Below are 122,879 nucleotides of genomic sequence, written 5' to 3'. Positions count from 1 at the left end.
AACAATATATGAGCAAAAATGTCCACAATCCACAATATAAAAAGCTCAATTAGTGAGTTTTCAAGTGGTTAAATAGGGTGTGCAGGAAAAAGGTCCAAATAGTGAAAGCAAGAAAAATTGACCAGCTCACCCAGGCTCTAGGCGTGTAGAAACAGCAAATCCAACAGACCACTTGTAATACAAAAATAGTAAAATCCAACTTCTTAAAATTGTGAAGATTTTATTGGAAAAAGTCAATGAAAAATTGCATGTAGAGCAACGCGTTTCGAACGTACACAGAGTTCTAAGTCAGACTGAATGTGAAACATTTCAATAATGAAGGAGCGGCATGCAATCACATGATTTACACAAGTGGAGACGAAACAATTAAGCACTAAAAACATCAGAAAAGGTGCAAAATCGTAAAAAGCAAAGCAAATCTGTGAGTATTGAAAATATAATTGAAAAAAAATGAACATCAATTCAATAATGGAACATAAGTTCCTTGCGCGTATTTAGACCGTTCGTGTAGCACGTATCCAAGTTATACATCCAATATTCTTCATGGTCACGTAAATTCCTTCGGATGTCTCCATCTCTCAAAGTCGTGAATACCCTTTCAATCCCAAACACCTGAAACAATTTGGTCTCGCGATGGTGCTGTTGGATATTGTGAGACCCAATCGTTTCAGGTATTTGGGATTGAAAGGGTATTCACAAGTTTGAGAGGTGGAGACATCAGAAGGAATTTACAAAACCATGAAGCATATACTTGGATACGTGTCACCTGAACGTTCTAAATATACTCAAAGAACTTCTGTAGGATGCGCCGGGTGGTAGTCCTGGTCGATGGGCTACCGCTCTTCACCCTGGTTCCTTAGAAATAAAATGTGTCCCAGTCTTTATGTGCTGTGGGTGTAGTGCAGAACACTCATGATTCGGCTGAAGGCCTCCTCTGTCTCCAAGCTTCCGGAATCAGCTGCTCATAACTCAAGGTACACCCTCTCCTTATCAACCAGATCAACTTTACCAAACAGTTCGAGGTCAACCGATGAGAGAACACAGTACATTTCAATGTTTTGGTTTTTTTTGATAGATCAGCTTGAACTATCCCTTCACTTACTTGATCCTTCAGCCATTTAGCTCCGTAATATTGTCGAGACCCGCTCTGTGTCCCTCACGCATTCCACTTGTTGGAAGGGGATAAGGCACTCTTCCTAGTGACTAGTTTGGGCATCGTGCCCTGATATTTGCTTCTGACCATGATCCTGGAACCAGGTTACCTTTCTTAATATGTGGCTTATACCATTGGAATCTTTGTTTGGCTGACCCAGTCATTAGGCGACTCCCTATTTTAGAGACTTTTTTCCAGCACTATCAGCACTTTGTTTATGTACTTGAGTGTCATTCAGCTTTATTTTTTGCTTTGCTATTTACTTTGTTTGCAAGGTGCTGATAATTGTTTGAACGTTATCTTGATTCTTTTCTCCTGTTGCGGTTGCTAATATTCAGATTAATTGTGTGCCGTTAATTGTGCACAATATTGCTGCACTACGGCACATATTATGGTTGTAGTCTGTGCTGCCAACACTTATACTACCATCCTTTGCCTGTTACTCTACTGTACATGCTTGATATCACACATATTGTGTTTTTCATAGATCTTGGATCATTCTTTGATATCTTATAGAAAGTATTTTTCTAGCCTGGACTCATTATTCTTAACAAGATATTATGCTACTGGTCTTTGGAATGACGAAGTTCTTTTATCCTATTCTGGATGACTGCATTAAGTCTTGTATGACTTTTTAATTGTTTTTATGTTTTTTTGTAGCTTGTACTAATAAAGAATGTACTATAGTATCTTTTGGTGATCCCTGATTAGAGCATGTTCTTTTTCTTTCTTTTTTTTTTTTTGTATTCTACTCAATGTCTTTCACATGCTGCATGTGATCCGACACATATTTCCAGTGGAGCCCTCTGCTTTTTCCTCCTTTGTTAGTCCGAGCAGTAGGCCCCAGACATTATAGAAATGTCCAAAGTTGCCGACGTTCTCATTGTGCCCTCAACCCTCTGTCCTTGAACTCTCTCGTACACTACCGATACCTAATCTAATCAGGAAGTGCTCACACTTTTTATATGCTCTGACCCCTTCTCCTGCTGGGCTGGTCCCAAACATTTAACTGTATCCTAACTTCTACATTATTTCCTACTACTAATATGCACACAACTGCATATTTCCCTATCTACTATACATTAATAACATTGTACATTGTTTCAATTACATTACAATCAGTTAGTACTTGTAAGGTTTATGTATTTTCACTTCAAACCTTCAAAAAGAATCTGAAGACTCACCTCTTCCGACAAGCCTACAGCCTGCAGTGATCCTGAACCTACTGAACCGCCGCACAACCAGCTCTACCCTCTCCTAGTGTATCATCACCCATCCCCTGCAGACTGTGAGCCTGTAAAGCGCCATGGAATAAATGGCGCTATAAAAATGTATTATAATAATAATATTACACCCCTCAATAAAATACAATAAAATCAAGTCACACGACACACATTTTTCAAACGTCTGATGGGAGGAAAGGCATATGACTGTTTCAGTGTCCCACTCTTACAACCCCTCAGTGACCCCCACAACACTTTAGTAGCCCCCACACTGTATCATGGCCCCCTTAGTAGCACTCAAGCTCTATGATGGCACCCTTAGTAGCCCCCACACTTTGATGGCCCCTATTATGTTTTAGGGACTGCCTTAGTAGCCAGACTATGTATGATGGCCTTCACATAGTAGCCCCCACTATTTATGAAGACCTCTCTAGTAGCCCCCACTAAATATGCAGGCCTCCTTGATAGCCCCTACTATTAATGAAGACCTTTCTAGTAGCCTCCATTTATTTATGAAGACCTCTCTAGTAGCCCCACTATTTATGATGGTCCCTTTACTAGCCCCCAGACAAAAAAATTACATAATTTTAAAAGGAAAAAATAAAACATCATATACTCATCTTACCACATCAGGTCCCGGGCAGATCAACGTGGTGCATGTCACTGCGCAAAGACGACAATGCATCGCTACGCTGTCATCGTCATCGAACATGACATTCTGTTGGCCGATCTGGATCTGCCGTTCTTGGCATCATATCTGCAGTCCACTTGAGACTATTTATTGATTAGTGTTAGGGTTGTTATATGAACCCTCCTTGAGGCGAACATCACTCTTTATATGGGATTGGAGCTGATCCTATCTATCTGTATATATGGTCCTATAACCAACAGAGATATCCACCTAAAATAGTTCCTCCTACAGCTATAGAGGTCTTTTAAATGCACATCCCCCTTTTTGTGTTGATGGGTATCAATAATTTAGTTTAGGGGGTTTTTTTTGCTTCTTTAACTATATTTAATAAAGATTGATTATTTTTTTTTTAGGGGATTTCTTTGTAAGCCTTACTGAATATTAGCCCTCCTATGGTCATCTATTTGCGAAAGCTGTTATTGCATGCTACCAAGTCTAATTTACCACAGCTAAGTTGCAATACCAGACACAACCTGTAGACAAACATGGCGCTGTTTTTGGAAACCAGTTGCTGGGTTTGTTTTTTTTTTAATCCTGTGCAAACTAAATTATTATAGGACAAATACATTTGCAAGGTTCCAGATGGAATATTAAACTTGTAAAATATGCCTGTATCCAGTTCGTGCTCTGGAGGACTGCATATTATTCATGGACATCTTTAGCTTTGTCAAAAAAATATCAGCAGCAGTGTTGGGGGACAAATGTGTTTAATTGACCCCAATACTATAAGCCAGTCCTTTCCCCCAATACACACAAGAACTCTACATTTTATCACTTACATGTGTAATGCATCATTTTCCCTGCGGAGGTGCTGTAGGGAAATAAAACACTTTTTTCTAGCTTCCAAATAAATCATAGTTGATACTCGGTTAAACTTTTACCATTGAAATGGAAGCAAATTTTATTTAAAAATTAGCGATCGTTTTAATTGTTGTTTTTTCATATACAGATAAAAATAATAAACTTTGTCATATATCTTATTAGAGAAAGTGACTTCTTTCTCCGCAAGGGCTCATCATTCATTTTCAACATTTCCAATTCATGGGTAAAATGTGTCTTCAGTGAATCAAGACTTTCCCATTTCTGAGACAGGAGATGACAGTTGGTGCTCATAAAGTTCTATGGAGAAATAATTGATTTATAAGCTAAAAATTGAAACTGTTTACTCTTTAAAGGAACACTCCAGGGAAAACTGGTAGAGCATCTCTTTCCTGGTGAAGCATGACACTGGTATGCACAAGGTAGAACACATTGTATCTGGCTCGGAATGTTCTTTGATCCTTCCATTGTCCTTACTGACAGTCTCGTTTTTCCGGTCACTGTCTACAATCTTGCATTATTACCGTTGGTACTGTTATTACTCTTATTTCCTCTTTCCATTACTGGATTGGTCATATCATTTTGATATGCAGTTATTTTGATTATAGGAACATCTGCTTCCCAGTTATGTTCTCCATAATTGGGAACACAATGTTTCTGCCGGTCAATGAAGCGTTTGTCGCGGCTGCCTTTTGGTGCCAACTTGTGAATTACCAACTTGTGAATTACGTCTAATTAAAGGGATTTTAAATAACAATTTTATTGGTAGGGCATCGTAAATGTCAAGAAATAAATATTACGTACCTTTCGAGTACTCTGCTTTCGCACCTTGGTGGTCCTCTCCCGTTCTGCAAGGATAATGTGCCATGCATCATATACAAGTACCTGTGCAGACAATCATTGACCTTATCGGTGAAGTCTGTATGTAAGGCTACATCCCATTGGACCAGAGACCTGTCATTTATTGGCAGCACCAGTCACGTGAATGGTAGGCAGAGTGTCATCACCGTAGGGTAGGAGAAGACAACTGGCAGATTTATTCCGGAGCCATCTAGGAAGTATTGGTTATATCTTTTATTTAAAATATTTCTATACTGTGCCAAATTTCCTAAATTCCCCCCCAAAAAACACTCTAATACTCAACTTGTCAAGTTGTGGTCACCTATCCAGCACTGGTAACTCCACCAATTCCAAGAACGGAGATCTGAAATGTATCACTGGAAAGGAATAATGGTGGCACATGCCTATCTCCGTAGACCATGAAAGGTGCAGTGACACGTATATGTAGCGGCTGCTCCATTAAACGGGGTATTTCTGATCACTGTTCCCATTGCAGTAAGTTGTTACCTGTTCTGTAGATATATGGAAACTTGGCACATAGCGAATGGCCCTTTAATTATCATGGAACCCATTAATTTTATTTGCAAATTTATTAAAATGAAAAGATATAATTAGTCAGAAGATATGACCAACTGGTTTGCTTTGCTTGATTATGCACTCACAGTTCTTTCTTCATTCTCGGTTTTAGTGAATTTGGCTTTTAGTTGAAGACTCGAGCAGATATGAACTGGCCCATGAGGCAACAGGAGAATCCATAGGTGAACCAGGGACCTGAAACAACAATGATAAAAAAATAAATTAAAGGAGTGATGCATTTGTTCCGATAACTAGTACTTCAATCTCATTTCTTTTGCTGGGCTCAATTTATCTAAGACTAAAGTATTCCCTGATGAAGTAGGCTTGTTGTGCGAAACACGCATTGAGTTCTGTGACCATTCTGTTACACAACCTTATTATTACTTTAATATTTCTGTTTCTTTGCACTTGTTTAAGTTTTTTTGCATTTGTTTATTTTGATTTCATATGTACAATTTTGTCAATCTTTTACAACTTTTTTTGCACTATCTTTGCAAATCTGCTTATATCTGTATCTGGTTCTACTTTTTACAATGTTAACTCATTGATGCACATTTTGCACCTAACTATATTTTGATACAGCTGCCTATGGCCGGGTACCTTAGGGCCTGCGCCTTCTTTCCATTTTTCCCTGTTTTTTAATAAACCTTTTGAATATTTTCTTGTAATGTACACTAGAAGAGAATTTAGCTTTTATTTTATTATTATTATTATACATTTTTTATAGCGCCATTTATTCCATGGCGCATTACAAGTGAAAAGGGGGCAAATATAGACAAATACAATAAATATGTGCAAAAAAAACAAGGCACTTACAGGTCCAGAAGGAGGGAGGACCCTGCCCGCGAGGGCTCACAGTCTGCAGGGGATGGGTGAGGATACACTAGGAGAGGGTAGAGCTGGTTGTGCGGTGGTTCAGTAGGTTGAGGATCACTGCAGGCTGTAGGCTTGTCGGAAGAGGTGGGTCTTCGGGTTCTTTTTGAAGGTTTCTATGGTAGGTGAGAGTCTGATGTGTTGGGGTAGAGAGTTCCAGAGTATGGGAGAAGCACGGGAGAAGTGTTGCATGCGGTTGTGGGAAGAAGAGATGAGAGGGGAGTAGAGGAGGAGATCTTGAGAGGATCGGAGGTTGCGTGTGGGTAAGTACCGGGAGACCATGCACAAATGTATGGAGGAGACAGGTTGTGGATGGCTTTGTATGTCATAGTAAGGGTTTTGAACTGGAGTCTCTAGACTATAGGAAGCCAGTGAAGGGCTTGACATAGGGGAGAGGCTGGGGAATAGCGGGGAGACAGGTAGATTTCCAAATTATACGCATTTTTTTTACAATCTCACTTGGTGAAATAAGATGTATAAGTCCTACCACGAGGCTTGAACAGAAGCTACAAAAAGCAGAAGATAACACCAAACTCTGGACAAAGTCCGACTCTTTTCAAACTAGGACCTGACCAAGTTAGGTGGGACCCATTTCAAAAATTACCGTTCCTTCATAATACGATCTATAAAGCGACTGTCTCATCTTGACAAGTTATCGACCATCCACTTCCGAAATCCCCACCGATTCCGAGAAAGGGGCTTTAAAATGCCCCTTTGGAATGGAGTGGTGCCTAGGCATATGCTCCACTCAGGGGAGGATTATCAGAGGGTCAATCTGGGCAGTGGCCCAGGGCCCAGTGGTGTGGGGGGGCCCTGGGCTACTACCGCACAGATTGCCCACCGGCCGCCATCAGGCCCCCTGACTGACTACTACTACTGGCGTATGTAATATGATTATTCTGTGCCCAGACCCGGCCGGTGGGCAGAGAGAGGGGGCCCGCATCGGGCCCCGTCTCATCTGCTCACCGGGCCCCTACCGGCGCTGCCTGCGGCGGTTTCCTATTGATACTCTGGGGCAATATGCTGGACATACTGGGGCAGATTGTTGAACACACTGTCTGGGGTCAATGCTGGAGACACTGGGGCAATGCTGGAGACACTGGGGCAATGCTGGACACACTGTGGGCAATGCTGGACACACTGTGGGCAATGCTGGACACACTGTGGGCAATGCTGGACAATTGGACATACTGGGGCAGATTGCTGGACACACTGGTGGTAATATGCTGGACACACTGGGGCAATGCTGGACATACTGGGGCAGATTGCTGGACACACTGGTGGTAATATGCTGGACACACTGGGGCAGATTGCTGTACACACTGTCTGGGGGCAATGCTGGACACACTGGGGGCAATATGCTGGAGTCAGACACTGGGGCAGATTGCTGGAGACACTGTCCGGGGGCAATGCTGGACACTGGGGCAATATGCTGGACATACTGGGGCAGATTGCTGGACACACTGGGGGTAATATGCTGGACACACTGTGGGTAACATGCTGGACACACTGGGGGCAGGACTGGAGGCATGGACAGAATGTAGACACGGGGCATGATTGGAGACACGGGGCAGAATGAAAGACATGGGGCAGGATTGGATCATGAGGCAGGATGGATGCGATGGAGACAGATGGGGCAGGATGGGGAGGTCATATGGGCTAGAATGGATACTCATGAGTGCAGGATGGGAGAACATATGGCTGGAGCCAGGAATGAGACACACGGGGCCAGGGTGGGGAATATTATTACCATAGGGGCTAATTAAGGGATATTATTACTGCAGTGATATATTTATTTTATTTTTTGAGTATACTGTTTTAAATGGGGGGTGGTGGTCCTGTTACTGTGCAGAGTGACACTATATCACCTTTTTTTCTCCATGTGGTGTAATGTAGAAGTTGTGAAAAATTAAGTAATGTGTTCTGCAAGCAGAGCTCGAGATAACTGTGTTATTTCCTGCAGAAACGAGTCCTGGCTGGAAGAAATGATGGCGGTCTGTGCTGGATGAAAGATGAAGGTCTTCACCTAGAGACGTCACTTGTGAGTCAGTGTTACCTATACACTGACACTATACACTGTATACTATATACAGAGGTCCTGTGTACAATGTCACCAGTGATCACTGTATTACCTATACATTATATACAGAGCTCCTGTGTATAATGTCACCAGTGATCTCTGTATTACCTCTACACAGACACTGCATACTAAGTACAGATCTCCTGTGAATACTGGCACTTATGGTGATAGTATTGTGTTTTTTTTGCTTTGTTTTTTAATTACTGATCAGTATTGTAGTATTCAGTCACTATGTGGTGGTAATATGTGGTCTGGAAATGGTGTTGTGGTATTTGTCCCTTGAATGTGCTATTTGGTCACCAAGCGGTGGTAATATGTGGTCTTGACATGGTGCGGTGGTATTTGTTCCTTGTATGTGATATTATTCGATCACTGTGGTTGTAATTTGTGGTCTGGTCATGGCGCGGTGGTATTTGTTCCTTGTATGTGATATTATTGGTCAAAATATACCTAAATTGTATTGCAGATTTTAGCAAATATTTAATAGGTTAAGTAGAGTAGGGCCTGGCCATTTTTCTGGAATAATCTGGTTCGGGTATAACATGACCCCCGTCACATGACCCCCGTCACATGACCGGGGGGGCCCACAGTGTCTGAACAGCCCGGGGCCCTGGCTACCCTTAATCCACCCCTGGCTCCACTGCACCACCCATGGTCTATGAGACTGCCAGAAAGGAGCTTCCACCACTTGGCTTTATCAGGCAGTTCATCATAGACAATAAACTTTAGGACAAATATGTCACCATGTGAGTCAATAATATTTTTAAAGGGATGAGTAATAAGATTTTACATTGAATAGTAGATATCCGTCCTTGGTATTACTGTAGACTCTAGGTCATCGTGTCATATGGATCAAGTAATTAATTCTTAACATAATTAATGTGTCAGAATGGCTAATCTTACAGGTGGAATTTGACCTGGACAACTTCCTTGTAATTGGATATAAAAGGGAGATGAAGAACAAACATCAAAGTTGAGAACGAGAGATCTGATCTCCTCAATCCCTCCTGCCACCATGAAGAACTTCTCAAACATCGTAATCCTGTTCTTCATCTACATTACAACTGGTAAGAAATAATTTATGTTCTCAATAACTGGGTCTTACGTAGTGAAGTTTGATGATGTTGGGTACCATTTCCAATCTTGGCCATGCCAAATACTAAATCCTAAAATAGGCGGTGGGTGGTGGGGTTAGACCTCTTACTGTTAGGATCCTTTCATTCCAGGCATTGGTCTCACCTACCTCATGAACTTGAAGGTCATCTGTATTTAATCTTATTCTCTTTACCGTTCTAAAGGGGCGAGTCTTCTCTGTGAGAAGTGTGAAAACTACCATGGGAAAACGTGCGTAAATACAACTACCGAGATCTGCGATCCATCAGTCACAAGTTGCAGAACTACTGTGATGTTTGAACATATCGGTAACTGCATTTCATGATTAACAATATACTTTTCTTAAAGCTATGCAGAATCTTTGATTTGGGATATTATACTCTTGCATGTAGGGGCAGTATTATAGTAGTTATATTCTTGTACATAGGGGCAGTATTATAGTAGCTATATTCTTGTACATAGGAGCTGTATTATAGTAGTTATATTCTTGTATATAGGAGCAGTATTATAGTAGTTATATTCTTGTACATGGGTGGCAGTATTATAGTAGTTATATTATTGTACATAGGAGCAGTATTATAGTAGTTATATTCTTGTATATAGGAGCAGTATTATAGTGGTTATATTCTTGTACATAGGAGCAGTATTATAGTAGTTATATTCTTGTACACAGGAGCAATATTATAGTAGTTATATTCTTGTACATAGAAGCAGTATTATAGTAGTTACTAGATGGTGGCCCGATTCAAACGTATCGGGTATTCTAGAATATGCATGTCCACGTAGTATATTGCGCAGCCCACGTAGTATATTGCCCAGCCACGTAGTATATTGCGCAGCTCATGTAGTACACTGCACAGCCCACGTAGTATATTGCTCAGCCACGTAGTATATTGCCCAGCCACGTAGTATATAGCACAGCCACGCAGTATACAGCACAGAGCCACGTAGTATATTGCACAGCGACGTAGTATACAGCACAGAGCCACGTAGTATATTGCACAGCGACGTAGTATACAGCACAGAGCCACGTAGTATATTGCCCAGTGAGGTAGTATATTGCCCAGTGACGTAGTATATTGCCCAGTGAGGTAGTATATTGCCCAGTGACGTAGTATACAGCACAGAGCCACGTAGTATATTGCACAGCGACGTAGTATACAGCACAGAGCCACGTAGTATATTGCACAGCGACGTAGTATACAGCACAGAGCCACGTAGTATATTGCCCAGTGAGGTAGTATATTGCCCAGTGACGTAGTATACAGCACAGAGCCACGTAGTATATTGCCCAGCTACGTAGTATATTGCCCAGCCAAGTATGTGACAAGTTAAAAAATAAACATATACTCACCTTCCGAGGGTACCCTTGTAGTTCTGTCGCCTCCTTCTCACGCAGGCGCGCAGGGCCTGTGATGACGTCGTGGTCACATGACCGCGTCGTGGTCACATGACCGTGACGTCACGGCAGGTCCTTCTCGCGCAGGACCTGTGATTACGTCGCGGTCACATGACCGTGTCGCGGTCACATGACCGTGACGTCAAGGGCCGGCAGGTCCTTCTCACGCAGGCGCACAAGACCTGCGATGATGTCGGGGTCACATGACCGTGACATCATGGCAGGTCCTTTTCGCAGACCATCCTTCCACCAGAACCTGCCTGGAGCATCACGAGGAGCGGAAAAGGTGAGTATATAATGATTTTTTATTTTTTTTAAATTATTTTTACCATTAGATGTTTTTACAATTGACGCTGCATAGGCAGCATCAATAGTAAAAACTTGGTCACACAGGCTTAATAGCGGCGGTAACGGAGTGAGTTACCCGCGGCATAACGCGGTCCGTTACCGCCGGCATTAACCCTGTGTGAGCGGTGACAGCAGGGAGTATGGAACGGGCGCCGGGCACTGACTTGCAGGGGAGTAGGGAGGTGTTGTGAATTAGACTTTTTTGGCTCCCTCTTGTGGTCACTAGTGATATGACTCTGGGAATTTCTTTCCTCAGTTTGGCACCACCTGGGTCATTAGTCCAGGGGTGTTGCTATATGAACTTCCTGAATTCTCAGTCTGGTGCCTGGCATCGTTGTAATCAGTTCTTTCTGTTTGCTCCTGTCTGCTGGTCTTGGTTCTTGCAAAATTAAGCTAAGTCCTGCTTCCTTGTTTTTTGGTTATTTGTATTGCTCTTATTTTTTGTCCAGCTTGTACTAATGTGATTTCTGATTTTGCTGGAAGCTCTAGGGGGCTGGTATTCTCCCCCCGGGCCGTTAGACGGTTCGGGGGTTCTTGAATATCCAGCGTGGATATTTTTGATAGGGTTTTTGCTGACCGTATAAGTCATCTTACTATATTCTGCTATTAGTCAGTGGGCCTCTCTTTGCTAAATACCTAGTTCATTCTTACGTTTGTCTTTTCTTCTTACCTCACCGTTATTATTTGTTGGGGGCTTGTATCCAACTTTTGGGGTCTTTTCTCTGGAGGCAAGAAAGGTCTATCTTTTCCTTTCTAGGGTTAGTTAGTTCTCCGGCTGGCGCGAGACGTCTAGAACCAACGTAGGCACGTTCCCCGGCTGCTGCTATTTGTGGTGCTAGGATTAGATATACGGTCAGCCCAGTTACCACTGCCCTATGAGCTGGTTTTTTGTGTTTGCAGACTTGGTATTTATTTCTGAGACCCTCTGCCATTGGGGTCATAACAGTATGCCAGGCCAAAGTTGAATGTTTAATGCATTGCAGAAGTGGGATAATAAGAAAGGAAATTCTGAGTTTTTTTTTTTTTTTTTTCCTCTCTTTCTTCCTCCCCTTTACCTCTGAGTGGCTTGAGCTTGCTGCAGACATGAATGTCCAGACCTTGATTACAAGTGTGGACCAGCTTGCTGCTCGTGTGCAGGGCATACAAGATTTTGTTACCAGTAGTCCAATGTCTGAACCTAAAATACCTATTCCTGAACTGTTCTCTGGAGACCGATTTAAGTTTAGGAATTTCAGGAATAATTGTAAATTGTTTCTATCTCTGAGACCCCGTTCGTCTGGAGACTCAGCTCAGCAAGTTAAAATTGTTATCTCTTTCTTACGGGGCGACCCTCAGGATTGGGCCTTCTCGCTAGCGCCAGAAGATCCGGCATTGGCAAATATTGATGCGTTTTTTCTGGCGCTCGGATTGCTTTACGAGGAACCCAATCTTGAAATTCAGGCAGAAAAAGCCTTGCTGGCTATTTCTCAGGGCCAGGATGAAGCTGAAGTGTATTGCCAAAAATTTCGGAAATGGTCCGTGCTTACTCAGTGGAATGAGTGTGCTCTGGCCGCAAATTTCAGAAATGGCCTTTCTGAAGCCATTAAGAATGTGATGGTGGGTTTCTCCATTCCTGCAAGTCTGAATGATTCCATGGCGCTGGCTATTCAAATTGACTGGCGTTTGCGGGAGCGCAAAGCCGCTAATCCTCTTGTGGTGTTGTCTGAACAAACACCTGATTTAATGCAATGTGGTAGAATTCAGACTAGAAATGAACGGAAAAATCATAGACGTCAGAATGGGTTGTGTTTTTACTGTGGTGATTCAACACATGTTATATCAGCATGCTCTAAACGCCTAACAAGGGTTGTTAGTCCTGTCGCCATTGGTAATTTGCAACCTAAATTTATTTTGTCTGTGACTTTAATTTGCTCATTGTCTTCCTACCCTGTTATGGCGTTTGTGGATTCAGGTGCTGCCCTGAGTCTTATGGATCTGTCATTTGCCAAGCGCTGTGGTTTTGTTCTTGAGCCGTTGGTAAATCCTATCCCTCTTAGAGGTATTGATGCTACGCCATTGGCGGAAAATAAACCGCAGTTTTGGACACAGGTTACCATGTGCATGACTCCTGAACATCGGGAGGTGATTCGTTTTCTTGTTCTGCATAAAATGCATGATTTGGTCGTTTTGGGTCTGCCATGGTTACAGACCCATAATCCAGTCTTGGATTGGAAGGCAATGTCTGTGTCAAGTTGGGGCTGTCAGGGAATTCATGGTGATTCCCCGCCGGTGTCTATTGCTTCCTCTATTCCTTCGGAAGTTCCTGAGTATTTGTCTGATTTTCAGGATGTATTCAGCGAGTCCAGGTCCAGTGCTCTGCCTCCTCATAGGGACTGTGACTGCGCTATAGATTTGATTCCAGGTAGTAAATTTCCTAAGGGAAGACTATTTAATCTGTCTGTAACTGAGCATACTGCAATGCGTTCGTATATCAAGGAATCTCTGGAGAAGGGGCATATCCGTCCATCCTCTTCCCCTCTTGGTGCGGGATTCTTTTTTGTCGCCAAGAAGGACGGATCTTTGAGACCTTGTATTGACTATCGGCTTCTGAATAAAATCACTGTTAAATTTCAGTATCCTTTGCCTCTGTTGTCGGACTTGTTTGCCCGGATTAAAGGTACCAAGTGGTTCACCAAGATAGATCTTCGTGGTGCGTACAACCTTGTGCGCATTAAGCAAGGAGATGAATGGAAAACTGCATTTAATACGCCCGAAGGTCATTTTGAGTACTTGGTGATGCCTTTTGGGCTCTCTAATGCTCCTTCAGTGTTTCAGTCCTTTATGCATGATATTTTCCGGAAGTATCTGGATAAATTTATGATTGTTTATCTGGATGATATTCTGTTTTTTTCTGATGATTGGGACTCGCATGTAGAGCAGGTCAGGATGGTGTTTCAGGTTTTGCGTGAGAATGCTTTATTTGTTAAGGGCTCAAAGTGTCTCTTTGGAGTACAGAAGGTTCCCTTTTTGGGTTTTATTTTTTCCCCTTCTGCGGTGGAGATGGACCCAGTCAAGGTCCGAGCTATTCATGATTGGACTCAACCCACGTCAGTTAAGAGTCTTCAGAAGTTCTTGGGCTTTGCTAACTTCTACCGTCGTTTTATCGCTAATTTTTCTAGCGTTGTTAAACCTTTGACGGATATGACCAAGAAAGGTTCTGATGTTGCTAACTGGGCTCCTGCAGCCGTGGAGGCTTTCCAAGAGTTGAAGCGCCGGTTTACTTCAGCGCCTGTTTTGTGCCAGCCTGATGTCTCACTTCCCTTTCAGGTTGAAGTGGATGCTTCTGAGATTGGGGCGGGGCCGTTTTGTCGCAGAGAGGCCCTGGTTGCTCTGTAATGAGACCATGTGCTTTTTTCTCTAGGAAGTTTTCGCCTGCTGAGCGGAATTATGATGTTGGCAATCGGGAGTTGCTGGCCATGAAGTGGGCATTTGAGGAGTGGCGTCATTGGCTCGAGGGTGCTAAGCATCGTGTGGTGGTCTTGACTGATCACAAAAATCTGATGTATCTCGAGTCTGCTAAACGCCTGAATCCTAGACAGGCCCGTTGGTCATTGTTTTTCTCCCGTTTTGACTTTGTGGTCTCGTATTTACCAGGTTCAAAGAATGTGAAGGCTGATGCTCTTTCAAGGAGCTTTGTGCCTGACTCTCCTGGAGTCGCAGAACCAGTTGGTATTCTTAAAGAGGGAGTAATCTTGTCAGCCATTTCTCCGGATTTGCGACGTGTGTTGCAGAGATTTCAGGCTGGTAGACCTGACTCTTGTCCAACTGACAGACTGTTTGTTCCTGATAAGTGGACCAGCAGAGTTATTTCCGAGGTTCATTCCTCGGTGTTGGCAGGGCATCCGGGAATTTTTGGCACCAGAGATTTGGTGGCTAGGTCCTTTTGGTGGCCTTCCTTGTCACGGGATGTGCGGTCATTTGTGCAGTCCTGTGGGACTTGTGCTTGAGCTAAGCCTTGCTGTTCTCGTGCCAGCGGGTTGCTCTTGCCCTTGCCTGTCCCGAAGAGGCCTTGGACACACATTTCCATGGATTTCATTTCAGATCTTCCGGTGTCTCAGGGCATGTCTGTCATCTGGGTGGTATGTGATCGCTTTTCCAAGATGGTCCATTTGGTATCTTTGCCTTGGTATCTTTGCCTAAGCTGCCTTCCTCTTCCGATCTGGTTCCTTTGTTCTTTCAGAATGTGGTTCGTTTGCACGGCATTCCTGAGAATATCGTGTCTGACAGAGGATCCCAGTTTGTTTCCAGGTTCTGGCGATCCTTTTGTGCTAAGATGGGCATTGATTTGTCGTTTTCGTCTGCCTTTCATCCTCAGACTAATGGACAAACGGAGCGAACTAATCAGACTCTGGAGGCTTATTTGAGGTGTTTTGTTTCTGCAGATCAGGATGATTGGGTGACCTTCTTGCCGTTGGCTGAGTTTGCCCTTAATAATCGGGCTAGTTCCGCTACTTTGGTTTCACCATTTTTCTGCAACTCTGGTTTCCATCCTCGTTTTTCCTCGGGACATGTGGAGCCTTCTGACTGTCCTGGGGTAGATTCTGTGGTGGATAGGTTGCAGCAGATTTGGAATCATGTGGTGGACAACTTAAAGTTGTCACAGGAGAAGGCTCAGCGTTTTGCCAACCGCCGCCGCGGTGTGGGTCCCCGACTTCGTGTTGGGGATTTGGTATGGCTGTCTTCTCGATTTGTTCCTATGAAGGTCTCCTCTCCTAAATTTAAGCCTCGCTTCATCGGTCCTTACAAGATATTGGAAATCCTTAATCCTGTGTCCTTTCGCTTGGATCTTCCGGTGTCGTTTGCCATTCACAATGTGTTCCATAGGTCTTTGTTGCGGCGGTACGTTGTACCTGTGGTTCCGTCTGTTGAGCCTCCTGCTCCGGTGTTGGTTGAGGGCGAGTTGGAGTACGTGGTGGAGAAGATCTTGGATTCTCGTCTCTCCAGGCGGAGGCTTCAGTATCTGGTCAAGTGGAAGGGCTATGGTCAGGAGGATAATTCCTGGGTGGTTGCCTCTGATGTGCATGCGGCCGATTTAGTTCGTGCCTTTCACGCTGCTCATCCTGATCGCCCTGGTGGTCTTGGTGAGGGTTCGGTGACCCCTCCTTAAAGGGGGGGTACTGTTGTGAATTAGACTTTTTTGGCTCCCTCTTGTGGTCACTAGTGATATGACTCTGGGAATTTCTTTCCTCAGTTTGGCACCACCTGGGTCGTTAGTCCAGGGGTGTTGCTATATGAACTTCCTGAATTCTCAGTCTGGTGCCTGGCATCGTTGTAATCAGTTCTTTCTGTTTGCTCCTGTCTGCTGGTCTTGGTTCTTGCAAAATTAAGCTAAGTCCTGCTTCCTTGTTTTTTGGTTATTTGTATTGCTCTTATTTTTTGTCCAGCTTGTACTAATGTGATTTCTGATTTTGCTGGAAGCTCTAGGGGGCTGGTATTCTCCCCCCGGGCCGTTAGACGGTTCGGGGATTCTTGAATATCCAGCGTGGATATTTTTGATAGGGTTTTTGCTGACCGTATAAGTCATCTTACTATATTCTGCTATTAGTCAGTGGGCCTCTCTTTGCTAAATACCTAGTTCATTCTTACGTTTGTCTTTTCTTCTTACCTCACCGTTATTATTTGTTGGGGCTTGTATCCAACTTTTGGGGTCTTTTCTCTGGAGGCAAGAAAGGTCTATCTTTTCCCTTCTAGGGTTAGTTAGTTCTCAGGCTGGCGCGAGACGTCTAGAACCAACGTAGGCACGTTCCCCGGCTGCTGCTATTTGTGGTGCTAGGATTAGATATACGGTCAGCCCAGTTACCACTGCCCTATGAGCTGGTTTTTTGTGTTTGCAGACTTGGTATTTATTTATGAGACCCTCTGCCATTGGGGTCATAACAGGGAGGGACTAATCGGACTGTGGCCGTCGCTGATTGGTCGCGGCAGCCATGACAAGCAGCTGGCGAGACCAATCAGCGACTCGGATTCCATGACAGACAGAGGCCGCGACCAATGAATATCCGTGACAGAAAGACAGAAGGACAGACAGACAGACGGAAGTAACCCTTAGACAATTATATAGTTGATATTCTTGTACATAGGAGCAGTATTATAGTAGTTATATTCTTGTACATAGGGTGCAGTATTATAATAGTTACATTCTTGTACATAGGAGCAGTATTATAGTAGTTATATTATTCTACATAGGGGGCAGTATTATAGTAATTATATTCTTGTACATAGGAGCAGTATTATAGGAGTTATATTCTTGTACATAGGAGCAGTATTATAGTAGTTATATTCTTGTACTTAGGGGCAGTATTATAGTAGTTATATTCTTGTATTTAGGAACAGTATTATAGTAGTTATATTCTTGTACCTAGGGACAGTATTATAGTAGTTATATTCTTGCACAGAGGGGCAGTATTATAGTAGTTATATTCTTGTACATAGGGGCAGTATTAGAGTAGTTATATTCTTGTAGATAGAAGCAATATTATAGTAGTTATATTCTTGCACATAGAAGCAGAATTATAGTAGTTATATTCTTGTACATGGGGTGCAGTATTAAAATAGTTACATTCTTGTACATAGGAGCAGTATTATAGTAGTTATATTATTGTACATAGGGGGCAGTATTATAGTAATTATATTCTTGTACATAGGAGCAGTATTAAAATAGTTACATTCTTGTACATAGGAGCAGTATTATGGGAGTTATATTCTTGTACATAGGGGCAGTATTATAGTAATTATATTCTTGTACATAGGGGCAGTATTATAGTAATTATATTCTTGTACATAGGAGCAGTATTATAATAGTTACATTCTTGTACATAGGAGCAGTATTATAGTAGTTATATTATTGTACATAGGGGCAGTATTATCTACATATATAATTGTCTAAGGGGTACTTCCGTCTTTCTGTCCGCAACTTCCGTAACGGTTATTCATTAGCTGATTGGTCTCGCCAGCTGCCTGTCATGGCTGCCGCGACCAATCAGCGACGGGCACAGTCCAATTAGTCCCTCCCTACTCCCCTGCAGTCAGAGCCGGCCGGCCGCTCCATACTCCCCGCAGTCACGGCTCACACAGGGTTAATGCAGCGGTAACGGACCGCGTAATGCCGCGGGTAACTCACTCCGTTCCTGCCGCTATTAACCCTGTGTGACCAAGTTTTTACTATTGACGCTGCCTATGCAGCGTTAATAGTAAAAGGATCCAATGTTAAAAATAATTAAAAAATAAAAAATCATTATATACTCACCTTCCGCTGCCTTTCCCGCTCCTCGCCACCCTCCGGCAACCGCTCTGTGCAAGCGTCAGGTTCCGGTACCAATTATCGTATGGCAGAAGGACCTGCCATGACGTCACGGTCATATGACCGCGATGTCATCACAGACCCTGCGCGCCTGCGCGAGCAGGACCTGCCATGACGTTACGGTCATGTGACCGCGACGTTATCACATGCCCAGCGCGCCTGCGCGAGAAGGACCTGCCGTGACGTCACGGTCATGTGACCGTGACGTCATCACACCCTGGGACCGGAAGTTGCCGCCTGTACTGCGCACAGGCGACAGAACTACAAGTATGATGAGTGTGTTAGAACTACAAGGGGCCCTCGGATCGGAAGGTGAGTATGTTTATTTTTTATTTTTTAACCTGTGACATACGTGGCTGGGCAATCTACTACATAACTAGGCAATATACTATGTGGCTGGCCAATATACTACGTGGCTCTGTGCTGTATACTACGTCGCTGTGCAATATACTACGTCACTGGGCAATATACTACGTGGCTGGGCAATCTACTACGTAGCTAGGCAATATACTATGTGGCTGGGCAATATAGTATGTGGCTGGGCAATATACTACGTGGCTCTGTGCTGTATACTACGTCACTGGGCAATACACTATGTCACTGGGCAATATACTACGTCACTGGGCAATATACTACGTCACTGGGCAATATACTACATGGCTGGGCTATATACTACGTGGCTGGGCAATATACTACGTCGCTGGGCAATATACTACGTCACTGGGCAATATACTATGTCACTGGGCAATATACTACGTGGCTGGGCAATATACTACGTGGCTGGGCAATATACTATGTCACTGGGCAATATACTACATAGCTGGGCAATATACTACGTGGCTGGGCTTTATACTACATGGCTGGGCTATATACTACATGGCTGGGCAATATACTACGTCACTGGGCAATATACTACGTCACTGGGCAATATGCTACGTGGCTCTGTGCTGTATACTACGTCACTGGGCAATATACTACGTCACTGGGCAATATACTACGTGACTGGGCTATATACTACGTGGCTGGGCTATATACTACGTGGCTGGGCTATATACTACGTGGCTGGGCAATATACTACATGTCTGACCAATATACTACGTGGGCTGTGCAATATACTACGTGGACATGCATACTCTAGAATACCCGATGCGTTAGAATCGGGCCACCATCTAGTAGTAATTATATTCTTGTACATAGGAGCAGTATTATAGTAGTTATATTCTTGTACATAGGAAGCAGTATTATAGTAGTTATATTCTTGTACATAGGGGCAGTATTATAGTAGTTATATTCTTGTACATAGGAGCAGTATTATAGTAGTTATATTCTTGTACATAGGGGCAGTATTATAGTAGTTTTATTCTTGTACATAGAAGCAGTATTATAGTAGTTATATTCTTGTACATAGAAGCTGCATTATAGTAGTCATATTTTTGTACATAGGAGCAGTATTATAGTAGTTCTATTCTTGTACATAGGGGCAGTATTATAATAGTTATATTCTTGTATATAGAAGCAGTATTATAGTAGGTATATTCTTGTACATAGGAGCAGTATTATAGTAGTTATATTCTTGTACATAGGGGCAGTATTATAGTAGTTATATTCTTGTACATAAGGGCAGTATTATAGTAGTTATATTCTTGTACATAGGAGCAGTATTATAGTAGTTATATTCTTGTACATAGGGGCAGTATTAGAGTAGTTAGATTCTTGTACATAGTGAGCAGTATTATAATAGTCATATTCCTGAACATAGGAGCAGAATTATAGTAGTTATATTCTTGTACATAGGGACAGTATTATAGTAGTTATATTCTTGTACACAGGGGCAGTATTATAGTAGTTATACTGTTGTACATAGGAGCAGTATTATAGTAGTTATATTCTTGTACATAGGAGCAGTATTATAGCAGTTATATTCTTGTACATAAGGGCAGTTTTATACTAGCTATATTCTTGTATATAGGGATAGCGTTATAGTATATTCTTATTTAAAATCAAATGTATTATATTTTTAGGTAATGAGAAGTTCTACCAGATCTGGAAGTCTTGCGCAAACGCCCCATCCCTGTGTAACCTAACTTTCAACATGACGGTGGGAATTGATGTTTATAGCTTAACAAAGTGCTGCGAGGGAGACCTCTGCAACAAGGGATCACTACCATGTAAGTTGTTGAATGAATGAATATATACTATGCACATGTATATAATTTTACAATATGTCCAGAAATGTTCTCCTGATATAAAGATTATCCATATTTATGTAGCTGATTGCTTATCAATATACAAATATTGTCAAATCTTTGAGGTTTTTGCCAACAGGGCCATTAATAAATGAGCTCTGCGGTCAAAGCTATTACTCTGAAGCATATCTAGTGCATGTCATTATTGGGCAGTGCTTGATAAAAAGACAAAATTAAATGGTCCTACTTGGAAAATCCATTTTTGATAAAAGTACTCATTAAGTATGGGCCACTTTTAGAGTGTCCTACTCTGAAACCCAATGGATCATCTAATCAGAGTGTAGAGGCAGCCAGTGCCTATTTTTACCACATTATATATATATATATATATATATATATATATATATATAAGAGGCATCGTGATTACTCGCTAATCCCGCCCCCTGCACAGTAGCTCTGCCCCCACCACATTACCACACATAATCCCGCTCCCACCCAATAACCACACACAATCCCGCCCCCACCATATCACCACACATAATCCCACCCCCCACCACATTACCACAGACAATCCCGCCCCCACCACATCACCGCACATAATCCCATCCCCCCACCACATTACCACAGATAATCCCACCCCCCTCCACATTACCACAGATAATCCCGCCCCCCACCACATTACCAGATAATCCTGCCCCCCACCACATTACCAGACAATCCCGCCCCCACCACATCACCGCACATAATCCCATCCCCCCACCACATTACCACAGATAATCCCGCCCACCACCACATTACCAGATAATCCTGCCCCCCACCACATTACCACACATAATCCTGCCCCCCACCACATTACCACACATAATCCCACCCCCACCACATTACCACACATAATCCCGCCCCCCCACCACATCACCACACATAATCCCACCGCATCACCACACATAATCCCGCCCGCCCACCACATCACCACACATAATCCCGCCCCCACCACATTAGCACACATAATCCTGCCCCCCCACCCCATTACCACAGGTTGTTTTTGATTTTACACTGTGAATAAAATGTATTATTAGTATTATTCAGATTTTTAATGATTATTATGGTTATTAACTTCATTTTAAGTTAATTTACCACCTGCGTAAGCGCTACTGAATGTTGTCATTATTTACTTTAGTTTAATCACTAGCAGCGTTAATTAGATAGCAATGAGCGTGCCGAGTGTTAGCTGGCTGGAAACAGCTAGTATATATATATATATATATATATATATATATCTCAATGAGTTTAGTCCACAATTTCAGAATTTAATGCGTTATTTTACACATGGGACTGTGGGACTGACGTGCGTTTTCTTGACCCCAGTGCTGCCAACAAACTACAAAGAAAAAAGAAATGGGGTAGAATGCCCCTACTGTTATGCAAATGGAGTAGGAGTAAAAAGTTGCACTCCATCTGACACCATGAAATGTCGGGGGCCCCAGACGCGGTGCTTCTCCTTCGTTGGTAAAATCTGTAATTCGAGTAAGTATACGTTTCCTCTCTTGCTCCTTTCTTTTGCCACGTTTTCTACATAACATCTTCCATTTTTACTTATCTCATGAGAGGGCTAGGGGAGCCTGGTCCTTCTGGCAGGTGGGGGTCCTCTATGAGATGTCCTTACCCAGTTGAGATTTTTAAAAATGTATTTTGAAGTAAAAAAAACAAGTTATAAGGCATTTGTCATCTTTTTGACAAGAAACGGAGCAAAAACTGTAAATCTTGTGATCCCCACTTCCTGTGTCGGTGCCTGCCCGTCCTGTTTCGTCTTCTGTTTCCAAGCGCCGCCGTGCTCATGTCACGGAAAACATGAGACGACCCCTCTATTTCCATGTTCTCCGGTACTTGTAGTTCTGTCCGTCCTGGGAGATCAGAAGTTAGCTTTTTAGTGTTTGTTTCCTTCCCTGTGGCCTGGGTGGGCTGCAGGCTATTTAAGCTCCTGAGAGCCTACTGTCCACTGCCAATTATAGCTTGACTTGCTCTTAGACATCTTCTCAGCATTCTGCTTTGACCTGTAGACATTCCTGCTTTTTGACTTATTTTTTGACCACTCTCCTGCCTTGTAAATTTGACCTCCTGTTTCTGACCCAGCTACCGGACTATTCTACTTGCCGGCTCACCCCACCGAAGCAGCTAACTCAGAGGCTCAAGCCTAGAAGTCATTTTTAAGTCCAGATCCCTGTATAGGAGTTTAAAGAGTGAAGGGCAGGGCAACCCTGGCATCTGAAAAAAAGGAATCGCTAGTGCCAAGCCTGTTTGTGATAGCCCTCTTTATAGCTACCAATGGACCACTTAAAGTACCCCCATTACATTTAGTTGAATGTTTTGGATGTAAAAGAAATGCAAATTTTCTTCCCTTAAAGGGATATCGTCACCAAGTTTTTGACATCTAGTCTGAGAGCACCATAATGTAGAGACAGATACCCTGATTCCAGCGATGTATTACTTTCTGTCTTGATTTCTGTAATTTGTGTTAAAATCACTTATTCATTAATCTGCTGCCATGTAGTTTGACCATACCCCATCTCTGATTGGCAACTTGCTGCTTATGCACAGTGTACACACATATCAGCCAATCAGGGATGTGGGTGGGGTTATACAGTGCACAGTATGCAGAGTACTGAAGATTTGCAACAGTTAAAACTATTATTTTATCAAAACTGCAGCAAGCAGCCTAGTAAGTGATATATCAGTGGAATCAGGGTCTCTGCCCCTATATCATATATATTTCATATGGCGTAGAAAAAAACTGTTGACAGTTTCCCTTTAAAAGCCTCTTGTCCTACTCTCTCATATTTCAAATTTGCACTATATATATATAAAAAAAAAAATTTATATGTGTCCCTAGAGATCGGCCATTCCTTCACTCCCTTATACAAACTTCACATCAGACTTGTTTCTGACCATAAGGCAGAAAGGAACCATCTCCACCTCATTGTCCAAGCCACTTTTTTATGCCAGGTGGAAATTGAAGCATGTTTGGTGTCAACAATTCATGTATATCCAACTGTACCACTAATCCCAACTCTATGAATGGAGATCTCATTTGTTGTTTGACCTCCTTGATGAAGTTGTTGAAACCTTTTGGCGGATGGTACTTGGAGCTGAAGGTCCCTCTTCTGGTTAGGGCAGGTTGCTCAAGCTAAACCCATTTGGTAGAGTCCAGTTGGTTTTGAGCCACCACTGTCTACCAGAGCAACCTTGACCTCCGATGATTGAGCACTTTCTTCGTAACATATCCAATGTTTTTCTCCACAGCTCTTCCAGAAGATTGGGCTTACAGAGGATGTGCCACCAAGAACATTTGCATTCAACAAATTCCTCCTTTTCCTGAGACAGTATTTCATGATGGCTACAAAATCACGTGCACAAGAAGCATAGATGACGATGACGACGACAAAGACGACGACGACAAAGACGATGACGACAAAGACGACGACGACAAAGACGATGACGACAAAGACGACGACCACAAAGACGACGACGACAAAGATGATCAAGAGGATTATGATGATTAAGTTCCTAGCTAAAGTTTTGACTTCTTTGCTTTTTTTATGATCCTGACAAATGGGGCACTATGATGTTGCAAATGGCTACAACACGCAAACTCTCCGTCTGAGCAAATACCAGTATTCGCTTTTTCCAATAAAGTTTAAACCAAAAAAAAAAAAAAAAACCTCTAATGTCCTATATAATTAAAAGAGGAATACGGGAAATAAACCAAAATATGAGCCATTACTAAGACCTACAGCATTATAATAGTCCACATGATCAGACCTTAAAAAGAGGTGCTGTATCGGTACAAAACTTACCGATATGAGCCAGTATAGAATGGGACCATCAAGTGGTGTAACTAGGTCCCCAGTGCAAAATTTGAACATTACCCACCCTCGTATACTGGTCAGATGTATGGACCCTCGTAATGTTCTGAATATGTGTTTGCCCCATCCTGGTTTTCATATGTTCCCTATCCTGGACCCCTTCCTGGTATATATGTCCCCCAAACTGGTATATATGTCAACCTTCTTGGTATATATGTCCCCTATACTGGGCCCTTTCCTGGCCCAGTATAGGGGACATATATATATGGTATATATGTCCCACTTCTTGGTGTATATGTCCCCTTGGACACCCACTACAGGTAGCATATGGCTTCAGGGGTGCGGTTTATAAAACAAGACCAACAAAGGTATTGAATTTGATATATTTAATCTGAAAAGTAGGAAGTGTTTATAAAAATTTACAAAGATGTTACAAAATCAACAAAACAATACAGTATATACAGTCACATAAAATAAAAAGTACTAACAAAAGAAATCTACTAAATGTGTCTCACAGAAATGGCACGGATCATAGTGAAGGGAAGCACGCGTTTTTTAGGGAGATGGTACAGAACCACAGCGAACTGTCTTCCAGGACTGACAATGAAAAAACCTCACACCTCTGATCTTATTAGATAAAAAAAACACATTGGATGTTGTTAGGGTCTCAAAAATTAAGAGATCTCCAACTTTCCGATATCTTCGCCCCTGGAGGTCCCAGGCGGAAGATATTAATCTCATACTTCCTATTATCTAATATATAAAGCTGAATGTGTGTGTGTGTTTGTGTGTTTGTATGTATGTGTGTGTGTATGTCCGGGATTGGCACCGTCACAGCTACAGCCACAAAATTTTGCACACTCACACGTCTGGACCCTGAGAGCGTCATAGGCTATGTTGCGAGGCAAAATTTTAACCAATTCACCAAACAATTTTGCCCCTATCTACATAATGGGGAAAAAGTGAAAGCAAAAGTGTTGGAGGCAAATTGACAGCTGCCAGATGTGAACAAGGGGGACTAAAAGAGTGAGAGCGATGGCGCCAAAGAGTATATACCGTACAGTTGCTAAGGTGGGGCCCCGACATGGGATACTCACCACACACGGGGATATGAACACACACACAAAATGCGCCACACACTACCACGTGCTTGAACACATATACCACCCTCAGCACACATTTCACCACACATACACCAACCTCGCCACATAAAAGTTGAAACACAAAAGTCGCCGCTCAAAACTAGCCACGGTCAAAACTCTCCACATGCAAAACTAGGCTCATGCAAAACTCACCACAAGTGCAAAACTCACCTCATGGAAAACTCACCACACGCAAAACTTGCACACGTGGAAAAATTGCCACATGCACAAAAGTTGCAACACATGCAAAAGTTGCCTCACACAAAACTTGCACATACTCAAAACGCACCACATCTAAAACTCGCCACACGCAAAACTCGCCATGCACAAAACTTGCTGCACACAACTTGCTACACTAACCTGTCACATGCAACTCGACACACAAAAAGTTGCTACATGCATGTCGCCACACAAAACTCATCTCACAAAAGTCGCTACATGCATGTCGCCACACGCAACTCAACACACACAACTTGACACATGAAACTCGCCCTAAAACACACACAAGTCTGGTATTATCCTTCAAAGATAAAAATCTGATTAATAAGCAGACAAACTACAAGAGCAACAACTCTACCATATTGGAAATACGGCAGCTGTCAGTCACATGACCTGTCTATTATGTGTGTGTGTGAGCTAATATATACTGCCAGGGGGTGGGCTTACTGTTGGCTGGGGATTTATCAGGCTGCCAATTTAGCTTACAAATACTGAGGTAAAAATACTGAGCAAATAACGTGTGAACAAGGTCTAATACAGGAGGAGATGACACACAGGTATATACTATGTACTGGAGATTACACACAGGTATATACTATATACAGGAGGAGATGACATACAGGTATATACTATATACAGGAGGAGATGACACACACATATATACTATATACAGGGGAGACGACACACAGGTATACACTATATACAGGAGGAGATGACATACAGGTATATACTATATACAGGAGATGACACATATATACTATATGCAGGGGAGATGACACACATGTATATACTATATACAGGGGAGATGATATACAGGTACATACTATATACAGGGGAGATGACACACAGGTATATACTATATACAGGAGCAGATGACACACAGGTATATACTATATACAGGAGGAGATGACACACAGGTATTTACTATATACAGGAGGAGATGACACACAGGTATATACTATATATAGGAGGAGATGACATACAGGTATATAGTATATACAGAAGAGATGACATACAGGTATATACTATATACAGGAGGAGATGACACATAGGTATATACAATATACAGGAGGAGATGACATAGAGCAGGTATATACTATTTACAGGGGAGATGACCTACAGGTATATACTATATACAGGAGATGAGATACAGGTGTTTACTATATATAAGGGAGATTACAAACATGTATATACTGAGGGGAAAATGAGAGGTGTGAGGTGAAAATGAGGGGTGTGAGGTGAAAAAGAAAAGGTGTGAGTGCAAAATGAGAGGAGTGAGGGAAAATAGTGGAGTGATCGGAAAATGACAGATGTGAGGTCGAAATGACAAGTGTTAGGGGGGAATGAGAGGAGTGAGTGGGAATGAGAGGCGTGATGGGAAAATAAGAGAAGTGGGGTGCTATGACTAACCACAGATATTTACTATGCCCAGGCAACGCCGGGCTCTTCAGCTAGTACTTTTATATATTGTCATCCATCTGACAGCCTTTAATTTGGGACTGGTGACGTAAGTAGATGTGTTTAATTTGCTACTTCACCACGATGCTGAAAATATATCTGCCATAACTATAGGTTCAGCGCCGTTCATACAAAAAAAATCCTCAATATTCCTAATTTGAATGGGAACAAAATAGTCTGTTTGCAGTTCTCTGTAAATAGGAAGGCTAAGAGTCATAGATAGTTTACTGGCCATAAATTTGTTCCCTTCAATTCATGATGAAGCCATGCTTCAATTTTCACTATGAAAGCTATGAGATAGATTTTACAATTACCGTAGACAATATACCCTATTTGGAGGGCTATATGGTGAGCTTTATACAAATACTGCTTATTATGTGCTCATCGTGTCTTCTTTGATGCTTGTATAGGGAGCTCAGTGACCTGATGTTTACTATCTGGGACTTTCTACCTTCTCCTTGCATGCTAGACGGGTTGCCTTTACTGTCAGGATATACATTTCTAGATACCTATGGTGATAAACACTAGGGCTAGCCCGATTTGCTATATTCTGTACTGTTTTCTCATTTAACGTTTGCAGATCTATCATGTTTGAATAGGGGTGTTGTGTACACGTTTGTTGTATTTTAATTGTTTTTATATGTATTGCTGTGGTGTTCAATAAACGTTTTGCTAATTTTCTATTACATATGTGGTTGTGTGGGCCTGTTTGTAGTCCAATCTGTTCTCTTCCTCTTTTTAGATTTTACAATTACACCTATGACATTCCTCTACTCTTTGGTGAACCCCACAGCCTTTCCCTTTACCGAGGTCTTGAGGTGACTTGTCCTCCTCCATTACAGATTTAACTTTTCTTTCTGCTCTTCTGCGGGGGACTTTGTAACCTAACACTGTTCAGTGGTGGCCACCTTGAATCCTAAAATGTCCTATTGAACGCCCCTCCCTTAGTGAAATCTTAGGGGGGGCACATGGGAACACAGCCACCAAGTTAGCAATTGTTTTTTTACGTGTTTTTTGTCTATTCATTATTTTCTGGCATACAATCGGTTAATTGTTTCTCTTTGGTAAGCTGTGTGTCTCACACGAGCAGGTTTGTTACTGGTTTAAACCAGTTTTTCCTCAGGAATTATTCCCGCAATTTTTGTGGATTTTTATTGGTCAAACTCTTTGAACTGGATGGATCCTGGACCTATAAAACTGCGGTTTCGGGGTCCCTCAGCGCAGTTTACCTCAGACAAGCTCTGAAGATAGAAGATATATCAGGATGGACGAGCTGATGCAGCAGCTACTATGCAGGGCGGAGAGTGAAGGAGGAATGGAATGGTTACAGAACTGTCTTTCTTTACAACCTACCATTATGCCTTCCTCAGCCCCGGGGGTTCCTTCAGCTGCTGTTCCGCAATCCCCTCTCTGCCCTCCGGTACCACAGGAACCGCTGCCATCGCCTCTTCCATGCCGCAGCTCAGCGAGGAGCCGCCGGCCCAGGAGCCCATACTCACCGCCGCCATCTTCCAGAATGTCTGACCGGAGGCCAGAGCCACGCAGCAGGAGCAGGAGGCCGTCGCGTCGGAAGTCCCGCAGCCCATCGCGGGAAATCAGAGGAGCACAGCCCACGTCGCAGGTATCTGCAGTGCCAGCCGCCGGATCCTCCACTAGGTGGCGCTCGCTTTGGTCCGGGAAACCGGAAGCAGAGCATACAGAGAGAGGCTCATCTAGCCACCGCAGCCATAAAAGTGCTGCGGGGGCCCAGGGAGTTGCAGCGACAGCCAGCAGACCAGCCAGAGGTCTTCAATCAAGGCAGGTGAGCGCAGCTGCCGCTGCGGCAGCTTCATGGAGGTCGGCTTCACCAGTGTCTGAATATGAAGAAGATCACTGCCAGCCATCTCATCAGAATTCTCCTACTCATGGGGACCCGAATACAGAGGTCTTCATGGAGGACGAGGTCGTGCATCAGGACAAGGGTGAGGTGTTGAATGTGCCATCGTCTGTCTCTTCATCTAATCTTAAATCGGTAGTCAGGGAAGTTATTTTAGAATGTTTTTCTACCAGTTCTTTTCCCCCTATTGTTAGTCCTATTGCTCCTAGGGATGAATCTGTTTCTGGAAGTGTTATATTGAAACCGGGTTTGCCAGAAATATTGCTTAAGGAGTCCATGACTTGTGAAGTGACTCCCTTGGGTTTTCACCTGACCCCTTCAGTGAAAGAGCAAATTTGGAGGAAGGATTACATGGATATTTTTTCCCTGTTACCCTCCTCTAAAGAGCAGCAGCACAGGAACGATAAAAAAGAGGATAATGAGGATAAGAGGAAAGCTTATAATCCTAAATCATTTAATAATTGGCTGCAAGCTTTCTGTATTTATGCTGCAGTCCTAGGGGAAAAATCTCCCAATGTTTGTTCTGGCTTATTTCAGCATCTTGATACCATCCTAGAAGCCTATAGAAATTTTGGGGGTATGGCATGGCTCCAATATGACGAGTCATTCAGGCAGAAACTGGCCATGTATCCCACTTTATCATGGGGAAAGAAAGATATTGGACTTTGGATAAACTTGATGTTGCCTCAGAGGTTTCCTGCATCAAGACAGAATGTGAGTGCCCCTCCTAAGAAGGGTATTTGCTTTGCTTTCAATGAAGGTAATTGCAAATGGTCCCTTAATTGCCGCTTTCGGCACGAATGTTCTTTTTGCGGGGGCACTCACCCAATGTCAAAATGCTATAGGAAACAATTTCAATCAGGTCAGCAAGGGTCCATTAAAGAATCCATTTCAAAAGGCTCTGACCCCAGTGAACCTTCCAAACATGGTACCGTGGCTAGGTCTTTTTCCAAATCAACAGATTAGTTCCATTATCTTCCATGGTTTTTCTGAAGGGTTTTTCGTTCCTCAATTCAAGGGAGAAGGTTGTAAAATAATTAAGAACTTGCCTTCTGCTGACCAATTCCCTACAATTGTAAGAGAGAAACTGTTTAAAGAAGTTGAATCAGGTAGAATGTCTGGCCCTTTTGAATCCCCCCCGTTTCAAAACTTTAGGATTTCTCCTATTGGAATAGTTCCTAAGAAAGAACTTGGCTCTTATCGGTTAATTCATCATTTGTCTTATCCTAGTGGAGCCTCCCTTAATGATGAGGTGAACACCGAGATATGTTCCGTGAAATATTCGTCCTTTGACGATGCAATTGAAATTCTTCAGAGGTTCGGGAGGAATTCACTCATGTCTAAATCAGACATAAAGTCTGCTTTTAGGTTATTGCCAGTCAATCCTCAGGGTTTTAATTCCCTGGGATTGGTTTTTGACAATAATTTCTTTTTTGACAGATGCCTCCCCATGGGCTTTTCTTTATCCTGTTATTATTTCGAAGCATTTTCTTCGTTTTTACATTGGGTGGTTGAACATTCGGTAGCAAAAGGGGGAGTTTTACATTATCTCGACGATTTTTTGTTTGTTGGCCCAGTGGATTCTGATTCTTGTTCTTCACTCCTTTGCACCTTTCGGACAATTTGTGAGAATTTCGGTGTCCCGATTGCCGAAGAAAAGACAGTTGAACCCTGCACTTCTTTGGAGTTTCTTGGTATTCACATCGATTCAGTTTCCATGACCTGCTCCCTTCCGAGCGATAAAATCTATAGGTTACATGCAATTATTGCTAGTTTTTTAGTTAGGGATAAAGTTATTCTTAAGGAGCTCCAGTCGTTGTTAGGTATGTTAAATTTTGCCTTAAAGGTTATTCCTATGGGCCGCGTTTTTTCTAAGCGCCTATATGATCTCACATCTGGGCACTCTTCTCCCCATGCGCATATTCGTCTCTCCAAAGAGACTAAAGACGATTTGAGAATTTGGTCGAAATTCCTTTCAGAATTTAATGGTATAAATATTTGGCAATCTACATTCATTTCTTCTGAAGAAATTGGCTTGTTTTTCTTTACTAACGAACATCTTGGAATGGGCTTAACATTTTCGAATTTTTGGATTTTTGAATCTTGGCCCAATTCTTGGGTCGCTGACAAGATTACTAGGAACTTAGCGTTTTTAGATCTTTTTTCCATTTTGGTAGCTTTCCATTTTTGGGGTGAGCACTTTGCCAACAGACGCATTGTTTTCAGTTCTAACAAGCAGGGCCTAGTTTTCATGCTAAATACACTCTCTTCTAAAAACCATTTATCTGCAACTATTATCAGACATCTGACTTTTCTTTGTCTTAAATTTAATATATGGCTTAAAGCTGTTTTTTCTACTTCTAGCAGCATAAATAACGCTCAGCTTATTTGTCACCGCCAGGCGTCTCGACCCTTGGAACAAATTTCAAATTTGGACATGGGAAGATTAACTTGTCCTCGCCAGCTATGGGAATTAATCCAAGTCTAATATTTGCATGCGTGAAGAATTCGCTGGCACATAAAACATGGGCTGATTATTCGGCCGCATGGCATATGTGGGTCAAATTTTGTCATCAGCATAACTTCTCTTGTCATGAAGTTACCCCTTCTATAGCTCTATGTTTTGCTGAGCAATTAGTTAACAATGGCCTTTCCTTCTCAGCTATTTCAAAAAATTTGGCGGGTATTTCATTTTTCTTAAAAATTTTAGGCAGAAGACCGTTATCGGAATTTTTCGTAGTGAAACAATTTTTAAAAGGTTTCAGGAGGGCTACATTTTTACCCGACTCGCGTCGTCCAATTTCGGTTAGCTTATTGAAGGACATTTGCCTTTCTTTGCCGTCGGTTTGTTCTGATTTTTTCGAAACATCTCTTTTTTCGACTGCTTTTTCTTTTGCTTTCTTTGGAGCTCTTAGGGTGAGCGAGGTTGTTTCAATCAAAAAATCATCCCCGTCCGGTTTGTCTTTTGAACATGTTTCTGTTCACGGTCACCACCTGACATTATTTATTAAAAAATCCAAAACTGATCAACTGGGCAGAGGCGCAACGGTTAAACTCAATGCTATCTCGGACTCGATCATCTGCCCAGTTGCAAATGCGAAGAGATGGTTGTCCCTCCGTCCTAATTCCAGTGGTTCGTTCTTTTTACATATGAATAACGAACCAGCGACTATTTTTCAATTTAATTTCATTTTGAAGAAATCGTTAAATTATCTGGGTTTGGGAGACCAAAAAATTTCATCCCATTCCTTTCGGATTGGAGTGGCTACCGAGGCTTCAATGATCGGGCTTAGTGAATCTCGCATAAAGAAAATTGGGAGATGGGAATCTAGCCGCTTTAAATTATACGTACGTCCTGAATTGTATAATTAACATTTTATTCATCTTTCAGGTGTTTTCACTATCTGGATAATCGGGCATTCGTTTATACATTGGGCCCAGAAGAGGGCTTTCGTAAGGTGTTATACTGAAAATTTATCTTTTGATAATTCCCTCGTCCAAATTTTTTGGCATAGCAGGAGAGGAATGGTCTGGCGCAACTTGATCCATGAATTTCATAAAGTAGCTGAGATGAGGCCTTATCCTGATTTAGTAATTATTCATCTAGGCGGTAATGACATTGGAAAAATGAAAACTCTCGACTCCTTTCCTGCATTAAGAAGGATTTGTGTTTACTTAAAGCAGAGTTTTTTAATTCTACATTTGTATTTTCCGAAGTTGTTCCTAGATTTCTCTGGTTCCAGAAGAGTTCTTCATTCCTTGAGAGAATTAGGAAGCGAGTGAACAGGAATATTTACAATTTTATGCCATTAATTCAAGGCTTTTCTTTCAGGCATGTCGACCTTGAGGGTCGGGTCCCGGGACTTTATAGGACGGACCTTATTCATTTGTCCGACATTGGCCTGGATATCTTCAACTTGGATATGCAGGCCATTGTCGAGAATTGGCTGGGGCGTTTTGGGGGGGCCTTGCCTTTATGAGGCTCGGCGTGTGGGGTAAATCGCCCGCTCTCAGGTGGATGTGGACGTTATTTGTGGTGAACTTATACTTTTACATGGTAATATTTTAATGGAGTTTTTTGGTTTATTCAATTTTATTAAATTATTTCCTATTTGGTTACCCAAAAATACACGCCACGGCCAATTTCTTTCCAAAGTAATTTATTGTGTTTTGTGTCTTTATTTATGAATGATGTGTGGGGTTTGTGTTACCATGAACGCCCCTCCCTTAGTGAAATCTTAGGGGGGGCACATGGGAACACAGCCACCAAGTTAGCAATTGTTTTTTTACGTGTTTTTTGTCTATTCATTATTTTCTGGCATACAATCGGTTAATTGTTTCTCTTTGGTAAGCTGTGTGTCTCACACGAGCAGGTTTGTTACTGGTTTAAACCAGTTTTTCCTCAGGAATTATTCCCGCAATTTTTGTGGATTTTTATTGGTCAAACTCTTTGAACTGGATGGATCCTGGACCTATAAAACTGCGGTTTCGGGGTCCCTCAGCGCAGTTTACCTCAGACAAGCTCTGAAGATCCCACCCTCCCTCCCTCTTTTTTGTTAAATTTGTTTTGTCGTGTCGTTTATTTTGTGGGGTAAATCGCCCGCTCCCGGGTGGATGTGGACGTTATTTGTGGTGAACTTATACTTTTACATGGTAATATTTTAATGGAGTTTTTTGGTTTATTCAATTTTATTAAATTATTTCCTATTTGGTTACCCAAAAATAAACGCCACGGCCAATTTCTTTCCAAAGTAATTTATTGTGTTTTGTGTCTTTATTTATGAATGATGTGTGGGGTTTGTGTTACCATGTCTATCCTGGTAACTATTTTTGTGCAATGATCAGAAGCAGGAGGCTCTCAGCAGGCTAAACTCAGGGACATTTTACTTTTTGGCCACAGGGGATAATCACATAACAGATTTCAAATAACAGATGCAGCCAGAAAACAATACATCTTCACAGCATCACATCTTTTGATAGGTGACCATCTGGCCAATGACTCTGGTAGTTCCTCTGGTATTTCACTGCACACTCCAGCTATACTTATCTGCTTCCCTGCCTCAGAAGTAAAAATACAGAGCTTCCTTATCTTCACCATTATGGTCACCAGAGGAGAGTGAATCTGTCAAAATTAAAAATGCAAGATTCCCCTAAAATCGCCGAACAAAATTGATTTGCATGAAATTTTATTAGGATTGCTTGTGTAGCGCCCCCACTGCCGCAGAGCCGAGGGGCACCCGGCACCGGGCCTCTGAGTCTCTGCTCTGGGGTTGTCACGGTGGCTAGACCCAGTCCGTGACCCTGCTGAGGGGCGCCCAAATAATAGGTGTAGATGGATAGTGATGATGTTGTGGTGGTAGTGGTGCGGTGCAGTAAATAACGAGGACACCAGGTTGCAGTCTCTTTACCTCTTTACTGAAGGCTTCTGGGTCCTCAGTCCGGAATACGGTTAGCCGGGCTGCGCAAGTCCGGCCGGTCCGATGGCACCTCCAGAGTTCCCTTCGCAGGTGGAAATCTGTGCCTTCCTTCTAGCGCTTGTGTGTTGTGGTCCTCCCCTGCTGTGCTTACGGGATAGTCCCCACAACTGTTGTGTCTGTTTCTCGTGTTCCCTCACAACAACTCGATTCTGATGTTCTTCTTAATCTTGTCCCCCAGATCTTATGGTAGGACGCACCCGTATGACGGGGAAGGCTCGGAGCTCTTCTGGGACCCTAGAGTTGCCCCTCTCCACAAGTTGCCCCCTATGTCTGCATAGGTGATGTGGGTGAGACAGCCAGCCTATAGCTCTCTGTCCTGCCGTTGGTTTGAAGTAATGCTTAGAGCTCTGTACTTCCTCGGCGTTCCGGCCACCGGTTAGTTACGCCTCAGTAGGATGTTGCCTCGGTCTTACAGCACGACTCCTACTGGTATTTCTCCCTGTTGCGTTGATCTCGTTTCTCACTCAGCACAATAAATCTCGCTTCTTGTCCTTTCTTAGGGCACCGCCGCTATGAAGTGCAGGCGCGGTCCCGTAGCTTTCTCTCTCTGATTGCCAGGCCTCTGTCAGGATCCCACCCCTGACAGGGACCCTACCGAATCTTCCCCCTACAACACCCTCTGCCACAAGGTGTTGCCCGGTTCCAACCCAGTCAACGTTCTCTCTAACTTCCTGCCTAACCCCCAGTTTTACCAGACTGTGAGGAGTGGCCTAATGAATAGTACCCTTAGCTCCCCCTGGAGGCCAGACTGTGAAATGTATTGGTGTCTGTGATACCTGGTCAGATGAACTCCTTCAGTGCCATCAGACGTACCATAGCCCCCCTTAGCGGCGGAGCCACAGTACTGCAACGACCAGGACTCTGGGGCGCTGCACTTGTAAAAGACATTTATTATGAGTTAAAAAATGAAAAAAAAATGTTATATGTATCTCAGCATTTACTTATCCTGGAGCTGCAGCTCCCTTTCTGGTTTTCTATTGGCTCATTTCCTCCCTCCAGTCTTTCAGGTCCTCTGCTGGCTTGCTTCCTACTGCCAGCCTTTCAGGTCCTCTGCTGGCTCGCTTACTCCCTCCGGCCTTTCAGGTCCTCTTCAGGCTCGCTTCCTCCCTACAGCCTTTCAGGTCCTCTGCTGGCTCGCTTCCTCTCTCTGGCCTGTCAGGTCCTCTGCTGGCTCGCTTACTTCCTCCAGCCTTTCAGGTCCTTTTCAGGCTCGCTTCCTACCTCCAGCCTTTCAGGTCCTCTGCTGGCTTGCTTCCACCCTCCAGCCTTTCAGGTTCTTTGCTGGCTCACTTCCTGACCCCAGACTTTCAGGTCCTCTGCTGGTTCACTTCCTCCCTCTGGCCTTTCAGGTCCTCTTCTGGCTCGCTTCCTCCCTACAGCCTTTCAAGTACTCTCGCTTCCTCTCTCTGGCCTGTCAGGTCCTCTGCTGGCTCGCTTCCTCTTTCTGGCCTGTCAGGTCCTCTGCAGCTCCCTTCCTGACCCCAGCCTTTCAGGTCCTCTGCTGGCTTGCTTCCTCCCTATGGCCTTTCAGGTCCTCTTCAGGCTTGCTTCCTCCCTACAGCCTTCAGGTCCTCTGCTGGTTCGCTTTCTCTCTCTGGCCTGTCAGGTCCTCTGCTGGCTTGCTTCCTCTCTCTGACCTATCAGGTCCTCTGCTGGCTCGCTTCCTCTCTCTGGCCTGTCAGGTCCTCTGCTGGCTCACTTCCTGACCCCAGCATTTCAGGTACTCTGCTGGCTCGCTTACTTCCAGCCTTTTAGGTCCTCTTCAGGTTCGCTTCCTACTTCCAGCCTTTCAGGTCCTCTGCTGGCTTGCTTCCTCCCTCCAGCCTTTCAGTTTCTCTACTGGCTCACTTCCTGACCCCAGCACTTCAGGTGCACTGCTGGCTCACTTCCTCCCTCTGGCCTTTCAGGTCTTCTTCTGGCATGCTTCCTTTCTCCGGCTCTGGTTTTCTATTCCATCTTTAGACCTTACATGAAATCTTAATTTGCATCACCCCACAACATTATGACACCATATTTAGGTCTAGTCAGTGCCAAAGGAGCCGCAGAATGAAATTGGAAGAGAAGACCGGAGACGGAGGGAGGAAGTGAGCCAGTGGAGGACCTGGCAGCTGTTCTAAGACATATGAGGAATGAGAGTATATATTTTAAATTTTTTTATTTCTATCCAGCCTTAAAGAAAGCTGCACTTCTCCTTGATTCAAGTGGATTAAAGTGAATAAAGCTGCAAAAAGTTCAGATTCCAGCAAATCTAATTTTTTTGTGGAGTTGAAAGTGAAAAAGTTAATTCTATTCACTTCAAATCATATTTCTTTTATCTTCTAGTTACTAAAAGCAGAAAGAGAAGTCACTTTTATCAGGTTATTCATGTTTTCATATAAGTGACACAGGCTGCCTATGTGATTGCGCCATCCTGTGCAGCACACTATTAAAGTGGTGTCCATATGCTATAAAGTAAGTAAAGTAAGTTTATTTAACTAGGAGAAGCCACTATGTAATCATTGGTATGGATCATAACTGTAGGCCAACCTTTAATCTTGAGAGAAGTGGAAAAAATTAAAACTGCACAAAACAAGTTTCCTACAGAGTCCAGTGGTGGTGGCTTTACACCACTCTATCCGACACTCGGCATTGCGCTTGGTGATGTAAGGCTGCATGCAACTGTTTGGCCATGAAGCTACAGGGGCCCAGTGTTTGCGCCAATGGCAATACCAGAGGAGGCCATGGAGACAGCGGAGTGTTGGTGAATCTTCTGTGTTCTGCTCCTCAACACTTGGTGACAACGCTCTGTAAGCTGTTAGGGGGTCTACACTTCGTGACTGAGTTGCTGCGGTTCCTTCCTCTTCTCAATAATATAATTCATGAACGGACTTGTCACACCGGTGACTCCTATAACAGGACCGCGCTGGTATCCGTGAGCTCTGCACCACCGGCCATTCTCTCACATGTTAGTAAAGGTAGATGGCATGGTGGGGCAGGATGTTAAAAAAAAAAATGGGGGTATAGGGGCCAGTTGTTACATAACCGGGGGCAATAGGACAAAATGAGAATACAAAATTCAATGACTAAAATATCTGTCCCGATGCTTTTCTCCATTTAGTGCATATGTCAGACATTATTATGTCAAATGATTATTAGCAAAGCAATATGATCATTTAATAAGTTTTTAGTTTATTAATTCCCTCTTTTTTTTATTACATAAATACCATTATCTGAATATAACCCCAGTGCTGCTTTTATGAGCTTGAATAATGCTTCTTGTAAATACACATAAACCTGCAGAATAAAACATAAAAATTCAAAATAACAATAACAGATAGACTTGGCTTAAGGAGCGAAGTAAAGAACTTGTTTAACCGTACTCCTATTGGAAACTATGAGAACGGATCTCGCTTGTTATCAACTTTGTAGATTTCACAATATCAATTATCAGTCATGTAAATACATTAATTTTTCACCATTGCACACACCGCCCTGCGTCGCTGAAAATGATTAATTGCTAATTTATTCTGCAAAGTTACCCTGCGTGTTGGTGCTAGTTGTAAAGAGATCCTAGCAAATAAATATAAATGTGACTGCCCAGCAGGCACACAAGTACACTGCCCATATGGACACACAGGACATTCATTCCGCAGGGTATACAACCCCTTATAGGGAGGTTTCCCCAAAACTGATGGCAGCTATTGCTTCCCACCCCCAACCCCTGCTTCCGAATATCCAAATATTGTTATTAGGCACCTTTTTGCCCCAATAGAATTAATCATCTCTCATCTGATGGAAAACTGTCAGTACAACTTTGCTAGTCTTCAGCCTAAGTTTGCCCCTAGATTAATGGCTGCAAACAGTACCTGGAAAGGTCCTTCACACTCAACCACCACTCAATAGACAGTACCCATGGAAAGTGTTATAGGTGTGCATAGTCCATGTCAAAAATAGAAGAAAAGACCTGTCAAACCAGTTATTGAACATTGTAACTACACAACATAGTCAAGTCTCCATTTGCTAAAGACATTTGATGATAGGTGTCCTTATCTTCATAAAGTCTGACTCCGTTAAGAAAAATGTCAACCCAGTATCCACCAGAGGCTCAAAAGAAAGATAGCATAGCTCAACTCCGGGGCTTAATCCGATGACCTATGGCTTTGTGGTCAGTTTCCCTTTCTGTTGGGCCACAGCCTGTGTTGTCTCTGTCCAACTGCTGATAATGCTCATGTTCCTTTTGCTTTTTTGCTTTTGTGCAGGCATTTTCACTTTGTTCTAGTTTGCCCTATCACATGTTCAGAGGGGCTATTTATACTCACCTAGCACATGCAGTCTTGGCTGGCTATGCTCCAAGTTAGATGGATGTTTGGAGTCCCAGCTTCCCAGTCAAGGATTATCTTGCTGAGGTTTTATCTATGGCTTCTCCTGTGGTTTGTTTGCATGTTGCCCTTCTCAGCACTCTTCCCATTTTCTTACATTTGGGGTTTGGGGGGTTTCCCCATATACCAGAGGTCTTTTGGGGGTTCCTTTCTTTTCCTTCTGTGTTTCATGTATGACTGTGTGACCACTTCTTAGTCTCACCCTCTGTCTGTGTGCACTATGTTCTGTTGTTATTTTGATTTACACTCTGTGTATAGTTGAGGGTGCAGTTAAGAACATTTTGGATGTTGAGTGGGGGCGCCATTATGTAATTTTAAGGTAACAGGCAGGGACAAATCAGGTTCAGGTTGGGGATTTGCCTAGTCTGTATAGGTTTAATATCTCCCCCGGTTTGTTCATCCCCGTGTGATAGGGCTCAGTCATAACAAGAGACGTGGGGAAAAAAAGTTAAAACATTTCTATCATTTGGAAATAATCAAGAGGACACTACCCTTCCAAATCAAAAGTTGGTTCAGGAAAAAGAGTAGCTGCGTTCAATACATTCGATATATTGAATACCAGGTCGGGTGGGGGACTTGGAGATCATACTTGGTCAGTCAGGCTGCAGACAGATGCTTCATAGGTGCATTGGACAACACTTAACGCACAAAAAGAAGACTTTAGGGTCACCAGCTGATTTCTCAGCATGATTATCATGTAATAGTTTTACAACTTTGAAAGAAACACTTTAAATAATTGGGGAACCCTTTTTTTCTGATAGGTGGGTTCATTGGCAATGATTTTGTAACTAATGGCATTAGGTAAGCCACCCAAGCATGTGCTCATTAACATGGCAACAAGGTCCCAACCAGCCAGTCATCATTACCTTTTAAAACCTGTCTGAGTTTTAGCTACTGTCTATTTTTTTCTATGAATTACTCCAGTGCCCGCATTCTCCACCACATGTATGTGGAAACCATTCTTGAAATAAATGTATTTGATCTCACATTGAACACAAATTGAAATTTTATATAGAAGTGGGGTTACAGAAAAAGTTTAATAGAAAAATAAAGAAAATTAAAATAAACATGGCTACATGAGATTCCCACAGAATAGCAGGAAGCAGAGATCTGAAACCGGCATAATTGGCTCTTAACTGGTAAAATGCAATTAGGGAATTTCCATAACTAATTATACTCTATTGTTTAAGCATTCACATAAATAACACCTCATCAATATAGATACTGTATGTTCCCTGGAAAACCACCTGTCTCAGCCAATATGACAAAGTATGCCAGCATAGCTTTGATGGGATCGCCCATTTATAGAGTGTTCTAAGAACAATCTTTAGCTCAGGAAAATTATATGGAAATCATCTTTAAGTAAGGCTACTTTCACACTAGCGTTAACTGCATTCCGTCACAATGCGTCGTTTTGCCGAAAAAACGCATCCTGCAAAAGTGTTTGCAGGATGTGTTTTTTCGCCATTGATTAACATGAAGTGACGCATTGTGACGGATTGCCACACGTCGCACCCGTCGTGCGACGAATGCGTCGTGCAGTTGCGGACCGTCGGGAGCAAAAAACGCTACATGTAACGTTTTTTGCTCACGACGGTCCGCTTTTTCCGACCGCGCATGCGCGGCCGGAACTCCGCCAGAACTCCGCCCCCACCTCCCCGCACTTCCCCGCACCTCACAATGGGGCAGCGGATGCGCTGGAAAAATGCATCCGCTGCACCCGTTGTGTGGCGGGGACAACGCTAGCGTCGGGGACCTCGGCCCGACGCACGGCGACGGGCCGAGCCCGACGCTAGTGTGAAAGAAGCCTAAGTCAGCAGGAATTACTAGTAGTATACATGGGCGGACATACCGCATGTGCAGCCTGTGCTGCTGCACCGGGGCCTAGAGGCTCTGGGGCGTACCTGCAGAGCAGATAATAATGAGGGCAATATGGCCTGTTTATCCAACCCCGAGGCTCCGGGGGCCCCTGGCCAGATTGCCCTCATGTGCGGCGGGAAGGGAGAGATCCCTGCAGCTCCTGTCAGCAGAGCTGCAGCGATCTGTCCTGCCTCCTGTCACAGCAGTCAGCGGTAGGATGACATTGTCACGCCGTTCTGTCTGTATCTGGTTTTCGGCGTGACAATGCATATGTTTGCTTTAACCCTTTACTCTTTCCCCCTAATTTGAGCTGGGACACTTATGGCTGTTACCTGGATGGAGCCTTCTCTGTTCCCTGCTCTGTTGCACATCCGTACATGGGTGGTTAGGTCTTTGCCCTGCTGCATGACCATCCTCATGTGCGGTCCCTGGTTGCCACTGTGGAAGCTGTTTGCGGGTTGTGAGGTCATTTGCAGCTGGTGCATGACTTTCCACATGTGTCAGAGCGTGCAGTCACAGCCTGGAGCCCTGAGCCTCAGTTCCTGCACTGATGGTGCTGTAATGGTTTCTGTTTGTGCTTAGGGTGTGTTCAGGCCACACCTCCCCAATGTCACGGGGGTACTGGGTAGACTACAGCTGATTACCCGGGCCCCTGCAATATCCCTCAAACTAGGGAAACCCTGTCTGTCCCTCTCCCAGAGTTTACACTGAAGGTGTGCATGTCTGGGCCGCCAGGCCTGACCCTGAGTCCTGTTTCAGTACTAAGCTGAAACCTCCACCCGCCACCCAGTGATAAGACCTTTCACCAACCCCTACAGAAAGCACAGACAGGGAAAACTAAAAAACGCACCACGCCGCAGACACACAGGAAAACAGTATTATGTGCACAGGGCAAAACAATACAAATATAGGAAGGAGAAATATAACGAAGGATAATACACCACCAGATACGATATTTCCTCTCCTAGACCACTACTCCAGACCGAGATCACCAGGCACAAGACACAAGCTATAATCGGCGACGCCCAAAGCCCAGCAAAACTATTTAAAGGCAATGGGCGTGACTAAGCCTCCAACCCGAGTACCAGCCAGATTAACCCTGGACAATCTGGATCAATCTAGCCTGCGCCACTGAGCATATAGTGGACGAATGAGGAATTACCGCTGTCTGTCGGACGCCCTAGTGTGAACAGCGTCCGACATGACACCCTGCTTTTATCAGGGTTAGAGTGTGTACTTGAAATGCTGTCCCCAGCCAATTGCTGAGGGGCAGCTCCTATATAAAGGTCCCCAGCTCTATGGGCGGGGCCTGAGCTACTCACAAAGCTCCTGAACTTTGCTATGTGTGTTTGTGTTCCTGCACCTCTCCTGTATATGTTTGGTACCAAAGTCCTTTCCTTGATTCCTGTTTTGTCCTGTTCTGGCGCCTGTCCTGGAGACTGTATTTCCAGGCCCGGATCCTTGATCCTGTACCTGTCCTGTACCTGAACCTGTCTGAACTGTGTCTGCTGTGATTATGTTCCTGGAATCCCTCTGCATCTGGAGCCTCACACCCAGTGACTTTGAGTCTCTTGTAACTGGTGTTTCTGCAGAGCATCTACTACTCTGTGCTCTGACTACCATACGGTGTTAACCCCGTCTGGCCCACATCCAGTACGGCGGTGCTTGCACCATCACACTTGAGTTCATTCCTAGGTCCGATGCCCGGAGACCGACGACCACAGTCTGGAGCCTGATTACCGCTGTCTGGAGCTTGGAGCCTGATGACTGTGGTAGTGCCTGTAGGTCGTTTTAGATGTCCGGAACCGAACGACTCCTGCCTGATGTCTGCTGGTGACCCTGGGTCCAGATGTCTTTTCTGTACCCTGATGTCCTGTGTCCTATGTCCTGGTGTAACTGATGACCTAGGCTGCCATGCCAGTGTCCCAGCTGATGACCTGGGCTGCCACGTCAGTGTCCCAGATGTCTATCCGATGTCATGATGACCTCGTGTACCCTGATGTCCCGATGGCCTCATGTGTCCTGATGTCCTGATGTCCTGTCTGTACCCTGATGTCCTGTGTCCTATGTCCTGGTGTAACTGATGACCTGGGCTGCCACGCCAGTGTCCCAGCTGATGACCTGGGCTGCCAAGTCAGTGTCCCAGATGTCTATCCGATGTCATGATGACCTCATGTACCCTGATGTCCCGATGACCTCATGTGTCCTGATGTCCTGTCTGTACCCTGATGTCCTGCCTGAGTCCTGATGACCTCATGTACCCTGATGTCCTGCCTGTTTCCTGATGTCCCGCCTATGTGTGCCTCGGTGATTCGTTGGTGCTTTGGGGTCCACTGGGTGGTACCCTTCTGGAAGGTGTGGAATTGGGAGCCTGGCATAGTCTTGTTTGGTTTATGTACTGTGTGACTTTACTTTAGTAAACTTTACTTTCTCTATACCTGAAGTTGTGCAGTGTAATCAAGTCCTACGTGTCTCTTTCCTTGTCCACATGCTCAGCTGCCACAGAACCCTGGTCTCTGCCCTCCCCTAGTTCGGGTAGGCCCGGCTCCCCCTCTGCAGTATAAAGGGTCCGTATTACGTCCCCGGGGGACACGCACCCCACGCCTTCTGAAGTCGGTCGGCTTGGGGGCGTCTATGGGTTGGGCCGCATCGGCAGCTGCAGCTGACCGTGACAGACATCATCATTCAGCGCTGAGGCCACTGTGCCAGTGAGAGGAAGCTGACAGTGATGCTGAGGCTGTGGGACAGCGTGCGGAGAGGTGATGTGTGTGTGCGCGCGTGTGCGCAGTGCTGCAGGAGAGTGTGCAGAGAGGTGAGTTGTGTGTGTGGGTGGAGGAGAGGGCAATGATGAGAGTGATGTGGGAGAAGGCAATGATGACGTGACGGAGATGGCAATGATGGGAGTGATGTGGAGAAGGCAATGATGACAGTGACGGAGAGGGCAATGATGTGGTGATGGGGGAGGAGGAAATGATGGAGGTGGTGGAATTGGGCAATGATGGGATGGTGGGGGAGGAGGAGATGATGGAGGTGATAGACTGGGCAATGATGGGGTGGTCGGGAGAAGGCAAAGATGGGATGGTGGGGAAGGAGTCAATGATGGAGGTGGTGGGGAAGGAGTCTATGATGGAAGTGGTGGGGAAGGAGGCAATGATGGGGGGTGGTGCGGGAGAGGGCAATGATGGGGGTGGTGGGTGAGAAAGTAATGATGGAGGTGATGGAAAGGACAATTATGGGGGTGGTGGGGGAGAAAACAATGATGGAGGTGGTAGAATGGACAATGAAGGGGGTGGTGGGAAAAGGATAATAATGATGCTCGTGGTAGAAAGGGCAATAATGGTGTGGTGGGGAGGAGGAGGAAATTTTTTTTTCCATAAAACTTACAGGTTGATCTTGCACTCTTCCCATTGACCCTGCAGGTGGCGGTAATCAACTCTACCTGCCCATAAATTGTAGGTTTAGCCCTAGAGTGACATGTTTGTCCATAGTTGTAGGCTGGTGGCCCAAGAGTGGCATGTATGGTAGAGTAGGACCCATCAGATGGAGATCACCTTGCCGTGGTTGATGGGCACACATGAATTGGCCAATTTATGCGCTAAGAATCTTCAATTCATCTATTACTGTAAGTTTTATGAAAAAAACATTTTTAAAAAAAAATTTGTGAAAAAATATTGTTGAGAAGTATGATTCATATTGGATATTTGTCTGCGTTTTCACATGGCCTACATTCATGTACATGTGCTGCTGTGTTCTTTTTATCTATATTGTACAGTTTGCAGCGTGCATATGTTCACATTGGGAGTGCTGGCTGTTTTTTTTTCCTCTATTTAGTAACTGGATGCTGGCTGCTTCCAGGCTGATCTTGCACTCCTCCCATTGACCCTGCAGGTGGCGGCAGGGCCGGTTTTAGGCAAAGTGGGACCCTAGGCAAAGTTTAAAATGGGGGTCCAAATGCTAACATACTGCACATCACACAGAAGCATAGTATATAGCCCAGCCCACATAGTAGTATATAGCACTACCATGTAGTATATAGCACATCCCACACAGTAGTATAGAGCACAGCCCACACAGTAGTATACAGCACTGCCCACACAGAAGTATATAGAACAGCCCACACAGTAGTATACAGCACTGCCCACACAGAAGTATATAGAACAGCCCACACAGTAGTATACAGCACTGCCCACACAGTAGTATATAGAACAGCCCACACAGTAGTATACAGCACTGCCCACACAGTAGTATATAGAACAGCCCACACAGTAGTATGCAGCACTGCCCACACAGTAGTATATAGAACAGCCAACGCAGTAGTATACAGCACTGCCTGTTATGATCCTAGTGGCTGAGTATCACAAAACGGACTAGCTAAGTTTATGAACATAGACACGAGCTCTAGGGAGGTGGTAAAATCATAGACGTCAAAATGGGTTGTGCTTTTACTGTGGTGATTCAACTCATGTTATCTCAGCATGCTCTAAGCGCGTTAAAAAAATCGCTAAACCTGTCACCATTGGTACTATACAGCCTAAATTCATTTTGTCTGTTACTTTAATTTGTTCTTTGTCATCCTACTCGGTTATGGCTTTTGTGGATTCAGGTGCTGCCCTGAATCTGATGGATTTGTCGTTTGCCAGGCGCTGTGGTTTGGGCCTGTTGTCAATGTCTTCAGTGCTATTTTGGAGCTCTCCTGCAGTCCTTCGTTATCAGTCTCTTCAAGAGAAGCTAAGTTTTGCTTGGTTCATTTTTTGACCATCAGTGGTCATATGTTTCTTGGTTTATTTTTGTTTCTTGTCCAGCTTGCTAATATGTGATTTGCTTGCTTGCTGGTAGCTCTAGGGGGCTGAGTTTCTCCCCTCACACCGTTAGTTGGTGTGGGGGTTCTTGTATTCTCAGCATGGATATTTTGCATAGGGTTTTTTACTGACCGCACAGTTCCCTATCTGTCTTCTGCTATCTAGATTTAGCGGGCCTCATTTGCTTAATCTGTTTTCATTTCTACATTTGTGTTTTCCCCTTACCTCACTGTTATTATTTGTTGGGGGCTTCCTATATCTTTGGCGTGATTTCTCTTGAGGCAAGTGAGGTCTTACTTTCCCTCCAGGAGTAGATAGTTTTTCAGGCTGCGTCGAGACGTCCAGGATTTTAGGCACGTTCACCGGCTTCCTTTAGTGTGTTGGTTAGGATCAGGTTTGCGGTCAGTCCAGTTAGTCACATCAGAACCCTTCTTGGTCAAATCCGTCAAGGGTTTAACCACGCCAGAAAAATTAGCAATGAAGCGACGGTAAAAATTAGCAAAACCCAAGAACTTCTGAAGACTCTTAACAGATGTAGGCAAGGTCCAGGCTATTCATGACTGGACTCAGCCTACATCTGTTAAGAGTCTTCAGAAGTTCTTGGGTTTTGCTAATTTTTACCGTCGCTTCATTGCTAATTTTTCTGGCGTGGTTAAACCCTTGACGGATTTGACCAAGAAGGGTTCTGATGTGACTAAGCCCAAAAACAGAGTTCACAACAACTGCCCACACAGTAGTATACAGCACAGCCTACCCAGTAGTATACAGCACTGCCCACACAGTAGTATAAAGCACAGCCTACCCAGTAGTATACAGCACTGCCCACACAGTAGTATACAGCACTGCCAGCACAGTAGTATACAGCACTGCCCACACAGTAGTATACAGCACTGCCCACACAGTAGTATACAGCACTGCCCACACAGTAGTATACAGCACTGCCCACACAGTAGTATACAGCACTGCCTACACAGTAGTATACAGCACTGCCTACACAGTAGTATACAGCACTGCCTACACAGTAGTATACAGCACTGCCTACACAGTAGTATACAGCACTGCCTACACAGTAGTATACAGCACTGCCTACACAGTAGTATACAGCACTGCCTACACAGTAGTATACAGCACTGCCCACACAGTAGTAAACAGCACAGGAACAGCCCACATCCCCCCTTCCCTCCCCTCCTCTCCCCTCCCGAGAATGGCTCCACAGTCCAGTAAATAAAAAAAAAAACATAAGCTCCTCACCTCTCCACACGTGCCCACGCTGCTCCCTGCTCCTGTGTCGGCGGCTGCCGCTGCTCTGCCTGGGACAAAGTGAGTGCGCGCGCACCCGCTGTGTCAGAGGCAGAGTGGGGAATGATGGGAGAGGGAGCGTCAGGTGATGCTCTCTCCTCCATCATTGCATTGAACTGTACCGGCAGACGCCGGTATAGTTCAATGCGGCGGGGGAGTCGGCGCTGGCGGCAGGCGGGCCCCCCTGCCTCACAGGGGCCCCATAGCGGCTGCGTGACTTGCCGCTAGCTGGGGGCCCCTGGGGGAGAGGGGGCCCCAGGCAGCTGCCTGGTCTGCCTGCCCCTAACGCCGGCCCTGGGTGGCGGTAATTAACTCCCCTGCCCATAAATTGTAGGTTTAGCCCTAGAGTGACATGTTTATCCATAGTTGTAGGCTGGTGGCCCAAGAGTAGCATGTATGGTAGAGTAGAACCCATCAGATGGAGATCACCTTGCCGTGGTTGATGGGCACACATGGATTGGCCAATTTATGCGCTAAGAATCTTCAATTCATCTATTACTGTAAGTTTTATGAAAAAAAAACTTTTTTTTTAAATTTGTGAAAAAATATTTTTGAGAAGTATGATTCATATTGGATATTTGTCTGTGTTTTCACATGGCCTAGATTCATGTACATGTGCTCCTGTGTTCTTTATATATATATATATATATATATATATATATATATAGCTTTGTCGCCATAAAAGGAGGGGGGTCCAGACACATTACTTGCACAAGGGCCCCAAGCTGTCAGTGTCCGCCTCTGGTAGTATACATACTCAAATACCATCACTATACAATATTGGCAATAAAGTTGAGCAATAAAGATTCTCAGGACCTGGTCCAGTGCCCATTGTGGTAGCTCGTAGCCACTGATTCTGACCACTGTCAACCTCTCACTACTTGTCATATCACCAATGCATCTTTTGATCTAGGTGTTGCACGGCTAACATTTTTCTGCTCTTTGAGGCAGATGTGAACAGCTTCTACTAAGAAAGCAGAGAAGTACTGATACAATAGAAAGTCACTGGCTTCCTACTGCATCTAAACTCCACTTTTGCGTGTGATTTCAGGCAGGAGCTATGCTCTCCTGCCTCATGAGTTGCACAATATTCAGCCATCTTGTCAGCTGGGTCTCAAGATTCCTACCAATCTGCAGAAAAGGAAAGTTGCCAAAAAAATATAACAAAGAGTGGGGAAAATAAGTATTTGATACGCTGCCGATTTTGCAAGTTTTCCCACCTACGAAGAATGGAGAGGTCTGTAATTTTTATCGTAGGTACACTTCACCTGTGAGAGACAGAATCTAAAAATAAAATCCAGAAAATCACATTGTATGATTTTTACATAATTAATTTGCATTTTATTGCATCAAAATAAGTATTTGATACAATAGAAAAACAGAACTTAAAGGGGGATTCCTATGAACAAAAGTTAATTTTAATCGATAGATCTTGGAATAATAATAATTTCCACAATTGGATGTGTTTAAATAAAATGTTCCTGTGCTGAGATAATCTTATAAATGTGTCTCTGCTGTACTGTGTAATGGTCGTGTCTGACCATACAGGAACATGGTCTGATCATACCACAGCTCCTGGGCAGGGGAGGAAGCAAAAGAAAGGATACAGACATTTCAGTATGAGATCAAAGATTATTCTTTTTGTGAGGTAAAACATTTCCCTACCTGTTTTTTTTTTAAACAATGTTAAAACTTTTTTTTTACTTCAAAGAATAATTTGTGATCCCCTACTGTAATTTCTATATAGTCCCCCCTTCACTGCTGCCCAGGAGCTATGGTAAGATCAGACCGTGTTCCTGTATGGTCAGACACAGGGCCGGACTGGCCATCTGGCAATGCTGGCAAATGCCAGAAGGGCCTGTCTGGTCGTGGGCTGCCTTGTCTGCTACATTGTTAACAGAATCGGTGTTCTCAAGATAACCATGCTGTTAAGAGGTGTGATGGAGCACAAAGTTGCTGACTCCGTCACTTACCCCAGCAGACCACAGGTATCATTAGAAATATTGGTCTTGTAGAAAATCTTCCTTTCCTCCATCCAGGGTAATTTTAGTAATATATGTGGCGCCCTGAGGGTCCAGTCGCCACAGAGGTACTGCACCTCAGCCAGAGGTGTGGTATCCCACTCTTGAGTAAGGAGGGGGCACTATCCGGTACCCACCACTTGCATCCAACACCACACCACTCCAGGCCAGAGGATCTGGGCGGACCCTATTTAGGGAGGGCCCCATCTCAGGCTGGAGGGGGAAATAGGTAGAGGATGTGGGTGGAGGAAGTAGAAGACCTGTAGGTAGAGTGACAGTTGGGAGTGAGGAGTTGTCTTGGAAATGGGAGGTGGAAATAGTAGGAGTCAGGAAGATTCTGGAAGGCAGTGAGTTGGTAAGAGGATTGAGAAGAGGAAGGAGCAGAGAGAGGAGCTCCTGAGAGAGAAGGGGTCCTAGGGGCAAAGGAAGTGAAGAATCCACCTGTGGCACCCAAATCCACGCCAACCGTAGTCAGGTGGAGGGACCAGGTCACAGTGGGGGACTGGCCCCAGACTAGTGGAGAGACTGCAGGACTCAGCTAGCAAACCGTAGGCTGTGGTATCTGTATGTGCCACAGCCACATCCACACACATTTGCTGAAAATGCAGCCACATAGGGTCAAGGGGACCAAGAGGACGTTGCCCGACAGGACATGAGGCTGCTGTCTTCTGACACTGTGTGTAAAGCGCAGGGCAGGAAGACAAGTGCCAGCACAGAGAGATGACCAGGAAAGGTACACAAGAAGGGGGTCCCAGAAAAGTGCACCCAAATTACCTGAGAGCTGGCTGGACCACTGACCCAGAGGACACAGCACCTGGCTGGTGATTGTAACCAGTAGACTGAGTAAAAGCGTGAAGACTGCACCCTGCTGTGTCCTCAGAATTATTGAGTGCTGCAATCATCCAGTACTGCAACAGTTACCATCATCATATTTTCCACATATCTACCCATGGAGAGCTGCACCACCTTTGCTGCGTCACTATCGGCCTCAGTGGACCTAAACCGCAGCGTCGGCATCCCTTGCCGAACACCACGGGTGGCGTCACGAATCAATCCCCTATAAAGCTTTTCCCCTTTACATCATTTTTATTGCACGCCCAGGGCCATAGAGTCGGGTCATGGCCCCCTGACTTCCCCAAAGAACTGTCCGACCCGGTTCCGAGTACCCCACGGTCGCAATATATCCCATCTGGTTCATAGGGACGAGAACAACATGGGCATGGTGATTTCAAATGCCAGGACTGAATTTCTGCCCCAGTCCGTACTTGGTCAGACAGAACCATTACACAGTACAGCAGGGGGGGGCATTTATAACATTATTTCAGCACAGGAATATTTTATTTAAACACATCCAATTGTGGAAATTATAATTATTCCAACATCTATTGATTAAAATTAACTTTTGCTAGTGGGAAAATCCCTTTAACCCCTTCACCAGCTTGGGTTTTTCTTTTTTTCCCCTTCTTCAGAGAGCCATAACTTTTTTAGTTTTCCGTCAATATGGCCGTGTGGGGGCTTGTTTTTTGCAAGACTAGTTGTACTTTTGAACGACACCATTAGTTTTGCTATATAGTGTACTGGAAAATGGAAAAAAGTCAAAGTCAAGTGTTTAAATGGTTATTTCCCAAAAACAGTTATCCCCTGGCTATCGGAGAGGAAATAACCCTCTGATGGCTCAGAGACAGACCGCTGCAATGAGAAACTGTCCCAAGAATGGTTCTCTGGAGCCACAAAAATGGGCTCATGCTTGACACTTGCTTATTTCATTGTCCATGAGAGTGCTAGATATTGAGGAGCACTCTCTGTGGCTGTTTCCAGCAGTCCCATGGAATATAAATGGAGCAGAAGCTGAGCATGTGCAACTTCACTCTACTTAAGATGAATCACGTTCTAGGGCAGAGGTCCTCAACGTTTCTGACCTTGAGAGCCACAGTCAGCTCTGAGAGAGGGTCGGGAGCCACATCCAGCCTTGAGAGAGGGTCGCGAGCCACATTCAGCTCCCGCCCCTCTCACAATAGTGGCAACCAAAGCCCCCATTACAGGCATAATGGTTAACCAAAGCTTTTCCACAAAAATCACACCAAAGCAGGATACTAAGATCGAGGGGTTCCCACAATACCCCCATTCAGTATTCTCCTATAAGGCACTCCCAAGACACAGTCACATCCAGCTTCAAACACCTCCTCTGACAGGTGGTGTCATGGCGTACCATACTTAAATCACCTCAATACCCCTAAGACCAGGATATGGCCATCCAGATCTGCTCTTCTTTGCAGGGCTGCTCACAAAATTCACCATTTTCAGATTTTCAGGTAGAACTGGAGCTAATTCACCAAGCTAACAGACAGCCGCGAGCCACAATTCATGGGACCGCGAGCCACATGTGGCTCCCGAGCTACAGGTTGGGGACCCCTGTTCTAGGGCTTCCAGAATCACGTTCTAGGGCATCCAGAATCACGATCTAGGGCTTCTATAATCACATTCTAGGGCTTCTATGATCACATTCTAGGAATGCCAGAATTACGTTCTAAGGCTTCTATAATCACATTCTAGGGCTTCCAGATGCACATTTAAGAGCTTTCCAGAATCACGTTCTAAGGGTCTATAATAATTACATTCTAGGGCTTCCAGAATCACGTTCTCTGGCTTTCCAAATCACGTTCTAGGGCTTCCAGAATCACATTCTAGGACTTCTAGATTTCTTGAATCATGGTATAGGGCTTCCCGAATCACGTTCTAGGGTTCCAGAGTCTTGTTCTTGAGATTGCTGGCGGTCCCAGAAGTTGGACCCTCAGCATTCAACAAGTTATCTCCAGTCCTTGGGGCAGAATAACCCTTTAAATTACTGCATGTCATATGATTTATGTATATGACAGAAGTTTACACTTGACCAAATATGTTGCCTAGTCATATGTTACTTCACCCCCTCCGTTTTTTTTCTGCTTGGTGTTATGCTTATTTATTTATTTATTTATTTTAAATTTCTAGTGAGCAAAACCTTCATTTTTATTCTTTTAGTTAGTTTGTAATAGTAAAATAATTTCTTGAAAAATTGTAGGCACACTTTTAAATAATATGTCCATTGGCTTCTAGAGACAAAAATTCTAACTTGTCAGATGGTTTACTATTCCCATGTAGAATGTTGACTTTGGCAAGAATAATATTTAATCTGCATTTATACAAATTAATTTAAATATTTTGGAATTTCCCTATTTATTTTATCAGCCTATTACCCTACCAAATAAGATTGCTTGCCCTATATACCACCTAATCCTCCATGTAGATGGGTATAAATACAAGACCTAGAGCAGCGCTAGCCATCACGACGGAAGAAGGGTCCAATCGACTACCAGCGACCATGAAGACTCTGCTGAGCATCTGCATAATATTCTGCATCACTATCGCAACAGGTGAGCCTCGCTTTATGCATGTTGTGCTGTATGAGTTTTGATACTCATTTAGGTGTCTCAGCCAGAAAACCCCAGAACTGCCATCAAGACCGCAATAGCGTCACCTAATGGTCGTTAGAGGGGAAATGTAGTATTACACACATCCATTCTTATCTCCTACGTGTATCCTTTGTAATAAGTGTCTGTTTTCTACATGTTTATTAACTTTCCAACCACTTTGCATTTTATTTTTGCATTATTTTGCTACGTTTAAGATAGTTCATTGTAATTTCTTCGACTCTGGACACATGTGAAGCCAAGGTAAACATTTTATCAGACTGAAGCTCATCTGAAATCTGTGAACTTTCCTGAAATGTAGTTTTAAACACATAAAACGTAACCTTTGACAATATTTCCCTCTTAATCATGTAAGCTTAGGCCATTAAAGGGGTGTTATACATGTATAGTAAGTCTCTCTGGGTCCATCAGTTTGTCAGGAACCAGCACTTCATTGCCTCCAATCATCAGAACAATCACGCAATTGACAGACGATTGATGGACGAAGCAAAGGTTACTTTCGCTACTAGGACAGTTATTGGGCACTTCCCGGTGATTGTATTGTAGTTACACCTCTGATTCCAACGCATGCAATATATATATATATATATATATATATATATATATATATATATATATATATTCTGGTATGGTCACTGCCAACTCCAAAATAACCCAAGGAGAACTAACTGCCACCAATCATTTATACAGGCTAATTGAAGACCCATTTCTGGCAACGACCAGCTTCACGAGGCTTCAAGGATGCGGTTTATAGAACAAGAGGAGCAAAACTTTTACATTTCATATGTTTATTCTAAAACGTTGACAATGTTTATAAAACTATTCAAAAGATGCTACAAAATAGGACAAAACAATATGATATATACAATCACATAGAGTAAAAAGGGATAACGAAAGAAAAGTACTAAATCTGGTCCTGGCTTTTATGGATGTGAGTGTTCCGATTGGAATATGCTACAATACTACAACAAGCTGTATCTCCCAGAACTGAACAATGACTATAATTCAAAATCTACTTTTTATCAGATCAGAGTTATGCCCACATACCTCCCCTTAGTAACCTCAGATGGGAGCTGGACAATGAGATGCGACTCAGTTCCCAAAAAATGAAGAGATCCTCAACTTTCAAGAAATCTCCCCACGTAAAGGTCCCAGGCAGAAGATATTACTGCCATATTTAATATCATAATTTTAGCTATTGATAGATAGGAAACACTGCCTATATATCGTTACCCACCTGTCTTATTTTAATTCAGGGCTGATAAGCAAGCTGCACCGAAATGCAATGACATGCATTGCGTATGTCTCTGCCATGATGCTGAAAATTTGTCTTCAATAACTATAGGATCTACGCCTGACACAAAAAGATCAATATTCATAACTGAAATCCAATGCCATCCTGTCTGCCTGTGATTCTTTTGAACACAGGAAGACTTAGCTCCACAGGTGAAAAAAGTCTCAGGTCACAGCTTTTTGTGTAGACTTTATGTCTGTTCTCCACCAGATAACCTACTTCAATAGCGGCTTAAGCAGGAGCAACAGGGAATCTGATGCAGTATTAGAGTGCTAGCTCTTCGTTCCTTCAAATTATGATCAAGCCATGCTTCAGTCCTCAATATGAGGGTGACATGGCTTTATAGATTGGACCTATTTTACCATTACATTATGACAACATACACACGTCTGTAACAAGTTTTTTTTTTTTTTATTCAATCGTTGACTTGCGGAAGGTATAGATATGGTAGATTTGTTAATTAATGTCTAATATATTTCATAGTACTTTTATTTAAGGCTAAATTAATTACTTAAAAAATTTAACCTGACCTCCTAAAAAGCCCGACTGTCTGGTAATAACAAAATACCAACATTTGGAGAATTAGATATAACTTAAAAGTAAGTCTTCTGCCCTTTACCACAGGGACCTGCCTTGTTTGTGAGACTTGCAATGAAGATGACTGTTATGACATGACCCCCGTGACTTGCGACTCAAGAGTCAAAAGATGTTTTTACTCCTTGGAGGTCAAAAAGACTGGTAATTTATCCTCACTTGTGCTATTACTTTATATATTAAGCCCTAAAACTTTGTGTTGCATCTCACCTAACCGGCGTTGCTTTCTTGTTCTCAAACTTTCCAGCTTATCCTTGGTTATTGAAACCCTACACAGGTGTTATTTCAGTGGGAGGGATCTAAAAAAAAGTCTGTGCAGCTTGGAGAGGCAGTGACACCCTACGCAGGTGTTATTTTAGTGGGAGGGATCTAAAACAAGTCTGTGCAGCTTGGAGAGGCAGTTTACTGTATAGCAGTTCCTACCCCCTAATTCATAAATAGTTTCATAGTGGTGGCTTAAAGACGAATACATTTGATTCACAACAATTGGAAGGGAGAAGTAAGCATAGAGTATATGAGTATTACTGGAAGTTAATGTGCTGCACGTGTAAATACATACTAGCAGTGAATAAACCACTTATATAAATATAAACCAGTAGATAATTAACTACATACATGAATAAATATATATCTATATATATAATTGTCTAAGGGGTACTTCCGTCTTTCTGTTCGCAACTTCCGTAACGGTTATTCATTAGCTGATTGGTCTCGCCAGCTGCCTGTCATGGCTGCCGCGACCAATCAGCGACGGGCACAGTCCAATTAGTCCCTCCCTACTCCCCTGCAGTCAGTGCCGGCCGGCCGCTCCATACTCCCCGCAGTCACGGCTCACACAGGGTTAATGCCAGCGGTAACGGACCGCGTAATGCCGCGGGTAACTCACTCCGTTACCACTGCTATTAACCCTGTGTGACCAAGTTTTTACTATTGACGCTGCCTATGCAGTGTCAATAGTAAAAGGATCTAATGTTAAAAATAATTTTAAAAAAATAAAAAATCATTATATATTCACCTTCCGCTGCCTTTCCCACTCCTCGCCACCCTCCGGTAACCGCTCTGTGCAAGCCGCAGGTTCAAGTACTAATTATCGTATGGCAGAAGGACCTGCCATGACATCACGGTCATGTGACCGCGACATCATCACAGGCCCTGCACACCTGCGCGAGCAGGACCTGCATTGATGTCACGGTCATGTGACCGCGACGTCATCACACCCTGGGACCGGAAGCTGCCGCCTGTACTGCGCACAGGCGACAGAACTACAAGTATGGTGAGTGTGTTAGAACTACAAGGGGCCCTCGGATCGGAAGGTGAGTATGTTTATTTTTTATTTTTTAACCTGTGACATACGTGGCTGGGCAATATACTACGTAGCTAGGCAATATACTATGTGGCTGGCCAATATACTACGTGGCTCTGTGCTGTATACTACATCACTGTGCAATATACTACGTCACTGGGCAATCTACTACGTAGCTAGGCAATATACTATGTGGCTGGACAATATAGTACGTGGCTGGGCAATATACTACGTGGCTCTGTGCTGTATACTACGTCACTGGGCAATATACTATGTCACTGGGCAATATACTACGTGGCTCTGTGCTGTATACAACGTGGCTGGGCAATATACTATGTGGCTGGGCAATATACTACGTGGCTCTGTGCTGTATACTACGTCACTGGGCAATATACTACGTCACTGGGCAATATACTATGTCACTGGGCAATATACTACGTGGCTCTGTGCTGTATACTACGTCACTGGGCAATATACTATGTCACTGGGCAATATACTACGTCACTGGGCAATATACTATGTCACTGGGCAATATACTAGGTGGCTCTATGCTGTACACTACGTCACTGGGCAATATACTTCGTCACTGGGCAATATACTACATGGCTGGGCTATATACTACGTCAATGGGCAATATACTACATGGCTGGGCTATATACTACGTGGCTGGGCAATATACTACGTCGCTGGGCAATATACTATGTCACTGGGCAATATACTATGTCACTGGGCAATATACTACGTGGCTGGGCAATATACTACGTGGCTCTGTGCTGTATACTACGTCACTGGGCAATATACTACGTCAATGGGCAATATACTACATAGCTGGGCAATATACTACATAGCTGGGCAATATACTACGTCACTGGGCAATATACTACGTCACTGGGCAATATACTACGTCACTGGGCAATATACTACGTCACTGGGCAATATACTACATAGCTGGGCAATATACTACGTGGCTGGGCTATATACTACATGGCTGGGCTATATACTACGTCACTGGGCAATATACTACGTCACTGGGCAATATACTACATGGCTGGGCAATATACTATGTGGCTCTGTGCTGTATACTACATCACTGGGCAATATACTACGTCACTGGGCTATATACTACGTGACTGGGCTATATACTACGTGGCTGGGCTATATACTACGTGGCTGGGCAATATACTATGTGTCTGACCAATATACTACGTGGGCTGTGCAATAAACTACGTGGACATTCATATTCTAGAATACCCGATGCGTTAGAATCGGGCCACCATCTAGTATATATATAATAGAGAGCATATACCACATCCCATATACTACACACATAAATACAGGATGTAGCAGCAGTAAATAAACTGCAAATAGAAATATATACCAGCAGTGGTAAGATTGGACTGAGAAGTAGATACCAGTGAAGATCAGGTAGGTGTCCAAAATAAAGCTGCAGGAGATCGGTATTACATTTTTTACAGCAGTCTAAACCCTTTTTTTAAAAAAATGTGTTCCTTGGACTCCCTTTTTTATCACTATGTAATTTAGGGATGTTCCTGTGCCAAATAGTTTATCTGCAAATATCATTTGTTATTTTGTTCATCTAACTTGGAATTTTGCTGTTGCAGAGGAAGGTGATGAAACCCAGCGTATCCATAAATCCTGTGCCAAAAATGAGCAATTATGTGACCTCACATTCAGCATGTCTGCAGGGGATGAGATGTATTATGTGTCAAAGTGCTGCAATGGAGACCAGTGCAATGGGGAGGAAATGGAGAGTAAGTGATTCAATCAGAAACCAATGGAGTAATGTACAGGATAAGTAATGTTATGTACAGTGGGTACGGAAAGTATTCAGACCCCTTTACATTTTCACTATTTGTTTCATTGCAGCCATTTGGTAAAATCAAAAAAAGTTTTTTCTCATTAATGTACACTCTGCACCCCATCTTGACTTAAAAATAGAAATGTAGAAATGTTTGCAAATTTAATAAAAAAAGAAATACTGAAACATCCCATGGTCATAAGTCTTCAGACCCTTTGCTCAGTATTGAGTAGAAGCACCTTTTGAGCTAGTACAGCCATGAGTCTTCTTGGGAATGATGCAACAAGTTTCTCACCCCTGGATTTGGGGATCCTCGGCCATTCTTCCTTTCACACAGTGACTGCACCAGCAGAATAGTGAGTGCAGCTCTGGAGTATACAACAGGATGTAACTCAGGATCAGTAATGTAATGTATGTACACAGTGACTGCACCAGCAGAATAGTGAGTGCAGCTCTGGGATATAATACAGGATATAACTCAGAATCAGTAATGTAATGTATGCACACAGTGACTGCACAAGCAGAATAGTGAGTGCAGCTCTGGAGTGTAATACAGGATGTAACTCAGGATCAGTAACGTAATGTATGTACACTGTGACTGCACCAGCAGAATAGTGAGTGCAGCCCTGGGGTATAATACAGGATGTAACTCAGGATCAGTAATGTAATGTATGTACACAGTGACTGCACAAGCAGAATAGTGAGTGCAGCTCTGGAGTATAATACAGGATGCAACTCAGGATCAGTAATGTAATGTATGTACACAGTGACTGCACCGGCAGAATAGTGACTGTAGCTCTGGAGTATAATGCAGGCTGTAACTCAGGATCAGTAATGTAATGTATGTACACAGTGACTGCACCAGCAGAATAGTGAGTATTGCTCTGGGGTATAATACAGGATGTAACTATGGATCAGTAATGTAATGTATGTACACAGTGACTGCACCAGCAGAATAGTTAGTGCAGCTCTGGGGTATAATACAGGATATAACTCAGAATCAGTAATGTAATGTATGTACACAGTGACTGCACCAGCAGAATAGTGAGTGCAGCTCTGGGTATAATACAGGATGCAACTCAGGATCAGTAATGTAATGTATGTACACAGTGACTGCACCGGCAGAATAGTGAGTGTAGCTCTGGAGTATAATGCAGGCTGTAACTCAGGATCAGAAATGTAATGTATGTACACAGTGACTGCACTAGCAGAATAGTGAGTGCAGCTCTGGAGTATAAAACAGGAGGTAACTCAGAATCAGTGATGTAATGTATGTACACAGTGACTGCACCAGCAGAATAGTGAGTGCAGCTCTGGAGTATAATGCAGGCTGTAACTCAGGATCAGTAATGTAATGTATGTACACGGTGACTGCACCAGCAGAATAGTGAGTGCAGCCCTGGGGTATAATACAGGATATAACTCCGGATCAGTAATGTAATGTATGTACACAGTGACTGCACCAGCAGAATAGTGAGTGCAGCTCTGGAGTATAATGCAGGCTGTAACTCAGGATCAGTAATGTAATGTATGTACACGGTGACTGCACCAGCAGAATAGTGAGTGCAGCCCTGGGGTATAATACAGGATATAACTCCGGATCAGTAATGTAATGTATGTACACAGTGACTGCACCAGCAGAATAGTAAGTGCAGCTCTGGAGTATAATACAGGATGTAACTCAGGATCAGTAATGTAATGTATGTACACAGTGACTGCACCAGCAGAATAGTGAGTGCAGCTCTGGGGTATAATACAGGATAAGTAATGCAATGGAAATACACAGTGACTGCGCCATTTGTGTGAATGCAGTACAATGGCAATCACTTTGTTGGATTGATGTAGGCCGGGAAGTGATTAAAAACAATAAGATATCATTCCCACTCATTGCTGCTTCTGCTGTTGCTTCCTTAGACACTAGCTTTGGTTTCCAGTCTTCTCTTTACCATAACTTCTGGCATCGATTAGCCCTTGACTTGGTCTTTTGAGACATCGTGCCCAGGCGGGACAGTGCATGTCCAGACTGGAGCCATGGCTGACGCCTTAGTACTCACTGTAGGACTACGTTGGGAACTACAGTGGCAGGGACAAGTGCGGGTGTGTGATATTATATTGTCTTTAACCCCTTCCCAGATCATCAATGTAATATGCTTTGGGAGCAGGAGAAATCACAGCATAATAAAAGTTGTCTTTTCTGACAATTGGAGCACATATCATGTGCTTTAGACAAATATGATATCAAATTTGCCATCTGTATTCGAGCGAATTTTCCGAATTCAAATTCCAACATAACTCTCACAGCGATCAGCAAAACAACTGCTCCCTCATGTGGATCACACAGGATATAGCGCATGAAGTGAAAGCTGATTATGGAGTCTTGGTGCACTAGCCGTAAGGCGGCAGTAGAGATTAAGGTCCCTGCGTCCGTAGGCCTTAGATCGGATGATTGCTCCTGTTGTAAGCATGCTACTTTTTTTTTTTGTACGACAGTGCCACCAATAAATCAGACTGAGAACAATAATGAGTGCCCGGTATGTTATGCGAATGCAAAGAGTTGCACTCCTAAAGGGAATATGACGTGCCGAGGAGCCCACACTGAATGCACCAAATTCTCTGTAATAGGCGGCCAAAACGGTAAGAAGCTTTTCTAATTTTTAGAAATATGTCTTTTATCATGTCTGAGACATAAACATGTAAAAAAATGTTTAGGGTATAGCATTCACAGCAAAACTTGTAGCGGCAAAACCCAGACCAATCTTGATACTGTCGTTGCCACATAATGTGGGACGTTCTGAGACGTTGTGCCTGCTCCAAATTAAATTGTAAAATTCAAATACGTGCACGGAAGAGCCACGCTGATACATTGAGCATCAAAGCAGATCCTCCTTTATTACATAATTAGGTTAGTCCTGTATATTCACATCATGAATTACCATGCTGCGGATTAAAAAAAAAGAACTTTAAGACATGTCAGTTTACACTACAGAACTTTTATGCGGAGTGTGGATGAGATATCATAAAATCTGATTGCCGTTGCTGTAAAAAGCTGTACAAAATGCAGGTCGATTTGGCCTCGCTCAAACTTGCCAATAGATCAGACGAATGGAATCCTATTAAAAAAAGGATTGCATTCGGACCAATATTATTCTGATTGTGTGCACATCTGCGTTTTTTTATTCCAGTTGCAATTGGATTGAGATTGGACTGGTAAAAAAATGCAGTATGCTGCGAATGCATGCGAAATTCAGATCGCACGCACCCACATAAGTCTATGGGTGCGTGTGAAACATCGCACTGCACTCGAATGTCACCAAAGTGCAGTGCGATTCCTGCCAACGCTGGCAACAGAGGAGATGGAGAAATTACTTTTTCCGTCTCCTCTGTGCTGCGATTCTCTCACTTGGCTCACACTCGCAGCAACCGAGTGTCATTAGCACATCATATCGGATGCCATACGCTAATGTGACCCCGGCTTTAGGTTATGTTCACATTTAGAAGCTTGTGGGGCTGAAACCGAGCAGAAACTCTTCAAGTCATCCTCCCAATCTCAAAACTTCTCAAAAATTTTGAGTTTCCACTCAATTCCTGCTCTAAAAACTACCCAATAAGACACATAGCTTAAAGCAGTTTTTAATCAGCACTGCATCGTGCCTGATCTTTAAAGGGAATCTGTCACCCCAATTTTCGACTATAAGCTGCGGCCACCGCCATCAGGGGCTTATCTACAGCATTCTGTAATGCTGTAGATAAGCCCCCGATGTAAGTTAGATCATACTCACCCAGGAACGGTCCGGGTCCAGAGCCTCCCATCTTCATATGATGACGTCCTCTTCTTGTCTTCACGCTGCGGCTCTGGCGCATGCGTACTTTGTCTGCTCTGTTGAGGGCAGCGTAAAGTACTGCAGTGAGCAGGCGCTGGGCCTCTCTGACCTTTCCCGGCGCCTGCGCACTGCAATACTTTGTTCTGCCCTCAACAGGGCAGATAAAGTACACCTGCACAGGAGCCGCGGCAGGAAGAAAAGAAGAGAACGTCATCGTATGAAGATGGGAGGCGCTGGACCCGGACCGCGACGCCCATCGGACCGTACCGCATCGGGACCACCCCTGGGTGAGTATAATTATAATCTAACTTGCTTTTCTTATCTTCAGGTTACATCGGAGGCTTATCTACAGCATTACAGAATGCTGTAGATAAGCCCCTGATGGCGGTGGCTGCAGCTTATAGTCGAAAAATGGGGTGACAGATTCCGTTTAAATTTGTAGACTTTTGGACTAGAGAAGGTATGTCTGATGGAATATTCTTTTATATTCTGACACATTGTATGTTCACAGGTGAAACTGAGGAATGGGCTTTTCAAGGATGCACCACAAAAAATTTTTGCAATGGTGGTCCTTCAACCTACTATTCTTCCATATATAATCCCAGTCAGATGGATTGCTCAGCCACATCTGAGTCTTCTTCAAATTCTAGAAGTGGCAGCAGCAGCAGCAGTTCATCGACTTCACATGAGTCTCATTCTTTTTCTTCTTCTTCTTTTTCTTCTTCTTCTTTTTCTTCTTCTTCTTCAGAATAATTTACTGATTGTGTAGAGCAAATTCTCTGCTGGTGATTCTGGAGGCTTTAGGGATTCTGGGGAATTTTTTGCTATTTTTCAAATCATTAAAAAATCTGTGCATTCAAAAAAACACTGTGTCCAAGTCTGTTTGCTTATTTTTGCCTTTAGCACCACATGATGAGTTTTTACCTCAGTATTTGTAAGCCAAAACCAGCATTGGGTATATAATGCAAAAGTGATGACATGTTTCTATTAGATTTTTCCTCTGACTCTGCCACTCCTGGTTTTGGCTTACAAATACTAATGTAAAAAACTGACCAAATACTCAATGTGTACACGGCCTAAGAGTTCTTTCAGACATCCATGTATCACGGTACGAGTACAGGCCGCTGGTCTTCTGTCCTGAACTTGACAGCCACGTAGACATAGATGAGACTGTCAATTTTGAGTAAGGAGACTCATGGGCCAGTCTGTACTTGGACCTTCGTACATGAATGTCTCGATTTGGCCAAATGTTGACAAATTGAACTCCTGATGTACGAAGCGAAGGGGACACATGGCTGCAGATAGAGGGAGACCCTTTTTAGAAGCAGCCATCCATTTGCGTGTCTGGTTTTGTATTACTCTTGAGAGGGAATAGTTCATGACAAAATATAACTTTCTATCTCATTGCCTCTTCCACTTTCTTCTACCAGAAGATAAGGCAGAAGGATGTCTCCAGCCTCAAAGAGAATAATAGAGAGTTTATTACCTCACAAAACTAGACAATTTCACTTCACATGTCATGTGCTAGTGTCCTCTAACTCAGACATAGAGGAAAGTTTTACCTCAGACATTGTGCTCCTCCATTTTCTACCTCATGTAGTAGTGTTGTCAGCTACATCACATACAGAGGAAAGTTTTACCTCAGACATTGTGCGCTCTTCCATTTTCTACCTCATACAGTAGTGTAGTGTCAGCTACATCAAATACAAAGGAAAGTTTTACCTCAGACATTGTGCTCCTCCATTTTCTACCTCATATAGTAGTGTAGTGTCAGCTACATCACAGAGTTAAGTTTTACCTCAGACATTGTGCACGCCTCCATTTCTACCTCATATAGTAGTGCAGTGTCATCTACATCATATACAGAAGAAACTTTTACCTCAGACATTGTGCTCCTCCATTTTCTACCTCATATAGTAGTGTAGTGTCATCTACATCACATATAGAGGAAAGTTTTACCTCAGACTTTGTGCTCCTCCATTTTCTACCTCATATAGTAGTGTAGTGTCATCTACATCACATACAGAGGAAAGTTTTACTGTTGTGAACTCTATTTTTGGGCTCCCTCTAGTGGTCACAAGCGGTACTGTGTAGTGTTGTCTTTCTGCAGGTTGGCAGCATCAGCTGGTTCGTTATCCTTGGTTGGTTTCCTATTTAGCTCACCTGGATACTCAGTTCCTTGCCTGCTATCAATGTATTCAGTGCTCTTCAGATTCCTTGTGACTACCTTGCTCCCAGTCTCTCCAAGACAAGCTAAGTTTTTGTTTGTTCATTTTTGATTATCAGCATTCATCATGTTTCTTGTCCAGCTTGCTAAAATGTGATTTCCTCGCTTGCTGGTTGCTCTAGGGGACTGAGTTTCTCCCCCCACACCGTTAGTTGGTGCGGGGGTTCTTGAAATCTCAGTGTGGATATTTTGTAAGGGTTTTTTACTGACCGCATAGACCCCTTTTCTATTCTCTGCTATCTAGTATTAGTGGGCCTCATTTGCTGAATCTGTTTTCACCCCTGTGTATGTGCCTTCCTCTTATCTCACCGTTATTATTTGTTGGGGGCTTCTATATCTTTGGGGATTATTTCTCTGGAGGCAAGAGAGGTCTTTCTTTCTCTCTAGGGGTAGTTAGTTCCTCAGGCTGGCTCGAGACGTCTAGGATTTTTAGGCACGTTCACCGGCTACTTCTAGTGTGTTTGGATAGGTTCAGATTTGCGGTCAGTCCAGTTGGCCACCTCCCTAGAGCTTGTCCTATGTTTGTTACTTAGCTGGAGTAATTTGTTATCCTCAACCACTAAGGATCATAACAGTATAGCAGGCAAGAAAGTGTTTAATGCATCGCAGAAGTGGGATAAAAAGAAGACCTGAGTACATTTTTTTTTTTCTCCTCCCGCTTTTCCTTTGCTGCAGTCTGTTTAGCTTCTTTCATCCCCTTGAACTCTGGGTGGTTTTGAGCTCAGCTGCAGACATGAATGTTCAGACTCAGACTTCTTGTGTGGATCATCTTACTGCACGGGTGCAAAGTATTCAGGATTTTGTTATTCATAGCCCTATGTCAGAACCAAAGATACCCATTCCTGAGTTGTTTTCTGGAGATAGATCTAGGTTTCTAAATTTTAAGAATAATTGTAAGTTATTTCTATCTCTGAGACCTTGTTCCTCTGGTGATTCCGCTCAGCAAGTTAAAATTGTTATCTCTTTGTTGCGTGGCGACCCTCAAGATTGGGCTTTCTCTCTGGCGCCGGGAGATCCTGCATTGCTTAATGTAGATGCATTTTTTCTGGCTCTTGGACTGCTTTATGAGGAGCCTAATCTTGAGAATCAGGCAGAAAAAGCGTTGCTGGCTATCTCTCAAGGTCAGGATGAAGCAGAGGTGTATTGTCAAAAATTTCGGAAATGGTCGGTGCTTACTCAATGGAATGAGTGTGCCCTGGCTGCAAATTTCAGAGAAGGTCTTTCTGAGGCCGTTAAGAATGTTATGGTGGGGTTTCCCACCCCTACAAGTCTGAGTGATTCTATGGCTTTAGCCATTCAGGTTGATCAGCGTTTGCGGGAGTGCAAATCTGCTCATCCTTTGGCGGTATTTTCTGAGCAGAGACCTGAGTCTATGCAATGTGACCGAACTCTGACCAGAATTGAGCGACAAAGTCATAGACGTCAAAATGGGTTGTGCTTTTACTGTGGTGATTCTACTCATGTTATCTCAGCATGCTCTAAACGCTTAAAAAAATTTGCTAAACCTGTCACCATTGGTACTATACAGCCTAAGTTTATTTTGTCTGTTACTTTGATTTGTTCTTTGTCGTCCTACCCGGTTATGGCTTTTGTGGATTCGGGTGCTGCCCTGAATCTGATGGATTTGTCATTTGCCAGGCGCTGTGGTTTTGTCCTGGAGCCTTTGGAATTTGCTATTCCTCTGAGGGGAATTGATGCTACGTCATTGGCTGAGAATAAGCCTCAGTATTGGACGCAAATGACCATGTGCATGACTCCCGTACATCAGGAGGTGATTCGCTTTCTTGTTCTGCATAATTTGCATGATGTTGTCGTTTTGGGTCTGCCATGGCTGCAGGCTCATAATCCAGTTTTAGATTGGAAAGCTATGTCTGTGTCAAGTTGGGGTTGTCAGGGAATTCATGGCGATACTCCGTTGGTGTCTATTGCTTCTTCCACTCCTTCTGAGGTCCCTGAGTTTTTGTCTGACTACCAGGATGTATTTGATGAGCCTAGGTCCAGTGCCCTGCCCCCTCATAGGGATTGTGACTGTGCTATAAATTTAATTCCTGGTAGTAAATTCCCTAAGGGACGACTTTTTAATTTGTCTATACCAGAGCATGCCGCGATGCGGAGTTATATAAAGGAGTCTTTGGAGAAGGGACATATTCGCCCATCCTCTTCCCCTCTTGGTGCAGGATTTTTTTTTGTGGCCAAGAAGGACGGTTCTTTGAGACCTTGTATAGATTATCGTCTTCTGAATAAAATCACAGTCAAATTTCAGTATCCTTTGCCACTATTGTCTGATTTGTTTGCTCGGATTAAGGGTGCCAGTTGGTTCACCAAGATAGATCTCCGTGGTGCGTATAACCTTGTGCGCATTAAGCAGGGAGATGAATGGAAAACAGCATTTAATACGCCCGAAGGCCATTTTGAGTACTTAGTGATGCCTTTTGGACTCTCTAATGCTCCTTCTGTGTTTCAGTCCTTCATGCATGACATCTTCCGAGAATATCTGGATACATTTATGATTGTTTATCTGGATGACATTTTGGTCTTTTCTGATGATTGGGAGTCCCATGTGAAGCAGGTCAGGATGGTGTTTCAGGTCCTGCGTGCTAATGCTTTATTTGTGAAGGGCTCAAAATGCCTCTTCGGAGTACAGAAGGTCTCCTTTTTGGGTTTTATTTTTTCTCCTTCTACTGTGGAGATGGACCCAGTCAAGGTCCAGGCTATTCATGACTGGACTCAGCCCACGTCTGTTAAGAGTCTTCAGAAGTTCTTGGGTTTTGCTAATTTTTACCGTCGTTTCATCGCTAATTTTTCTAGCGTGGTTAAACCTTTGACGGATTTGACCAAGAAGGGTTCTGATGTGACTAATTGGTCTCCTGCGGCCGTGGTGGCCTTTCGGGAGCTGAAGCACCGGTTTTCTTCAGCTCCAGTCTTATGTCAGCCAGATGTCTCTCTCCCCTTCCAGGTCGAGGTTGATGCTTCTGAGATTGGAGCAGGGGCTGTTTTGTCGCAGAGAAGCTCTGATGGCTCTGTGATGAAGCCATGTGCTTTCTTTTCAAGAAAGTTTTTGCCTGCCGAGCGGAATTATGATGTTGGTAATCGGGAGTGTTGGCTATGAAGTGGGCATTTGAGGAGTGGCGACATTGGCTCGAAGGAGCTAAACATCGTGTGGTGGTCTTGACTGATCACAAAAATCTGATTTACCTTGAATCTGCCAAGCGCCTGAATCCTAGACAGGCTCGTTGGTCGTTGTTTTTCTCCCGTTTCAACTTCGTGGTCTCATACCTGCCTGGTTCGAAGAACGTGAAAGCTGATGCACTTTCTAGGAGTTTTGTGCCTGACTCTCCGGGAGTTTCTGAGCCGGCTGGTATTCTCAGAGAGGGAGTGATTTTGTCTGCCATTTCCCCAGATTTGCGACGAGTGCTGCAGAAATTTCAGGCGGATAGGCCTGACCGTTGTCCACCAGAGAGATTGTTTGTCCCGGATAGATGGACCAGCAGAGTTATTTCCGAGGTTCATTCTTCGGTGTTGGCGGGTCATCCTGGGATTTTTGGTACCAGAGATTTGGTGGCTAGGTCCTTCTGGTGGCCTTCCTTGTCGCGGGATGTGCGTTCCTTTGTGCAGTCTTGTGGGATTTGTGCTCGGGCTAAGCCTTGCTGTTCTCGTGCCAGCGGTTTGCTTTTGCCTTTGCCTGTTCCGAAAAGGCCTTGGACGCACATTTCCATGGATTTTATTTCGGATCTTCCAGTATCTCAGAAAATGTCTGTCATCTGGGTGGTGTGTGATCGTTTTTCCAAGATGGTCCATTTGGTGCCCTTGCCTAAGTTGCCTTCTTCCTCCGATTTGGTTCCTCTATTTTTTCAGAATGTGGTTCGCTTACACGGCATTCCTGAAAATATTGTGTCTGATAGAGGATCCCAGTTTGTGTCCAGGTTTTGGCGGACTTTTTGTGCTAAGATGGGCATTGATTTGTCTTTTTCGTCGGCCTTCCATCCTCAGACTAATGGCCAAACCGAGCGAACTAATCAGACGTTGGAAACAGGGGCGTACATAGATTTCACAGGGCCCCATAGCAAAATTGAGCAAAGGGCCCCCCCCCCTGAAGAAGGGAGGAGAACAGGTGGCGCGCGTAGCGCGTCGAAAATTTGCATGTTAAGCCACGCCCCCTCCACAGCCACACCCCCTCCACAGCCACACCCTCTCCACAGCCACACCCCCCAATTACTAATTTATATGGCGAAGCTGCAGACCATCCCCAACATAAGGAACCAATGGTGGAATAATATTCATACAATCGCCTCTGTCTGCAGCAAACAACACAGGACTCCTATAAGAAAAGCCCCTCACTGATGCCACAGAAGCCCCCATTGTCTGCCCCCCAGGGAGGGGATCAGTATGCAGCAGCCTGTGCGGCACAATGTGACTGGGGGGCAGCATCAGCTCCATGTATGATACAGCCCCCACCTGACCGCTGCCTCCATCACTGGCGGTGAGCGCTTCGCACGGTCTCCCGCATGATTAACCCCTTGTCTCCCCGCCTGTGAGCAGCGCTCTCCTGCTCTGGCACGCGGCATGTCAGGGGTGATACAAGTGAGGCGGCTCAGTCAGGGGTCATATAGTGGGAGAGGGCTCAGGTAGGGGTGATAAAGGTTGTGCTGGCACAGTCGGTGAAATGGGGAGGGGGTGCAGTCAGGGGTGATATAGAGGGAGGAGGTGCAGTCAGTCAGGAGTGAAAGTAGAGATGATGTAAATGGTGCCCTCATTTATCCCTAAGTAACTTAGCCCCTCCCCCTCTCTCACCCCAAACTAAAGGCCCCCCATTTACACTTACTTTTAGGCTGGCAGGGGGCCCTTGTTCAACCTTTGCAGCTGTAGCAGGGAGCCCTCTATCTCCCTCTGCTGCTTACACAGTGGGGGAGGGGAGCGCACGTTACAGATCACAGCAGCTCATTACCGGAGCTGTGCTGTACGGCTGGGGAGATGAGAACAGAAACAAAGCTAACACTGATTGGCTGTGCTGTGGCCAATCAGTGTTACCTTAAACCTTATTAAGAGCTGCTCCACCGCAGGGAAGAGTGGTGAGTGACAGAAAAAGTCATCAGGACAGGAGCGCTGTGTTACTTACAAATCGTGAGCTGCAGTTTGCAGCAGAAGAACATGTCAGCTGTTATCGGTGACGCCCACACTGCTCTGTGAGTAGCTCTGAGCGCTGGAGCCTGGAGTAGTGCTGACGTCACGCTGGGAGGAATTCCTGTTGGCAGCTCCTCCTACAGTTAGTCAGAGAGCAGTGCAGGCATCACTGATAACAGCTGACATGTTCGGCTGCTGCTGCTGTAGACTACGGCTCAGGATTTGTAAGGACAGCGCTCATGTGCAGACTGCGGCAAACATTGGATGCTGCACTGTGCTCCGAGCCCATCAATAACCTGCGATGCACAGGCTGGTGACGGCACACCGACGCCCCGGGCTCTCACCTGTGTAATGGCTGCGGTTCGGTCGCAAAGGGTGCACGGTGACGTCACTTCCGGTCGCTCGGAAATGAGATCACCGCGCCCCCTATGTGACCTTCCCCCTCCAACTGCAGCGCAGCACCGTGGGGAAGCTTCCTGCTTCCCCACACGCTCATCTCCGATAGGGCCCGACAGCAAAGCCCTGTCGGCTCTCTCGCGCGCGCGCCCCCCCCCCCCCCCCCGGGACGACTGGTCCCCGACCCGAGCAAAAAAAAATTAACACAAAAAAAAAAAAAAAATAGGTGGCGTACACACCATGGGGCCGGGCAGCACCGGGCCCCCCCGGCCGTGGGGCCCGGATGCAGCGGCACCCGTCGCATACATGGTGTGTACGCCACTGGTTGGAAACTTATTTGAGATGTTTTGTTTCTGCTGATCAGGATGATTGGGTGACTTTTTTGCCATTGGCCGAGTTTGCCCTTAATAATCGGGCTAGTTCTGCTACTTTGGTTTCGCCTTTTTTCTGCAATTCTGGTTTCTATCCTCGTTTTTCCTCGGGTCAGGTTGAGCCTTCTGACTGTCCTGGGGTGGATTCTGTGGTGGATAGGTTGCAGCAGATTTGGAACCATGTGGTGGACAATTTGAGGTTGTCACAGGAGAAGGCTCAGCGCTTTGCCAACCGCCGCCGTGGTGTGGGTCCCCGACTTCGTGTTGGGGATTTGGTGTGGCTGTCTTCTCGGTATGTTCCTATGAAGGTCTCCTCTCCTAAATTCAAGCCTCGCTTCATCGGTCCTTATAAGATCTTGGAAATCCTTAACCCGGTGTCTTTTCGTTTGGATCTCCCAGCATCGTTTGCCATTCATAATGTGTTCCATAGGTCTTTGTTGCGGAGGTATGTGGTACCTGTGGTTCCTTCTGTTGAGCCTCCTGCTCCGGTGCTGGTCGAGGGCGAATTGGAGTACGTGGTGGAGAAGATTTTGGATTCTCGTATCTCTAGACGGAGGCTTCAGTATTTGGTTAAGTGGAAGGGCTATGGTCAGGAGGATAATTCCTGGGTTGTCGCCTCTGATGTTCATGCGGCCGATTTGGTTCGTGCCTTCCATGCGGCTCATCCTGATCGCCCTGGGGGTCTTGATGAGGGTTCGGTGACCCCTCCTCAAGGGGGGGGTACTGTTGTGAACTCTATTTTTGGGCTCCCTCTAGTGGTCACAAGCGGTACTGTGTAGTGTTGTCTTTCTGCAGGTTGGCAGCATCAGCTGGTTCGTTATCCTTGGTTGGTTTCCTATTTAGCTCACCTGGATACTCAGTTCCTTGCCTGCTATCAATGTATTCAGTGCTCTTCAGATTCCTTGTGACTACCTTGCTCCCAGTCTCTCCAAGACAAGCTAAGTTTTTGTTTGTTCATTTTTGATTATCAGCATTCATCATGTTTCTTGTCCAGCTTGCTAAAATGTGATTTCCTCGCTTGCTGGTTGCTCTAGGGGACTGAGTTTCTCCCCCCACACCGTTAGTTGGTGTGGGGGTTCTTGAAATCTCAGTGTGGATATTTTGTAAGGGTTTTTTACTGACCGCATAGACCCCTTTTCTATTCTCTGCTATCTAGTATTAGTGGGCCTCATTTGCTGAATCTGTTTTCACCCCTGTGTATGTGCCTTCCTCTTATCTCACCGTTATTATTTGTTGGGGGCTTCTATATCTTTGGGGATTATTTCTCTGGAGGCAAGAGAGGTCTTTCTTTCTCTCTAGGGGTAGTTAGTTCCTCAGGCTGGCTCGAGACGTCTAGGATTTTTAGGCACGTTCACCGGCTACTTCTAGTGTGTTTGGATAGGTTCAGATTTGCGGTCAGTCCAGTTGGCCACCTCCCTAGAGCTTGTCCTATGTTTGTTACTTAGCTGGAGTAATTTGTTATCCTCAACCACTAAGGATCATAACATTTTACCTCAGACATTGTTCGCTCCTCCATTTTCTACCTCATAATAGTGTAGTGTCATCTACATCACATACAGAGGAAAGTTTTACCTCAGACATTGTGCTCCTCCATTTTCTACCTCATATAGTAGCATACCTCCCAACCGTCCCGAATCCAGCGGGACTGTCAAGATTTTGACAGTCTCCCCCGCTGTCACAGCCGGGACAAGTATGTCCTGCACTGGTTGGGAGGTGTGCAATGTATCAGCCGGTCATCCCTGCACCCGCAGAGCCTTACACCAGTGACCACATATTGGCTGCTCAGTGCGCACAGGACCTGTGATGAGTAGTGTTGAGCGATACCTTCCGATATCCAGAAGTATCGGTATCGGATTGGATCGGCCGATATTCAAAAACTTTTGGATATCGCCGATACCGATACCCGATACCAATGCAAGTCAATGGGACTAAAATATCGGAATTAAAATAAACCCTTTCTTTCCTTGTAGGTTAATTCTACATGAAGGAAAACAACTAAGAATAATGTAGGATGTATTGGGGGAGGTGGAGGAGACATTAAATGCATACAGAGACACAGAGACCGTGCAGACAGCCGTGAACGGCACTGCAAGGCAAAAAAAGCCCTTCTATGTAATCCTATATAGTGTTTTTCCACAATCTAGCAGGATACGGATGGAAAGCCACTAACAGGATAAATTTGAAAAAATGTTTGGCAGGCTGCACTAATTGAAAAAAGGACAATGGAATGGTATGAGGCAGTGACGCACCCTGAGCTGACTACAACCAGCGGTGGCTGCAGACCAGACTACAGAGTGAGCTGCACTCACACAGAGATCGTGCAGACAGCCGTGAACGGCGCTGCAAGGCAAAAACAAGGTTCTCACACAGCGGTTGGTAAATTAGCCTGGGTAAAGCAAATCGCTATCTCAAAACTGGCCCTCAGTCAGAAAACAGCGTCCTGTCCCTAACTGAATTCACATCAGAGTGAACCCAAAATGGCGGCGGCGACTTTTATAGTGCATCATGACATCATTTCAGCAACCAATCACAGCCATGCCAGTAGTTACATGCCTAACATGCAGAACAGGATGTGCCCACACTTCTAATGATTCCTCATTGGCTGAACTCTGGCTCTTTGAATTATGGGAACTTCCAATTCCGGTATCCGATATACTGAAAGTATCGAATATCGGCCGATACCCGATACTTGCGGTATCGGAATGCTCAACATTAGTGATGAGGTCACAGGAGGGGAGGAGTCAGGGGGTCACATGATCGGGACCTCCGTGGATTGCAGGACTCAGCTGTGCTGGTTGCCAACTTGCCATGGTGCTGCTGGATGAGGTAAGTAAGCTGCCTTATGTGTGGGGTCAGGAGGTGTTTACAGTGTGGATGTAGCAGAGCCATGTGTGTACAAGGTGTATGGACCGGAGCCGTGTGTGTATGAGATGCATGGAGTGGAGCTGAATGTGTATGAGGTGTATGGAGTGGAGCTGAATGTGTACAAGGTGTATGGAGGGGAGCTGAATGTGTATGAGGTGTACAGAGCGGAGCCGTGTGTGTATGATGTGTATGGAGTGGAGCTGAATGTGTATGAGGTGTACGGAGCGGAGCCATGTGTGTGTGAGGCGTATGGAGCGGAGCCGTGTGTGTATGAGGTTTATGGAGCGGAGCTAAATGTGTACAGGGTGTATGGAGCGGAGCTGAATGTGTACGAGGTGTTTGGAGCGAAGCTGAATGTGTACGAGGTATATGGAGCGGAGCTGAATGTGTACAAGCTGTATGGAGCGGAGCTGAATGTGTACGAGGTGTACGGAGTGGAGCCATGTGTGTATGAGGTGTATGGAGCAGAGCTGAACGTGTATGAGGTGTACGGAGCGGAGCCGTGTGTGTATAAGGTGTATGGAGTGGAGCTGAATGTGTACAAGGTGTATGGAGCGGAGCCGTGTATGAGGTGTATGGAGGGGAGCTGAATGTGTACGAGGTGTACAGAGCGGAGCCGTGTGTGTATGAGGTGTATGGAGTGGAGCGGTGTCTGTATGAGGTGTATGGAGTGGAGCTAAATGTGTACGAGGTATATGGAGCGGAGCCGCATGTGTACGAGGTGTACAGAGCGGAGCCACATGTGTACGAGGTGTATGGAGCGGAGCGCGTGTGTACGGAGCGGAGCCGTGTGTGCAAAGTGTACGGAGCGCAGCCATATGTGTATGAGGTGTATGGAGCGGAGCTGAATGTGTACAAGGTGTACGGAGCGGAGCCATGTGTTTATGAGGTGTATGGAGCGGAGCTGAATGTGTACGAGGTGTACAGAGCAGAGCCGCATGTGTACGAGGTGTACGGATCGGAGCCGCGTGTGTACGAGGTATATGGAGCGGAACGCATGTGTACGGAGTGGAGCCATGTGTGCAAAGTGTACGGAGCGCAGTCGTGTGTGTAGGAGTAGCTATGTGTGGCCATTATACGGTACGAACTATCATGTGCGGCCAATATACAGTATGGAGCACCATGTGCGGTCATTATACAGTATGGAGCATCATGTGCAGCCAATATACAGTATGGAGCATCATGTGTGGCCATTATACAGTATGGAGCATCATGTTAATTCATTATACAGTATGGAGCATGTGCAGCCAATATACAGTATGGAGCATCATGTGCAGCCAGTATACAGTATGGAGCATCATGTGCAACCATTATACAGTATGGAGCATCATGTGTGGTCATTATACAGTATGGAGCATCATGTGGGGCCATTATACAGTATGGAGCATTGTGGGGCCATTATACAGTATGGAGCATTGTGTGGCCATTATACAGTATTGAGCATCATGTGTGACAATTATACAGTATGGAGCACTGTGTGGCCATGATACAGTATGGAGCACTGTGTGGCCATATTTTTTTGTTTATAATTATTGTTTATGAAACAGTGTGATCAGCAGTGCTAAATGGATGTGGTTGGGACGTGGATATGGGTGTGACTAGTTATGAATGGGTGTGGTCAGAGGCGTGGCCTAAAATTTGCCGCGGCGCACGTTGCGTGCCACAAACTTTGTCCCTCTTTCCCATCTTCAAAAGTTGGGAGGTATGTATAGTAGTGTAGTGTCATCTACATCACATACAGAGGAAAGTTTTACCTCAGACATTGTGCACGCCTCCATTTTCTACCTCATAGTAATGTAGTGTCAGCTACATCACATACAGAGGAAAGCTTTACCTCAGACATTTTGTGCTCCTCCATTTTCTACCTCATGTAGTAGTGAAGAGCAGCCTGAGGGCAGGGGGATGTCACATAGATGATGGACCAGTATGGAGAATATACTATTCCCATTATTCCTCATGTCTAGCCTCCTGCATAAAGGTTATTAGTCCCCCTCCATGTAAATAGAGTACATGGTGTTTACTGGTAGTGCTGTATACTGATCTATAATCCCTGGTATCAGACCACCATGTTGTTGTGAGAGAGGGCCAGGGCCGTAGTCATGGCTGAGGATACCAGGGCGCCTGTGCCCTGGCCTCCTATCACATAAAAACAATGTCCATCACTTTGCATACCTGTGGCTCCACTTTCCGCGCCGTCAGGGTCCCCTCTGCTCTGCTGTAGGCTCCCTTTAGACGGTTTTGCACAGATTGAGACACAGTCCATTTCAACTTTCATATGAACAACTTTTCTATTTTCTTTACGCAGCACATCCATATTCTTGACAGCATTTACAACAGGTTTCACATTGCACATTTCTTCGTCTTTCCGTGCACTTCCCTTTCTGTCACACAGCACATACCCGGGGTTAAACCGTACCGCATGGTTCCTCAGTGTCCTCCCTGTTCAGCTCTGCTATGCATATACATATCTTAGCCTGTTTTGCCCCAGACATGAGAGTATCTGTCTCCGAAGTCAGTTGTCACTTGGCGAGCGACCTGCCCATCTGTACTGTACTTTGCGGTTACACAGTGTATTCCTGGTCCACTGCATCTGAGAGATCCCTCAGCCGTTTCGCGCCGGATCTGGGGGCATCAGCCCATGCGATACATTGCCACATAATGGGGTCACCTGACCGTACTGTCACTGATTCCGTCTTTAATCTCCTTTCCTGCTGCTATACTGCCCTACTGTTGTTCAGGCCTGATGCTGCGGATGGCTGGGCTTCTCCCTTAGTGAACGTTGTGTGGTCACTGCTATCATTCTGGGCACTTTAGCCCATGCAGGCGGTTTGGGCGCCCTGACTCGATTAACTGAAATGAGGAAATCATCCCTCTGCAGCTGACCCCTCCTATAAATAACTAGGTACACTATGATACCCCATCTAGTGTCCCAACAAGGGTACTACACTTTCCCTATAATAAAGCATACATTGTCAACACACAAAAATGACATAGACATACGGCAACATAGCAGCATATAAGGACATAACAGCAGTTACTATATGTCAAAAGTACAATGAGAACTGGATAGGTTCTTAAAGTGGTGGGGGCAAGTACCAGTCCTTAAGGTACCTTCACACTAAGCGACGCTGCAGCGATACAGACGATACCGATCGCTGCAGCGTCGCTGTTTAGTCGTTGTGTGGTCGCTGGAGAGCTGTCACACAGACGGCTCTCCAGCGACCAACGATGCCGAAGTCCCCTGGTAACCAGGGTAAACATCGGGTTACTAAGCGCAGGGCCGCGCTTAGTAACCCGATGTTTACCCTGGTTACCATTGTAAAAGTTAAAAAAAAAAAAACATACTCACATTCCGGTGCCCGGCGTCCGCTTCCCTGCACTCCTCCTGCATCCTGTGTCAGCGCCGAATATCTCCGGCATCTCCCACAGAGCAGAGCGGTGACGTCACCGCTCTGCTTTACGGCCGGCACTTACACAGGATGCAGGAGGAGTGCAGGGAAGCGGACGCCGGGCACCGGAATGTGAGTATGTGTTTTTTTTTTTTACTTTTACAATGGTAACCAGGGTAAACATCGGGTTACTAAGCGGGGCCCTGCGCTTAGTAACCCGATGTTTACCCTGGTTACCAGTGAAGACATTGCTGGATCGGTGTCACACACACCGATTCAGCGATGTCAGCAGGAGATCCAGCGACGAAATAAAGTTCTGGACTTTCAGCAACGACCAGCGATCTCACAGCGGGATCATGATTGCTGCTGCGTGTCAAACACAACGATATCGCTATCCCAGGACGCTGCAACGTCACGGATCGCTATCGTTATCGTTGTAAAGTCGCTTAGTGTGAAGGTACCTCTAGATCCCCCTACATTATCAGTGCTGTATACTGATCTATAATCCCTGGTATCAGACCACCATGTTATCAGTGCTGTATACTGATCTATAATGTCTGGTATCAGACCACCATGTTATCAGCGCTGTATGCTGATCTATAACCTCTGGCATCAGACCACCATGTTATCAGTGCTGTATACTGATCTATAATCCCTGGTATCAGACCACCATGTTATCAGTGCTGTATACTGATCTATAATGTCTGGTATCAGACCACCATGTTATCAGCGCTGTATGCTGATCTATAACCTCTGGTATCAGACCACCATGTTATCAGTGCTGTATACTGATGTATAACCTCTCGTATCAGACCACTGTGTTATCAGTGCTGTATACTGATCTCTGCTGGAAATCCTATCAGAACCTTATGGACCCGGTTGAATTTTGCTGAAAATTTCCTACACGTATCATATGATCAAGAAATCCTGCGGCTTCTCGCTGAGTCATCTATAAGTGCAAAGTCGAGGACTGAAAATGCTATTAGACGTCACGAGCCCATGTAACAGAACCGACTATTACTATATGGAGCGCCCACCAGGGCCGTGGGGATACTCAGTACCAGGCTGGTTCTTAAAGGGATGTGTCACAGCAGCAGTGACCCGGTCTGTGGCCCTGGGTGTCCAATGAAAAATGATTATCAAAGGGGAAATAAAGTTTCTAGGAGATGATTCATGACGCCACCTGTGGTACTCGGCTAGGGATGGCCGACGCTGCTTAAAAAGACCGCTGGGGCTGATGATGATGCAGCAGAGTTGTTACAGCTCTCCACAGGTAGAGCTTAGTCCCATGGCATTTATATGGTTAAAGATGGTGATGATGAATATAGTGCAGGACGAATAGCACAGTAAATAACTCCGAGGACACAGCAGGGTGCAGTTTCCACACCTTTACTCACGGTTTGAAGTGCAGGCAGGGCAGGGCAATAGTTACAGATGACAATGGAGGTCTGGGGAGCCTGGAAGCAACTTAGGAATCCCTAAGCCAGATGGGTTTTGAGGCCTCCTTACTGCGCTGACCTCTGAGGTCCTTGCTGCCTAGAGCTATGCTTAGTCCTCTGTTCCTTATTGTTCTGAAGTATTTGTACATATGGCAGGCAACTTGAGCCAATTGCAGGTGTTGCTCCTTTATGGCGGCTCCGGGCTCTGGTCTACTGCTGTGCCTTCGGGTGTCTGCTGGGCTAGGAGACCTGCAATCCCCTGCCCTCTGGATTTAGCTGCTGGGACTATTGTACCCGTCAGCCATGGACTCCAGCATCCGGCCCGGCTTCTAGCGCTGTACTCTGGGGTGAGCTTAGTCACAGCTCCACTCCCCAGGTTCTCTTTTACTTCTCTCCTCTCTCCTCTGTTCACTCAGACCCTGTCTCTCTCTCTCTCTCTCCCAGACACTGACTGACTGACTCCTCCTCCAGGCCAGAACTTATAGGGAAGCTCCCCTGAAATCAGGTGTTAGAGCTCCCCCTTCTGGTCTGGAGTCAGGAAAGCATTGGATGCTGGTATTACCTGGCAAGGGGACCCCTCCTTGCTTCCAGGAATGTCATCACCCCACTGTAAGCGAGGCAATGCCACTGTGGTAACCGGACTCCTGGGATGCCACATATATGTTTTGTTGCTTCTGGTTCAGACAAATGAATTACAATTAATTACAGAGCAATAAAAGAAAACCAAAGATTAATAAAAGAAATAAAACTAAATTTCAATGGTATAGCAACTAATTTTTAATAGTCTCTCTCTATTTTCAGTACTAAAAGCTACATAGTGCTGTACATACAGTACAGACCAAAAGTTTGGACACACCTTCTCATTTAAAGATTTTTCTGTATTTTCATGACTATGAAAATTGTACATTCACACTGAAGGCATCAAAACTATTAATTAACACATGTGGAATTATATACTTAACAAAAAAGTGTGAAACAACTGAAATTATGTCTTATATTCTAGGTTCTTCAAAGTAGCCACCTTTTGCTTTGATGACTGCTTTGCTTTTCCCAACTCTATTTATAAGGCAAGAAATCCCACTTATTAAACCTGAGAGGGCACACCTGTGAAGTGAAAACCATTTCCAGTGACTACCTCTTGAAGCTCATCAAGAGAATGGCAAGAGTGTGCAAAGCAGTCATCAAAGCAAAAGGTGGCTGCTTTGAAGAACCTAGAATATAAGACATAATTTCAGTTGTTTCACACTTTTTTGTTAAGTATATAATTCCACGTGTTAATTCATAGTTTTGATGCCTTCAGTGCTACTGTACATTTTTCATAGTCATGAAAATACAGAAAAATCTTTAAATGAGAAGGTGTGTCCAAACTTTTGGTCTGTACTGTATACAAAAGCTCAGGCATAAACGATAATCATCCAGCACATTGTGTTAATCAGGGCCAAGGGTATATTAACATAAAAACCCTCCCCATATATCTCCTAACGGCATATCGCCGGGTGAAATACTCCAAACAGCATATTCAATACAAGCGAAAACAGAGTACATGTCTTTTCTGCCATTTCTGTGGGTGGTACATGTACTCTTGTTTTCGCTTGTATTGTGTATACAAAAGCTATACAGTGCTAGTGTCCCCTGGTGCCCTGCACAAAAATAGTACCCTCCAAGAAGAACAGTGCCCCTATTGTATCTCCACACAGTAACCATGCACCCTCTGTACCTGAGTAAAGTAATAGTGCAACCTCTGTGCCTCCAAAAGGTAATAGTGCCACTTCTGTGCTTCCACAAGGTAAAAGTGTCCCTTCTGTGCCTCCACAAGATAATAGTGCCCCTTCTCTGCTTCCACAAGGTAATAGTGTCCCTTCTGTGCCTCTACAAGATAATAGTGCCCCTTCTGTGCCTCCACAAGTTGATAGTGCCCTTTCTATGCCTCCACAATAGTGCCCCTTCTGTGCCTCCACAAGATAATAGTGCCCCTTCTGTGCCTCCACAAGATGATAGTGCCCTTTCTATGCCTCCACAAGATAATACTGCCCCTTCTGTGCCTCCACAAGATAATAGTGCCCTTCTGTGCCTCCACAAGATAACAGTGCCCTTTCTGTGCCTCCACAAGATAATAGTGCCCCTTCTGTGCCTCCACAAGATAATAGTGCCCCTTCTGTGCCTCCACACGATAATAGTGCCCCTTCTGTGCCTCCACAAGATAATAGTGCCCCTTATGTGCCTCCACAAGATGATGGTGCCTTTTCTGTGCTTCCACAAGATAATAGTGACCCTTGTGTACCTCCACAAGGTAATAGTGCTCCTTGTGTACCTCCACAAGATAATAGTGCCCCTTCTGTGCCTCCACAAGATAATAGTGCCCCTTCTGTTCCCCCACAAGGTAATAGTGCCGCTTTGTACTTTCACAAGGTAATAGTGCCCCTTCTGTGCCTCCACAAGTTAATAGTGCCCCTTCTGTGCTTCCACAAGGTAATAGTGGACATATAATCCCTTTAAAAACAGCTTTTAATAATGAATTAAAAAAAAAACACCTACCCATTGAAAAGAATGGTTAAATAACATCAATAAATATTGACCACAAAACTACAATAACCCTGCAGTAGACTTCTCTTAATATCTGTCTTACTGTGGAGGTTGGCACCCTAAGGAATGATTTTTTGGCACCCCAATCAATGATCATCATGGGATCTGGTATTTTGAACATCCACACTATCTTTTGGACCTCCGATGAACTTGGGCCGGAATCAGCCCGACGCGTTTCCCCACTGTCGCATTTCATCAGGAGGTCAAAAAGATAGTGTGGATGTTCAAAATGCCGGATGCCATGATGATGGATGACAGTCCTCATTGAGTGGGTGCGCCAAAATATCATTCCTTAGGGTACCAACCTCCACAGTAAAGTAGGTATTTAGATAGGTCTACAGCAGGGTTATTGTAGGTTTGTGCTCAATATTTATTGATGTTATTTAACCATGCTATTCACTGGGTAGGTGTTTGGTTTTTTTTTATAATCATTTTTTTATAATCATTATTAAAAGCTGTTTTTAAAGGGATTATATGTCCACTATTCTGATTTAATTTTCCCTTCATTCAACTGTTTTGGTACGACTCTCACAAGGTAATAGTGCCCTTGTTGTACCTTCACAAGGTAATAGTGCCACCTCCTGTGCTTCCATAGTGTAATAGTGCCCCTTCTGTGCCTCTACAATGTGATAGTGCCTCTTCTGTGCCTCCACAAGATAATAGTGCCATTTTTGTACCTCAACAAGGTAATAGTGCCCTTTCTGTTCCTCTACAAGATAATAATGCCCCTTCTGTGCCTCCACAAGGTAATAGTGAACCTTCTGCGCCTCCACAAAGTAATAGTGACATTTCTGTGCCTCCACAGAATAATAGTGCCCCTTCTGCAACTCCACAAGGTAATAGTGACACTTCTGTGCCTCCACAGAATAATGGTTCCCCTTCTGTGCCTCCACAAGCTAATAATGCCACTTCTGTGCCTTCACTAGGTAATATTGCCCCTTATGTGCCACCACAGGGTAATAGTGCCCCTTCTGTGCCTCCACAAGGTAATAGTGCCCCTTCTGTGCTTCCATAAGGTAATAGTGCCCCTTCTGTGCCTCCACAAGGTAATAGTGCCACTTATGCGACTCCACAGGAAATAGTGCCCCTTCTGTGCCTCCACCAGCTAATAAGGACACTTTTGTACCTTCACAAGGTAATAGTGACACTTAGTGTACCGTCATAAGGTAATAGTGCCCCTTCTGTACCTCTGCAAGGTAACATTGCCCCTTCTGTGCTTTCACAAGGTAATAGTGCCATCTTTGTGCCTCCACAATGCAATGGTGCTGAGTCTTTAACCCCAAACTATAGTAATGACCTCTCATAGTACCTATGCCCCCTCTGTTCCCAGCATGGTAACAGTGCTATCGCTGTGCCTCAGTACATTAATAGAGTCTGTAGATCACACAATTACCCCCCCCCCCTCCCCGACCTTGTGCCAGCACACAGTTACAGTATAGTCTCTGTGCATCCCACATAATAATTTCCAAATAAGTGTCATCCGCTATGGAAAATGGCCCCTACCAGAACATACCTGTACAAAATAAAAAAAAACAATGACCCTTTAAGCTTGGTGAAAATTATGCTATGTATTTGCCCGTATGTTTATCAGCGACTTTTCATCCCTCCAACATGGGACTAATGTCGCATGTGAACATACAGGAGAATACGCTGCATTACCTGTCAACAAGTCTGGAACGTTGTCATTTTCTGTGTCATATGTGGCTACTTATGGATTTTTTTAAAAATTTTGAACCAATAAAGTTAGAGAATCCTTTTAGTTATTCTTTTGTATTCACACATTTCTTGTCAATTTTAGCAAAATGAAGGAAAACCTACATGGTCGCCATTACTATCTCCGAAACCCAAGAATGGCCACTTATTAGTGATGAATCTCCTGTTGTAAAAGTCTAGGAATTCAAAACTCTTGAAAAGTTTGCTAACAGGCCCTTTCTACAAGAACGAAAGAAATCCACTTGTTAAAGAAACTTTCTTGACAAACCTGATACTTTACCAGTGTTCTGCTCGAGGCAGGATCTGAAGGGCGAAGCATGACGTAGGCATTCCCTTTTTAGATCCCGATGGACTGCCCCGTCATCGCTGTTCGGTAGAGTCCAAAAAACACTGGATAATTACAGTTTACTAGTGCTATACAAAAATAGTGTCTAATTAATATGTCATGCGCTGATGAAGACAAAAAACGGGTTCCCTAAATTTGTAAATTGATATAAACTTTGTACTACAGTAAGAAATAGGAGGTTTTTAATTATTTGCAAGTTAATTTACACTAATGAGTCCTAGCAGCCGCCTTAGAGGTCAGTATAAAATCAGATACTCCATTATAATGACTATTAAAGGACTTGCAAATAACTGCTCATTAGAATATATCAACGTCATCGAGAAATGTCCTGCTCTATAGCCAAAATGGAGAGCTTCTACTAGCAACAGCTTTCGATCTAGAGCACTAAATGTAATACCTTTTTTCCCCGAAGACATCACTTCCAAGACTATATTAAAACCTTTGTTTGCCTTTGTTACATGACCACCTATGATTTCCATGTTGTCTCGTGTCTGCTTTCGGTTTCCATGACTTTATTAAGAATTTTATTTTCCTTTCATAAGCGTCTGTCTGCGACTTCTATGAAGTCTCTTGACCGCTTGTGGTCTCCACGACTTTATTTAGACTTTTTGTTTGTCTTTGCTACATGTCCACCTGTAACTTCCAGGACATCTCCTAACCGCTTGTGGTCTCCACGACTTTATTTAGACTTTTTGTTTGCACTTGCTATGTGTCCACCTGTGACTTTCAGGACATCTTCTGACTGCTTGCAGCCTCCACAACTTTATTTAGACTTTTTGTTTGCCTTTGTTACATGTCCACCTGCGACTTCCAGGGTGTCCCCTGACCACTTGCAGTCTCCATGACTTTATTTAGACTTTTTTTGCCTTTGTTATGTGTCCACCTGTGATTTTCATGATGTCTCCTGACCACTTGGGGTCTCAAGGACTTTATTTAGACTTTTTGTTTGCCTTTGCTACGTGTCCGCCTGCGACTTCCAGGATGTCTCCTGACCGCTTGTGGTCTCAAGGACTTTATTTAGACTTTTTGCTTGCCTTTTCTGCATGTGTGCTGTGGCTACCAGGACACACACCTGCTTGCTGCAATGACGTCTGTGCCCCATGTGCCCGCCTGGACCTTGGGCTTGAAGAATTTACCTCACTCAGTGAGCACTTATTATACAGCACATTAGTGAATAAAAACATTATCATTACGAAAGTTCATACCACTTTTTTGTTTTTGTTTTTTTGTTGGTGCTGGGTTTTTTTTGCCACCTTTTTCTGGGCTATTAATCATTTTTATTTCATAATATATTAAGATACTCATTTCACTTCCATGTACATCCACACAATGTTTAGTAGCTCCAGAATAATTTTTTTTAAATGGTATTTACTAGTGGTGGGTGAACATGCTCAGATAACGTATTATTCGAGCACGCTCGGATGTTAAATGAGTATCTTGGGCATGCTCATGTATTATGTTCATGTCCCCGTGGCTGCATGATTTGCGGCTGTTAGACAGCCTTAATCCATGTTGGGATTGCCTGTTTGTTAGGGAATCCCCACATGTGCTCAGACTAACAGTTGCAAATCAGGCAACTACAGGGACGTGAACATAATATACCAGCACGCCCAAGATACTCATTTAACACCCGAGCAAGCTCGAATAAGACGTTATCTGAGCATGTTCGCCCAGCACTAGTACATATGTGTTCAGATATATGTTTTTTAATTTCCTTGTTGGACATCGTACATTGTTCATTCTATGCAATAAATTGGGTAATGTGTGTCACAATTGATAAATGCATTTATAACATGCTAAGTGTGTCACAATTGATAAATGCATTTATAACATGCTAAGTTTCTTGAGATAAAGTGATTGATTTAGTCCTTCTATGGAATTGACGCATATTGTATTTATCACACCAAGAAAAACCTGTCTGTGATAACCAAGTAGTTTTTTTTGTTCTATAAACATGCTAGGTGACAAGATATTTCCTAAAGTGTTCCCTTGATTAGCTACCATATCCTTTATACAGGTCCTTCTCAAAAAATTAGCATATAGTGTTAAATTTTATTATTTACCATAATGTAATGATTACAATTAAACTTTCATATATTATAGATTCATTATCCACCAACTGAAATTTGTCAGGTCTTTTATTGTTTTAATACTGATGATTTTGGCATACAACTCCTGATAACCCAAAAAACCTGTCTCAATAAATTAGCATATTTCACCCGTCCAATCAAATAAAAGTGTTTTTTAATAACAAACAAAAAAACCATCAAATAATAATGTTCAGTTATGCACTCAATACTTGGTCGGGAATCCTTTGGCAGAAATGACTGCTTCAATGCGGCGTGGCATGGAGGCAATCAGCCTGTGACACTGCTGAGATGTTATGGAGGCCCAGGATGCTTCAATAGCGGCCTTAAGCTCATCCAGAGTGTCGGGTCTTGCGTCTCTCAACTTTCTCTTCACAATATCCCACAGATTCTCTATGGGGTTCAGGTCAGGAGAGTTGGCAGGCCAATTGAGCACAGTAATACCATGGTCAGTAAACCATTTACCAGTGGTTTTGGCACTGTGAGCAGGTGCCAGGAAGCATGAAGTGCTCCAAAATCTCCTGATAGCTAGCTGCATTGACCCTGCCCTTGATGAAACACAGTGGACCAACACCAGCAGCTGACATGGCACCCCACACCACTGACTGTGGGTACTTGACACTGGACTTCAGGCATTTTGGCATTTCCTTCTCCCCAGTCTTCCTCCAGACTCTGGCACCTTGATTTCCGAATGACATGCAAAATTTGCTTTCATCAGAAAAAAGTACTTGGGACCACTTAGCAACAGTCCAGTGCTGCTTCTCTGTAGCCCAGGTCAGGCGCTTCTGCCGCTGTTTATGGTTCAAAAGTGGCTTTACCTGGGGAATGCGGCACCTGTAGCCCATTTCCTGCACACGCCTGTGCACGGTGGCTCTGGATGTTTCCACACCAGACTCAGTCCACTGCTTCCTCAGGTTCCCCAAGGCCTGGAATCGGTCCTTCTCCACAATCTTCCTCAGGGTCCGGTCACCTCTTCTCGTTGTACAGCGTTTTCTGCCACATTGTTTCCTTCCAACAGACTTACCATTGAGGTGCCTTGATACAGCACTCTGGGAACAGCCTATTTGTTGAGAAATTTCTTTCTGGGTCTTACCCTCTTGCTTGAGGGTGTCAATGATGGCCTTCTTGACATCTGTCAGGTCGCTAGTCTTACCCATGATGGGGGTTTTGAGTAATGAACCAGGCAGGGAGTTTTTAAAAGCCTCAGGTATCTTTTGCATGTGTTTAGAGTTAATTAGTTGATTCAGAAGATTAGGGTAATAGGTCATTTAGAGAACCTTTTCTTGATATGCTAATTTATTGAGACAGGTTTTTTGGGTTATCAGGAGTTGTAGGCCAAAATCATCAGTATTAAAACAATAAAAGACCTGACAAATTTCAGTTGGTGGATAATGAATCTATAATATATGAAAGTTTAATTGTAATCATTACATTATGGTAAATAATGAAATTTAACACTATATGCTAATTTTTTGAGAAGGACCTGTATAATATTTTATTAAAGGAGTTGTCCACTACTAGGACAGCCGCTTCTCAATCTAAGTGTTCGCCCCTGTTAAAATGAAACACATACTCACCTCTGGTGCCGGCACCGTTCCAGCAGTGTCGGCACTCGCTCTCACGATACTAACGTGACATTGTTATGTCATGTGAGCCCTGTGCCCAGTCGGCACTGGCTTCACTGTCCCTATCTTCAGATGAATCGGACATCAACAGGAAGTCAGGAGTTGTCGCTGTGGCTCTGATATTTCTTGTTTTTAATCTTTTTCTTATTATTATTTTGCTTTAATTTACGAAGCTATCATTATCAGACTAAATGAGCTTGAAGATTATAAATTTCCCATATGGGAATTGTTTTAATTGTATGGATAGGATGGCGACTATCTGCCCGCAATGCCGAATTATCACATTGATGTGTGAATAGCTCTTGATATATAATGTCCTTTAAATTCCATATCCAAAATTTTAATGGTTTCTCCAGAAAATGTTGCTGTGAATTTCAAATTAAGTTAACTGGAATTGAGATAATGTATAAAGTCTGGTATGGTCGCCTTGTCCTCATTCTATATGATGAGGATGTCGTCTATATAGCGACCATACCAGACCAAATTGGAAAAAACAAAAACTGATCATTGAAAAATAAAAAAAACTTTTCCCACAATGAAACAAATTGCTAAATGATGGGGAAAACATGAATACAAATTGATGACATCACATATCAAAAATTTGTAATTGGTTTGCCAATTTATTTTATTTATTACTTTCAATACAGCAGTAGTGTCTTTTAATAAAACTATTCTACGAATTAATGAGCATAGACAAAAGATGTCAAACTCAAACACCCAGTGGGACAGAATTAAAAACTTGGACAAATTTGCAGGCCAACCTTGATATTTGTTCAAAAAGTGTTCACAAATAAATAAACATACAATAAACACATGTATTCACATCTGATAGATACAGAGTATAATGCTTAAATTTATGTAATCTTTTTATGTGTGGTTCAGTTTAGTCAGAAATAATTCTCAGTGCAATAATGAATGTTTATTGACCTCGCCACAATAAATTCATAAACTCCACTTCTCACTTTATAGGATCCATTGAAACTGTGACCTGCAGTGAACTGAAGAACATGTGACAGAAAAGGTGCCTTAGCTTATATGATAAAATCACATTTCTTTATTGTATATACGTTTAAACCGTTAGATAAGTAGCTTCAAAATTGACATCTCTGTCATGTTTCCGGGGATGAACATGCCCTTTATCATAGAGTCATTATCATGCAGCAGCAATATTGTCATGTCCTGATGCTCTGGAATCTGGGAACACCTCTGCAGTGATTCAGACCACATACTGCGGTGACCAGAGCACTGAGGGAATGGGGGCAGGTTTTGGATTTTTTTTAATCACTGGATACATTGGGGGGTCTTATACTATTTCGAGTGCAATTTGGGGGCCGTTACACTGTTTGGATGGTTGTGTGAAGGGCTGTCATACTGTGTGGTGACCATTATACTGTTTGGAGGGCTATGTGGGGCCATTTTTATCCTTTTGGGGGGCTATGTGGAGGGCCACAATACTATCTGGGGGCAATATATTATTTGGAGGGCTATTTGGGGGCCTTCATACTGTGTGGTGGCTATACTATTTGGGGGCTATATGAAGGAGCATCATATTGTGTTCTAGCCACTATTTTGTTTGGAGGGCTAGGTGGAGGCTATTATACTATTTGGAGGGCTATATGGGGAGCTATCATACTGTTTGGTGGCCATTTTACTATGTGCATGGCTATGCGGGGTCATTATACTGTTTGGATGGCTGTGTGGAGGGCTATCATACTGTGTGGTGACCATTATATTGTTTGGAGGCCTATGTGAACAATTTTATTCCTTTTTGGGGGCTATGTGGAGGGCCACAATACTTTGTGGGGGCAATATACTATTTAGGGGCTATCATACTGTGTGATGGCCATTATTATATTTTGTTTGGAGGGCTAGGTGGGGGCCATTTTACTATTTGAAGGGCTATATGGGGAGCCATCATACTGTTTGGTGGCCATTATACTATGTGCATGGCTGTGTGGGGTCATTATACTGTGATATTGTGCTTAATTGTCCAAAACAATAACAATAATAATTATCCCACACGGTGAATGCTAAAAGGAAGAAAAAATATATATATTTTAGTCATTTCGACCGGACAGAACAATTGTGCATAAACATGAGGCAAGGACATCATGGGAATACTTAATTATTGCTGCTGATAACTTACATCATCACCTAATTACATAAACATGGCTTCTTTTATCAGATAGTACAGACTAATGAAGCAGAAGAGATTAATAACTTAACCCCTTACAATAGGTATTGGCTGCATCCACCACATGCCCATCCGGACCGAACAGGACGGAAATCGGAGGTGGAATGGACAGTGTTAGTTGCAGACCAGTAAGCCGAATATGCTTTTTATCACTCTCGATAGGTTAGTAAAAAAATATTTTATGTAGTAATTTTTAATAATTAGTTTCCTTGAGAGACATGGAGTTTTCCCAGTGAATTATTTATATGTGTATCGTCTTATGTAATAGGAAGTTATTAATTGTGTTTGCATGTTAACGAGCCTTTTAAATACAGATCCTGACTGATAACCAGAGGAGAGATCACAAGAACCAAGGTCTATCCACATCTGCTTTATCATGAAGATGTTACTGAGCATCTGGGCAATATCCATCTGCATTACAATAGGTGAGGGGCTATGTACTATATTGTGCGTTTTCTCATTAATACAACCTTAGGATTCCCTCAATGAACCACTTTAGTGCATTTGGACCTATTAGGAAGTTTTTCTTCTCTGGAACCTCTTCATGAGCCTCCAAAGATGAGACATGTTCTTGTACCTTGTTGGCATCTAGTGATATTACAAGGGGTTCCCTAAGGAGCACATCCATGAGCCAGAAACAAGAGCAGATCTGTAGGAGCAGCTACCGAGTCATCCTTGTATTAAAGAATGTGATAACGCCCCACTGTACAGTGACCATTTGGTCTTAGCTTCTTCCAGCAAAATTACCTTTTTATCTGGGGACTTTCAGCAATTTCCAACCCTTAATATAATATTATGGACATCATGAGAAAGATAGATCCCCCATTTATGCCACCTTTTCCACTCTAAAAACGTAGATGTAGCTCAGATAAAATAGTTCTAAAAGTGCAATAGACCAAATCTATTTTGGGGTCTCGCTTACTTAGATCCCTTATCACCTCTATAGTTTATAGCCCATGGGTGTTTGGTGATGATGTTGTTCCCCATCACCCACCGACCCAACAATGACCAACTCAGGAGTCACAATAGGTGAAAGTAGAATAGACTTAAACCCCAAAAACAGAACCCACCATCGACAACTCTAAGCTTCAACTTCTTGCTCCCAAACTTTCTAAACTTTTTGACTTAAAGTTGAGAACAGAAACATAAAGGGGTTGTCCCGTCTACGACGCTTGTGGCATATAGATCAGATATCTCACCTACTTAGGGTAATTTGATCCAGCACTTCATGTAAAATGCACAGTTTATTCCATCAATAAAACCATTATTCAGAGGAAAATCCACATCAACAAATGAGCAGTTATATAATTCGAGGAGAAAGTCCAAAGAAAAAGCTTCAGGGTCCTGGTTGATGCGTTTCGAAGTGATACTTCTTATTCATAACAGGTTCAAAATGCATCAACCAGGACCCTGAAGCTTTTTCTTGTGAATTTTTTCCTCAGATGTCATAACTGCTCATTTGTTGATGTGGAGTTTTCATTTGAATAACGTTTTAATTGATGGAATAAACTGTGCATTTAATCTGAAGTGGTGGATCAAATTCCTCTGTTTCTGAACTGTCTTTCCTTGGATCTGAGAAACTTTTCACTCGTGGATAGGTGAGCTGATCATACTTTCTATGTTTCATCTCACTTTCTTGACAGCGATGTCCCACCAATGATATGTCGTAAATGTCACAAATGGAAGGAGCAATTTAAGTAATTTTCATATTTATTACTTTACCTTGGGAATCTGATCTAATATTGATAATCATAAATTCAGAATCTCTGAACTCACCGAGAAACCATGATATATTAAAATCATCAAAATTTCTAGTCCACAAATTCGATGGTGTCATATGACACAAATCAGTCTTGAAGAAAATGTGTGGGAGGAGACTACTCCTCAAGGGCCGGACATTAAATCGGAGCAACCTATGAAGCCACAGAGGGGCCAAAGAGGAAAAGGAACCCACTTGCTCCTCCAAATCGGGTGGAATTGTGTATTATGATGAGCTACTGGACTGTAAAAGACTCATATTGCTCTTGCACGGGGGCCCTCTTCTGTCTGTGTCACAGATATACTATTTTTATTGAACACATCTTGGTAAAAATTAAATAAAAACATTATTTTTTTCCTTCAGTAAATAATTTGCTTTTGTCTATTTTCAGGTGAATCCACTGTTCTCGAGCACACCTCCAGATTTTGTGAACATCCAAGTGATTGTAACATTAAGGCGAGTATGCCCATCAAAGACATTAGAATCAGTATGGCCTCTTCTTGTTGTGGTACAGCCAACTGTTCTCCTTCATTTTCTGTGCGTAAGTAGTCATTGTTTTCTTCATTTTTTGTCTTTGATTTACTTTTACATATCGATGATATAGGATTGGAGATGCCTGGAATGGAAATTAACGGAGAGCTTCAAAACTATTACAATTACTGTTATTGTGAACAGATAAGCAAGTTGAAGATTAAATGATCTTTAAAAGGCCTAAAGTTAAAGATGACACATTTCTTTTGTATTTTAGGCAAAAAAAAATAGATATTTTCATATTTTACATGTTAAAAAATACAAATAGGAAAATAGGCTGATGCAAAAGTTTAGTGTGCTCAGATAACTTTGATCAAGGTTTCAGACATTAATTAGGAATCATTAGGAAAAGGACCAGGTGATGCAAATTTCCCGGCTATATAAAAAGCAAGCCTCCTCTAACCTTGTGCCAAAAAACAGAACAGAAATAATTTTCCAAAGAGGAATGGATGAAAATCCCTCAAACTAGAATTGAAAGACTCTTGTCTGGCTACAAAAAGGATTTAAAACCTGTGATACTAGATACTACTCATGAAGGGTGTCCAAATTTGTACATCTGTCAATTTTCCTTTTTGTAATTTTTAAAATGTAAAATATAAAAATATATATATGTGTTTTCCCCAAAATACAAAGGAAATGTGTAATCTTTAACTTTAGGCATTTTAGAGATCATTTCATCTTCAGATTGCTTAACTGTTCACAATAACAGTAATGTTTACCAGGGGTGCCCAAACTTTTACATGTCCCTGTATATCATCGCATCAAAGCAAATGAAAGAGGGAAAACGTCTGTGATGTGTGCAGCCCAGTCCTATTTGTGCCCCCGCACAGTAATAGAGATCATTTAAGCCCTTCACTTTTCGTAGTACCCTTACGTAGTAATGATTTCCCCTAAGTGCCTTCAAATTAAAGCATTTATGGACATAAAGTGTCCACCCCACTAAAAATGCCCTCTAAGTGCCCTTCAAACAGCAGTGATGCCTTGCTAGTGCCCCCTTGCAGTAGTAATGTCCCCTATTGCATCCTTAAACAGTAAGGATTCCCTTAATGCCCCTTTGTAAAATAAGTATTGCCCCTTGCACAGTAGAGATGCCCCCTTAACCAATGTTTAGTGTTCCTCGCAGTATGAAGCTACTTAGCGTCTCCTCGCACTAAAAAAGTGTCCTTAAAAATAACAAAAGGACGACGCTCTACTCCGATAATATGCTCAGCCATAGCTGAAGAAACAGCCATAGTGGAAATCTGGACTGATGGCGGTCTTCCAAGGTCAGAACATAGAATCTACGACTTTCCCACTGTATCTAGAACAGTTCGGAAACCTGTTGACAACTAAACTGCTTTAAAGGATTGTGCCAATCTTGACAAGCCTACTTACATAAAAAATTCCCCCAATGATGACCTGTTCACAGAAGATCAGATTATGGTGAACCATCGATGACCAGTTGCTATCACTGGAGGAAGCCCATGAAATGTAAATGGCCAAAAAAAAGCCAATGTGTCACCATTAGAGTTGAGCGAATATGTTCATATATCTCCGAATTTGCAATATTGGTGCCATATTGGTAGCCTGTTCTTGCCAAATTTATGTTTGATGATCGTTTCCGAACATATTCGGTAATTTCTACTCCCATTGACTCCAATCGTGTTCGGTTATGTTCGGCAAATATTGCAAAAACAATATTCCCTGCCGATCGTAATCCGAACCGAATATTGAAAAATTTGCTCAACTCTAGTCACCATGTAATACATGGTTGTGCCGAGACTGAAAGCTCTCGAAACCAAGGGATCCCCAATGCCGAAGCCTCCATTATAAAACCCACGTACCACTGAGAACTATGATCTATGACTCTATAGCACTCAATAAATCGGGAGCAATGCAATGTGTTCTAATAAATTTTAAAGTGGGTGCCAAATCTTATAGTGTTTTTACTTAAGGTTTTGCCATTGGAAAACTCCCGGTAGAATGAGATATTCTATGTAGAGCCACAGATTTAAAAAAATGTATACTGGCCACATTTGTCTTTTTACAGTGGAGTCCTATGGTCAAACTAAGAGTGTTCCATCAGAAGAAGGCTCCATCCTGAAGATAGTCCATAAATATAGAAATCTCGGAAAATCCTTTTATTGATATGTATGTGTGGCGCCCCTAGGGGTATTTGCCACAAAAATAGTTATTGACACCAAATACAAATATTAAAATAGCAAGACTGCACTACCATCTCCGGCCAGAAGGGGGAGCTCCAGAGACTCCCCTTGATCTATTCTGGTCTGAGAAAAGGATTGGCAGTTGGGTTGAGGAGCTGAAAGTGAGAGGTCGTATAACTGAACTCCTAACAGCCCTATGACGGATTATAGGCCCGTGATACCCATAGTAGGAAAAGAGGAATAGAGAAAAAGGACATTGTGAGAACCGGGTAGCAATAACCTCTACCCAGAATAGGCGCAGAGACGGATACCGGATCCGTGGCTATATTCATTATATATAATACAGCAACCGGAAGGAAGTGAGGTGATATCAGCTTCACCAGGGTAAGACGCAGCAACAGACACAGAGTTCAGCGGTACTCCCAGAGGGGGTAAGCCGACAAAAAAAAAGGACTCGGGTTGTCCGTCGAACCAGAGCACAGAAGAGACAGATTGGGTCGGCAGCCAGTTCACAAACAGCAGCAGGGCCATACAGAAACTGCGCATAATAAGAGGTGGAAATCCTGACAGGATCAAAGTAATTCAGAGTTCTTAAACAGACTCCGGTGACAGTATTGGTTGCAAATCCCTTTTTGTTGAAGTAAACTGGTTAAACGTTTCAGCGCCTCAGTCTTTCATTTGGACAATAGCCATCGATCCAGGATCGGGGTCATCACAGCTGAGAGGACCTGCTGCTGATCAAGTAAGTGTCTGTTCCTTCATGATATCCCTTACATTGTGCATCGCCTGAGGCCACAGCACCGGGTCAAGCCACTAGTGACATCCCCCTCAAGAGACGGACCTCATTGATCTGGTGCTGGGTACCTCGGTCTCCCGGGCGTCACAACTGGCGTCATGAACAGGATTGGGCCAGCCCGTACACCGGGTATTGTGTGCCGTAATTGGAGTCTGAAACTGTGAAAATTTGGATGAAAAATCTTGGAGATTGACTTTGTTAAGGAAAATCCCGTTCCCCATTGAAAACTATTGAAAGTGACTTTTCTCCATTGGTTATAATGGGGTAAAAATGGCCGCCATCCCCTGATGTGATCATCTCATAACCGTTAGGCACAAAACTGTTAATCGAGCTACGTCATTACCCAAGCCCCAGTCTAACTGAAAAACTTCAAAATCCACCATCACAGAGCATGCGGCAGTTAGAGGCAGCAGGGGGCGTGTCATTGTCATCCTGCTGCACAGAGGAACGAATCTACATTATCTAGACGGAAGCTGGGACCGGAGGGGTCTGGATTAACTAAGGGGGTACAGTATGTCGCAGCACGGAGACGCCGCAGCACCCGGCGACGCTAATGCAGCTGAAAGACAGAGTGTCGATAGAGAGCCTGGCAGCGCAGCAGTGCAAGGAGTGGCGCCCATCATGCTGGTGTTGATGCCATATACCCTGGGTGGCCCGTGGCTTCCAATGTATGAAGGTGAACCTAATACCCTTGACGGTTTCAGGGAAAAGATGCTGGCTCATTTTGATATGTTCCCCTTGGGTGAAGCTCAGCGTGTTAGTCTCCTGATGATGCAGTTAAGTGGCCATGCTAAGCGAGAAGTCACGGCATGGGCAACTGATCTAAAAGGTACTGTTGAACGCATATTTGCTGGATTAAAAGCTACATTTGAAACCACTGCCAGCAGCAAAGCTAAAGTACGATTCTTTAATTGCAAACAAAAAGCTAATGAGGGCGTGAGAGATTTTGCCTTAAACCTGCAGGAAGCCCTTAAATCACTTATACTGGCTGAACCCATTTTTAACACAGGAGCCGATAAACTGCTAAGAGATCAATTTATTGAGGGACTCTACACCCCTTCTCACCGGGGGCATGTGAGCATGCTTGTTTTTAAGAACCCTGAATTGACATTTGCCCAATTAAAGGAGAGCGCTATACGTCTCCAGCTGGCAGAGGCACCTCGGGATCAGGATCTCACACAACCCATGGCAGATGCACTTCAGCAACGGGGAATGCCAGTGACATCAGCTACGTCCGGTGCCAGTGCTAAGTCCCTGGGGCCCATTACTAATGAGGCTCTTCAGCAAAAGCTTGACTCTTTAACTGATGTTGTTGCTTCAATGGCTAAAACCATGCAGGAGATGAGAGAACCCAAGATGGAGTTGGCAAACCGTAGAGAGGATGTTCCATGGATGAGGTCCCGGAGATACCCGACATGGAGAGGACGACCCCGTGACCGCTACCAACCGGATGGACAGCCCATTTGCCGCCGTTGCCAGCAGCCAGGCCACTTTGCACGAAATTGTGATTTAAACGGGAATCCCCTGGGAATGCGGGCCGCTTCGCAGGAATGAATTTTCAAGGCCCAACACCCTGGCACGACAGGTACATCAGAGGACGACCCATCATCCCTATCGTGCTGGACGGAATTCCCCTCAACGCTTTGCTGGATACAGGTTCCCAGATTTCATCTATACCATATATCCTTTATAAGAGGTACTGGGCTGAGGTAGATATTGATAAAGGACCCTCTGATGTTGAACTAGATATATGGGCCAGTAATGGTAAGTTGGTACCGAAACTAGGATTCAGGGAGATGACCATAAAGATTGGTAAAGCAGAATTGAAGAAACAGGGTATAATTGTCGTTGATGTTGACCGACAGAACTGTGAACCAACTGTATTGATAGGAATGAATGTGTTAGAGAACTGCTTTTCCGAAGTTATTTCTGTCTTACAACAAATTGCTGAAACTGCCCGATCCTGCCAGCAGAGAGTTCTCCGGAGGGAAATAAAAGTATTAATGTTAAGGCAACAGATAGAAGTTGCAGGTGGAGAAATCGGCAGTGTGAGGGTGAGTGATCCAACGTCTATTGTAATCCCACCAAAAACAGAAATGCTGGTATGGTGTAGAGCGGCCATTGGTACTAAAGGACGAGACTATCAAGCCTTAATAGAACCAGTGTACACCGACAGCAGGCCCACTATACTCACAGCACGAGGGGTGGTCGAGGTACACCGAGGACGGGTGCCAGTACGACTTTTGAACTGTGGAGAGGAAGAGGTCACTTTGCCAAGGTACGCTACAGTGGCAAAGTTATATACTGTTGACAACAATGCCATCACAACCGTTGAGCCCTTAGAATCGACCTGTCAAGTGGAAAATAACGGCTCAGATGGAAAATTGGAGGATTGGTGCCAACAGCTAGACGTAGGTGTAGATTCAACACCTACCCATCAAAGACAAGGGGTGTATAGATTAGTGACGGAATATGAACAGGTCTTCAGTAAACACCCATTGGACTTCGGACGGATAGAAGGGGTGGAACATACAATCCCCACCGGTGACCATCCCCCGATAAAAGAAAGATATAGACCCATACCGCCCGCTCACTATCAATGCGCGAAGGACATGCTGAGAGACATGAAACAGGCCGGGGTAATAAGAGATAGTTGTAGCCCTTGGGCGGCCCCTCTGGTGATTGTCAAAAAAAAGGACGGAACCATGAGAATGTGCGTAGACTACCGGCGGATTAATAACATCACTCATAAAGACGCCTATCCCTTGCCTAGGATAGAAGAGTCCTTGACTGCTTTGAAATCTGCTAATTATTTTTCCACCTTAGACTTAACAAGCGGGTATTGGCAAGTCCCTGTGGCTGAGAGAGATAAAGAAAAAACGGCATTCACCACACCAATGGGTCTAAGCGAATTTAATCGCATGCCGTTCGGACTCTGCAACGCATCCGGTACTTTCCAGCGACTGATGGAATGTTGCCTCGGACACAAGAACTTCGAGACCGTCCTCCTGTACCTAGATGATGTGATCGTCTACTCAAAGACTTACGAACAGCACTTAACAGACCTGGCAGAGGTGTTCGAAGCCTTATCCAAGTATGGTATGAAAATCAAACCATCCAAATGTCACCTTCTCAAGCTAAAGGTACAATACTTAGGGCACATCGTGAGTTCGGAGGGAGTAGCACCGGATCCCGAGAAAATAACTGCCATAAGGGATTGGCCAAGACCTACCAACGCAAAAGAAGTGAGGCAATTCTTGGGATTAGTGGGTTACTATCGTAGATTTATAAAAGGATTTACCAAATTGGCAGCGCCCTTGCAAGATGCTTTGATAGGGCAGACGAAGAAACCTTCAAACCGAAACCCTCCTTTTCAGTGGAACGACGAAAGAGAAGACTCCTTTGAACAACTAAAGAAGGCACTAACCGGAGAAGAAGTTCTGGCGTACCCGGATTACCATCAACCTTTCATCCTCTACACCGATGCCAGTAATGTGGGATTGGGAGCGGTGCTGTCACAAAAGCAAGAAGGTCGGGAGAAAGTCATCGCCTTTGCAAGTAGAAAACTCCGGCCTACTGAAAGAAATTCTGAAAATTATAGCTCCTTCAAATTGGAGCTACTGGCAGTAGTTTGGGCTGTGACTGAACGTTTCAAACACTATTTGACAGGTGCAGAATTTATTGTCTATACTGACAACAATCCATTGACCCACCTTGACACGGCTAAATTAGGTGCGTTAGAACAGCGATGGATAGCCCGGTTATCTAATTACAAATTCGTGATCAAGTATCGAGCAGGTCGCAAGAATGGAAATGCCGATGCCCTATCCCGGATGCCACACTTGAGAGATGTAGAAGAAGAAATGGGGGAGCTTGAAGAAATTGAACTACCAGCCTTTCATCAGCCCAAGGTAAAACATCGTCAGTCAAATACCTATCAGAAACAACAAGAAGTGAATTTTAATCCGTTAGCACACCATAGATGGGCTGACACCCAAGATAGCAATCCGGCTGTGAAGCTAGTGAAGGAACTATTGACTGAGCAAAGTGCATATCCCGATGAGGATGCCCCAGAAGAGACGCATCAACTCTGGAAAGAGAGAGGCAAAATGTTCCTGTATCAAGGGAAACTCTGTAGAAGATACACCAATCCGAAAACACATGAATTGGTTTGGCAGATTATCGTGCCTAAACAAGATGTGAGGATGGTCCTCGAGGCTTACCACAATGGTGCTGGTCACTTTGGTTGGAAAAAGCTAGAAGTACTTCTGAGAGAAAGATTTTATTGGGTCGGGATGAGAAAATCAATCGAACAGTGGTGTAGAAACTGTGGCCCGTGCAACCTCAGAAGGAACGATCAAAAGAGCCAAAGAGCACCACTGCAGCCCATAATCACCAAACAACCACTTGAACTAGTAGCCATGGACCACGTGAAGTTGACACCGAGCCGGTCCGGTTACGTCTATGCCTTGACCATCGTGGATCATTATTCACGCTTCTTGGTAGTAGTACCTGTAAAAGATCTGACTGCAAAAACAGCAGCCAAAGCGTTCCAAACGTACTTTTGTAGACCCCATGGATATCCGGAACAGGTTCTCACTGACCAGGGTACAGCCTTTGAATCACAGATCTTCAGAGAATTCTGTAATATGTATGGTTGCAAAAAGATCCGGACGACGGCCTATCATCCGCAAACAAACGGCTTATGTGAGAAGATGAACCATATTGTGATAGACCTACTAAAGACTTTACCTGAAACGGAAAGGAATCAATGGCCAGAGAAATTGCCTGACTTGGTGGATCTGTATAATCATGTCCCGGTGAGCTCTACCAACTGCACCCCAGCTTATCTTATGCGTGCAAGACCCGGTCAATTGCCAATCGATCTAGAAATGGGAATTCTGAAACCAGACGCAGAAGTTCAAGACTCCAATTGGGATGTCATACGGCAAAAGCAGTATCGCCAAGTGCAAGAGAGTGTGGAAAGAAGCCTCCAGCAAACCAGAGAAAGACAAGAGCGAACTTTCAACCAGAATGCTCTAGCAACTCCATTAAGACCGGGTGACCAAGTACTCAAGAGGAATCGTCGAACCAATAAACTGGATAATCAATGGGAAGCCGTACCCTACACAGTTTTACCAACAAGAATGGATAATCCTAAAATGTGTCTCATTAGCAAAAGCGGAGGTTTAACATCTGTACTAGTGTCAAGAGACAATCTTAAATTATGTCCGGAAACGTTGAAAGAGCCAGAAGTTGTCCAGCCAGAATCAGAAGTTATTCAACCTATACAGGTTCAACCAGTAAAGGAAAAAGAGGAGGAAATGTATCACACCTGTATAGGAGACTTTCCCCAAACCCTACTAACATACCATGGTGCAGTAGTGGTTCCCATGGTGGCCTTTTATCCAACACCGAATCCAATATTAGAAGTCTCAAGACAGGAAGAGGTTGACCCCGTACTACAAGAGGTTCCAGGTCAGGAAGAACAGATTCCTGATCAGAGTGATCCCATTCACGGTGGACTTGCCAACCCCTTAGTAGTGGAATTATCTTTAGCAGAGAGGGCAGATACTATATCCGCAGTAGACAGAAGTACACCACATAAAGAGACACCGCTATTACGTAGATCCCAGCGTAGTACCCAGGGTCAATTACCGGCCAGGTATTCGGATTACCAACTATAAGACTATAGTCATTGTTATCGTTCTGTAACGTTTAAGCCCAGTACCTACAGAGACTTACCTGTATGAACTTTTTGCATATTCTTGAACTTTTTATCAGCCCGGAAACACTAAATCAAAGCTCCGGAAAGACTGCTTTGTGAACTTTGCTTCCTAGTACCTTCAAGGATAGACCTGTATTAATGGACGCTATTTGAAGTGACTTTTTACAGAATTCCATTTTTTTTTTTGTTTCTTTGAGTGGTTTTTGTAACTTTTCATTTTTAAGACTCTGTACATATCAATTGTTATTTCAAAATGTTATCATCCCACAGTCCCGGAGTACTGTTCTTAACTAAGGGGGAATGTGGCGCCCCTAGGGGTATTTGCCACAAAAATAGTTATTGACACCAAATACAAATATTAAAATAGCAAGACTGCACTACCATCTCCGGCCAGAAGGGGGAGCTCCAGAGACTCCCCTTGATCTATTCTGGTCTGAGAAAAGGATTGGCAGTTGGGTTGAGGAGCTGAAAGTGAGAGGTCGTATAACTGAACTCCTAACAGCCCTATGACGGATTATAGGCCCGTGATACCCATAGTAGGAAAAGAGGAATAGAGAAAAAGGACATTGTGAGAACCGGGTAGCAATAACCTCTACCCAGAATAGGCGCAGAGACGGATACCGGATCCGTGGCTATATTCATTATATATAATATAGCAACCGGAAGGAAGTGAGGTGATATCAGCTTCACCAGGGTAAGACGCAGCAACAGACACAGAGTTCAGGGGTACTCCCAAAGGGGGTAAGCCGACAAAAAAAAGGACTCGGGTTGTCCGTCGAACCAGAGCACAGAAGAGACAGATTGGGTCGGCAGCCAGTTCACAAACAGCAGCAGGGCCATACAGAAACTGCGCATAATAAGAGGTGGAAATCCTGACAGGGTCAAAGTAATTCAGAGTTCTTATACAGACTCCGGTGACAGTATTGGTGGCAAATCCCTTTTTGTTGAAGTAAACTGGTTAAACGTTTCAGCGCCTCAGTCTTTCATTTGGACAATAGCCATCGATCCAGGATCGGGGTCATCACAGCTGGGAGGACCTGCTGCTGATCAAGTAAGTGTCTGTTCCTTCATGATATCCCTTACATTGTGCATCGCCTGAGGCTATAGCACCGGGCCAAGCCACTAGTGACATCCCCCTCAAGAGACGGACCTCATTGATCTGGTGCTGGGTACCTCGGTCTCCCGGGCGTCACATATGCTTAAAGGGAACCTGTCAGGTCCTCCTTGTCACCAGAACCACCAGCAGTTGGGCCTACCTAGCTAAACTCCCTGCCTAACAGTCCTTTTTATTACATTGGACACATAAAACAGATCTTTAGAAAAAGTATTTCTAAAGTTTGTTTAAACAAGCGCGTGATAATATGCTTATTGGGCCGACTGGTCTGGGGGAAACTAATGTCCCATCGATTGGTCAAAGGGTTCATTTACATGTCATAAACGGAGTTTAGAAATACTTTTTCTAAAGTTTTGTTGACGTGTCCAATATATTAAAGGGACTGTTAGGCAGGGAATTTAGATAGGAAGATACAACTGCTGGTGGTTCTGGGGGCAAAGGAAACCTGACAGGTTCTCTTAGCAACCAGTGTCATTTTTTATTTTTTTATTTTTACCATTCTCTTCCATGATAGCATCACCCATCAGCTCTGAGCCCAACGGTGTAACATGTCCATCCTTCATCCTTCATTAGCGATCGGCGCTAATGTGTATGCATCTTCAGGACTGATGCGCTGCACAGGAGATCACGATCAGTGCGCCATCATGGAAGGAACAGGTAACTCTTTTGGAATTTGTTGTTAAAAAAATGCAAAATTTTCACCAGTGGTTCCTCTTTCAAAGTAGACACTGTCAGAGCAGATTAAGATCAAATAGTTCAGTTCAATTTTAAAGGGAATCTGTCAACAGCTTTTGTGCTACGTAATCTGAGAGCTGCAAGATGTAGGGGCAGATTCTCTGATTCCAGGGATGTATCACTTACCAGACTGCTTAGTGCAGTTTTGATAAAATCCCAGTTTTTTCTGCTATAGACTTAGCAGTGCTCAGAATGCTGAGCACTATATAACCCCGCCCTCTTCCCTGATTGGCAGATTCCTGTGTACACTGTCAGCAAACTGCCAATGAAAGATTGGTTATACAGATTAGCAGTTTTGCCTGGTAGGAGACACCTACTCCAGCAGTTATAACTTCTTGCTGTGAAAACACTGATTGTATTAAAACTACAACAAGCTGCTGAGCAAGTGATACATCCCTGAAATCAGGGTCTCTGCCCCTACATGATGCTACTCTCAGATTAAATAGCAAAAGCCATCAGCGCCGCTATTTAGGAAAAATCAGACATCTGTAGGAAATGAGAGCTGCGATAAGTGGGTGCTATATTCAATGGTGTTACAAGGGTGCAACTGTGACCGGGCCTGTGCTGGAGGGAGACCAGCAGATGCCAGTGGCTAAGTGTATTACAGCACAGAGACCCGCCGACTCCCTGCACTGCAATACACGCCACCGGCTGACATCAGCGCTCTAGTCATGGGTGGTGCGCGGCAGTGACATCATTCGCTGCCCATCGCTTGCACGCTGAAGTCATTTGGCTGCTTCTGCGCTGGCTACAGAAGACGCCGTAAGCAGTGGGAGCAAAGGAAGGTAGAAAGTATCGTTTAGGTTTTTTTTTTTACATTTGCTGGAGTAGAGTAAAGAAAACAGGGACATTATTACGGGAAGGGGCCCAGGATGGAGGACATTATACCAGGATGGGCGACTTCATTCCAGGAAAGGGGGACATTATACATGGAAGGGGCCAAGGATGGGAGACATTACCAGGAAGGGGCCTATAATGGGAAACATTACCAGGAAGGAGCCTATGATGGGAGACATTACCAGGAAGGGGTCTATGACGGGAGACATTACCAGGAAGGGGCCTATGATGGGAGACATTACCAGGAAGGAGCCTATGATGTGAGACATTACCAGGAAGGGGTCTATGATGAGAGACATTACCAGGAAGGGTCCTATGATGGGATACTAATCAGGAAAAGGCACAGGATGGAGGACATTATTACAGGAAGGGGCCAAGACGGGGGACATTATTACAGAAAGGGGCCAAAATGAGGGACATTTTTACAGGAAGGGGACCAGGACAGGGGACATTATTACAGGAAGGGGCCAGGATGGGGGACATTACTACAGGAAGGGGGCCAAGACAGGGATATTATTACAGGAAGAAGCCCAGGATGTGCTTCTAGGCACTGCTCCTAATAGCCAGTTTCCTACTCCACACTGATGAGGGGCAAATACCCCGAAACAGCTGTCTGTGGATGGATACCATGTTTTGGCATAGGTGGTTTTCCTTTATTGGATGCTGCCCTTCCTGTGGTTGTTCCTTCCCAGTGAAAGACCTGGCTATTCATTGCTTGCATTGAGAAACACGTGATGGTGTCTCCGCGGCTTTTCTACATGCATTTGCATATTTCCCATAAGGGATGGGGGCAGTGTTCTGGATCACTGCGTTGAGAAACACGTGATGGTGTCTCTGCGGTGTTGGTTGTTTTGATCTCCCCGAGGTCATTCATCCTTATGTTCATATTATATCAGGAAGAGGCACAGGATGGAGGACATTATTACAGGAAGGGGCCAAGACGGGGACATTATTACAAAAAGGGGCCAGGACGGGGGATATTATTACAGGAAGGGGACCAGGACGGGGGACATTATTACAGGAGGGGGCCAGGACGGGGGACTTTATAGCAGGAAGGGGGCCAGGATGTGGGAAATTAAATCAGTAAGAGGCACAGAATGGAGGACATTATTACAGGAAGGAGTAAAGATGGGAACATTATTACAGAAAGGGGCCAGGACGGGGGATATTATTACAGGAAGGGGACCAGGATGGGGGACATTATTACAGGAAGGTGCCAGGATGGGGGACATTATTACAGGAAGGGGGCCAGAACAGGGGAGATTATTACAGGAAGGGACCCAGGATGTGGGACATTATATCAGGAAGAGGCACAGGATGGAGGACATTATTACAGGAAGGGGCCAGGACATTGGACATTATTACAGGAAGGGACCCAGGATGTGGGCCATTATATCAGGAAGGGGGCCAGGATGGAGGACATTATTACAGGAAAGGGCCAAGACAGGGACATTATTACAGGAAGGGTGAACATGATCTGGAACGCTACAAGGCCCACACATCACATGACCATGCAGGTGAGGGCCCGCTTCCAAATTTTACTCCGGTGCCCATCTGACTCCAGTTACGCCATTGGTTGTACCACCAATATTTCCAAAATCAAGCCTGGTCTATGTCTTTCAGATCACTACAATATGTCCAGGTGAAACAGGCCCCAGGCCAGGATTGCATTATATAGTATATCTGATTAACCAATCACAGGTTCACGTCCTCATAGGGCAACCAATAAAAAAAACGTTTTTAAAAGTATATAAAAAACAATACAAGTTAAGAATCACCCCCTTTTTTCCCCCAACACAAAAATTAAAGACATTAAAAACAAAAGTTTATATTGCATCGTAACATCTGAAAAAATCAGATGTAAAAATATAAATATTAATATATTATTGATACATTATTATATAATATACAGTATACAATAAATATAATATTAATAAACCCATACGGTAAACGGCTTAACAGAAGAAACACTAAAACATCAGCATATATCCCAGAACTTTTGGGTGAGGAATCTACCCCAAAATACTGTATGCAATGAAGAGCTGTTAAAAATTGTGTGGACATAAAATTGTTCCATTAAAAACATCAGCTTTTCACGCGAAAAAAAAATGTAAAAAAAGCGAATCTGAGAAAACAGTGGCATAAACCTAAATTTTTGTATTTTTGCAGATTTGTGAAATTTTTAAAATCACTAAAATAAAACGAAAAAAATATATATATACACGTTTGATATCACTGTGACTTAGAGAATCATGTTGCCAAGAAAATCCATGACTATATAATTGGCCTATAATTTGGTCATCGATATCAGATCAGAGTAGGTCCGACTCCCGGCACCTCCACTAATCAGCTAATAGCGGATCCCGCTGCTGCCAGATATATACAGTGTACTGATGTAGAAACGCCATAGCTCCATACACCGTGTAGTGGTCATTCTCAGGTACTGCAACTCAGTAAAGTCATACATAGGATTTTGTAGGAAACTTGTTAACTGTGCAGAACTTATAGCAATTCTCAATGGTACTAACATAACTAATAAATCTCTACAGGAACTGATGGAGTTGTTGCACTTATTCGGGGGTGCGCAACAAAGAGTTTCTGTGATCTTGGCAGCTGGACAAGCATGTCATCTTTACTTAGAATTCACTGCAAGAATGGCGATAAAAGCATCCACAGAGCCGCCCTGACTCCAGCCATTGTGGGTCTTCTACTGGTGAAATGGCTTTTCTAGAGTCTTCGGAGGAGCGTTTGTCCAATGCTGATGTTCTCCTACGATGTCAAATCTTTCCCTATACCGATAGACCTGGTATCAAACACCGAAATGCTCAAGTAATGAAGACACTGCATCCTCCACTGGTTTTCACACTCTTCCAGATGGACTATTAGTTTGATGTTTCGTTTGCTTGGAATCACCTCTTGTATCTAGAAGTTCCCTTTACTCAATGATTTAAAATAAAACGTCATATATTTTCATATCGATGTTGTTTTTACTGATGAATGGACCACAACTTAAGAGAAACCGAAGATGAATGTAACACGTCATGACTTTACAAGCAGGCCATGACTACACAGACGAGAACCTAGCATCAAAGATAACCGTAGTGTGGGTTGGTTGGTGATGCTTTAAAAAATGTCAACTTGCTATTGCCCTAGTTACGTTGTAGTCCACAGCCCCAATACTGAAGGTTTTGTTCAGCTGTTATGGACCTCGATCAAAACTGACCCTTGGTCGTTAGTATCTGTGTTACACCAGCCACTCGCATGCCTTCTAAGGGCCGCCCCACTCACCGGGTATTTAATTTGCCTCCAGTCAGTACCTGACCATTGCTCTGAGCTGCCTTGTTCTTCTCTTCCAGCTCAGCTGGTTGTGATTCATCGGGAGGACATGGCCAAACTCTGCAGGAATTTGTATCCACCCTGTCCTGCAGAGATCTCCTTCCCCGGCCTATCACCTGCCATCAAATGATATATCAGGTGACTCCACCCTCCATTCCTCGCCTGAACTTAGGCTCCTAGTATTTTGACTCTGGTTCCTGTTTGTGAATATTGGTTCTGTCACCCCTGTTATTGACCCGGCTCGTTTACTATTTATCCTGCTCTCTCTGCTAAATATATTGAACATGTGCTGCCTGCTTCATCCTCGGACTGTCTGATTTCACTTTTGTCTCGCCCACCTGTACCTCGTACTCGAATCTCTGACCTTCCGGTCAGCTGCTGCAATCCTGGGGAATGCCCTGGAGTGGTACCTGGAATCGTCTATATGTAGCAGAGCCAATCAGGCTATGTCAGGTTCTAGTCTCCCATGGAGAATATTGAAGCATGCCAAAAGTTAAAAAAAAAGTTTAAAAAAAACGAAAAAAATATAAAAGTTCAAATCACCCTCCTTTCAACCCATTCAAAATAAAACAATAAAAAAAATCAAACAGACACATATTTGGTATTGCCGCGTTCAGAATCGCCCAATCTATCAATAAAAAAAAGGATTAACCTGACCGCTAAACGGCATAGCAAGAAAAAATTCAAAACGCCAAAATTACGTTTTTTGGTCACCGTGACATTGCATTAAAATGCAATAACGGGAGATCAAAAGAACGTATCGGCACCAAACTGATATCATTAAAAACGTCAGCTCGTCCTGCAAAAAAAGAGCCCTCACCCAACCAGAGATCACAAAAATGGAGATGCTACGGGTATTGGAAAATGGCGCAACTTTTTTTTTAACAAAGTTTGGAATTTTTTTCACCATTTAGATAAAAATGAATCTAGACGTGTTTTGTGTCTATGAACTGGTAATGACCTGGAGAATCATATTGGCAGGTCAGTTTTAGCATATAATGAACATAGCAAAAAAGCCAAACAAAAAACAAGTGTGAGATTGCATTGTTTTTTGCAATTTCACCACACTTGGAATTTTTTTCCCGTTTTCTAGTACATGACATGGTAAAACCAATGGTGTTGTTGAAAAGTACAGCTCGTCCCACAAAAAACAAGCCCTCACATGGCCATATTGATGGAAAAATAAAAAAGGCATGGATCTGGAAAGAACGGGAGCAAAAAATGAAAATGCAAAACCAAAAATATCTCTGGCCGTTAAAGGGTTAAAAAGCACTATACTCAGGGGAGCACCAAGAATAAATTGAGAGCAAAACTGGCTGTTATGACCTTCTGCTTCTTTGGCTGTTATGACCTACTATATCTCTGGCTGTTATGACCTTCTGCTTCTCTGGCTCTTATGACCTACTATATCTCTGGCTGTTATGACCTGCTGCTTCTCTGGCTGTTATGACCTACTATATCTCTGGCTGTTATGACCTTCTGCTTCTCTGGCTCTTATGACCTACTATATCTCTGGCTGTTATGACCTGCTGCTTCTCTGGCTGTTATGACCTGCTGCCCCTCTGGCTGTTATGACCTGCTGCCCCTCTGGCTGTTATGACCTGCTAAAATGTAATAAATAGTCAGTAACCAGCTTTTCGTAGCACTTCTGAGGAATCTCAGCCCATCACCTTTTTTCATTTTCATTTGGTCATATTTCTGTTTACTTTTTAGTTCACACATAAAATTAAATCTAAAAAGATCTGTCCGCATCAACTAACCTGCTTGGGGATGGTTTCTAGCTGGTAAGAATACGTAAGAAACAACAATTAGTAAACTAATAGCTAAAAGATAATGGTAATAAATATATTACAAGGATCTTAGTTTCTTCAGTTCATAAGAATGTAAAAATAAATGCAACATAGGACACGAGTCACCATCTTAGCCCACCCACCCTATCCCAGACTACAGCAGCCCCTATTACATGGGGGAACATATAGCAATAATCATATTAGTACATTTCCCCACTGTTATCTTATCTACAGTAATGCATGAACTTAAATTCTAGTTTTTACCTTCCCATCGTAGTATTACCTTAGCCATTATGGATCTTAATAGCATAAATCTGCTTTGTGACGGTTTTATAAGCTATGGTAGCAAAGATGTTTATGGGAATAATTGCTAATGGAAGGACACTAGACATTGATATCTGAGGTGTTGTCGAAATGCAATACTTTCCCGGGGCACCATTTAGTCATAATCCGATGGTAACACTACACCCACTGAGAAAGTTCCAATACTTATCGGTGCAGATAACATCTCCAGCTCCAGTTTCACTGTTTATGCTTTTTTATACAAATTCTATCTCATGGAACCAATAAAAGGTGGATTGCCATGGACTCTGCCAGCCATGTTCCTACTCCTGTACCATCTCCTACTGAAGTATCTTTGGCCATGAGATGAGAAAACAGGAGAGACAAATCAACTGAAAAGTTTGGTCAAGGGTGGTGGAAAATTGGAGGCTGGGTGGAAAGAGACCAGATAGAATACTGATGTGTACCATGAGCCATGTAAGAATTGGAGCGCCCCCAGTAGGGCCGTGGGGTACTCGGTACCGGGTCCTTCGGTTCTCAGCGGGGATGTCACAGTGGCTTACCCGGTCCGTGGCCCTAGGGGCGTCCGTATTAAAAGGGAAAGGTCTTTAAAGGGATAGTGTTCGTGACGCCACCTGTGGTATTCGGTCAGGGTGACCGACGCTGCTTAGGGGTCCGCTGGGGTGATGTTATGGCAGCTAGATGGTATACCTTCCCACAGGTGAAGTGTATCCCCAGGGCTTCCAAGAATGTAGGTGGTGATGGTGGATGATGTGAGGCGCAGTGAATAACGAGGACACAAGGTTGCAGTCTCTTTACCTTTTAATGAAGGCTTCAGTGTCCACAGTCCAGGGCACCGGATCACAGGGTAGGCAGAGTCCGGCCGGTCTGAAGGCAAATCCAGAGTCCCCTTGTCCAGGTGGAATGCAATAGCCTTCCTATGCGCACAGTAACACAGTAGGTCCTCACTTGCATAAGCTCTAATAAGGTCCTCACTGTTATTACTCTTCTCACTGTTCCCTGTGGTCGGATAGAACAAAACCCGTATGACTGATGGCCTGAGGCTTGTTTATAGGGACCCTAGAGACGCCCCGAGCCCCACAAGTTGCCACCGTGTCTTCTTAGGTATTAAGGTCGGGCAGCCAACTTGGAATTGACTGTCCTGCCAGTCTCTGAAGCAATGGCGTAGAGCACTTTACTCCCTCGGTATTCTGGCTACCGGAACGCGCAGCAGAAGGATGCCGCTTCTCTTCGGTCACTATCCTCTCTGGTATCCACTTGTTGCTATGCCTTCGTTTCTCAGTCACTGCAACACACTTCCTTTCTATGTCTCTTTCTTTGGATGCTGCCGCATGTGGGGCAGGCGCAGCTCCGTGGACCCTCGTTCTCCACAGACTGTAGTCTGGATCTGGCTGGAACCCACTCCAGCCAGCTTCTGTCAACCTCCGTCGGGATCTCACTGTCTGGGTGAAGCCCAGTCAGCTTCTGTCTCACTTTCTAACCAACCCACCAGTTTTACCTATCTGTGAGGAGTGGCCTAGTGGATAGAACCTTTGCTCCCCCTGGTGGACTGGAGCGTGAAGTGTGTTGTGTGTGGTTGTGATACCTGGACAGAAGATCTCCTTTATTGCCTTCAGACATAATATCGCTCCCCCTGGTGGAAGAACAACATGACTGCAATGACCAGGACTCTGGGGCGCTGCAGCATCATGACTTATCAAAGTACTTGGAGTTATGGATGTGCGAATAAGGAAGACGAAAGTATATTGTATAGAGCAGGCTTGGGGTTTGGTAGAAAAATGTCCTCGAAAAATAATTAATCGGCACAATAACAATTAAAGTATTGGGGGCCATCATGTACAGTAGAGTAGAACTGATTTGTGCCATAGGTCAACTCAATATTATTGCTCATTGCCATGTATACATTTATGGGATCCATGTAGAGTAGGGTTGGAGGTTTTCCACAAAGAACTGATTTGTGCCATAGGTCACCCCAATATTATTGCCCATTGCTGTGCCTACATTTATGGGATCGATGTAGAGTAAGGTAGGAGGTTTTCCACAAAGAACTGATTTGTGCCATAGGTCACTCCAATATTATTGCCCATTGCCGCGCTTACATATAAGGAGACCATGTAGAGTAGAGTTGGAGGTTTTCCATGAAGAACTGATTTGTGCCATAGGTCAACCCAATATTATTGCCCATTGCCGTGCCTACATTTATGGGATCGATGTAGAGTAGGGTTGGAAGTTTTCCACAAAGAACTGATCTTTGCCATAGGCCACCTCAATATCCTTTCCCATTGCCGTGCTTAAGTATAAGTAGACCTTGTAGAGTAGGGTTGGCGGTTTTCCATAAAGAACTGATTTGTGCCATAGATTACCCCAATATCATTGTCCATTGCCCTGCCTACATACATGGGGACGATGTCAGAAGGCTTGGACTTTGTGTCGAAAAGTTTCTTGGGAAAGGAAAACCAAAAAAAATAATTTGCAACATGAGAAGCAGATTAGAAATCTAAAGCCTTAATGATGGTAGTGACTGACTACAGCGGTCATGCAGGGTCAACAGGATATGCAGCCAGGTAAACCGAAGACCAACAAGGAGAACCAAGGAAGCCAAACTAGAATACTTGGGATTAAATGGATGATTACACATTTTGTACTTATTTAATCTGTGTTGGCGGCTGGAAGCAAAGTTTTCAAAAACTGGGAAATTCACTTTAAAATGGTAAAATATGGATGTGCAACGTCTGTGTGTAGCTGGAGTGTCACGGATCCCTCCGTGCTGTCACTAATTTGTGACATACCTGCTCTCAACACGTGACTTGGGGTTGCGCCTGCAATGGTTAATCTATCTCCCCTCTCGCAGCATTCAACCTCTGTCCTATGCTGTATTGGGGGCATAAATCACACACCGACCCAGGCCACACACCCGCTCATACACGCTGCCACCACTCACCGAACACACGGGCGATGAGTCCCGGAAATATTACTAATACTGTCTACCACTCATAAGGGTCAAACAGTTTAAGGCTATGGATTCTTTAGAACATACGAGGTTCAACTTGTTAAAGTTTTATGCTTTAATACAAAAAGTACAGTGCTTACAGTAAAGAAAAAGATATAAAAATATGGTAATAAAAAGACATACAGGTATGCAAAACAGTATAAAATAAACTGGAGAAAACTTACAGAAATAGCTAACTTGTAGTCTGAATATGGACTGGATCACATCAGCTAGGCTGACCCTCAATCTGTGAATCCTTTTTGAATGTATACAAGCCTAATTTATAGAGTCACCCTGGAGGTCAGATTTCTAGACCAGCCCCTCAAGTTGATATTCTAATTGCTTGTTTTTGATTGGACCATGGCCGCGCCCCCAATGAATATATTATTTTCTCTGAGATCTTTTGTGTAAAGCTTCCCACAGATAAATAGTGTCAGGCTGTAATTGACTTCTCTCTTCAAAAGAGCTAGAAGGTGTGAAGTGTATCCCTTTCTGTCTTTCCAGGAAGACCCCCTGTGGTCTGAGAACAGGGAAACTCCCTTGCCTCAGGGTAACATATCACCTTGGTGAGACCTGCAGCCTTCAGGACAGATGTTAAATTATTACTTGTCACACAATAAACGTACACATGTGAACCTAACATATTTCACAGCACACATATATATTTATTCATATTTCACTACATCGGAGCATGAGTAATTTCACATTGAATGGCTTAATTACTTCCTGAGATCCCAGCATGTCTGATCTTGTCAGGCTCTTTGTAAATTACAGCAGCCTGGAACAACAAGTACAACAAAGGAATTGCACAGGACGATGTGTACAGCTGCTGCCTCCAAATACAAAGGGTATTATAAAAGGATTTGGAAATTTTTAACAAAAAGTCACGTGTTTTTGCTGACAAGGCTGAGAAGACTAATGGAGTGCGTAACCCAAAATAATAATTAGAATTTTTAATCTTATACAAAGTATTAAATTATATAACTTAAAAAGAGAGTCTATTGGTCAACGGTGGTACTGCAGCTTTCGTTTGCCTTAAGTTGCCCAGGCATATTCGTCTTCAATTTGCCAATTTTGGTGGAATTTTAACAACTATTTTTGCGTTTTGGAGGTTTCTGAAGGCAGCTGAATGGGGAAAGTTTAATTGGGTAGGTTGGCTTTTAACATGAAGGGTTTGGCAGCAAGTTATTCCCTTCTCCCGATTGAAAGCTTGACCACGTTGAGCATCCATGATTGGATTATTCTTAAATCTTACCGTATAGCAATTCTTAGGTGGGTTGGCTTAAATTTCATGTATCAAGATTAGCCAGGAAAAGAGTATACCAAAGTATTTGGTTTATGACCTTTCCAAACTCATTATCCAGACTAATGGTTAACCAAAGAGAACTTGGTATCCCGTAGTGTCACCAGCTGTAAAAAATTGTGTTAGACAAAGAACAGTGGAGCCCAGAAGAACTTCAGAAGTGTGCTGAAGCTGAGCTTACTATTGCACCAGACTAAATCCCAAAGACTGAGAATAATGCCTATTTGATGTGGTTGTATACTATTTGCATATCTGGCATATATCTTTTTATACCTTTTGTTAATGTAGTCTTTTGATATCTTGTATTTTTTGCAGTTTGTCTAAGTTTTTGTCTTTTTCATTCAAAGAAGCATTTTAATCAAAAAACAAGTTTTCATCCCAACAAGGCTCCTCCCTACCACCTAATTTTTTATCACACACTGCAGTTTTTAAACATGGTGCACTTACTTCTCTGCCCTTCAGCCTCCTATTTGCTCTTCTTCAGCCTCCATTTTGATTCCAAGATTTCACCCTTTTTTATTAGTCTATGCTCTTATATTGATCCCATGATATATCAGCACAGTATCAATCTGTAAATCACCTTACATACTGAGTCGTCTATAAAGAAATGAAGTCTCAGCACAGTACCACATTGGAAGCTAGAGCCAAAACAATCTGTTGGTGGAACACTGAAATTATCTTCCCCTCTATATTCTCCTAAAAATGGATTATAAGTATAAAGTCTGAGTAGATATCTTCTACATTATAACTGTGTAACAGGAGCTGTCTAATCATCATCAGTATCTGTGATAGGAGTTTCTCTTCCCTTCTTTTGGGCAACTTTAGTAGTACAGTACATGGAATTTCATCATACTTCAACTTCTGGTAACTGGGATGTCGAGTAAATACACCAACTAATTATCCTTAATTTTTGTAGCGGTAAAACATAAGTAACATACAAAATCCAAAGAAAGGGGAGAACTTTACAACAAAGCCAAAGTATGTCTTTAAAAATATATAAAGTTTATTGAGAACATATTAAAATCACATAAAAAAAGAGAACACCGTCAGTACAGAAAGAAAGTGGGTACACCCGGATAGCACATAGACATAAATATGTACCGTACTTCAAATATCTTAATATCACATATTAATACAGTACCTATTGAGGCAAGAGATATAAATAAATGGTCCCAAAAAGACTTGGGGTATCCAGTAATGGATAGAGAAAGGTAGGTAAATATAATGTGTATTGGCAATCCAGATATTACAATAAAGTAAAGACATGACATAAGGTGTGCTAAACAATGAATATATATATACCTGTGGAAAACTGGCAGCACTGCAAAAGGATTTGCAAAGGTGAAAGAGGCAAAGTTGCCAAAGTTGTGTAACAGGAGCTGTCTAATCATCATCATCAGTATCTGTGATAGGAGTTTCTATCCCCTTCCTTTGGAGAACTTTAGTAGTACAATCCATGAAATTTCATCATACTTGAACTTCTGGTAACTGGGATGTTGAATAACTAGTCAACGAGGTCAAAGTGTGATCACATGACCCTACTAAAGAAGAAGAAATCCATTAATTTTCAGATAGAGATGAACATATAAACAAAACATGGATTATATACAGTATATAATAATAATAGATTATTAAGTAAACTATATTATTTCAATTTGTTATTGTGCGTGAATCTATTTCCTCTGGCAACTTTGAATCCACTGTAAAACAGACATAAAACTGGTGGGAAAGTGCATCTTGCAGGTGGTTTCCTAAGGCGGTTGACCGATGGCTGACCGTGAGGGCAAACGATCATCAGTGAAAATTAATATGCAAACTTTGAATGAAGTCATCCATAGCAGGCTCCAGGGTTGTTTGCCAAGGATCTGATCCAATTTAGGGTAGCAGATCATATTGTCTGCTTTAGAAGTCTATAATTTCAATGAAACAGAAGGTTTATTACAATCTAACAATTATGCAGTCACCGACAGCATGCAAACGTTAAAACAGGATTAGAAAACAGGATTAGCAGCCGTTGCCTTTTGGCCGGATTAATTACAGTGACTGAGCGTGTAATTTGAATGACTGTAATGGTAATAGATGCTCCAGGGAAAGTTTGGCTTGTAATATTCAGGTTATGGAGCTGATGATTGTGTTTGATGGGAGGATCCCAACTTTGACTTATGGATTGTATCCAAGCTCAACTGATAAACATAGACACAGACAAAGGAAAGACGACACTGTTTTGTTAGCTGGCTGGATGGAACCAGAATAACTTTCTCCAGAACCACGAGGAGAAGAAATCTCTAAAGATGGAGATGAGATCTGGTCTTTTATGGAAATGGTCTACACAGATGGTCATCTGCTTGGTCTTCACACTTAGTCTGAAAGGTAAGGTGCTTCTGGAGACATTACCATCACATTATTAGAATGGTTGCCCTTAGACGAGAAGCTAAATCGTAATGGTCGTCTGCTATGTCACAGATACATGTGAATAGAGCACATAACTTAATGTGGACCACCAAGGTTCGGATGCCAAAATCTACATGAGGTTTATATGCATTTGTATGGAATTTTTCTGAGAACTCTGCTGACTACCCCAAAAAGATGCATACGATGACTTTCTATGAAAGTGACCAAGAATGAGTGTTTAGATAGTGAAAAGATTGCTTTATCACTAGTTTTGGAGTGCACGAGGCATTATATATTGGGAATGGTGTTGTAGACAACATTTAGAGTCCATGGAGTTCTAGTGATGGCTCATAGAAAACCACCAGAAAATGAAATGAGTTGTTAGTGAGACAACACCTTACTGGGGTATTTGAGTCCACACTCGGTGGTATTCCATGTAGGAATTCTATGCCACCCTTCTATCTACTAAATAGTTGGCAAAGTTCTTCCAACTATAAAGTATCAATATATATTTCACATGTACACTCCCTGACAGAAGTTATGTCGCTTATCCATGTTATGTAAATAAAAGCTTATAACCTGACGTTAAATTCATCCATTGGTTGTATAAATTATTCTTTTGAAAGCTGAAACCCTCCGAAATGTGGTTTAGGTTAAGAAAATAAATTGGCATCAATGCAGAAATATCGATCAGATAATGTACACAGAATGGTCAGATTTTTGGCAGGACAAAAGTTTTGTCGCCCACAGAAAGTAATGTGTTATTCAAACAAATAATTAACTTAAAATACAAATATATGTTGCATAACATTGGTGAATGAAGTTGTGGTGCTATTAGAGTCATATTTAATATTTTGTGTGACTTCCATGAGCTTGAAGGACTGCATCCATGCGGTTCAACAATGATTCATACAATTTATTAATGAAGTCATCAGGAATAGCAAAGAATGCAGTCTTACATGCCTCCCAGAGTTCATCTAGATTCTTTGGTTTTGTCTTCCAAGCTTCCTCTTTCATCCTACCCCAAACATGCTCAATGATGTTCATGTCTGGTGACTGAGCTGGCCAGTCCTTGAGCGCCTTGATCTTTTTTGCCTGGAGGAACTTTGCTATAGAGATGGATGGATGAGATGGAGCACCATCCTGCTGCAGAATTTGACCCCTTTTATGATTTGGAATATAAGAGGTAGATAATACTTCTTGATATTTTAGGCTATTGATATTGCCTTCCACCTTGCAAATGTGTAGCACACTCATACTGAATGTAACCCCAGACCATGATCTTTCCACCACCAAATGTAACTGTTTTCTGGGTGTATTTTGGATCCATATGGGCTCCAGTAGGTCTCCTTCTGTATTGCGGCGGCTGTGGTGTAATTCTACTGAAGATTCATCAGAGAAATCCACCTTCTGCCACCTTTCCAGCGTTCATCTGTTTAGCAGGCTGTGGGACATTGCAATGCCACACAGTTTTTTATTTGCCTTTTGTTTAGTGCTGGCTTCTGAGCACTGATTCGACCATGGAGGCCATTTCCAGACACAATCCTACAAACTGATCTAGTTGACACAGGCGTGTTGGAGCTCTGCTGCAGTGGAAGAGGGGCTTGCTTTGGATTTTCTAACCAACAAACGTTCCTCCTGAGCAGTTGTCTTGCAGGGTCTGCCAGACCTGGGCTTGTCAAACACATCTCCAGTCTCTTGAAATCATTTTTTAATTCTTTGTACTTGACACTGAGACACATTTAAGGTGCCAGCCACCTCTGCAGTGGATCTGGTCTTCAGCCTCTTGATTATCCAGGCTTTGGTCGCAGGGTGGATTTTTGGCATGTTGTCAGAGCTCAAGTTGCAGTTCAAGTAAAGGTTTGTGGTGCTGCGTTTCTTTTTATACACACACACAAATTAACCGATCATTTACTGAGCACAGGTGAGGATGTAAACTAGGATTGGGTGCATTATATGACCAGGCGACAAAACTTTTGTCTTGCTAAAATCTGACCATTCTGTGTACATTAACTGATCAATATTTCTGCATTGATGCCAATTTATTTTCATAACCTAAACCACATTTCGGAGGGTTTCAGCTTTCAAAAGAATAATTTATACAACCAATGGATGAATTTAACATCAGGTTATAAGCTTTTATTTACATAACATGGATAAGCGACATAACTTCTGTCAGGGAGTGTACGTGTTACCAAAGTTCTTCCACCTGACAAGTATATTTTATGTGGGATCGAAATGTTCCTTTGTCACTCCCTTTTCCCTGTTTCTACTGATTCTGTTCAGAAGATTCTTGCATGTAGTAATTCTTCCTTCAGGTTGCGAAAGAATCATCTTTGGTTCCAAAATAAATATCACTGTATACTATGTGTATAATAATTACCTTTGTTTCGTATGTCGTGAACTCCATGGCTATCTCTAAAAAACTTAGTTGAGTAGGTTGAGTGGTAAACTGGACACTGAGCAAGTGACCATCCATGATGTCCAGATGGCCATATGGCAAGTGGTAGTCTTCATAGACAACCACCTTTTCCATAAGTTTCTATGGAAAAAAGTGCAATGTGAAAGTAGCCTTAAAGGGTTTGTATCATTGTCTTTAGCAGGAACACAGCGTTCCCCGACCTCCCATCTTCCTGGCTCACGGGGAAACTGCGCTCTTGCTTGATTGACAGTTCGGAGCAGTAGCATTGTCTCTCTGCTGACCTGAACTGTTTGCCTTTGTAGCATGGGAGAGCTCAGTAGCACTAAAACTGGCCAGGATCAGTAGATAACAGTGAGCTCCAGCAATCCAGACATCTTCAGTGCAGTGCTTACAAGTTCAATAAAAAGCGAATATAAAATAAGTTGACCTATATTATGCATAGATATAGCTTATGCACAGTGAAAAAAAAAGGTAACTTAAGTAAGGTAGGCAGAGGAGGTGTGAATTGTCAGTAACTGGTGGGCGCTAGATGGAAGCCCTGAGAACCATCTCTTACCTCCCGGCATCCACGGCTCTTATTTTAATCAGTTGGCCTGATCTTTGTGTGATGACACTCAGCTACCAAACAATATATCAGTCCTGCTTTCTTCGCATCAGAGCCCGTCCCTTACACATGTGCCATCCTCCAGACTCTAGGTCATGAGTGGGCACAACCATCATGTGGCTCCATACAGGATTGAACTTATAAGCCAAGCAATGTAAGCAACATCGTCTGTGTTCCCCCTACTTATACAGTTCACCCCTAGAGTCCTGTCTATAGCATTTTTATTACAATAATCAGGGCTTAGTTACATATACACTTTTGGTTTTTTTAGCCAAAGCCAAAAGATCTTTTGACTTTGACACTGCATGCAGCCGAGGAGGTTCTGGGCCCTTTGCCCTGAAGTTTTTACTAATTTTTGTGGAGTAGACAAATAATTTGCACAAAATACCTGTCTCCTATGTTATATACAATAAGGTCTCTGTTATCATTTATTTTCCTGAGGGATAACATTTTCTTAAGCCTAAATTGAGCACATAAAGTCATTTTCACCTCTTTAACTTTGATGGTAATGTTCAAGTTCTCTGCCCTTAGAGTATTCGGCAAACATCAAGCCTTCTGTGTTTGCAACCACCAAGTGTTTTTGCCTCCTGGTAAAGATGTAAAGGCTACTGTAGATCATTACATTTTTAAAGAGGAACTCAATGACCACCTCTCTAATGGCTCTGGAGGATACCACATATATATTTTACCCATTCTATGTGCATTTGTGAAATTATTGATCATGAAGGATGCATATTTGTGATGTTTAGCTAATATTAAGAATCTCCTTCTAGTTTTACTAAATATGACTGTAATATGTATATACCACTGGTTTTGTATACTTGTTCATCACGTCCTCTCCTTCATCATTCTCTGTACAGGCGTGAGGACCCAATCCATTGAATGTTACACTTGCACGGACCATGGTGATGGCGGTTGCCTACCTGAAAATGCTGTGAATGTTTCCTGCTCCTGCGAGCATAATGTGTGTCTTGAGACCATCAGCGCCATAAAATCGAGTATGTATAATTCCATATTTTGTATTAAGGAGTCCTCAATCAACTGTCCCATATTATCTGTGAGGCGCTATCGTAATTGGTGGAGACCTCGTGTTCTCCTGAAATGGTCAGCAAATCTCCTAGGGTTTGATGATACTGGTTGAAATCTCCTGGAAATCAGAAATTCCAGAAGGTTTCTTCATTTTGGAGTAGTAGAATGGGACATGGTGCACTTTAACTACATCAGTAAAATAAATAAAAAATAATACCCAACTTTCTTCCCATGATGAATAGAGCATTTCTCCGCTCTTTGCTATCCGCATCCGGCATAGTAGGTGCAATGTACTGACGTCAGATGACACGGGTGAATAGTGGAGTGGGGAGCTGACAGCATCCCGCTCCACCATTACATTCAACTAGATTGCATCCTAAAGATGAAGATACAATTAAAAATGGAAATCTGTCACCTCGTAGTAACCCTTGACTCTGCCCTGTCCTTCAAACCGCCATGTCCAAAGCTCTCGCCACCTCCTGTCACCTCCAGTTCAAAAATATTTCCAGAATCCATTTTTTTCTCAACCGTCAACCTACTAAAATACTTGTGCATGCCCTCATCAACTCCCACCTCGACTACTGCAACATCCGTCCTCAGTGGCCTACCTGCTAAACCTATCTCACTTCTCCAGTCTGTCCTTAACTCTGATACCTGAGTAGTTCATCTCTCTCCTTGCTACTCCTCCGCTTCTTCCCTTTGCAAATTCTTTTGTTGGCTCCCAATTCCCCAACGTATTAAGTTCAAACTACTAACACTGACCTACAAAGCCATTCACAACATGTCTCCTCTGTACATCTAAGACCTAATATCCCAATATCTTCCCTCACGTAATCTCTGGTCTTTCCAAGACCTCCTTCTCTCCTCTATACTTATTTGTTCATCGCCCAACCGTCACTAGTGTCCTAATATTTTTGTCTCATTCCATAGGTCACAATAATCACATTGTTCTGAAGAGAGGGTGTGGGTCTGGTGTCGAGACCAAACTGGATAGAAAAATCTCTTTCTATGGGATCACCGTGTTTATTCAGTTGAACCAATGCAACAGAAGCTTGTGTAATAGTAACATGGATCTGAAAAACTATCAACTAGTACCTGACGGTAATTACTTTGATACACAGGTGTTATGTTTATTAAGTGATATGGACAGCCTTGTCTTTGAATAATAGAACATTGCCTTCTTCATCATGTCTACATTGTTACCTTCCACATAATGGGTCATTCAATGGTGAATTCTTTAAGACACAATCAAGCTATGCCAGGGTGCAGAATCTAAAGGAGGGTGCCTTAGTTTGCAATCTTTAACCCCTATATAGGGATATGAATATCCAGGTTGCAGTCATTGACATATGGTACAGCAATGGGCATGGTAAGAAAAGTCATGGATTTTGTTGCACGGAGGATCTAGGTTGTAGTCATCAACATGGGGTTCAGCATTGGACACAGTAAGAAAAAAGTCATAGATTTTGTTGTACGGAGGATCTAGGTTGCAGTCATTGACATGGGGTACAGCAATGGGCACGGCAACAAAAGTCATGGATTTTGTTGCACGGAGAATCTAGGTTGCAGTCATCGACATGGGGTACAGCAATGAAAAGTCGTGGATTTTGTTGGACAAGGGATCTAGGTTGCAGTCATCTACATGGGGTACAGCAATAGGCACGGTAAGAAGTAATGGATTTTGTTGTACGGAGGATCTAGGTTGCAGTCATCAACATGGAGTACAGCAATGGGCATGGTAAGAAATGTCATAGTCATATCTAACCAAAGTCAAAAAAGAGGATGTCAGATGAGGGAGAACCAAAGTCACACTAGCTAACTAATTGGTGGGAATACCTTTTACATGGACATTCTGATGAAATTATTCAACACTGACGAGAACCAGTATTAAAAATCAAGACAGCACAATGCAGGGGTGCGTTAGGTCCAGGGATAGAGGGCATGTGTTGGTCCACCTAAATCTCCCTGTGTTTGAGAATGTATACGTTAAAACATGCTTATGTGTCTATATGTATGTGAAAAAGTTTACCTAGGTGCTTGTATGATGTGCAAGTAAGTAAAACCGTACACGTGCTTAAAAATGAATGCAGACATTTGGGGCATATTATTTAAGTCTGTAACATAGGTTAAAGTCGTACAACATCTACGGATACTGCAAAAGGGGGATAAAATGTGCTGTTTGTCGTTGATCGTTTTTTTCTTGTGTTTTCTTTTTATTGTACAATGGAAGCAGATATATATTTTTTCTGACATAAGCAAAACTTGATACAAACTTCCTCAATGGTGTCAAACCCAGATTTTTAGGACATATCTTAAATCTCTAAATTACCTAACATTGTTCAATTCTTAACAGCACAATATTCTACATAAAAGGGGACGCAGCTGTATGTCATACATAAATCTAGATGTTGACTTTCTCAATGGCGCTGGTCCCAATGCTCTTACACTGGTTCCTCCACTCTTTGGAGACGCATTGACCATATGATTTGCTTGTCCACTTCCTTCAGGGGCTCAACCACTCTTCATCCTCCATAAGGGTCGCCCATGTGTCCCAGCACACTTACCAAAAGCACCACTCTACTTTAGGTTTTTGGGCATCAATATGCTGCAGTCATGACAATTATTTTAGGTGTCTTAAAAGGACTACAACTACTCTATACCAGCACACGGGGAAGCATTGGTGTGGCAGCACCAAGGTGATTCATGCAGGGGACTCTTTCACATGACTACTGCCAAATAATACTTACAGTGGCATTTGAAAGTCAAAATCACTTATTTTGAACAGTTAAGCATAGAGTCTGCTAAATCTTTCTGAAGGTCTTTTGCAGTCAAGCGGGGGTTCTGGATTTGCCTCTCTAGCAATCCTACGAACAGCTCTCACTGAAATTTTGCTTGGTCTTCCAGACCTTATCTTGACCTCCACTGTTCCTGGTAACTGCCATTTCTTAATTACATTTCTGAGGAAAGAGCAACTTGAAAACGCTTTGGTATCTTCTTATAGCCTTCTTCTGTTCTGTGGGCCTTCACCATTTTCAGAATGCTAGACAGCTGCTTAGGAGAACCCGTGGCTGCTGTTTTTTGGCACAAGGTTAGGAGGCGGCTGGGTTTTTATAAGACTGGGAAATTTGCAGCACCTGGCCTTTCCTAACCTAACAATCATAGTGAAAAAGGACGAATTTTCCTTTTTGTAATTTTTAAAAGTAATTTTGATCAGGGGCGCCCAAGCTTCTATATGCCAATGTACATACAGTGCCTACGCAAGACTGTCTATAAGCTACTAAAGATATTTTGTCTCATAAATGATACTGATATTATATTTGTGTGTTCTACAGCCAACATAACTCGTCTTCCCAATGATGAGCAATGCTACAGCTGTATTGGAAAGACCGAGGAAGAATGCTTGCCATCAAATTCTCCCGTCATGGACTGCTACGACCCCTATGGTCATTGCTTTGACGGAAGTGTCACAATATCTATTGGTAAATATCTAGGTGTCATGTTAAAAGGGCTTATTTTTCTGTACACGGACCTCTATGGATCAAAACTTTTGACTTGTCTCCGTGACATGTAAAAAGTTTCCAAAAGTACAATTACATGTAAAATGATTAATAAATTAACCAAACCTAGTGATTTCTACAATCATCCAGAATTTTTATAAGCAGGATATTTGTAGCATTGTATCTCACAATATTTAGCTCTGAGACCTAACGAGACAGTTGAGGGGAGGGAAAACCAGTCTAGGCTTTGTCATTTTTCCAAGGCAGGTTGGGTTGCCTTCAAATACATGCCCTAAAACTATCTATTCCTACCTAGAAAATGACGTAACCATCGTACCTGTCAAGAGCTGCGCCTTAAGATACTATTGTGCCAAGCACACACAGACCTACGATAGCGCATCTGTTGAGATAAAAGGAGCCTGCTGCTCGGGAAAACTCTGCAACCAAGACCTCTCCAACAGGACCCAACATGGAGACATGCCCTTTCTAGTCCTCCTTAATGAAAATAAAGACGAAGTGACCACCACCGCTCTACCACCTCCATGGTTAACCCCTACACATATGGTTCCAACCACAAAAGGCACCACCCCGACAAACGTAGAAGCAAAAACTGATCGGAAAATCACCGTAGCTTCACGTTTCAGTAATGAGCCTAAAGATAGTCAAAGCAATAACAGGGCCTATGGACTGTTGCACTCTTCTTGGCTTATTTTCCTTTTAGTCTGCCTTTCTTGATAATTTTCTTCCATGTTCTTTTACTTTGGACTTTATTTTTTATTTTGCATTTTTTGTGAATTTTTAGATAAAAGGATGGAGTTGCACTGAGGCATCAAACTCATAGGACAAAGTGTGAAACTTACTGATAAGTATTAAAAAAATAAACTAAAGTCTTGTTTTCTTCTAATATCTCTTCATGCTTGACTGGATAGTCCATTGTTCTATCACCCTCTGATTATACACATATCTATAGCAAAATATGTCTAACACTCTAATGCTTACGTATGAGAAAATGGTTCTTAAAAGGGTTGTCCAGGTATAATAACTCAAGGCCTGCGTGAGAGTTGTGGACTCTTTCAGTTACAATGGACTTTGACCTAAACGGAGGAGTTTTCAATCCTAAGACCCCCTGATACTCAACCATTTACCCCTGTACAGTGATCTGGACTTCACTGAATGCTTTAAAAGGACACAATCTCAACATAAGCACCTTTAGCAACATGTGTTATATAGTAGAATCTGAGATGTAAGGACAAGACAAGATCTGTGGATAATAGTCAAGACAAGCTGAGGTCAGGGCAGGCAGAGTTCTATCAAGGAAGAGTAGTGAAAGGTAAGGAAAGACGACAGACAAGAATCAAGGTCAGGTTATAATCTTGGTAGGAAACTTGAAGAAAAGAGGACAGATATTAGAATCTGAGAAATAAGATCAAGACCAGATCTGTGGAGCATATTCAGCCAAGCTTAGATTAGGGCAGATGGTGTTATGTCAGTGAAGACTAGCAAAAGATTAGGGCAGGCGAAGGAGAAGTATCAAGATTAGGTTACAGGCTGTGCAGATAACTTGAAGAAATGCTGACAAATGATAAGAAAATCTGAGAAGACCAAGACAAGATTAGAGGAGCATAGTCAGACAAGCTGAGCTCAAAGAAGGCAGATTTCTATCAATGAAAACTAGCAAAAGGTCAGTATAGGCACCAGACAAAAATCAAGGTCAGGTTATAAACCGGGTAAGAAACTTAAAGACAAGCTGACAGTAGAATCTGAGACGTAAGGCCAAGACAAGATTTAAGGAGCACAGTCAGAAATCTGCATTCCTTGAGCTCAGCTTGTCTGACTGTGCTCCTCAAATCTTGTCTTGGCCTTATGCAGCGCCCCAGAGTCCTGGTCGTTGCAGTACTGATGCTCTGC

The 122,879-nt window shown here is 43.5% G+C and overlaps 3 protein-coding genes and 2 long non-coding RNA genes across 5 annotated transcripts; 4 read left to right on the top strand and 1 right to left on the bottom strand.

Annotated features, from left to right (window-relative positions):
- Window positions 1–5,301: 5,301 nt before the first annotated feature.
- LOC143768659 (uncharacterized) lies at window positions 5,302–74,684 on the bottom strand. Its single transcript, XR_013213987.1, has 2 exons — window positions 74,460–74,684; window positions 5,302–5,497 (listed from the first exon to the last, which is right to left on the bottom strand). It is a non-coding gene; the product is annotated as an uncharacterized LOC143768659 (long non-coding RNA).
- Window positions 9,233–24,347, top strand: LOC143768658 (phospholipase A2 inhibitor NAI-like). Its single transcript, XM_077257301.1, has 5 exons — window positions 9,233–9,322; window positions 9,554–9,676; window positions 20,476–20,622; window positions 22,006–22,164; window positions 23,938–24,347. The coding sequence occupies exons 1-5, from the start codon at window positions 9,271–9,273 to the stop codon at window positions 24,195–24,197; spliced, it is 741 nt and encodes a 246-aa protein (XP_077113416.1). The 5' UTR covers window positions 9,233–9,270; the 3' UTR covers window positions 24,198–24,347.
- On the top strand, window positions 52,177–62,165 carry LOC143768657 (phospholipase A2 inhibitor gamma subunit A-like). Its single transcript, XM_077257300.1, has 5 exons — window positions 52,177–52,419; window positions 54,395–54,508; window positions 57,290–57,439; window positions 59,977–60,120; window positions 61,819–62,165. The coding sequence occupies exons 1-5, from the start codon at window positions 52,293–52,295 to the stop codon at window positions 62,058–62,060; spliced, it is 777 nt and encodes a 258-aa protein (XP_077113415.1). The 5' UTR covers window positions 52,177–52,292; the 3' UTR covers window positions 62,061–62,165.
- An 11,750-nt stretch (window positions 74,685–86,434) lies between the features above and the next one.
- Window positions 86,435–104,260, top strand: LOC143768656 (uncharacterized). Its single transcript, XR_013213985.1, has 6 exons — window positions 86,435–86,490; window positions 87,708–87,825; window positions 87,978–88,088; window positions 89,814–89,963; window positions 100,250–100,392; window positions 103,857–104,260. It is a non-coding gene; the product is annotated as an uncharacterized LOC143768656 (long non-coding RNA).
- An 8,952-nt stretch (window positions 104,261–113,212) lies between these two features.
- Window positions 113,213–121,858, top strand: LYPD3 (LY6/PLAUR domain containing 3). Its single transcript, XM_077257299.1, has 5 exons — window positions 113,213–113,398; window positions 117,306–117,443; window positions 118,405–118,575; window positions 120,807–120,953; window positions 121,288–121,858. Exons 1-5 carry the CDS (start codon window positions 113,320–113,322, stop codon window positions 121,704–121,706), a joined length of 954 nt encoding a protein of 317 aa, XP_077113414.1. The 5' UTR covers window positions 113,213–113,319; the 3' UTR covers window positions 121,707–121,858.
- The last annotated feature ends 1,021 nt before the right edge of the window (window positions 121,859–122,879 follow it).

The sequence above is a fragment of the Ranitomeya variabilis genome, chromosome 4, assembly GCF_051348905.1.
Source record: "Ranitomeya variabilis isolate aRanVar5 chromosome 4, aRanVar5.hap1, whole genome shotgun sequence".
NCBI lineage: Eukaryota > Metazoa > Chordata > Amphibia > Anura > Dendrobatidae > Ranitomeya > Ranitomeya variabilis.
This window is presented reverse-complemented; position numbering and strand designations above follow the sequence as displayed.

Bases quoted from the DNA above. Each gene is read 5' to 3' on its own strand.
- LOC143768658 (XM_077257301.1), top strand. From the start codon at position 9,271: ATGAAGAACTTCTCAAACATCGTAATCCTGTTCTTCATCTACATTACA. The intron at 9,677-20,475 runs GTAACTGCATTT...TTATATTTTTAG, and splicing joins TGTGATGTTTGAACATATCG to GTAATGAGAAGTTCTACCAG. The intron at 22,165-23,937 runs GTAAGTATACGT...TTTTCTCCACAG, and splicing joins TGGTAAAATCTGTAATTCGA to CTCTTCCAGAAGATTGGGCT.
- LOC143768657 (XM_077257300.1), top strand. From the start codon at position 52,293: ATGGGTATAAATACAAGACCTAGAGCAGCGCTAGCCATCACGACGGAA. The intron at 54,509-57,289 runs GTAATTTATCCT...TTGCTGTTGCAG, and splicing joins CTTGGAGGTCAAAAAGACTG to AGGAAGGTGATGAAACCCAG. The intron at 57,440-59,976 runs GTAAGTGATTCA...TTTGTACGACAG, and splicing joins CAATGGGGAGGAAATGGAGA to TGCCACCAATAAATCAGACT.
- LYPD3 (XM_077257299.1), top strand. From the start codon at position 113,320: ATGGAGATGAGATCTGGTCTTTTATGGAAATGGTCTACACAGATGGTC. The intron at 117,444-118,404 runs GTATGTATAATT...CTCATTCCATAG, and splicing joins CATCAGCGCCATAAAATCGA to GTCACAATAATCACATTGTT. The intron at 118,576-120,806 runs GTAATTACTTTG...TGTGTTCTACAG, and splicing joins CTATCAACTAGTACCTGACG to CCAACATAACTCGTCTTCCC.